This window comes from Camelus bactrianus, chromosome 9 (assembly GCF_048773025.1).
Source record: "Camelus bactrianus isolate YW-2024 breed Bactrian camel chromosome 9, ASM4877302v1, whole genome shotgun sequence".
Lineage (NCBI taxonomy): Eukaryota > Metazoa > Chordata > Mammalia > Artiodactyla > Camelidae > Camelus > Camelus bactrianus.
In genome coordinates, this window is record NC_133547.1 from 3,772,883 (window position 1) to 3,917,061 (window position 144,179).

Sequence of the window (144,179 nt, forward strand, 5' to 3'; positions counted from 1 at the left end):
GGAACTAGAAAGGTTAGGACAGAGAATCTGAGATTTGCTTTTTGCAACAATTTGTTTGCTTGTGTCTTTGAACTGTAATATAACACAAATTATGAGAAGTGGACACGTCATTATTGTACCATTTGCTGCATTTTCTGAAATAGAACGTACAGGTACAACCAGCACCCAGAGCAAGGAACGGAATATGACCAGCACCCCACGCCCCCGATGGTCACAACCCCTTCTCCCAAAGGCAACCACAACTGAAGGAACTGGAGAGGGGGGAGACAGATGAGGAGTTTGGCAGCTGAAGAATTCTTGAAAATTCTGAGCTACTATGAACTGCTTTATCACATCTATTCTGTCTGCATCATGTGACGCGTAGATGCCTCCTTTGTCTTCATGTGAAATGCACACTCATTTGCCTAGACCAGCACTGTCCAACCAGAAACATAACGTGAGCCATAAATGCAAGCCACATATATAATTTCAGATTTTCTAGTAGCCACATGAAAAGACATGATAAAAGAAAACAGGTGAAAGCGATGTTAGCAATATAGTTTATCTAACCCAGTATATCGAAAGCATTATCATTTCACCATGCAATCAGTTCGAAAAAGTTATACATGAGCTGCTTTATATTCTTCTTTTGGGTCTGTCTTAAAAATCTGGTTTCACACCCATAGCACATCCCATGGCAGACCGTCCACATTTCAAGTCCCCAGTAGCCACAGGTGGCTCATGGCTACCACACTGGACAGCTGTGGTCTAGTTCCCCCAGGCTCTCCTTCAGTCTACAGTCTAATTCTGCTTGTCTCAGAATCGGGAAGATCTCCCCTAACCTCAGTTCCTTCTTCAACACCTTCAGTGTCTCCTCCTGCTCTGTCCCCAGGTTCCTAGAGGATGGTGTGAAAGGCACAGACAACAGGTGATGACAATTTACCTGGCATTACAGTCCTCTTTATCACAAAGGGTCCAAGTCCTGATTCTGGACTTTTTTAGAGAGGCATATGGCGTGGAACAGGGGCAAAGGAGAAGGTAATCCACAAACCCAACAAAAGTGAGAGACAAGGAGAGGCCCTGGAGGGGAAAAGAGAGAAACATATTAAGCACAGACAGACACAGAAGGAAGGGGAAATGCAGGGAGAACAAGGGTACAGACTGGGGAAGACACAGATGAAGGCACACAAAGACAGCCAGAGAACTAGAGACAAAGCAGAGAGACAGGCAGGAGAGGAAAGACAGATAAAGCCAGAAAAACAGGATGAAGAGAGACAAAGGGAAAGGCAGAACAAATCAGGGACCAGAAAGAGATGACAAGCAAGCCAGAGTTTTGAACATTGAGGAGTTCTTTGAGATCGTTGGTAAGAATGGAGCCCTGCTGGTCCCCAGCCGTCACTGTTATTTCAGATACTAGGTCACACCCCACATGGAAAGGTGAGGAGCCCTTTCCCCTCCCCGATTCTTCTTACCCAGGAGCTCCCAGGAGGCAGAAGGGTCAGGCCTCAGGGGCCTGGAAAACTTTGAAAACGTCTAATCATTCTTAAGGGACTGGTTAACTCAACTTCCTTCAAACGTTTGCTGAAGGGAACTTGTATATGGGTGAAGCTTTAATAGAAGTTTTTCTTTCTTTCCTTGCTTACTTTTCCCCACGAGTGGAAAATGAGCAGACTGGACTCAGTGCATTTTCTTTCCTTCCTTTTCCTCTTCGGCACAGCAGCAGGGGTCGACCCCAATGGACTCGTGCAGCTGAGGACTATTCATTCCTTGGTGTCCTCAAGGTTTAGCCCTGCAATAATCACCACAATGAGGGTCACTTAATGAATACCTGCTATAATGGGTTATGTAAAATTTTTTACTGCCACGTTTCACCTCCTTTTCCTGACAAGATCGCTATCATCATTCTGGGGAATTTTCTCTGGCCAGAACATGAGAGACCTTTGATTGTCTCTACCGTTCCCTTCTTATTCCAAGACTCTCCATTTTAGCTGGTACCTGATGCTAGGTTCTGATGTGTGTGTTCCCACAAAATTAATATGTTGAAAACCTAATGGCCAATGTGATGGTATCAGCAGGTGGGGCCTTTGGGAGGTGATGAGATCATGAAGACAGAGCCCTCAGGAATGGGATTAGTGCCATTTGATTGATTGATTGATCGAGTTATAGTCAGTTTACAATGTTGTGTCTGTTTCTGGTGTGCAGCACAATTTTTCAGTCATACATGAATATACATATATTCATTTTCATATTCTTTTTCACCATGAGCTACTGCAGGATCTTGAATATATTTCCCTGTGCCATACAGGGATTAGTGCCATGTTAAAAGAAATCCCAGAGAGCTCGCTCCCGAACTGTGAGAAGTAAATTTCTTTTGTATATTAGCCACCCAGTCTGTCACGTTTGGTTGTAGCAGCTTGTACAGACTAAGATGCAAGGCTACCCAGACTTAAGGCTGCGTTTCTCAGTCTGCTTTGTATGACCACATGAGGACATTCAAGTCTTCAATATAGGCGGTAATTCAGTACACAATTCCAGGTCAAACTCTAAAAAGGAAATAATGAGCCATTCTCTTCCCTTTATTCTGCTGCCTCCCCCTTGCTGACTGGAATGCGACCGTAGTGTGAAGTCACCACACTTGCCCAAAACCCATTTTCTGTCTTCCATTTGGAACCCAATGTATGGCTATCTGATAAGGAATCAAAATTACAAATGTAGGGAATTATTTATTTGATTATTATTATTATTCTTTTTATCTTTTTTTTAGGGAGTTATTTTTTTTAAACACATGACTGGGTGTCTTCAGTAAAAAACAAACACGCCCTTTGGAGATACCTGATTCCATAGGGTTTTGTATCAACGGTAATTGTAGGTTCCTAATTTATAGAGGTGACTGAGTGATGATGTGGAGAGATTCATACCGTTGTAAGATTCGTATTTTTTACATTTCTTGAGAGGTGGGGTAGGGCAGGCGATGCCATGCAGGACCACATTAGTAAGCTATTTATATTTATGTTTCACCTTAAAATATTTACCAATAGACAGTATGTAGCCCTACAGTAATAATAATGATGAGAACACACATTTGATGGAGAGCTTACCATTTCAATATGCTTTGTATATATGTACACATTTAATTTTCACACCAGTATTAGGAGGTAATAATAGTAACAGCTCACACTGCTACAGTGCTTACCATGTCCTGCATGTCTTGACTACATGTGTTAACTCTATTAATTCTCAACATGTGAGGGTAGATCCCATTTTTTCCACCTGTTTTCATAATGACAAAACCAAGGCAGATAATTTCAATAAATTTCCCAAAGTTGCAGAGGAATCTTGTTCCAGAAACCATGCAAAATTTATGCATAAATATATATAGATTTAGTTCATCCAAGAGGAAAAAATTATTGATAAGTGGTTTTGATCATTTTACAAAGTGGGGTCTGGGGTGAAGGATGGGAGATTGAGAATCTGAGATTTGAGCTCTAAGGAAAAACTTTTGCATGGTACATCCAAAGGCTCTGATTGACCCACATTTTCTTCCTTTCCAAAGTGGGTCCTTGAGCCCTGAAATAAACCCACACACCTACGGTCAATTAATCTCTGACAAAAGAGGCAAGAATATACAATGGAGGAAAGACAGTCTCTTCAGCAAGTGGTGTTGGGAAAGCTGGACAAACGCATGTAAATCAATGAAATTAGAACACTCCCTCACACCCTACACAAAAATAAACTCAAAATGGCTTAAAGACTTAAACATTAAGACAGGACACCATAAATCACCTAGCAGAAAATATAGGCAAAACATTCTCTGACATAAATCGTCACAGTGTTTTCCTAGGTCAGTCTACCAAGGCAATAGAAATAAAAGTGAAAATAAATAAAGGGGAACTAAGTAAACGTCTAAGCTTTTGTCTAGCAAAGAAAGCCAACAACAAAATGAAAATACTAGCTATAAATTGGGAAAAAACATTTGCAAATAATAAGACTGACAAGGGACTAATATCCAGAATATACAAACAGCTCATACAACTCAATAACAAAAAAACAAACAACCCAATCAAAAAATGGGAATAAGTTCTAAATTTTTCCAATGAAGACATACAGATGGTCAATAGTCACATGAAAACATGCTCAATATCGATAATTATTAGAGAAATACAAACCAAAACTACAATGAGGTATGACCTCACACCAGTCAGAATGGCCATTATTAAAAAGTACACAAATGATAAATACTAGATAGGGTGTGGAGAAAATGGAACCCTCCTACACTGTTGGTGGGAATGTAGTTTGGTGCAACCACTATGGAAAGAAGCATGGAGGTTCCTCAAAAAACTAAAAATACAATTACCACATAATCCAACAATCCCACTCCTGGGCATATATCTGAAGAAAACTCTAATTTGTAAAGATATGTGCTCCTCAGTGTTCATGGTAGCACTATTTATAATAGCCAAGACATGGAAACAACTTAAATGTTCCTCAACAGATGATTGGATAAAGAAGTTATGGTATGTATATACAATGGAATACTACTCAGCCATGAAAGAATGAAAGAATGCCATTTACAGCAACATGGATGGACCTAGAGATTAACATACTAAGTGAAGTGAGTCAGATAGAGAAAGACAAATGTCAAATGATATCACTTATATGGGGAATCTATAAAAACGACACAAATGAACTTATTTATGAAACAGAAACAGACTCACAGGCAGAAAACAAACTTATGGTTACTAAAGGGGAAAGGGCAGGAGTGATAAATTAGGAATTTGGGATTAACAGGTACAAACTACTATATACAAAATAGATAAATAACAAGTTCCTACTGTATAGCACAGGGAACTATATTCAGTTGCCTTTAATAACCTGTAATGAAAAGGAATATAAATATATGTGTGTATATATATATATATATATATACATATACACACAGAACTAAATCACTATGCTGTGCACCAGAAACTAACATAACATTATAAATTAACTATACTTCAATTAAGAAAAAAAAAAGAAAAAGAAAAAGAAAAGAAGAGAACATAGAATTGGCCCTACCAGAATGACAGATAAATAGGCGGGCATTTGTTCTGAGAGCATTGTAGGGAGATGCCTTAAGTCGGGTAGGGGAAACCCCTTACTTCAGTCCCTGGGAACCTGGGTGTGTCAGAGGTGCCCAAACATACATTGTGCAGAACCGTCTTCAGGGATTCCATAGAGGATCTGCTGGTCAGGGTGATTTACGTCTAATCAAATGCAGTACAATGTGTGTCTTTGTTTTCTTCTTTTTCTGAGCTGTCATTTATTTCACACATTTAAAACAATTCTCTTCTTTTTGGGGGAGGTAATTAGGTTTACTTATTTATTTATTTAATCAAGGTACTGGGGATTGAACCCAGGACCTTGTGCATGCTAGTCATGTACTCTGCCACTGAACTAGACCCTCCCTCGGAAGTCACAGAGGGATTGAGTTTCATTTTGACTTCTGGTGTTTCAGCGATGGCAGCCAAAGGGAAGTGTTAGGAGCCACTATGTGCACTGACGTGGTAGAAAGGAGGGGAAAGCAGGTGAGAAGAGAACTTGGGGTGATAGGAAAAGAATGGATGGAGGCGTTCAGGTGGGATACAGTTTGGTGTATTTGTAAAACTAAATGAAAATATGTGTCTGTATTTTTCCCAATGCTTCTGATTTTTCCCATCACCTGTTTAACACAGAAGTCTATACACACATATACATGTTAGATATACACACAGATACTCACATGTATTATGCATGTCTAACGCACACTCTGCAGGTTGAGATGTCCTAGAATCAGGTTTAAGAAGCTTCCCAGGTGATTTTCATCATCAGGCAATTTGACAAAACTGGATTTGAAGGTGGTGGGAGGGGATGAGGCAGGATTTGATGCAAGAAAAGGCTTTTGTTCTGAGGACACTAAAAAACCATTCCTTTCTTTTTTTCTAGAATATTTTTTTGAAGATCTATTTTGTGACAGACATTATTCTGGGACCTGAGGATAGCTGGGAAATAAGATGAAATCCCAGCTCAAATGAGGCTTATGCTCCAGCGTGAGGTCCCAGGCAAGGAATATTCTACATTCTTTGAAAAATAAAAAAGCCCCAGCATTCCAAATGCTTAGAGATAATTGGACTCATGGGTCACCATTGGACACAAAGAGAATTAAGTGTTTATATTTCCTGTATGAATCCTATTGCCTCATCAATTTTTACTTTCCTACTAGTAATAATTGAGGATAGTAATAATTGATGAAGCAAAGTGCTTACAGGCAGAAGGTTTGTCTCTAATAATTGTGGAAGGAATGATCGAATTAGTTGACACGCATTTGTAAGCCTTTCTAAGATGGTATTACTTCAGCGTTGACTTAAACAACCAACTTTAAGGGACCATTAGGGAAATTTGAGTATCACCCTGTAGTAGAGAGTAACCGTTGTTTTGTTGGAGGTTTACTGGGACACCATGACCTGGCCCACGGGGCCAAGAACAAAGAATGCCTGCAGCAAGAAGATTGCAACAATCAACCTCACCCCCTCCCTTGTTTTTCATACAAAGGGAGCCTGTATTCTGACTAGAGCAGGATGGTTCTCCAAGACATTAGTCTGCCATCCTCTAGGTCTCCCGGCTGAAGTCGCTATTCCTTGCCCCAACACCTCATCTCCCGATTTCTTGGCCAGTTGTGCGGCGAGCAGAACAAGTTTGGACTCGGCAACAACCCGTTATTATGTTATACCAAGGGCTCCTTTAAATTTTTTTTATTTATTTATTTTTCATTTTTCATTTTTATTAGGTAGAATTGTTACAATTTGACTACACATATACAATGTAGTGCATGTAAATACATGTATACACAATATACTGCACATATTTTTTAAATTTACATATACGTACTTGTTCATTGTTTCTAAGAACGTTTAGAGCTTTAGCTTTTTAAACTTACGTAGTTATCAAAGGAATAAAGCCAACCACAAAATAAGAATTGATTCAAAAAGATACATACACCCCACTATTAACAGCAACATTATTTATATTTGTCAAGATATGGAAGCATCCTAAGTGAACATCAATAGATGAATGGATAAAGAAGATGCAGCACATATGTATGTAATGGAACACAACTCACCCATAAGAAAGAAGGATATTTTGCCATTTGCAGCCCTTCATTCACTTATTTTTTTCCACTTCAAATACCAGAATTTTATAACTGGCATAAACATTTCTGTTTTAAAAAACACTGTGCTCAGTTTAACATGAATGGGTCTCACCAATGGAACGGTGCGTGAAAGAAGCCGCGCACAAAAACGTTCATAGGTTATCATTCAGTTTCTCTGAATTTCAACAACAGGCAAACGAATCAATGGTGATGAGATGAAACAGTGATTCCTTTTGGGGAAATGTAGGTGACAGCTGAGAACACACATTTTATAAGAACGTGTACAATAGAGCAAGAAAGTCCCCCCCGCCCCCCGCCATGGAGACAATGTCCCCCACTCATCAGGTGAGGGGATCAGGACCAAGGTGGCTTATGTTCCACAGTTTGCCAGGAAAGGAGGCAGGATACAAGCCCAGCTTTGGGGTCTCCAAGTGTTTCCATCTCTCTGGGTTGTGACACTGAACCTGAGGTTCAAAGTCTCTCACCCACTCCGCCGGCTCCAGCCCTCAGCCTCCTGAACAGCCTTGCCCCTCCCCCTCCTGCTCACCTGAGGACTTGTGGGAAATTCTTTCCTTCTCAAGAAGTGTATCTCTCTGGACAATTCAGGCTTTGGTAGTGTCTTTGAGCTTTGACCCTTGTTTAAATACAATCCTGGGCAAAAGTGTGCTCCTCTGAGGAACAAACATTCCCTCCCTTCCTGGAATCTGGGCTGTGAAAGCTCCCCAGGTGTTTCTTATCATCTTATCAGCAGGTTTGGGTCATCCTGGCCAGCAGGTGGTGAGAGGGCAGGGGTTTGGATTTGATGTAAGATCTCTTATCCTAAAGCACTAGAAAGCCATTCATTGAATCAACCAATTTCCCTCTCCTTTTGTCTTTCATTTAAAATAGCGAGATTTTTGGGATCAGGTAAATTAAAATGCATGGATTTTATGAAAAAAAATTTTTCCAGCTTTATTGAGATACGGTTGAATAGAACACTGTGTAAGTTTAAGGTGTACAACATGTTGATTTAATACATTTATGTATTGCAAAATGATTACATTAGCTAACACCTCCATCCCATCGCATAATTATTTCTTTTTTGTAGTGAGAACATTTAGGATCCAGTCTCTTGCAACTTTCAAGCATATAATGTAGTATTACCATTTTATGTTTTGATGAATCTTACACCCAGGTAACTGCCGTCCAGGTAAATGCAACTGAAGACATGAAACTTTTCCATCATCCCAATGAGATTGTCCAGTGTCTTTTTCAACTCAGTTCTTTCTACCACATGGACACTGACTGATCTGCTTCTGGCTGCTGTAGAGTAGTTTTTCCTGCATGTTCTGCAAATTCATAGATGGAATTATACAGAATTATCCACTATGTAGTCTTGTTTCTTTCACCCAGCATGTTTTTGAACCGCATCCGTCTGTGTATATCACATATACCACATATATACCAGTTCCTCCCCTCTGCCAACCAGTGGGCAAGAGCTCTTAAGGGGGAGTTTGGGGATGTTTGTTTGGAGGGAGGATGCTACATGCAGAACAGCAGTCAGCTCAGACAATCATCTTGAGGTTAGTCATGCAGTGGTCTGATCAGTGTCATCTTGATTGTTTTAAGAACAGTTAATCTTCAGTTCCAGGGTCTGTTTGTTCCCATTTCTTTGAGGCCAGTTCTTGGAATTGGGGCAGCTTCTGTCATGTCCACAGTCTGGTCATCACGTAGTTAATGTCTTCCACCTGGTGGGGGTTTTCAGTATCTATGAAACAGCTCACAGGACATGGCTCAGAATATTATTTATAGCCTTTGAGGAGGAACAAAAAAGCCTTTGACTTTTTTTTAATGACTAAGCTATTATTTTGTTTTGCATGGCTATTTCCCCTTGTTTCTGTATTCTCTTATTTCCCTGATTAAACTTATTCTTTTATTCATTTGTTTTTTATGAGGGTGCAGTAATTAGATTTATTTATATTTGGAGGGGGTACCGGGGATTGAACCCAGGACCTCACACATGCTAAACAGGCACTCTACCACTTGAGCTACACCCTCCCTGCTATATTTATTCTTTGACAAAAGTTTTTCTACAGACAAAAGGCAGGCAGAGGACATGGGGGGGGGGTCTGTCCTGGGAAGACCCTACAGGGTCCTGCTCCATTTCAGTGTTTCCTTGTAAGGGAATCATTACAAATCATTATCAGATGTAACTTTCTGGGTCTAGCATCTCACACTAAGTTCTTTGTGGTGACAAAGAGCCAAGAGAATCAGAACTGAAGCTGGAAAAGAGAGCTTGGGATTCCAGAATGGGATAGAGACAGTATACATTAGGGTCTTGGCAGCAGCCGAAGTGGACTATTTTGTGGCCAGCAGACTGGTCTGTGAGAGCCTTCCAACTGGGCCATACGCTGAGTTGGAAGGAAGGCACTGAATGATCTGTGTAAACTAGAGATATGGGGGAGGCACCAATAGGGGGTCCGGGAGGTGTATCCCTATTTCCTTTGGAAGAGCTGGCTTTGACTCCTGCCTCAGCTAATTGCTCTTGTTGAGCCTCTTGTTTTGGTGGAAAATCCTCGTATTTGGCTTTCTTGAGTTTCGCTCGACGGTTCTTGAACCAAACCTAAGGAGAAAAGAGAGGAGCGAGGGGTCGATGAATCGGGTGATGTTCTTCATTTTGCCCGACACCTCTGCCACTCACAGCCTATTAGTGGAACCCCTGACAACCTAGATCCAGGAAGGAGCAGAAGTGAGAGGCTGTGGGGACAGAAAGTGAGGCAGGGACCAGAGCACACCCAGAGCAAGAGACAGGAGAGCAGAACGGTCACCTCCAGGGGATGTTCTAGGGCTGGTGTCACGCACGAATGCTCCTGGGCCAAATCGGACCCACCGCCTGCTTTTGTATGGCCCATGAGCTAAGAGGTTCTACATTTTGAAATGGTTGGGGAAAAATAAAAGCAATACAATAAGAATATTTTGTGACACATAAATACCATATGACCTTCAAACATGTGTCCCTAAAGTATTATGGAAATGCAGACACACCCATTTATTTGCACAAGGTCGATGGCTGCTCTTATACGATCATGGCAGAGTTGATTGCAGCAGAGAGTATGGGTCACAAATATTTACTATCTGGCCCTTTATGGAAAAAGTTTGCTGTTTCTTGCTTTAGGGGTTAGGAGAGAGGGCAACTGGGTATACCTAGGAGTCTGGGTGTTAGGAATCTTGGGGACTGGTGTGGTATCCAGCTTCAGGAATTATCCTGGGGTCCCTGAGTTTAGGGTACTCCGGGAGGTGGCTTGGAGAGGTGGGACGTTATTTTCTGACCTGCAGTACTCTTGGGTGTATCTCCATTTCCAAGGCCATTTCTCTTTGTAGGCTGGGGCTGGGGTATGGGTTTTTACTGAAAAAGAAGTTCAAAGATGCCAATTGTTTCTTTGTGAACATAGTTCGTTTCCTTAGTGGATACTTCTGGTGCTTTCCTGGAAAGGAGAGAAAGGCATGGATGAGGTATCGAGACAGTTCTAGTCTCAAAACCTTGAACTTCCACTGGCTCTACACAGCAGTCAAGCTTGCTGTCAAGTGACTGAGATTCCTGGATACTTACACACGGTGTGGATGACTTTGCTGCTGGCTTTCCTAAAGCCTCATCTTGCCACGGTTGCTAATCCATATACCCACCATAGGAAAGGGTTGTTCAAATATGGATCCCCTGGGTGTCAACTTTGGATTTAAATTTTTTGTGTGGAAAAAAAAATAGGCCAGTCAAGACATGGAGGCAACCTAAATGTCAATCGATGGATGAGTGGATAAAGATGTGTGTGTGTGTATATCTATCTATCTATATATATGTATATCCACACACAATGGAATACTACTCAGCCATATAAAGAATGAAATAATGCCATTTGCTGCAACATGGATGGACCTAGAGATGATCATATTAAGTGAAGCCAGAAACAGAAAGACAAATACTATATGATATCACTTTTATGTGGAATCTAAAATATGACACAAATGACCTTATTTAGGAAACAGAAACAGACTCACAGACATAGAAAACAAATTTGGTTACCAAAGGGGAAAGAGGTTAGGGGAGGGATAAATGAGGAGTTTGGGCTTAGCAGATACAAACTATTATATATAAAATAGATTAACAAGGTCCTACTGTATAGCACAGGGAACTGTACTCAATATCCTATAATAAACCATAATGGAAAAGAATATGAAAATGATATGTGTATATATGTATATGTGTGTGTATATATATATAAAACTGAATTATTTGCTGTACACCAGAAACTAACACAATATTGTAAATCAGCTATAGTTCAATTAAAAAAAAAGCAATAGGCAACTCAATCCAATGAGAGACGCCCATAACTTTACCCTTGTCGCTCATTCAACTTTTACTGAATAACTTTTATCGGGCACAGGTATTCTTTTAAGAATACAGCAAAGAAATAGAAAAATAAAATTTCTCTCCCCAAAATTTGCCCTCCCAAACGCATAGAATGTACAAGGCCAGAATGAACCCTAATGTAAACTATGGATTTGGGGTGACAAGGACCTGTCAACGCAGGTTTGTCACCGGTAGTGAGGTGGAGTGGCACGTCAGATGAACCACTCCAGTGCGGGACGCTGTCACTGGGAGTAGCTGTGCCTGTGTGGAGGCAGGAGGTATATCTCTGTTTCTTCTGCTCAGTTTCGCTGTGAAACTAAAACTGCTCTAAAAATAGTCTAATGATAACAACAATACCGCTGCTTTCATGGATATCACGCTTTAGTGGAGACACACATACACACAAACTAAAAGGGTTAAAATACACATTACGTTACGCAGTGATGATGTCACTGAGCAGGACCCTCTGGGGCTGTCCCAGGACAGAGCCCTCCCCCACATCCTTTGCGTCAGCGCCTCTCTGAGTGCCTAGGTGGCAGTATCTGATGCATGTGTCCTGCGTTGTTTTACACATGCTAACACCCCCACCAAATGGAAGAAATTAGCTACTTGATGACCATGAGCACGTATGTAGTCCCTAGACCTGCTGGTACCTAAAGATTGATAATATTAACCCCTGTGACACCGCCCTGTTAATTCACCATCAACTAATCAGAGAATTATGCCTGAACTGATCACATACCCTGGGATTCCTCCCCCCCACCCCTTAATCTTGCCTTTAAAAATGCTTCCCTGAAAGCCATTGGGGAGTCTAAGCTTTTTGAACACTACCTGTCCTGGACTCATTGCTTGGCGCCCTGCAGTAAACACTGCACCTTCCTTCACCGCAGCCCAATGTCAGTGGATTGGCTTCACTGTGCGAGGGTGAGCAGACCCAAGTTTGGTTCAGTAACACTGAATGCTCTACAGAGGGAAAAAACAGGGAAAAGGGGATGGGGAATTTGAGCAGGGAGTTTTAGTTTTAATACCCTATGAGTAAAGGTCTGTCTGAGGCGGGTAGGGAGGCATATACATTTGTAAAAACTTATTCAACTGTACACCTAAAATGGGTAGACCTTATTGTAAGTAAATTACACGTCAATAAATATTTTTTTAACTGAAAAAGAAAATCTTAACAAATTAGGGAGTAAAGCATCTTGCTTTACTTTGTTAAAGTTACATTCCAGATCCCCCTAGGAAACACTTCCTTAATGGAAAAACATAATATGCATTCCTTTTAGAATCGGCAACATGGAAGGGATATTTACAAGCATGGTGGCAGTGTAATCTTGTAACGCTATAAGGAAAGGAAAAAATGTGTAAGATCAGAAGGCAAAAGATGAAACCGATTCTTTGTAGATTATTTCCTACAAAAGCCAACAGAATCAACATCTGGGCTTTTAAAACTATTCAAAGAGTTAAGCAACTTAACTAGTTAAAACTAATTATACTAGTTTTCTAGTATACTAGAATAGAACTAGTATATCTAGTTATACTAGAAATAAAATTGAAAAAAAAAAAAGACATTTACCAAAGCAACAAAAAACTCCAAGATTTCTATGAATTAAGTTAATCAGGAGTTTAAAACTTTGGGGACTTAAATGAGAAAAGCACAGCCTAAAACAGAGAACACTTTTGGGAAATATGTTTATGAGTCCTAAGTAGGGAAGGATTTTGAAATTAGACATAAAATGAGCAAGCTGTTAAAGGAAAAAGATAGATACATTTGACTATATTATGATTAAATGTCATTCAAAGATTCCTTAAGGGAGTGGGGGGAAAAAAAACCCTTAAAATACATAGACCTTACTGTAAACAGCATTATCTGTAAAACTGAGACATCTAACCATTACCAGCTTAAAAGCTTACAATGATTAAATCATACCTGCAAGTGGTTTAACATAAGCCCTGAAATCTAGTAAGTGTTCAAAAAAAAAAAATGATGAGCTTTCCAAATTTCCAGAAATCTTAACCAGATTTCTTGGTTGAGCTTACATTTTATAACTTCATCATCCTACTAGGGATCAGAGTCCCCATTTCTCAAGAATCAGAAGAATTAGGACCGTTAACAAGGGGAGATTTGGAATTTCAGCAGAGACTTGGGAGTCCCTCTGATGGGGCTTGCCTTCCGATGGCAGCTGCTTAACGGTCTCCACCATCCTCGTCAATGGCTCTCAGTTTCTTCACACCCCTTTCCGTCAGTTCTCACTCCTCTGGCTTACCTTTAGAAAGGTCCCCTGGGTCTGACATCCTGTAACCTAGATGTGCTTCCATGCACTGGTCCAGTAATAAGAACTGGCAGAAGTGGCATCAGGACTTAAATACATCCCTTGACAGCCACACCCCCAGTCCCGCCCACTCCACTGAAGTGTAGTTGATGTATAATGTTATGTTAGTTTCAGTTGTACAGCAAAATGATTCCTTTTCAGATTCTTTTCCATTATAGGTTATTACAAGATGTTGTGTATAGTTCTCTGTGCTATACAGTAGGTCCTTGTTGTTTACCTATTTTATATATGGTAGTGTGTATATGTAAATCCCAAACTCTTAATTTATCACGCCTACTCCATCCCTTTCCTCTTTGGTAGTCGTAGTTTGTTTTCTATATCTGTGAGTCCACTTATGGTTTGTAAATAAGTTCACTTGTGTCTTTTTTTTTCTAGATTTCACATATAAGTGATATCATATGATATTTGTCTTTCTCTGTCTGATTTACTCCACTTAATTTGATTATGTCTAGTTTCATCCATGTTACTGCAAATGACATTGCATTCTTTTTTATGGCTAAGTAATATTCCACTATATATATCTTCTTTATCAGTTCCTCTGTGAATTGACATTTGGTTGCTTCCATGTCTTGGCTATTGTGTATAATTTATTTTTATTTATCTATTTTGGGGGAGGGTAATGAGGTTTGCTTATTTACTTAGTTTTTAATGGAGGTACTGGTGATTGAACCCAGGACTTCATGCGTACTGAGCACGTGCTCTACCACTGAGCTATACCCTCCCCATCCTTGGCTGTTGTAAATAGTGCTGCTATGAACATTGGGAGGCATGTATCTTTTCAAGTTAGTGTTTTTGGTTTTTTGGATATATAACTAAGAGAAGAATTACTTGACCATATGACAGTTTTTTTTGTTGTTGTTGTTGTTTTTTTTAGTGTTTTGAGGATCCTCCATACTGTCTTCCATAGTGGCTGCACCAATTTACGTCCTCACTAACAGTGTAGGAGGCTTCCTTTTTTTCCACACCCTCTCCAGCATTTATTATTTGTAGACTTTCGAATTATGCCCATTCTGACTGGTGTGAGCTGATACCTTGTTGTAGTTTTGATTTACATTTCTCTAATACTTAGCAATGCTGAGCATCTTTTCATGTGCCTGTTGGCCATCTGTATATCTTCTTTGGAGAAATGTCTATTTAGGGCTTCTGCCCATTTTTTGATTGGGTTGTTTGGGTTTTTTTTTTTTTTTTATATATAAAGCTGTATTAGCCACTTGTGTATTTGGGAAATTAGTCCCTTGTCGTCTCATCATTTGCAAATATTTTCTCCCATTTAAAATGACAAATTTTATGTGTATTTTACCTCACCGACACAAAACTTCAGAAATATCCCCTGAAGGGTAACAACTGGCTAATTTTATCACTGCCGATTTGCCCCACCCATCCCCGCCCACTCCCACCCAGGGGTTAAAAGTTGTCTTTTGTGCATAAGGGTTCCCAGATTTGGTTTGTAGAGATCTACCAGCTCTACTCCTACAGAGTGTGAACTCCACTCCACTGACTCGACCCAGTGCTCCAGGCTCTGCTCCAAGGATCCTGTAAGTCTGGGGCAACCCCTCTGCTGTAGGAGACTAGGTGCTGAGTTCAGATACTCCTAAACAGCCCTCTGCATCCAAGTGTGCAGTTGGGTCAGCCCAGCTTCAGCCTTAGGGTGGCAAGTGGATGAAAGCAGGAGCTGGGAGCTGTGTGTGTTTGTGTGAGAAGAGGAAGGGTGGGGGGAGATCGTATCAGTGTCTGGAGGCTCTAAGACTCATAATTTGACTGATGTTCAAATGACAGTAAAGACTACGCTTATAGAGGGTTTATGATATGTGGACCACTGATTTCAGTCTCCTGTGTACTGTTGGCCCTCTATGTCTGTGGAGTCCTCCTCTGCAGGTTGGGGGGTGGGGGGTGGCACTGTAAGGGACTTGAGCACTCGTGGATATTAGTCTCTGTGGGGGATTACTGTGATGATTTAATCCCCATGGGCTTTGTACATCAAGCGACTCTGAAACTCTTTCTACTATTTATCATTGGCAGCAATTTTTAAAAATGATGGTAAAGTACACATAACATGAAATTAACCACCTTAATCATTTTTAAGTGTATAGTTTAGTAACATTAAGTATATTTACATTGTTGTGCAACCAATCTCCAGAACACTTTTCATCTGGTAAAACTGAAACTGTGACCCCAGGTAACAATAATTCTCCATCCTCCCCCCACCCTGCCATGCCCCGCCAGCCCCTGGCACCATTCTGCTTTCTATGAGTTTGAGTACTTGTGTTGCTTCATAGAAGTGAAATTGTACAATATTTGTATATTTGTGACTGGCTTATGTGACTTAGCATAGTGTCCTCAAGTTTCCTCCATGTTGTAGCATGGGTCGGAATTTCCTGTCTTTTTAAGGCTGAGTAATATTCCACTGTGTGTATAGACCATACTGTGTTTATCTATTCATTTGGGGATGGATATTTGTGTGGCTTGCAGCTTTCAGCTTCTCTGAATAATGCTGCTGTGAACATGGGTGTACAAATACCTCTTTGAGACCCTATGTTCAGTTCTTTTGGGTGTACACCCCGAAGTGGAATTGTTGGATCATATGGTAATTCCTTTCTTAATTTTTAAAGGAAACTTCATGCTTTATCCACAACATCTACACCATTTTACATTCCAACTAACAGTGCACGAAACTTCAGCAGCAGCATTTGAACAGGAGGCGCACAGAGGTCCGGAGCAGTAAATGGCTTGTTCAAAGGCCCAGGGGTGGTGGGGGGGCCGAGATTCAAATCATAGTTTCTTGGCTCTTTAACTGCTTCCTCTAAACCAAAATGCAAAACTTGGGACTTCTGGAATATCATGGGTGGAGCCTCGTGATGGTAACTTGTGTTGCCTGGGTCAGCCTCGCCCTGCAGAGCCGTGCAGTGAGGAGACATTCCATGCCCCCAAAGGATAGGAAGTAGTGGTCCTGTCATTTCTGATTCAGAAAAAAGGTTAGTCCTCCCTCCCTGCAGGCAATTGGGAGGCTGCTCTGGTTTGATGCTTTCACTGCACTGGGCTAGAGTGTGTCCCTCCCTACAAATTCCATCTCATTCTGCCCCAACTCAGAGTTCCAGTTCCATTTCACACTGCAGGCAATGGCACAGGCAGCTATCAGGTTTCAGGATCCCTGGTATAAAAATGTGTGGGGCATGAGTTTGTTGGAGAATCCAAGTTCCTGCCCAAACAAACGAAAAAGTTTGGATCAGAGAAAGGTTTACTGATGGAGAGGGCTCCGCCCTCTTGAGAAGATGGGATAAGCAGGTTTATCTCAAATCCATTTTGCTGGTGAGCAGGGTTGCTAGGATTTTAAAGGTAACCGTGTAAAGGGTCTTTGTGATTTCAATTTCAGATTAAGAGCTGAGCTGCAGACTTCCTGGCACCATTTTGTGACTCAGTGGGTCATTGGTGATTGTGTTTGGCCCTGTGAAGCCAAAGAGGCAATCATGGTCTTGTGATCTCTTAACTTCTCTGTAGGACAGAGCAGAAACAATGGCTGAGGCATTTTATTGTTTACTTAGAGCCTATGTGACAGGTTAAGAATTTCCATTTCCAGTTGGCCCCCTGCTACTTTGTCTTTGTTTTTGTTTTTGTTTTTTTTTCCATCAAGGCCATTTAGCACTGCTTTTCCTTTGTGTCCATGTCCCATCACTTCCCTAATCAGTGCTGGTGGACCTGCATTTTGGAACTCCGGGAAGGCCCAGGAGACTTGAGCCTTTCTCTAGAAACTTGGGGGGCACAGAGGAACTTTTGTACCTGGGACGGTCCTGCAGGGTCCTGCGCAGTTTCAATCCCCCCTTTTCTTTGATACTCCTCAGTCCTGAAGGGAAAGGGGTGGGACAAGAGAGGGAATAAAGTTTTGGGTGGAGAGATCAACCATAAACCCATAAACTTGGCAAGGGAACTTGGTTTTGGGGGGACTTGCTTTCAATTTATCCGATCACTGAGCCCCTTAAACTGTCTCTTCACACACACGAAGGAAGGGAGGGGATAATGGCAATAATTTCCCCTGTTTTATGGAGGAAAGGAGGACAAAGCAGTATACAGCTTGTGCAAAATCAAAGCCACACGGAGCAGTGCTAGCTCTGAACCAGCAGGGCTGACTGATTTTGCTAAAAAGAAAAAATTAATCAATATTCTTATCCACTCACCTCATCCCAGTTAAGCAGCTGCTGTGTGCCAGGCACTGTGCTGGAAGCTTTTGCTTCTGTAGGGGTGGGAAACTTTTCTTGCCTGATCTAATAGTTAAATTTACATAAGACAGATTAACTAATTTCCTATGTATAGGAGACACAAAAACGGAGGCTCGAAGACAGCCAGGCAGTGGGGGCTTATATGCTACTACCCTGAGTGAAGGAGAAGGAGGTAGGGATCTGGGGCTTCAAAGGGGAGGAAGGCAACCCCAGGAAGGAGGGAAGAGCAAATGCTTGATAAATATTTGCCACTTGATGCAGACATATCCCTGAAATAAAGAATTGCCTCTCTTAATAGCTCTCTTCCTGGCATGGGCCTCATGACCTAGATTATTCTGAGCAGTTAAGGGAGAGGCAGAGAGCTCTCCCTGAGCCTGCTGGGTCTTGACTGCCTTCGGCTCAAAGCAACCCACATGCCAAAGTGGCACATCTGGGGAGACGGATTCCTTTCCCGCTCACTTCTCTTCAAGCCGCTCTTCCGGGAACTTTGAAACATGCTGAAAGTCTTTATGTTTGAAGAAATCAAAGCTCAGAGTTGGAGAACTTGCTCAATGTGTCCCTTTACCACCTGCTCCCCATAAGTCCGTTGCTCCATGGAATTTGTGTCCCAGGGCCACGGGTGGATGGACGTTCTTGATAGTTTTTTGTCCTGTTCTCTCAGCAGATCTGAGCCTTCTCAACTCCATCTAGAATGCTGTGTCAGGATGTTCTCCGATTCGGTCAGAAGCTGGTCCGCAGGCAGCTGCTGGAGCCCAGGGAGGGGTCTGAGAGTCTCCTGGCTCGTTGTCTGAACACCCTCGACCTGGTGGCCTTGGGTGTGGGCAGCACCCTGGGGGCTGGCGTGTACATCCTGGCTGGAGAGGTGGCCAAGGACAAAGCTGGACCGGCAATCGTCATCTGCTTCCTGGTGGCCGCCCTGTCTTCTGTGTTGTCTGGGCTCTGCTATGCGGAGTTTGGGGCCCGGGTACCACGTTCTGGGTCTGCGTACCTCTACAGCTATGTCACAGTGGGAGAACTGTGTGCCTTCATCACTGGCTGGAACCTCATACTGTCCTATGTCATTGGTGAGATGATGGGGTGGGGAAGGTGTGGGGGTTAAGGCTGGGAAACCAGGAGGGGGATTTGGGTCTTCAGTGATTCACCTTGTGGGGTGAAGTGGGTAGTAGTGGCAGGAAAACCCCACAAGTTCATTCTGTTTAGGTCTGTCCTGCTTTCCTTACATGACTGAACAAGAACCAAGAGGGAAAGGGAAGTGTAGGACGCGGGTGAGGGAGACAGGCTCATCCCTCACCACTGTGAAGGCTTTGCTCAGCTCTTGCCTTCCTGGCGTTTTCCTTTACCATTTGATTACAAATTTCAGCCTTCATCTCTCAGACCTCCCAGTCCCACTTACCCTGTTTTCTTTTCTGCACAACATTGTTCTCCTAACGTGTTAGCTGATCTATTTTGTGGATCATCTGGGTCTACTCTCTCCAACCCATGAAAAGAAATTCTTTGAGATTAGGTATCTTGTATGCTTCCCCCATCCCTGACAAAATACACCCCAGGGCACATGGTAGGGGTACGATTCATGTTTGTCAACAAGCATTCCTCCTCCTGCCGCTGCAGGCACCGCCAGCGTGGCCAGGGCCTGGAGCTCCGCCTTTGACAGCCTGACTGGGAACCACATCTCTCAGGGGTTACAGGGCACTTTCTCCCGGCATGTGCCCTACTTCCTGGCCAAGTACCCAGACGTTTTTGCATTTGCACTGGTGCTGCTGCTCACAGGTGACACAGGGGCAGACAGGATGGGAAGAGGTGGGTGTGGAAAGGGAGCTGGTATGGGGAAGGCTTTGAGAGGCGGAATGGTGGTGGGGTTAGGACTGGAAAGAAGGGCCTGTGATATGAGAGACAGGAAGGCAAGACACAGACCATTGCTTCCCATCCTTGGCAATACTGACAGTCTGGGCTGGACCATTCCTTGGTGTGGGGTGCTGTCTTGTGCATTTTAGGTTTTTAAAAAAACTCATTGTCGAGTGTTGAGTAGCATCTCTGGCCCTTCTCACTAGATCCCAGTGATTTATTATTTCCCCCTCGCTTTATTGAGATATAATTGATATACAAAATTATGTAAGTTTAAGGTGTACAATGTGATGATTTCTTAGATGTATATATTGTGGGAAATTCATCATCAGAAAATGTACAATTCAGTGGCACTTAGCACACTCACAGTGTCGTGCAACCATCACCTCCAGCTAGTTCCAAACACTTTCATCGCCCCAAAAGGAAACCCTGTACACATTTAGCTGTTACTGTCCATCCATCCACCACCACCAGCCCCTCAGCCCTGGCTACCACCTGTCTTTCTGTCTCTATGGATTTAACTGTTTTAGAGGCTTCACAAATCCATCTTTCCCACAGGAGTACTGGTTCTGGGAGCTCGAGAGTCAGCCCTGGTTACCAAAGTGTTCACAGGCCTGAACCTTTTGGTTCTCGGCTTCATCATCCTCTCTGGCTTCACTAAGGGAGACCTGCACAACTGGCAGCTCACAGAACAGGACCACAAATTGGCCACATCTGGATCCAATGGCACCTATAGGTTAGCAGGGTGCTCCTGCCAATAGCAAGGCTTGTGGGTAGGGAGTGGGCATGCAGAATGGGGAATATGATGTGGAGTAAAGAGATCTCAGCTGCTGGATCCAGGCGATGGGGGCACTAGGGGCCAGGACTTGAGGTATTTTTTGAGAAATCCAGTATGGCTGAACATACCTCACCTACGTTCTTCCTCGTTCCTTCTCTCACCGCAGCTTGGGCCCTCTGGGTTCTGGAGGGTTTGTGCCTTTTGGCTTTGATGGGATTCTCCGAGGAGCAGCCACTTGTTTCTATGCATTTGTTGGTTTTGATGCCATCGCCACTACAGGTAACATGGTCACTGTGTGTCCCATCGGAGGTTCAGGCACAGTTTGGGCTGCCTTTGGGAAGAGGGGTTGGTAGAAGGCTAGCCTGCTTTGGGAGGTTCAAGAGGGAGGCGGATTTTGTGCTTTCACCCCAGTGTGTTTTCCTTCCACCCATCCTGCAGGGGAGGAAGCCCGGAATCCTCAGCGCTCCATCCCCTTGAGCATTGTCGTCTCACTGTTCATCTGCTTTTTGGCGTATTTTGGCGTCTCAGCGTCACTCACCCTCATGATGCCCTACTACCAGATTGACCCTGAGAGCCCCTTGCCACAGGCTTTTCTCCATGTTGGGTGGGCTCCTGCCAGCTATGTGGTGGCTGTTGGCACCCTCTGTGCGCTTACATCCAGGTCAGTTGCAAAGCTTTTCCCTGTCTGCTCTCAGATTCGCAGGTATCCCAGCTCTTGGGATTTAGAGACAAGTGGTAAAGACAACTTACCCCACATAGACTAAGGAACAGAAGAAGCCCCAGTCTGTCCTGCTTCTCCACGTCCTCACATGTTTCCATTTTCCCTTCCAGCCTCCTGGGTGCCATGTTTCCCATGCCTCGTGTGATCTATGCAATGGCAGAGGACGGGCTCCTTTTCCGGGGACTCGCCCGGATCCACACCCGCACACACACCCCCATCGTGGCCACCTTGGCTTCTGGAACTCTTGCAGGTGACTAAACAAAGCCACTCCTTCTTTGATCAATTTCCTTAACATGGGTATTTCTACTGATTTCTCCCTCCCTCCCCCAACCACGTTTGTGCCCTCTTTCTAGGGGTCATGGCGTTACTCTTCGAGCTCAGTGATCTTGTGGACCTCATGTCAATTGGGACCCTTCTTGCCTACTCCCTTGTGGCTTTTTCTGTCCTTGTTCTCAGGTGAAAGTCCACTGCATCTCAACTGGGGGTCTTGGCGTCTTGGCAGTTGATGGGGAGGTGACCCTCTTCTGCCCTCTAAATGTCCTGCTATGTTTAATTTGGGAAGAAGATGGGTTAAACTGTGTGTAGGGTGAGTACGGGCCGCTGTTAATATTGCCTTAATACCTCTAACTCAGGTACCAGCCAGACCACAGTTTAAGCAGGAATGAGAACAAAATTGAGATGGAGCCTGTAGTTGAGGAAAATCCTTTGGAATCTGTACCTAAAGCAGGAATCTTAAAGACTCTAAAGAGTCTGTGTGACCCTATCAACACCAGCCCCACTCTGAAATCTGGCCGGATTGTCTACGGATGTGCCTTACTGCTTGGTGAGCAGCGGGATGGCTGTTTGGCGGTGTCCTGACGTTGACAGGAGCAGGTGGGAGTGTGTGTCTTTGGCAGTGGAGGCACAGTCTTGGAGACAGAATGGTCCTTTGTGATGTGGGCAGTTCTGCTGGGGGAGGGGTGTGACCCAAGGCCTGACACACCGGCTTCTGGACTTGACCCTGTTCTCCTCCCACTGGACCCTGCAGTTCTCCTGCTGACGGCCCTGAGCCTGGTGCTGGCCCAGTGGCCCCGCCGTGTGTTCTCTGGAGACCCCGTCTGTACAACGGTGGCTGTGCTGCTGCTGGTGCTCAGCGCCGGGGTCACTGTCACCATCTGGAGGCAGCCCCAGAGCCCCACTCCTCCTCCCTTCAAGGTAACTGACTTTAAATGACTAAACCATCCACCCTGAGTGAAGGAAGTCTGCACATTGTGAGGTCTCAAGTATCTTAAAAAATGTTTTTATTGAAGTGTAGTTTACAATGTTAGTTTCAGGTGTACAGCAAAGTGATTCAGTTGTATATATACATAATACGCACTTTTTCAGATTCTTTTCCATTATACGTTATTACAAGAAATTGAATATAGTTGCCTGTGCTCTACAGTAGACCTTGTTGTTTATTTTATATATAGTAATGGGTGTCTTAATCTCTAACCCCTGATAGGTCGGAACTATCTTTGCTGGACTAGGGAAGGAGGGGAGGTGCTATATATAACCGGCGGCTTCGGTGCTTTACACACCCAGCCTGGGGAGGCGCTGGCTGCACAGTGTGAACAGGCCTGGCGTCCCCCCCCCCCACGTGGAGGAGGGGGTCTGCCTTTGTGATGTTCAGGGATTAACTGCCTTTGCCCGCAGGTGCCTGCTCTGCCTGTCCTTCCACTGCTGAGCATCCTTGTGAATGTTTACTTGATGATGCAGATGACCACTGGGACTTGGGCCCAGTTTGGCATCTGGATGGCAATTGGTAAGTGGGTTTCTGGGATAAAGAAGGCCTCTTAAGTGACTTAACCCTCTTCCTGTTATATCTCTTCTGAACTGTCAGATGCCATAGGAGGCCTGTTGGGCATTTGTAAGTTGGAGAGTGCCTATTCCCTCATTGTCTCATTTCCCTATTAGGATTCACCATATACTTTGGATATGGGATCCGACACAGCTTGGAGAATAACACTGATCCACAGCCTCCAGCCTCCAACTCACAGACTCTTGACAAAAACACCCCTGGTGATGAATTAGCTTAACCACAGGAAATAGATGCTGTGTGGAATCCCTCCGTACACTGGATACCGGAGGTTTCTTCAGTGGGACACTTGGAGCCTCTATGGAGTGTGAAGGTGGAATTCATTTAAAGCTCTGTATTTATTGCCAGTGGACAAAATGACTTTAATGGTCTATAATTTTTAAGTAAGCTTTTAAAAGCATGATATACATACAGAATAGTGCATGCTTCCGAAGTGTGCAGCAAGGTGAAATTTCACAAAGATAGTACAGTAAGTTAACCAGCAACTAGAGGAAGAAATAAAATACTAACCTGCACATAAGAAGCGCCTTCTTAGGACTTTTTCCAGCAAAAACAGAGATTGCCACGTGGGAAGAAGACACAGGTAACTAAACACTGTGTCAAGAGTTGCACTGTGTTTATTTTTTTGTGGTTTGATTCTCCACTTTGATTCATCTTCTTTAATGACATTCAATAAGTCTTTGCTATTATTTCCAAATAATCTGTGGGAATTATTCCTAAATGATTTAAAATTTTGATGCTGTTATTTTTTTCTTTTGTTACTGGTGAAATAAAAGTTTTGTGTTTATTTTAAAGTTAAAAAAAACCCCTAAATACACATAGTTTTAAATTTATTATCATAGCTCAGCAAAGGTAGAATACAAATAAAATAAAATAGGGAAAATGAATGACTTTAGATTAGCACATTCATCCTTCATTTTCAGGATGATAACATCAAACGGTGATTCTTAAACTTCCTGGGTTTTTTTTTTTTTTTTTTTGGTGGGAGGAGGTAAGTAGGTTTATTATTTATTTATTTAGTCATTCTTAGAGGAGGCACTGGGGATTGAACCCAGGACCTCTACCACTTGAGCTATGCCCTCACCCATCTTACTGGACTTTTGATACCTGCGTATTTCCACTGGGATATTTTAATCCACATCTGCCATCTTCATCCATTCATTCTTTTTTTTTTTATTATTAAGGTATAGTTGATTTACAACATTATATTAATTTCAGGTGTACAACACAGTGATAACAGTCTTGTTATAGATTATACTTCATTTAAAGTCATTTATTCCCACGTGCTGTGCAATATATCCGGTAGCTTGTTTTATACCTGGTAACTTGTACTTCTTACTGCCCTACCCGTTTGCCCCAAGCCCTTCCCTCTCCCCACTGACAACCACTGTTTTGTTCTGAGTCTGCTTCTGTTATGTTCACTTGCTATATTTTTTAGTTTCCACATATGCGTGATACAATACTTCTTTCTCCATGTGACTTTTTTCACTTAGCATAATGTCCTCCAAGTCCATCCACGTTGCTGCAAATTGCAAGATTTCAATTCTTCAACGTTGAGCAGTATTCCTTCCTTTCCTTTTCTTTCTATCTTATCACATTTTCTTTATTCATTTATACAACTGATGGACACTTAGGTTGTTTCCGTATCTTGGCAACTATAAGTAACGCTGCTATGAGCACTGGGGTGTGTGTATCTTTTCAAATTAGTGTTTTTTTCTCTTTGGATATATAGCCAGGACTGGGATTGCTGGGTCATATGGTAGCTTTATTTTTATTTTTTTGGAAACCTTCATACCGCTTTCCACAGTGGCTGCGCCAGTTTACATTCCTACCAACAGTGTGATAGGGTTCCTTTTTCTCCACATCCTCGCCAACATGTGTTATTTGTGTTCTTTTTGATGATGGCCGTTCTGATGGGTGTGAGGTGATACCTCATAGTGGTTTTGATTTGCACTTCCCTGATGATTAGCTAAGTTGCTGATCTCTTCACTTCAAATGCACTGTAACAGGTAACTGCTTCTTCTCTTTACACCGCTTCAGCTTGCAGAAGGTTTCACGGGAACACTGCCTTCGCGTGGCTGGGGAGACCTGTAACGGCCTTGACTGTAGGTTAACACACATTCAGGAGAAGACTGGGAGAGCTGTAATGAGGCGAAGTTGTGCTGAGGATGTGGTGTGATTAAATTTAGTTTATTGAACAGTTTAACATTGTAATGTTTCAGCTTAAATATTTATCTTCATCTATCATTCACTTTTACAAAATTTTCTCTCAAACATTTCTCTGACAGTTATCTAGTATTTTACTCAAAAGTTACATTCTCAGTGAGACTGTCCCTGGATATCCTGAAAAAGAAGATCTTAAATTCAGTAGACACTTCCCATCCCCAGCTCCTCACCTCTTCTGTTTACCTGGAGGCCTGAAGCACAACTGTACTCTGTATGTCTTCAACATCCACAGAGGTCCCACCTGTGGGCCAGTCTGGTTAGCTGCAGCTGAGTCTTCTGTCAAAGTATTTAAATATTCTATTTTTTTCCCTTTATTTGAAATTTCAGTTGGCTGGGTCACTCATTACATAATAGTTTAAAGAAAATGAATTCTGTCTAATGAAAGATAGACTGTTCCTCCAGCACAACCATGTATTACCAGATGTGGAAGTTTTCAATGGATTTTTGCATGAATTTTGCTTCATACTAATACTGCAATAGTCCCCACACCCTGCAAACAAACAGACAAACAGACAAAAAAACAGACTCCACAGAGAGTCAACAATGCAATTTTCACTAAGGAGCTCCCCAAAATAAGAGGCAGTGCTTTGGGAAAAGTGCATATGTCACGGGAAGATTTTTAATTAATGCTATAAAACAGTATATTCTTACAAGTGGGAATGCTGAGTCAAAGACACACACACATTTAAAAATTTTGACAAATGTTGCCAAATTGCAGTTGAGAATAGCCCTGTTTAAACATAATGACAGCCACATACGTAATTAAAAGTTTCCTAGTGGCACATTAAGAAAGCAGAAAGACAAAATTAACTTGAATAATATACTTTATTTAGCCGAAAACATCCAAAATGTTATCATTTTGACATGTAATAAAAGTACAAATTATTAATGAGATATTTTACCTTCCGTGTTTCCAGTCTTCAAATCTCAGTGTGTATCTTGCACTTCCTTTACCACCTGGCCACATTTCAAGTGCTCAAGAGTCTGTGGAGCTATTTGTTACCATATTGGATAATGCTGATCTAGAGTTTTCTCCCATGCTCGCCTTAGTTTAGTGCAGTAGTCAGGTAAACTCTAGTCCATAGCTCAAATCTCGCCTGTGGCCCTGATTTTGTATGGTCTAGAGGCTGAGTGTTTTTTATTTTTAAAAGGCTATTAAAAAAAGTAAAGAGGAATATGTGACCCAGAGCATATGTGACCTGCAAAACCTAAAATATTTACTATTTGGCTCTCAACTGGAAAACCTTGGCAATCCCTGTTCTGGTATAACTGAATGTACTCAGGTTTACTGTGTTTACTTGCAATGTTGACATGTTCAAGTTTCCGTGCGTTTGTGATGTTTCACCACCACCACGCACACCTAGAAGAGACTGGAAGCATCTCTATTGATCTTGGACTTCTCTGCAAAATGACTTTTCCCCCCGTCATCAGTCTAGCTAAAGGTTTGCCCATTTTGTTGATCTTTTCAAAGAACCAACATCTGGCTCCGTTGATTCTTTTTATCATGTAGAAAAATTCTCCATTTCATTTTTCTCCACTCTAATCCCTGTTATTTTCTTCCTTCTGTTGCTCTTGGTTTAGTTCGCTCTTTCTCTAGTTTCTTACCATGAAGAGTTAGTTTACTTACTTGAGATCTTTCTTCTATTTAAATGTAGGCATTTACTCCTATACATTGTCTTTAAAGCATGGCTTCCACTGCATCCCGTAAGTTGTGTTTTGTTTTGATTTTCATTCCTATGTATTTTCTAATTTCCCTTATGAGATAAACCAAAGATAAGCACTACTTCAGCCTGATTCTGGACCCTCTGCTAGCCTCCACAGGGCACTCCTCTGGGTTCTAACCACACTGTCATCTTCTGTGCCAAGGTTCTCTCAATGGCTTTAGCAACAACCCTACATCTCCCAGGCTATACTCATGGACAGCATTCAAGTCCTCCTCCAGCTCTCAAAGGCTCCTCTTCTGGGCTCTCCCCTTTTCTCCAGTCTCCCAGGACCTGTCTGAGCTCTAGCTGATCACTCCCCATGTACCAGGCCCTCCCATGCCCATCAGCTTTTCAAACTCACTCCCATGGGCTCTAGCCTTCCCTCACCCACAGTCTCAGATTCCTCACCATGGACTCAAGTCCTTTCCCCAAGACAACACACTCCCTTCACTCTAGGAGTGACCCTCTTAAGACAGCTCAAGTCCCTCCTAAGTCTAACTGCTCCCTCAACTCCTCCAGGACTTGTTCCCAGGCTCTGGCCCCTTCCCTGGGACAAGCCCACTTGCCTCCCTCTAGCATCACCTCTGTATTGCTGCTGCAGGACCTCCAAGACTTGCAGAGGTCCACTGTGCTGGTTCTGTTCCTAAGAGGCCATGTTTGAATATCCAACAAAGAGACAACTTGTATACAGTTGTAATGTCAGCCTTTCTGGCAAGTGACCAGTGACATCACATGGTGATTTTATTTTGCATATTCTTGAGGAGCAATGATGTTTAACACATCTTCACTTACTTACTGGCCATTTGGTGATCTTAAATGCTTATGTAAGTCTCCCCCTACCTCTTAACTGATTTGTCATTTTATTAATGACTTGAAGGATTCTTTGTAATTTCAATGTGAAACCTTTGTCAGGTGTATGTTAATATCACCTCCCACTCTGCTTCTTGCTTTTTCACCAACTTCATGGTGTCATTCAATGATCAGAACTTTGTACTTTTGATGAAATCCAACTTAATAATTTTTAACGTTACATTTAGTGTCTTCTGTGTGCTAAGAAGTGCTGCCTACCCCAACGTTGTGACGGTAATCTGTATTTTCTTCTAGAAGTTTGTTAAGTCTTAACTCACTGCACCCACAGGGGTTTTAATAATTTACTAACAGCAATGCTACTAATAATGAGAACAACAACAGCTAGTATTTATTGAGCTTACAAAATACTCCAGATACACATTCAACAAGTGTACAGGTACCAAACTCATTTAATCACCACAACAGCAGTATTAGGTAGGTGTGATTAGCCCCACTTCACAATGCACAGGGGTAACAGCTAATTTCCCCAGGTCTCAGGGAGTAAAGAGGTGGGACGGTGATGACAACAGGTAGGGATTGTACCACGAGGAAAGGCTCTCCCACTTATGTTCCATCAGCAGAGTTTTACCCTAGAATAAACCTGAACTATGATAGAGATGAAATGGTACCGGACAGTTTCTATGCATTCATTAAACTAACCTATCCAGTAAAAAGTCACTACAACTGATTATGCTGTGATCAACAAGAAAAGGCCACTTCTCCGTTCTCCAAATTCACCTCTGATATGACTTCTGGTACTCTACAAGCAGGAAGGAGACCAGTAAAGGCTTTGTTATGTTACATTTTATCACAAATTTTCCTCATGTTGTGGAAGAAATGAATGCTGGACAGAGGCCACCGTGCGTTCTTTGTACGCAAAAGGTTTTTCAACAGTATGAAGTCTCTGATGTTCCTGAAGGTGGTTTGTGTGATTACATGCCTTTCCACATTCCTTACACGCGGAGGGTTTCTCACCGGTATGAATCTTCTGATGCTGTGTAAGCTGATGGCCATGACTGAAGGCCTTCCCGCATTCTTTACATCCATAGGGTTTCTCCCCTGTGTGAATCCTCTCGTGTTTGACAAGGCTGGACCCATAAATAAAGGCCTTCCCACATTCCTTACACTTGTAAGGTGTTTCGCCAGTGTGAATTCTCTCGTGCTGAGTAAGGTGATAGCCACAGTTGAAGGCCTTCCCACACTCTGCACATTTATATGGCTTCTCACCTGTATGGATTCTCTCGTGTTTCACGAGACTCGAACCCCAGCGGAAGGCCTTCCCACATTCCTTACATTCGTGAGGCTTCTCGCCGGTGTGGATTTTCTGATGCTGAGTGAGATAATTGACGCGAGTAAAGGCCTTGCCACATTCTTGACACTCATAGGGCTTCTCACCGGTATGAATTCTCTTATGTTGAACGAGGCTCGAACCACAAATAAAGGCCTTTCCACAGTCCTTACATTCATAGGGTTTCTCACCACTGTGAATCCTCTTATGCTGAATCAGCTTATACACACGGCTAAAGGTCTTGCCACAGTCTTTACACTCATAGTCTTTCTCACCGGTGTGGAATCTCTGATGCTGAGTGAGCTCATCGCCGCGCCTAAAGGCCTTCCCGCAGTCTTTACACTCATAGGGCTTCTCGCCCGTATGGATTCTCTTATGAATAACGAGGCTCGAACCCCATCGAAAGGCCTTCCCGCAGTCCTTACATTCATAAGGTTTCTCGCCAGTGTGGATTTTCTGGTGTTGGGTAAGTTGATTACCCCAACGGAAGGCCTTTTTACATTCTTTACATTCATAGGGTTTCTCGCCAGTGTGAATCTTCTGATGTTGAGTAAGCTGATAGCCACGACTAAAGGCCTTCCCACATTCCTTACATTCATAGGAATTTTCCCTATTGTGAAGTCTCTGGTGTGTTCTGACAGAGGCGTTTTCTCTGTAAGTGGGAGCTTTCCCACAGTTGATTATCATTTGATTGAAATATCCCTTTTGAGGGGCCTGTGGTCCTTCAAACTCACCTTCAGACATCCAGGCAAAGCCAAGGGATTTAGTTTTTCCATTTGAGTTCCGTTTGGAAAAATTTATCTCATAAATGCCCTTGTGTGTAGGTAAACGCTTGGTCTCATATGGTGATTCCAAATCTGGAAAAAAAAAAAACCCAAAAAAACAAAACCCCAACATATTTTGTTTCCCTTTAAGAAAACAAAAACAAATCTAACCACAAGCCAAAAACTTCTTGATTAGAAATAAAACTTCTCTAATGGGAAATATGAATCACCTAGGGCTCTTATTAAAATGTAGCTTCCACATGTGGCACCACAATACTTGGTGAAGAAACACTGGAGAGAGTCTTGCTAAAGTCAAACAAGAAAAAGGCACTGACTATTAGCCCTACTGTTTACTATCAGCTGAAACAATTAAGCAAAAGAAATTAGAGGGATAAATCCCAAAAGTGAAGATGAAAAGGAGTACAATTTGTAGATGTGGTGATGAACCTGGAGAACCAGGAAAATCAAATACAGAACTGCTGTAAAAACTAGAAACAGATAGTTGGATAACTATAGAATATATATGTGTGTGTGTGTGTGTGTGTATTCAATTAATATAATTAAAAGTAATTCTGGTTACAAACACCTAACATTCAAAAGCAACCAAAAAAGACAATGTGCAGAATGAAATTTAATAAATAAATTGTGGGATCCTTCAGAGGAAGTATTTAGAATAATCTGAGCATCAATAAGGGACTGCAAAATACCAAACATGTTTAAATTCATGAGTTCACAGATAATAAAAGATGGACTACAGTTTAAAGAATTGTTACAGTGAATAAATGAAGAGGCCATGATGGAATGTCACCATCCTGAACCCCTAATAAAACAGCGAATCTAGGTACTGTCAGTGACTGTAACAGCACAAAAGGAGACATAACCAGATGTTGCTTCATGGTGGAAGAACAGAGCACCCAGGGAGCAGTATCACCAAAAAACAGATGCAAAGAAAAGGAAGAAAGCACGGGAAGCTAGGATAACAGCCAACTTTCAGAAACTCTGAAGGGCGCAGGGTCGTGTTACCTACGCCCTTGCTACTCAATAGGGGTGAAATATAAGAAGATAAACAAATGGAGAGGGGAAGGGAGTGAATTAAAGTTCAAGGTGGTGACGTTTTCCTCAGAGGCCTTGGGCTTGGTTGGGACCTGTGTAGGGAGCCCTCCAAGCACCTCAGGTGCAGCTGCTCCCTGCCCAGCCGGCCACCCGTGGTGATGGTGGCCTGCCCTTGGCCAGACGGCTGTCCCTCTCCCCTGCACTGTCTTCGTGTCTCTTCCCTTTTCCCTCTCCACCAGCAAAGCTCTCTCCCTTGCTTCCATCAGACAGTCGTGTCTGGCTTAGAAATGAGATGTCCTGCTTTCAAAAGAAGAAGTGTCACATGATGTAGAACTTAGGAAAAATTGTTGGCTCCAAATTTTTTGACTGAACTTTAGTCAACCGAAATGTCAAAATGATAAAGACTTCAGAAAAGAGAAGGGTTGAAGGACCAACAGGAAACCAGATGGGTAGGGAAAAGAAAACTTCTAGAGGCAAATAGAATATGGCAGTTGAGAGTGTGGATTCTGGGGCCAGAATTCTTAGGTTCAATTCTTGCTTCTGTCTCCTTGGCTGACCAAGTCACTTTGTGCCCCTGTACACCTATCGACGAATTAGACACAACTGTTCCTGTCTCACAAGCCTGTGAGCATGAAATGTGTTTATACAAACACACACGAGTGCTTAGAATGCTTCCTGGTACAGAGCAAGCACAACAGTAACTATTCACATCAGGGTTATCATTTGCCAATAGAAAAGGAAGAAATTTCCTTAGATGTTTACAAGATGTTACCATCCAATGTTTAACTCAAAGTTCATGGATTGTAACTTCCAAGCTCAGTTCAGGTACAGTGTGTAGGAAGTGGAATACGCTCAGTTTGGTTTGACACACATTCTGTTTCTCAATCCACTTCTACATCAAACACAGAAGCTGGTTTACTGGAGGAAATCAAGTCACTGTGTTGAGCTGTTTTCCCTAGAGGAGGGTCCCCGAAGTACCATCAACAGCAATTTGAGCCACTTTTTCCTCTCCCGCCCCCAACACTCGGGGGCGTACTATATTTCACTACCTTTTCACTCTACTAATAAAATCTCCTGTTTATATCACACACACATACACACCCCCCCCCCAAAACCCAGCAGTTTGAGTGTGAATGTAAGGTCATAGCATGAGGCTTGGTTTCTTTGAAAATGGTCATGAAATAAATATTCTAATAAAATAAATAATTCTAATTAATTCTTTGGTCACTAAGGCAATTACAGGAGGGGCCAGAGAAAGGTGGGAAGGTCACCGACGGATCAGGAGACCCTGGTGTGTGCGTAATGCCCATTTCCAACTGGACAAAGCTCAGACCGTTCCCTGGGCACAGGCAGAATGAAATTCAATTCTTTTCTTGAAAGACAGTCCTCAAGTTCACAGGGGAGGGCGCTGACACTCCAGGGAGCAGAGTCTCAGTTCCCTGAGGCAGGCGACTTACCCAGCGAGACCAGGTTACTGTAGTTCTCCAGCATCACATCCCAGTACAGGTCCCGCTGCGTGGAGTCCAGACACGCCCACTCCTCCTGAGAGAAGTCTATGGCTACATCTGAGAACGTCACCAAACCCTGAAAGCACAAACCCACACGTCCCCGATAAAACGGGAGGACAGAGTTTCACGAGGAAGGAAAGGAGAGGCAGGGCTACGCTCTGGGTTCGGGTAGACGCAGCGAGCGACTGCGAGCCTGTCCCGCGGGCGGGGGCCAGTGAGGACGTGGCCATGGCTGAAACAGAGCCCCTACACGTTCCTGGAGAGCCGAGCCCTACCGCTGCAGGGAAAACCACTACGCCCTGCGGAATTCATCACGCCAGCCCGTCAGGAAACGGATAAAACCATCCCAGCTTGCCTCCCGTTCGCAAGCCCAGAGCCTGCTACCTGCCTGCCTCGTAAATTCTCAGCAAGTGTGGATTCCTACAACTTCCTTTTCCCTTTAAGGGGAAAGAAAAAAAGACAAACCTCTCAGGGCTTGCTTTCCAAATCTAATATAAAATCTTTTCTCTTAGAAAACAGGCTTTGCACCTTTGAATTTTTCAGGCGTCAGTTCACCACTTTGCCAGGTTGTCTTTTAAGCATTCTTTGTGATGACAAAGGCATTTTTTTATTCCATAATACAGACAGATTAGATTTCATTATTACAGTTACACACTTAGGTTGAGTAAAATGTCTAAGGTTTTCCCCGATTCCAGGAGTATAAGATCATTTATACCTTTGTACAAAATAACCTTACCTGGTACCACCCACCAGCCCTGCCGTTCCTTTGTCCCCGATTTAGAGGAAACTGGTATCAAATGATTCAGAAGCAAACAGACAGGTCTGTTCAGCAACGAAATTTATCCCCCGTGTCCCCTGGTAAGGACACGACCTCTAAGCCCAGAGGCCCCAGTTACTCTTGACAAGAGTACGTAGGAGATACCGAATGATTAGCTCAAGGGTTAAGTGAACATGAGCCACAGAGGCGGGCGCCAGGCTATCCGGCATCATTACTCGTTGGAACAGGCAGCGCCGGGAAGTGAGTACTTAGGTGGGACTCGCCTGGGCAGGAGGCTTCACGCTGTTTCATAGACGTATCCACAGTATCACATTTCAAGAAGGAAACAGAAATACACACTTACGCGGGCCATAGTTTTAGACTTCAAGGTCTGATCAGTACTCTTGGGGTTTCCTTTACTGGAGACACAAAATCCAGAGAAGTCCAGATCTAGACAAGGGAAAAAAGGCATTAAAATAAGTGCTCCCCAAATGATTTAATACAATCTTTTCACTCCTCCACCTTTGCTTCGAAAGAAACCCCAGCTTTTTGACCCACAAGATCTGCATATAAATGCATCTGGAGAAGATTAAAAGGATTCTGGGAAAAAAAACAAAAAAGCTCTCCCTGAAATCCCAGGAAATGCTGAATAGACAGGGCAGAGGAGCTTTGATTTTTTTTTTTTTTTTGCCTTGAAGTCAGATCCAGACATTTTAGCAGGAGGAATCCTGGCCAGCTCCCTACTAGGGGCTATGAATAAAGAACTTGGCCTTGTCCAAAGAGATATGTGGCTTTGAGGGCTCAGCTTCTGAGAGGTAAGCTACATCACACCTGATGGGAACGTCTTTGTTCTGGGTAGGGACAGGCTGGGGCCTGGCCATGCCAGAAACACCAACCAGGTAATGGGAGCGGTGGGAGGCTTTGGGTCATAGGGGATCAGTTGACTTGGGAGATTGAGATTAACGTCTGGGCAATGAATCAATCAATCTAGTCTATGTGATCCATCAGTCGTGCCTACATGATGAAGCCCCAGTGAAAACTCTGGACACTGAAGTGTGATACTCTGAGTGATTTATCACACATCGATGTCGGCAGAATAATGAGTCCTGACTGCAGCGAGAAGATGCTGGGAGCTCCGTGACGGGAGCCCTCCTTGACCTCACCGTGTGCGCTTGTTTAACCTTGACTGACGTTACCTGCGTCCTTTCACTATAGTTAACTGTGACCGTGAGCAAAGTGGCTCTCAGTGAGTTCTGAGTCCTTCCAGTCCTAATTATTAAACCTGAAGGGGGTTGAGGGAAACTCTTGGATTTGCAGTTACCGTCAGAACTGAGGGTGGTCTTGTGTGGAGACTGTGGCATCAAACCTCACTGTGAGGCTGGCTAAGTCTGGGAAGAGGGCGGCGGCTTGGACCTGAGACTGGCTGTGTTGAGGGTGCTGAGTCTCACTGAGAACATCCTGCCCCCTTTAGTCACACCACTCAGGGTGGAGAGGGGCTGCACCATGCAAACTCAAAGCTCCTCTGGCCTCTAGATAGGGTGATGTGAGTCAAGACAGAGCAAGTGGACAGGGTGGAGAAGGAACTTCCCAGGCAGCGTCTGGGTCCAGGAAAGCTGACTGCAAAAATACATGTTTTACATTGCTGTTGTACTGGTTATTAAATGCTGAGTTAATATACAACAAGTTTCTTCAGTAGAGCACAGGGAACTATAGTCAGTATCTTGTAGCAATCTATAAGGAAAAGAATATGAATATGGAACAAATATATGTATGTTCAGAGAACACTTAAATGGGACACTTTTTAAAAAAATTGAGATAATTATACATTTATAAGCAAGAAATTATACAGAGAGATCCTGTGTACCCTTTTCCCAGTTTACCCCAATGGCAAAATACACTGCAAACCTATAGGAAAATATCACAGCCAGGACATTGACATTGATACAATCCAGCAGTTTTATTCAGGGTTTCCAGAGAATCATTTAAAAAAAATGAAAAAAGTAGAAATATAAATATCTCACAGTAGAGGGTAGATTAAATAGATTATGGTCTGTTATAATGGCATAATATATATGTTCCAGTAATGATATTGATTTGTATTAACTGAGAAAGAAATTTAAGATGAATTACCAAGTGGAGAAGGTATGTTTAAAAAGGTGTACATAATTTGGGACAAGAGGTCTTGGTGAGGTTAAGTACAAGGCTCTGTGGTCTGACTTTAGGATGTGAATCTTTGCTCTGACAGTTACTAACCTCCAGGATCTGTTCCCCTGCAGGTAAGACTCGGATAAAAACTGTACCTACCAGGTATGACTTTCTCAACTATTAAGACGATCATCTACATAAAACACAATAACATGTAATAATTATTTAATTCAAGTTAGCTGCTATGATTTAAGATCAATAAGATTATACATCCCTCTGTTTTTGTAAAACAAACTCAAGCCTGCTGTTTCCCCTTTTCCTCCTGCTAAAATACGTACTTCTCAAACCTGCTGTCCATATAATCACTGTTAACTAAAAACTTCCAGAGCCTCTTAAGAATGAATTCTTTTTAATTAACAGTAGCAAAAAAAGTCTAAGATAGATAAGGAGGAAGTATTCCCTCCCCATCAGCAAAAAGAGGGACAGACATGGTTCTACATCAAAAATCCAGTTCAAAGAATCTAAACTGAGAAGATGCCAAATTGAGAACATTAGTTAAGTGGTTGAATCTTGTCCTTTATGTGATACCGAAGATTTATGTGAACATTTTAAACTGTCATATTTTGTCCATATCCGCCTATGGAAATGTTACTTGGACAGTCCATTTATTATGCATTAGTGATCACCGTCATGTTCTGTGAAAGAAATATTAAAGTCCTAGAAAATCAAACTTAACAAAAAAAATTTTGGGGGGTAATTCTATCTATCTATCTATCTATCTATCTATCTATCTATCTATCTATCTATAGATTTAAGTCCTGGGGATTTAAGTCCTAGAAAACCTAACTTTTAAAATGTATTTTTTTTGGGGGGGGTAATTAGATTTATCTATCTACCTATTTAATGGAGGTACTGGGGATTGAACCCAGGACCTCATGCATGCTAGGCACGTACTCTACCACTGAGCTATACCCTCCCTTCCTAGAAAAATCTAACTTTGAAAGCCTGTCTTTCTTGATAATTTGTTGCCATGGGATTAGTTTCAAATGATGTCTCTCTAATCCTTTAAGGTGTAAATATGTGAGAGATGTTTTTCAAACAAGAAGGGAATCATTGGCACACCTCTCCCCTCTCTTCCTGCACACACGTATAATGTTGGCCCTTGGCTGAGATGGAGTCTTTTTACAAACTAAGATCTGGAGAGTCTTTGGCTCATTATAGACCAATAAGCAGGATTCAGTGCTCCAGAAACAAAACCACACACACATGCTTAGAGGGAGAGGGGAAGACTGGAAAACATACACACCAAAATATCAATATTAATTATCTCTGGAAGGTACAGTAATGGGTAATTTTGTGTTTCTTCTTTATAAGCTCCTTAGAAGACTGGATTTTTTTGCAGCAGGCCTGCATTAATCCCACTGTAAGAAATATACCTGAAGATAATTCCAAATTAAAAAAAATTGACAAAGAAAAGGACCACAGTTATGGGGGGCAGGGATGTTGCAGTTACTAAAGACAGGCCTGTGGTAGGTGGAGTAACAGTCTCCCTAAGACGTCCATGTCCTAAGCCTGAACCTGTGAATATGTTACATTACATTAAAGGGGAGTTAGGTTGCAGACAGACAGAGCGTGGACTGTGATAAAAGTGGTAATTTACCTCTGTGATCTTCCACCCCCAAACCCATAAACACAGTCTAATTATGAGGAAAACGTCAGATTCCAGTAGAGCAGCATCTTAACGAAACACCTAACCAGTACCTCTTAAAACTGTCAAGGTCATCAGAAACAAGGGAAGTCTGAGAAATTAGCAGAGCCAAGAGGCTCTTAAAAGGAGACACGACAATGAAATGTAATGTGGTATCCTGGATGGGATCCTGGAACAGATGAAAAGCATTATGGAAAAACTAAAGAAATCTGAATAAAGCATGGACTTCAGTTAACGATAATGTTTCAGAACTGGCTAATTGCAACTAATCCCCCATACTAACATGAGTTCTTAATAATGGGAGAAACTGGGTGCAGGGTACTTTGGAATTCTCCGTACTATCTTTGCAATTTTTCTGTAAACCTAAAACCATTCTAAAAAATAAAATCTATCAAAAAAAGAAAATCAATATTCAATCATACATTGCCCACGAAGCATCAAATATTTAACATGTGACCTTTCACAAACCCTGCTCTAGATCCAGGACTCATACTCAAAATCAAACCATACTGCTTCTCATCGTTCACACAAAAAATGTAGCTGAAACAAACTGAAACTGTCAGACCTCAAATAACACCTGGCTAATACAACAAATTTCTACTTATTGATTACAAAAAAAAAAAAAAATCCCTGCCTTTAATGATAAAGATCTTTGCTCAAATCCTACTTTTCTTCTTTTTATTTTTGCATTCTTTTTTATTGAAGTATAGTCAGTTTACATTGTTATGTCAATTTCTGGTCAAACCCTACTCTTAAAAGCCTCATAAAGCTGATACCTTTGTGATTTACTAAAATGATCAAACCTTCTTTCTTAGTGCATTCTGAAGGTCAGCCCTGTGGAAAAGACCAAAGATACTTAGCATTTGATTCCACCTAAAAATTATTATTTTCCCTTACCAAATCACATCCCAGAAGTGCTAACATTAACTTCCCAGTAGTATTCCTCTATCCTATGCAGATTCTCAGAAGCCCACACAGGAGGATGTAAACAATTTGCCAAATGAGTATGTAAATATTCACTGGAGAGGGTTGGTCAGTGGGGAATACTCTGGCGAATATACTGCAGGACTCTCGGGGAGAAATTACTGGATAAGTCATTACTAGGAAGGACACTTTGGGCCAAGGAAAGCACATATTCTTAAACGCTATAAACACAAATCATTTACTGAACAAAAAAAATAACTTACAGGAACCTTGATCTTAAAAGGTGTGATAATTCTTCCTCCTCAAGATACCTTTTCTGGAGGATCGCTGGCCTGGAGGAAAGAGGAGGACAGAATGAGACACTAGGGCCTTTCTGGTGCACAGACAACATCAGAAAATATTCCCTAAGGACACCTTTTCCCATGTCTTATCTAAAATCAATCAGAAATCAGAGGGCACTGAGATCTGAGTATTTCAGATTCCTGGAGACTAGGCTCTAGTAATTGTGGTTCCCCCACCTCCCAGGTAAGGGGCCTCTCCCCTCCAAAAAATGAATATTATTCTTGAGGCTTTTCCATCCTGTCACTCAGGAAGCTTGAATGGAAAGCACCTTCAGCTTTAAAATTGCCATCTCAAGACGATGTCTGTGCCGTTCTTGTTAGTCATCGTCATTACAGGGTTCAGGCTCTGACCTCCCTTTGGGGCTGCTGTGCCCAAACAAGTACAACATGGTTGGGCCGTGAAGGCAGAGGGAGCAGCAGAGACATCGGAGCTACAGGTTACACTGTCACACAGCCCAGTGCTGACTCAATCCGTGGCCACGTACCCCAAGCACAATCCCGCACCTGTCACAGCCGAACAATCGTACACACTGTCATGAGGTACATCTTGGCTCTGTCACATCGACTGACGCCCACGCCAGAGACACGGCGAACGGCTCTGCTAACCCCACAGAAATGCAAAAGCACATCTCACAGCCACAGAGACACAACTGGGTCCCGCCACCCACGCAGACCCCACACGCATGTAACTCACACAGAGCAGAGTGGCGGAGTCACGCTCACACGCCAGCGAGGCACAGCCCTGGGGACGGGGCCCCGCTGCGTCCCCACCACACACAACAGATAAGTGCGTCACCACCACAAAGATAGGGCCTGTCGCCCTGACCGACGCTCATGCGCACACCTCAGTCAATGCACACGGCCGAGCCCGTCACACACACACACGCACACACACACACACACACACGCTCGCACTTCCTCCGCAGCCGCTCCCGCAGCCAGAGGCCGAGGCTACCTTTAGGGCCTCCTGGCTTTCTCCCTCACCACCATCGCTGCGGCATTCAGCGCGTGTTTCCTCATGGGATGCTAATAACTCACCGCTTGGGGCCCAACCATCAGCAGGACGTTAGGAGGGATCGTAAGCGTTGACGTTAACTCCGGACAGCGTCACCAGGAAACCAGAGCTTGGGGGGAAAAAAAACCCTTTGCGCAGGACGAGCGGCTCCCAGCATGCAACTCCGCGCGCTCCTGACGGGGCCGTGCCCCAGAGCCCTCTGGGAAATGCAGTCCAGAAAACCGGGAATCCGCGGAGCTGAAGCGTGCTGGCTCTGTTTCCCAGCATGCAACTCCACAACGGCACTAACCGAGCTGTGCCTCAGAGACTTCTGGGAAATGTAGTTCGCGACTCAGTCCGCAAGGCTTTCAGAAGGCCTCTCTCCCTGCGGGGGAGGACCTGTTCCTCCACAGACGTGAGGGAATATAATTCAGAGTAGCAGAGTTTATAAATGCTGGGACCCCTGCTAGGGCATAGGAGCTTCCCAGGGGAACGAAATTCTGAAGACGTGACCAGAGCAGGAAGCTACTGTATGTTTTCGACCAAGAACGGATAAATTTGTGAAGTACTGACAGGACAGTGGGCTGGTGGTAGTTCCCTTAAAGCTGCTAACCCCGATCTTCAGTTAATGAGGTTGGTTTGGAGATTCCTCTGGTGCCATCTGTGGGCTGGTAAGAGTCTATGCGCGTTAAAAGAAGAATTTATTTCCTACCTTTCAACAAGGAAGGGGAATCTTCTCTGTGTTTATAATTTCTTAATTGCCTTCAGCTCAAAATAATTTTTATGTCAAAGAGACATATTTTGGGGTGACATACCTGGTTTCCTTCACTTACAGTATAGGCGTTGTTGTCACCGAGGAAGGCCATGAAATCTTAACGTATGTGTTCTCTTCGTCTATCGTGTAGTTTTATACTGTTTATGAATTGGTCTAATTTAGGTCTGTTGCTGTGAGTCAACGGTACTCGTATTTACTTTTTAAGGTACCTACTATGTGACAAACTTTGTGCCAAGTTCTCGCTCCGTCTTACTAACACCTCTACCATGAAAGAGCTCTATTTCCAGACAGGTTAACCTGTCTCCCATAAGAGTTTTGTTATTTTAAACAGATTTACATATCTTTTTTTTTTTTAATTAATAGACTTTTTTTAGAGCAGTTTTAGGTTCACAGCAGAATTGAGCAGAAAATACAGAGTTCACACATATCCCGCCCCACCTACACATATATACTCCCCTACCCTCAACATCACTCATCAAGTGTGGCATATTTGGTACAATCGATGAACCAACATGGGCACATTATTATCAACCAAAGTCCATAATTTACTTTAGGGTTCACTCTTGATGTACATTCTGTAGGTTTTGACAAATGCATAATGACATGTAGCCACCACTATAGTGTCATACAGAATAACTTCATTGCCCTAAAAACCCCTTGTGCTCCATCTATTCATTCCTCCTTCCCTCCCTCTCCCCAAACCCCTGGAAACCATGATCTTTTTATTGTTCCTATAGCTGTGCCTTTTCCAGAATGTCATTTGGTTGCAATTGTACAATTTGTAGCCTTTTCAGACTGGCTTCTTTCATTTAGTAATATCTTTTAAGTTTCTTCCATGTCTTTCATGGCTTAATAGCTCTTTTTTTTTTAACTGCACATATATTTTTTAATTTACATATATGTACTGTTCATTGTTTCTAAGAACGTTTAGAGCTTTAGCTTTTTAAACTTACATAGTTATCAAAGGAATAAAACCAACCACAAAATAAGAATTAATTAAAAAAGATACATACACCCTGCTATTAACAGCAACATTATTTATAGCTGCCAAGATATGGAAGCATCATAAGTGCACATCAATAGTTGAATAGATAATGAAGATGCAGCATACATTATGTAAAGGAATACAACTCACCTATAACAAAGAAGGATATTTTGCCATTTGCAGCCCTTCATTCCTTTTTTTTTTCCACTTCCAAAACCAGAATTTTATAACTGGCAGAAACGTTTCCATTACATCAAAACCAACAATAAACCTAGAAATAAACTTAACCAATGAGGTTACCCATACTCCAAAAATGGAAATGACACAAAGAAATGGAAAGATTTCTCATGCTCTTGGATTGGAAGAATCAACACTATGAAAATGGCCACACTTCCCAAAGCAATCCACAGATCCAACGGAACCCCTGCCAAAATACTCACAACATTCCTCACAGAGCTAGAACAAACAATTCCAGAATTTATAAGGAACCACAAAAGACCCCGAATAGCCAAAGCAATCAATCTTTTGTAGGTCTTTTTCCTTTTTTCTTTTTGTTCTCTTTTCTTATGGTTTGATGACTAGAGAAGGTCCTTTAACATCTGTTGTAAACATTTTACTTACCTTCTAATGGGACCAAGTGAAACACAGAGGCGTTTAACATAAAACAGTGCTCTCAGTGTTTATGAATTTTTGTGTAGAGACGGCATTTTCCATTTTAATCTTTTCTTTTTTTATTCTAATTGATTTACATATTATATTAGTTTCAGGTGTACAGCATAGTGATTTAATATTTTTATAGATTATACTCCATTTAAAGTTATTAAAAATATTGACTGTATTCCCTGTACAGTATATCCTTGTATTTATTTTCTACATGATAATTTGTACCTCTTTTTTTAACATTTGAATTTATTTGTGAGTTTTCATTTTATTCTTTTTTGTAGAGGGGGGAGGTAATTAGGTTTATTTATTTACTTTTAATCGAGGTACTGAGGATTGAACCCAGGACCTTGTGCATGCTAAGCATGTGCTCTACCTCTGAGATATACCCTCCCCCCAATAGTTTGTACCTCTTAATCCACTACCATTATCTTGCCCCTCGTGTATTACTCTTCCCACTGGTAATCACTAGTTTGTCCTCTGTATGTGTGAGTCTGTTTTTGTTTTATTATGCTTATTCATTTGTTTTATTATTTAGATTCCACATGTAAGTGGTAACATAGAGTATTTGTCTTTTTCTGTCTGACTTATTTCACTAAATATAACTTTTCTAGGTCCATCTCTGTTCCTGCAAATGGCAGAATGTTATTCTCTTTCTGTCTGAGTGATATTCCATTGAATATATATACCACACCTTCTTTATCCATTCATCTGTGGATAGACAGATAGGTTGCCTCCATACCTTGGCTATTGTAAACAATGCTGCTATGAACATTGGGGTGGGTGTATCTTTTCAAATTAGTGTTTTCATTTTCTTTAGAGATATATTCAGGAATGGAATTGCTGGATCATATGGTAGTTCTAGTTTTAGTTTTTTGAGGAACCTCCATACTGTTTTCCATAATGGCTACACCAGTTTACATACCCACCAGCCTCGTACTAGGGTTCCCTTTTCTCCATATCCTTGGCAACATTCGCTGTTTTGATGATATCCATTCTGACAGGTTTAAGGTGATATCTCATTGCAGTTTCGATTTGCATTTCCCTGATGACTGGCTATGTTGAGCATCTTTTCATGTGCCTTTCGGCTATCTGCATGTCTTCTGCTTATTTTTTAATTGAGGTTTTTTTTTTTGATATTGAATTGTATGAGCTGTTTATGTATTTTGGATATTAACCCCTTATCAAACATATCATTTGCAAGTATTTTGTCCCAGGGGTGGTGAGGTAGAGCACATGCCTGGTGTGCACATGGTCCTGGGTTCAATCCCCATGCCTCTGTTAAGTGGGGGAAAAAGATGATATAGCAAATATTTTGTCCCATTCAGTAGGTTGTCTTTTCGTTCTGTTGATGGTTTCCTTTGCTGTGCAAAGCATTTAGATTTAATTAGGTCTCATTTGTTTATTTTTGCTTCTCTTTTCTTTGCTGGAGGAGATAGATTAAAAAAAAATATTGCTACAACTTATGTCAAAGAGTGTTCTGTTTTCTTCCAGGAGCTTTATGGTTTCTGGTGTTACATTTAGGCCTTTAATCCATTTTGAGTTTATTTTTGTATATGGTGTGAGAAACTGTTCTAATGCCATTCTTTTACATGTAGCTGTCCAGTTTTCCCACACCACTTACTGAAGAGACTGTCTTTTCCCCATTTGCCTCCTTTGTCATAGATTAATTGACTATAAGTGCATGGGTTTATTTCTGGGCTCTCTATTCTATTCCATTGATCCATTTTTCTGTTTTTGTGCCAATACCATGCTGTTTTGATTACTGTAGTTCTGTAGTACTGTCTAAAGTCTGCGAGGGTTATTCCTCCAGCTTTGTTCTTTTTCTTCTGTATTGCTTTGGCAATTCTGGGTCTTTTGTGATTCCATGTAAATTTTAGTATTATTTGTTACAGTTCTGTGAAAAATATCCTGGGTAATTTGATAGGGATTGCATTAAATCTGTAGACTGCTTTGGGTAGTGTGGCCATTTTAACAATATTTATTCTTCCAATCCAAGAGCATGGGATAACTTTCCATTCCTTTAAATCATCTTAAATTTCCTTAATCAATGTTGTATAGTTCTCCACATATGAGTCTACCACATCTTTGGTCAGGTTTATTCCTAAGTATTTTATTTTATTTTATTTTATTTTATTTTATTTTATTTTATTTTATTTTATTTTATTATTTGTGTGATTTTAAAAGGAATTTTTTTTTAACTTTTCCTTTCTGATATGTCATTGTTAGTGTAAAGAAATGCAACAGATTTCTGTGTGTTAATTTTGTATCCTGCTACCTTACTGAATTTGTTTTTCAGTTCTAGTAGTTTTTGTGTGGAGTCTTTAGGGTTTTCTCTATATAGTATCATGTCATCTGCTTATGGTGACAATTTTACCTCTTTCTTCCAATTTGGATCCCTGTTATTTCTTTTTCTTGTCTGATTACTGTGGTTGGAACTTCCAATACTATGTTGAATAGAAGTGATAAGAATGGGCATCCTTGTCCTGTTTCAGGTATTAGTGGGGAGACTTTTAACTTTTTACCATGGAATATTATGTTGGTTGTGGCTTTGTCATAAATAACTGTAATTATGTTGAGGTATGTTCCCTCTGTGCCCACTTTCATCAGTGTTATCATGAATGGATGTTGAATTTTATCAAATGCTTTTTTGGCAACTATTGTGATGATCATGTAGTTTTTGGTCTTTTCTTTTGTTGATGTGGTGTATCACATTGATTGATTTGGGTATGCTGAACCATCCTTGTGACCCTGGGATGAATCCAACTTGATCACAGTGTATGATCTTTTTTAATGGATTTGGTTTGCTAATATTTTGTTGAGAACTTTTGCATCTATATTCATCAAAGATATTGGCTTGTAACTTTATGTTTTTGCTAGTGTCTTTGTCTGGTTTTGGTATCTTGGTGAGCCTAGGCAGAGATGTACTGATTTTGTTTCCCTTTCAAAAAAACAGCTCTTGGTTTGATTGATTTTTTTCTATTGGTTTTAAAAATATCTATTTGTTCATTTCCTTTTCTGCTATTTATCATTTTATTTTGCTGACTTTAGGTTTTGTTTGTTCTTCTTTTTCTAATTCTTTTAGGTGGTAAGATGGGTTTTTTATTTGAGATTGTTCTTGTGTTTTGAGAAAGGCCTGTATCACTGCAAACTTCCTTCCTAGGAAATTTTTTGCTGCATCCCATTTATTTTGTATGGTTGTGTTTTCATTGTCATTTGTCTCAAAGTATTTTAAAATTTCCTCTTTGATTTCATCATTGACCTACTGGTTCTTTAGAAGTATGTTTTTAGACTCTGTGTAATCTTTTTTTGTTTGTTTGTTTCTCTTTCTGTGATTGATTCCTGGTTTCATGTTGTTGTGGCCACAAAAGATTCTCGAAATAATTTCCATTCTCTTAAATTTGTTGAGACTTGATTTCTTAATATCTCTTCAAAAAGGGTTATCACATATCTGCCAGTAAGAGTAGTTCATGAAACATAACAAAATTGAGAGTCCTGCTTACCAATTAATGTTTATTGAGACTATATAAGCAAATTTATGGTGTTCAAACCTTTCAGCAGCAAAGAATTAATCAGTTTTCTCATTGGCCTCTTCTATGTTGTGAACATTTCTGCCCTTTCAATTTTCTTATGTTGAAACTCAACTCCAATGGCGATGGTATTATGAAGTCATTCTTTTGGGAGCTGATTAGGTCACAAGGGAAGTGACCTAATAAATGGGACTAATTCCCTCATAATAGTGTCTCCCCAAAGCTCTTTTTCTCCCTCTCTCATTTGACTGCACAGCTAGAGGATCCTCCCTATTAACCAGAAATTGCACCATTGCTGGATACTGAATTTGCTCATGCTTTGACCTTGGACTTCTCAGCTTCAGTCACTGTGAGAAAAAAAAAAAAATCAGTTGTTTATAAACTACTCAGTCTCTCACTCTCTCTTTAAGCATCCCAAAGAGACTAAGGTAAAAATTGGTACTGAGAAGTAAGGGAATATCTGAAAAAAATACTTAAAAATATGGAAGTTTTGTTGCAACTCAAAGGATTGAGTGCAGAAGAGTTTGGAAGCGAATGCTGGAAAGTTCTGCGTCACCATGAAAGAATTATTAAGGGCAACTCTGGTGAATGCTCAGAAGGAAGGAGGAGAGCTAGAGAGAGAACCTCAGGCTTCTTAGAGAATATATTACTGTCCAAAAACAACATTTTGGGAGAAATGTACACTCTAAAGGCCAATCTGATGACATCTCAGACAGAAATGAGGAACATTTTATTGGCAACTGGTGGAAAGGTTACTGCTGTTTTTAATGTGACAAAGCGTTTGAATTGTAGTCCTCCCCTAGTGTTCTGTGCAAGGTAGATCTTATGAGCGATGAAACTGGAACTTTGGTGTCGGAAGTTTCTAAGCAAGGTGTTGAGAACAGCCTGATTTCTCTTAAATGCTTACAGTAAACTAGGGGAAGAGAAAAATGATGTAAACGTGGAATTTATAATTAAAACAGAAGCAGAACCTAAAATTTGGGAAAATTCTCAGCCAGGATTTTAAAACAAGTACAATTAATATGCTAAGGGATAGAATAGATAAAATATGCAGCATTCATAAAGAGATAGGCAATGTAAGCAGAGAGAGAGTAATATATTAATAAAAGTCAAAATGAAATGTTAGAGATAAACAGAAATAAAGAATGTGTTTGAGGGGCTTTTTATGGAGCTATTTTTAAAGATTCAGTGCTCTCAAAATTTGAAAAATGGGTATGTTTGTTTTCTTTAATTTTTTAATATACTTTAAAGATGTGACAAAATACAAGTACCGAAGGGTGGGAAAAAAACACTGTAGCAACACAGTTCAAAAATCATAGAAAAACACACGCTCTCAGTGGAGCAGCAACAACATTCTGTGTTAATTCAGTTATAATGCTCCTCATTACTTAAAACAGATTATGGCCTCCTTGATGTATCATCAAATACGCATCTATGGCATCATTTTCAAAGGCTTTTGGCCTTTTTCAACACACACTTTTAATCTATGCTCTGTAGCTGTCTTTAGTTTGTTTTCAAAGAAAGCTGTGGTGCAAAGGCCTTCAAGCTCCTGGTCTTGAGAATGGAGGCGCCTTCACCTGCAGACGGGTGATCACACTGCAAATCATTTGTGAATTCACATGGCCCCAGGGAGGGGAGGGGATGGGATGAAAGGACCTTAGGACTCAGGGTAGCGTTGGGAAGGGTTCTGGGAGCAAAGCCTTACACAGCCCCAGTGCCGCTATGACATTTCTGCCAAGCACTCAACTCCCAACTCCTCTTCCCCAAGCCAATATGCACAAAGCAATGACAGAGCCAGACCCCGGCCAGGAAGGGCCCTTCACAGGGAATCAGGCTGACAGAGTCTGTGTTGCTAGAAGTTCCTTCCCCAAATCCTCACACTCCTCAGTGATCTCTAGCTAAATGCAACTGAAGGTGGTTCATGGGTGAGCCAAATCAGCACCAGCAAGGAACTTGTTCAAGGTGTCATTTATCGGCACCACCTCAAATTCAGATTTGCAGATTCATAACTTCTTAGAGTGAGGCCCTGATCACAAAGTGATTTGTATTCATTGTAAATTGCTTCAGGAAAAAAAAAAGTTTAGCTAAGTGGTTCCCATTTGGTTTTCCATTAGGATCACACGACCAGTTTCAAGAAATGACATCACCTGTGCCCTTTCCATCGCGTTGGAGCATCAGTGTTTTAATTCAGGGCTCCAGGTGATTCCTGGGTGCGGCCAAGGGTCATCACGTGGTCTCCTGGCTACATTTCTAAGAGTCGAGCGTAGGCGTTAGGCCAAGGAGAGGCAGCATAGTCTCCTGTCTCATGGACTCGAACGAGGATTGTCTGTGCAGCCCACAAGGCCCATGTTAGCATGTATTTGGGGGAGAAAACCCCTGTAAACAGGAAAGAATAAATCCACAGCTTGGCTTTCGTAAATCTCTCCTGAGAGAATGGAAGGGAGAAGTTGGCCTTTTCAGCACTTCAGGGCCCTCCTGCCTGTGTGTGGTCAGAGCAGGTGAAGGAGCTGTGCTGACATCTTTGAAAGCATCTTCTCAAGATGCTGATGTGATTCCTCAACATAATATCAATGAGAAAATGACCGAGAGCAAGAGGAAGAAGAGGAGGAAATGGCAGCTTCTCAGGTGAATGTCCTGTCCTGGGTCAGAGGCTGTATCTTTTCTTCCTCCATAAATGCCTTGGATTGAAAAGCTAAAACCTTTCATTCTCTGCTCCTGAAATTCCAGCCTAAGGAGGTGGTTTTCTATAACTTCTTTTCTTGTTGTGATAGTCAAGATCAGCTGTTTAAAATACTCCTCTCGTTTTGCCAGAATCGTTTCTTAAAATTGTCTGCCTCCAGGGTCCCTTTAGAGCATAAAGAATTCCCACCAAGAATTAATAATTTATAACGACCATATTCCCTTTGTGAGAGATTAGCAGGTGAAAGTATTGTGATCCAAGGTTCCCACAGGCACGGGTTTGGGTTTGGGGATCTCGGCAAACGGGGAGAAGGTGGAGTGATTTGTTTAAACTGCATGCAATGTCTACTCTCTCAGGAAAAGAAATGCCCATGGAACAGGATGACTTTAGCGGTCAAACATTACTCAGAAGGTTCTGAGAAACAAAGAGAGATGTTCTAGCGAAGAATCAAATTTTTAAAAAGTTAAGCAGGAGAGACTCCTCTTACACTGGTAAGAAATGCTTACTATTTAAATGCACTGTAGAATTCAGAACAGGGGAGGTATGTATTGATGGAAATTTGCATAAAATGACATTTTTTCATGATAGATTAAGATTATGTTTTCCTTATTTTTGTCAAAAATACCCAAGCAGTGATGTGGGAATGGCATTTCTTCTTAGTTTCTCTTTGCTTGTTGTTGGCTTTGAAAGGACAACATTCAACTGTGTTTGGTAGAGATTGGGTTTTGTATGTGGAGTTTTGTTTTTTTTTTATCAGTTAAGCCTCATTTTTTTCTTTGTAAACTTTTTTTTTTTAAATTTAAAAAATTTATTTATTTATTTATTTGGTGGGGGAAGGTAATCAGGTATATTTATTTATTTTAATGGAGGTACTGGGGATTGAACCCGGACCTCGTGTTTAGCACATGCTCTACCACTGAGCTCTACCCCCCCCTGCAGTTAAGCCTGGGTTTTGATAGTTTCTATTATATCCCCCAGTCATGCCACAGATGTACTCTTCCTTAATATTTTCCTGTATTTTTCAACTGTTTAGAGAAATCGTATTAGCAATATATGCTGAACTGTGTGAAATTTCTAAAATAATCCTCAGCACAGATGATAGATTTTTCCAAGAAATAAGATTCAATCTCAATGGTTCTATTTTATATTGTTGTGTATGTTCACACTCTAGTTCATTTAAAAAAAATTCAGTGTCATCCACAAATAGGCATATAAGATTTTTCTAAATAAAAATTACCTTGATTTCTGTGACATTGATATTTTCTTCAGGATCACTTTGAAAGTGTCCAAAGTCCCCATTTGTCTGGACGCACAAAATGTCAACAAATTTGATTCATTTTGTCCTTACTTCTCTTATTCTTTTCCATTATAGAAACTGCTTAAACATTATGGCTATGTGTTTGTATCCGTCTGTGATCTTTTTAGATAAATTCTAGTTCTTGTAAACTGGAGTAAAAATCAAGTTTTAACCTATACAGAATGTTTGACAAAATGTCTCCAAAAATAATAACAGTAATATTATTATTATTTTGTTTATGACACTTAAAAATTATATATCAGTTTAATATCCATTGGATTTGTAATGATATTTTTTATTCTATTTCTGATATTGGTAATTTGCATCTTCTCTCCTTATTTCCTCATTAGCCTGGCTAGTGGTGATCAATTTTATCCATCTTAAGAAACAGCTCTTGATTTTTTTAAAGACTTTTTTATTGATTTATAATCATTTTACAATGTTGTATCTAATTCCAGTGTAGAGCAAAAATTTTCCATTATATATGAACATATATATATTCATTGTCACATTTTTTTCTCTGTGAGCTACCATAAGATCTTGTATATTTCCCTGTGCTATACAGTATAGTCTTGTTTATCTAGTCTACAATTTTGAAATCCCAGTCTATCTCTTCCCACCCCCCTGCCCCCTTGGCAACCACAAGTCTGTATTCTATGTCTATGAGTCTATTTCTGTTTTGTATTTATGCTTTGTTAGTTAGTTTTGTTTTTTTTTTTAGATTCCACACATGAGCGATCTCATATGCTATTTTTCTTTCTCTTTCTGGCTTACTTCACTTAGAATGACATTCTCCAGGAGCATCCATGTTGCTGCAAGTGGCGTTATGTTGTCAGTTTTTATGGCTGAGTAGTATTCCATTGTATAAATATACCACTTCTTCTTTATCCAGTCATCTGTTAATGGACATTTACACTGTTTCCATGTCTTGGCTATTGTAAATAGTGCTGCTATGAACATTGGGGTGCACGTCATCCTGAAGTAGGGTTCCTTCTGGATATATGCCCAGGAGCAGGATTCTTGGGTCATATGGTAAGTCTATTCCTAGTCTTTTGAGGAATCTCCATACTGTTTTCCACAGTGGCTGTACCAAACTGCATTCCCACCAGCAGTGTAGGAGGGTTCCCTTTTCTCCACAGCCTCTCCAGCATTTGTCATTTGTGGATTTTTGAATGATGGCCATTCTGACTAATGTGAAGTGATACCTTATTGTAGTTTTGATTTGCATTTCTCTGATAATTAGTGATAGTGAGCATTTTTTCATGTGTCTTTTTTTTTTAACATTTTTTATTGATTTATAATCATTTTACAGTGTTGTGTCAAATTCCAGTGTAGAGCACAATTTTTCAATTATACATGAATATATGTATATTCATTGTTACATTCCTTTCTCTGTGAGCTACCATAAGATCTTGTATATATTTCCCTGTGCTATACAGTGTAATCTTGTTTATCTATTCTACAATTTTGAAATCCCAGTCTATCTTCCCACCCCCTGACCCCTTGGCAACCACAAGTTTGTATTCTATGTTTGTGAGTCCATTTCTGTTTTGTATTTATGCTTTGTTTGTTTGTTTTTTAGATTCCACACATGAGCGATCTCATATGCTATTTTTCTTTCTCTTTCTGGCTTACTTCACTTAGAATGACATTCTCTAGGACCATCCATGGTGCTGCAAATGGTGTTATGTTGTCGGTTTTTATGGCTGAGTAGTATTCCATTGTATAAATATACCACTTCTTCTTTATCCAGTCATCCGTTGATGGACATTTAGACTGTCTCCATGTCTTGGCTATTGTAAATAATGTTGCTATGAACATTGGGGTGCACGTGTCATCCTGAAGTAGGGCTCCTTCTGGATGTATGCTCAGGAGCGGGATTCCTGGGTCATATGGTAAGTCTATTCCTAGTCTTTTGAGGAATCTCCATACTGTTTTCCACAGTGGCTGCACCAAACTGCATTCCCACCAGCAGTGAAGGAGGGTTCCCTTTTCTCCACAGCCTCTCCAGCATTTGTCATTTGTGGATTTTTGAATGATGGCCATTCTGACTGGTGTGAGATGATACTTCATTGTAGTTTTGATTTGCATTTCTCTGATAATTAGTGATATTGAGCATTTTTTCATGTGTCTATTGATCATTTGTATGTCTTCCTTGGAGAATTGCTTGTTTAGGTCTTCTGCCCAATTTTGGATTGGGTTGTTGATTTTCTTCTTATAGAGTCGTATGAGCTGCTTATATATTCTGTAGATCAAGCCTTTGTCGGTTTCATTTGCAAAATTTTTTCCCATTCCGTAGGTTGTCTTTTTGTTTTACTTATGGTTTCCTTTGCTGTGCAGAAGCTTGTAAGTTTCATTAGGTCCCATTTGTTTATTCTTGCTTTTATTTTTTCTAGGAGAAAATTTTTGAGATGTATGTCAGGTAATGTTTTGCCTACATTTTCCTCTAGAAGGTTTATTGTATCTTGTCTTATTTTTAAGTCTTTGATGCATTTTGAGTTGATTTTTGTGTATGGTGTAAGAGAGTGCTCTAGCTTCATTGTTTTACATGCTGCTGTCCAGTTTTCCCAACACTTGGCTGAAGAGACTGTCTTTATTCCATTGTATATTCTTGCCTCCTTTGTCGAAGGTTAGTTGACCAAAAGTTTGTGGGTTCATTTCTGGGCTCTCTATTCTGTTCCATTGGTCTATATGTCTGTTTTTGTACCAATACCATGCTGTCTTGATGACTGTAGCTCTATAGTGTTGTCTGAAGTCTGGGAGAGTTATTCCTCCAGCCTCTTTCTTTCTCTTCAGTAATGCTTTGGCAATTCTAGGTCTTTGATGGCTCCATAAATGTTATTATGATTTGTTCTAGTTCTGTGAAATATGTCCTGGGTAATTTGATAGGGATTGCATTAAATCTGTAGATTGCCTTGGGCAGTGTGACCATTTTAAAAATATTGATTCTTCTTATCCAAGAGCATGGGATATCTTTCCACTTTTGAAAGTCTTCTTTAATTTCCTTCATCAATGGTTTATAGTTTTCTGTGTATAATTCTTTCACCTCCTTGGTTAGATTTATTCCTAGGTATTTTATTACTTTGGGTGCTGTTTTAAAGGGGATTGTTTCTTTGCTTTCTTTTTCTGTTGATTCATCATTAGTATAAAGAAATGCAACTCATTTTTGAATGTTAATCTTGTAACCTGCTACCTTGCTGAATTCTTTGATCAGCTCTAGTAGTTTTTGTTTGGACCTTTTAGGGTTTTCTATATATAGTAACTTGTCATCAGCATATAGTGACATTTTTACCTCATCTTTTCTAATTTGGATCCCTTTTATTTCTCTTCCTTGCCTGATTGCTGTGGCTAGGACTTCCAAGACTATGTTGAATAGGAGTGATGGTAGTGGGCATCCTTGTCTTGTCCCAGATTTTAGTGGGAAGTTTTTGAGTTTTTTACCGTTGAGTACTATGCTGGCTGTAGGTTTGTCATATATAGGTTCTATTATGTTGAGATACGTTCCTTCTATACCCACTTTGGTGAGAGCTTTTTTTTTATCATAAATGGGTGTTGAATTTTATCAAATGCTTTTTCTACATCTATTGAGATGATCATATGTTTTTTGATCTTTCTCTAGTTGAGAAATCTAATTGATTGATTTGTGTATGTTGAACCACCCTTGTGTCCCTGGGATGAACCCCACTTGGTCATGATGTATAATCTTTTTTATGTGCTGTTGGATTCTATTTGCTAATATTTTGGTGAGGATTTTTGCATCTATGTTCATCAGTGATATTGGCCTTTAATTCTCTAATTCTCTTTTTTGGTAGTGTCTTTGCCTGGTTTTGGTATCAGGATGATGGTGGCTTCATAGCATGAGTTTGGGAGTATTCCCTCCTTTTCAGTCTTCTGGAAGAGTTTGAAAAGGACTGGTATGAGTTCTTCTGTGTATGTTTGGTAGAATTCCCTGGTGAAGCCATCTGGTCCTGGACTTTATTTGTAGGGAGGTTTGTTTTTTATTGCTAATTGAATTTCATTTCTAGTGATCGGTTTGTTCAAGTGGTCACTTTCTTCTTGGTTCAGTCTTGGTGGACTGTATGTTTCCAGAAACTTGTCCATCTACTCTAGGTTATCCATTTTGGTTCCATATAGTTTTTCATAATATTTTCGTATGATATTCTGTATTTCTATTTTATTTGTTGTAATTTCCCCATTTTCCTTTCTATTTTGCTTATTTGTGCTCTCTCTTTTTTCTTCTTTGTGAGTTTGGCCAGAGGTTTGTCGATTTTATTTACTCTTTCATAAAGCCAGCTTTTGGTTTCATTGATTTTTTTCAATTTTTAAAAAATCTGTATTTTATTTATTTCCTCCCTGATCTTTATTAATTCCTTCCTTCTGCTGACTTTTGGGTGTTTTTGCTCTTCTTTTTCTAGTTCTTTTAGCTGGTGTGTTAGATTGTTTACTTGAGATTGTTCTTGTTATTTGAGGACGGCCTGTATTGCTATAAACTTCCTTCTTAGCACTGCCTTTGCTGCGTCCCATAAGTTTTGTGTGGTTGTGTTTTCATTTTCACTTGTCTCAAGGTATTTTTTAATTTCAGCTTTGATTTCATCGTTGACTCACTGCCTTTTTAATAGCATGTTGTTTAATCTCCATGCTTCCTTTTTTTCTCCTTTGTTTCTCTGTAGTTGATTTGTAGTTTCATGTCATTGTGGTCAGTAAAGATGCTTGAGATAATTTCTATCTTAATAAAATTGTTGAGGCTTCTTTTGTGCCCAAGTACATGATCAATCCTAGAAAATGTTCCATGTGCGCTTGAAAAGAATGTATATTCTAAGTTTTGGGGTTGTAATGCTCTGAAAATATCCACCAAATCTAATTTTTCTATTGCATTATTTAATTTCTCTGTTGCCTTATATATTTTCCGCCTGGAATTCTGTCTAGTGATATTAATGCAGTGTTAAAATCTCCAACAATGATTGTATTCCCATCAATTTCCCCCTTTATCTCTGTTAGTATTTGTTTTATGTGCTTAGGTGCTCCTATATTGGGTGCATATATATTAATGAGTATAATATTCTCATCTTGTATTACCTTTTTAATCATTATAAAATGTCCTTCTTTTTCTTTCTTTATGGCCTTTATTTTAAAGTCTGTTTTGTTTGAAATGAGTACTGCTACACCTGCTCTTTTGACTTTCCCATTTGCATGGAATATCCTTTTCCATCCTTTAACTCTAAATCTATGTGTATCATTCTCCCTAATGTGGGTCTCTTGTATGCAGCATATTGAAGTTTCTTGCTTTATTATCCAGTCTGCCACTCTGTGTCTTTTGACTGGAGCATTTAGTCCATTAACATTTACAGTAATTAATGATAGATGTGTGTTTATTGCCATTTTGAACTTATTTTTGCAGTTGACTTGGTATTTCCTCTTTGTTCATTCTTCCCTTTGTTGTTTGGTAATTTTCCTTTGTATTATCATGGATTTTATTTAGGTTTTATGACTCACTGTAAGTTTTTGGCTTGTGGTTACCCTTTTCTGTAAGTCTATTAGCCCATTACTACAACTGTTTGTACTAAACCTATAGTAGTATATGCTCAAACCCATCCTACCGAGAACAGAAAATTTTAAAAAGAAGAAGAAGAAAAAAAGACTCTATATTTTCTTCCTTCCCTCTCCCAGTCTTAATGATTTAGATATCTCCTTTTACAATTTTGTGTTTATTTTATTTGTAATTCATGGTAGTTATCACCTTTCCAGTTATGAGTTTCTCATTTCTGTAGCATCCTGCTTCTCTTCTATTTAGAGTAGACCTGTCAATATTTGTTTTAGCATGGGTTTAGTGTTGCTAAACTCTTGTAGTTTTTGCTTGTCTGTGAAGTTCTTTATCTCTCCTTCTATCCTCAAGGATAGCCTTGCTGGATAGTGTATCCTAGGCTGCATCTTTTTTTCATTCAGGACTTTGAATATATCTTGCCACTCCCTCCTGGCCTGTAGTGTTTGTGTAGAAAAATCAGCTGAGAACCTTATGGGGGTTCCCTTGTAACTCAGTCTTTGTTTTTCTATTGCTGCCTTTAGGGTCATTTTTTTATTCTTGACTCTGGCTATCTTGATTTGATATGTCTTGGTGTGGGTCTGTTTCAGACACTCTGAGCCTCCTGTACTTGGATATCTGATTCCTTCTTTAGGTTTGGGAAGTTTTCAATCATGATTTCTTCCAATATCTTTTCAATCCCCTTTGTTCTTTCTTCCCCTTCTAGAACTCCTATTAGGCATAGATTGGCATGCTTTATATTATCCCATAGGTCCTTTATGTTGTTTTCACTTGTTTTTCTCTTAGCTGTTCTGATTGGATGCTTTCTGTTGTCCTGTCTTCTAGGTCACTTATTTGTTCCTCTGCATGATCTAGTCTGCTTTGTACAGCCTTTAAATCAGTTCTCATCTCAACCAATGAGTTTACCAGTTCTACTTGGCTCTTTATAGCTTCAATTTCATTTTTGACATATTTTATATCTCTCAACACTACCTCTTTTAGTTCCTTCAGTACTTTGATCACCTCTTTTTTGAAACCTTGATCTAATAGGCTATCTATGTCTATTTCATTGATCGTTCTTTCAGGGGATTTCTCTTGCTCTTTTAATTGTGAGTGGTTCCTCTGCTTCTTCATCTTCTCATATCTCTCTGGCAGTGTGGCTGATGGAGTATCAGTTATCTATTGTGGTCCTTAAGGAGTTTATTTATTTATCTATCTAATACCGATGCAGGAATAAAACTTAAAAAGAGAGAGAGAGAATTTTAAAAGAAAGGAGAAAATAAAGGTTTGAAAAAAGTGTATAATCAATAATAGAAGAGCAATTTGAATCAGACTAGCAATCAAGTTGAGAAGTCTTTTTAAAAACCTTTAAAAAAACAAAAGGGGAAAAGAGCAAAAAACAATATTTGAAACCTGTGTATAATCAATTACAATAGATCAAAACCAAGAGAATTGAAAATGAAATCAGGTGGGTTTTTAAAAATAATAATAATAAAAATATTTTATTTTATTTTATTTGTTATTGTCATTTGTTTTCTTTTTTTTAACATTTTTTATTGATTTATAATCATTTTACAATGTTGTGTCAAATTCCAGTGTTCAGCACAATTTTTCAGTCATTCATGGACATATACACACTCATTGTCAAATTTTTTTCTCTGAGTTATTGTAACATTTTGTGTATATTTCCCTGTGCTATACAGTGTAATCTTGTTTATCAATTCTACAATTTTGAAATCCCAGTCTATCCCTTCCCACCCTCCACCCCCCTGGTAACCACAAGTCTGTATTCTCTGTCTGTGAGTCTATTTCTGCCCTGTATTTACGCTTTGTTTTTGTTTGTTTTTGTTTTTTAGATTCCACATATGAGCGATCTCATATGGTACTTTTCTTTCTCTTTCTGGCTTACTTCACTTAGAATGACATTCTCCAGGAGCATCCATGTTGCTGCAAGTGGCGTTATGTTGTCAGTTTTTATGGCTGAGTAGTATTCCATTGTATAAATATACCACTTCTTCTTTATCCAGTCATCTGTTAATGGACATTTACACTGTTTCCATGTCTTGGCTATTGTAAATAGTGCTGCTATGAACATTGGGGTGCACGTCATCCTGAAGTAGGGTTCCTTCTGGATATATGCCCAGGAGCAGGATTCTTGGGTCATATGGTAAGTCTATTCCTAGTCTTTTGAGGAATCTCCATACTGTTTTCCACAGTGGCTGTACCAAACTGCATTCCCACCAGCAGTGTAGGAGGGTTCCCTTTTCTCCACAGCCTCTCCAGCATTTGTCATTTGTGGATTTTTGAATGATGGCCATTCTGACTAATGTGAAGTGATACCTTATTGTAGTTTTGATTTGCATTTCTCTGATAATTAGTGATAGTGAGCATTTTTTCATGTGTCTTTTTTTTTTAACATTTTTTATTGATTTATAATCATTTTACAGTGTTGTGTCAAATTCCAGTGTAGAGCACAATTTTTCAATTATACATGAATATATGTATATTCATTGTTACATTCCTTTCTCTGTGAGCTACCATAAGATCTTGTATATATTTCCCTGTGCTATACAGTGTAATCTTGTTTATCTATTCTACAATTTTGAAATCCCAGTCTATCTTCCCACCCCCTGACCCCTTGGCAACCACAAGTTTGTATTCTATGTTTGTGAGTCCATTTCTGTTTTGTATTTATGCTTTGTTTGTTTGTTTTTTAGATTCCACACATGAGCGATCTCATATGCTATTTTTCTTTCTCTTTCTGGCTTACTTCACTTAGAATGACATTCTCTAGGACCATCCATGGTGCTGCAAATGGTGTTATGTTGTCGGTTTTTATGGCTGAGTAGTATTCCATTGTATAAATATACCACTTCTTCTTTATCCAGTCATCCGTTGATGGACATTTAGACTGTCTCCATGTCTTGGCTATTGTAAATAATGTTGCTATGAACATTGGGGTGCACGTGTCATCCTGAAGTAGGGCTCCTTCTGGATGTATGCTCAGGAGCGGGATTCCTGGGTCATATGGTAAGTCTATTCCTAGTCTTTTGAGGAATCTCCATACTGTTTTCCACAGTGGCTGCACCAAACTGCATTCCCACCAGCAGTGAAGGAGGGTTCCCTTTTCTCCACAGCCTCTCCAGCATTTGTCATTTGTGGATTTTTGAATGATGGCCATTCTGACTGGTGTGAGATGATACTTCATTGTAGTTTTGATTTGCATTTCTCTGATAATTAGTGATATTGAGCATTTTTTCATGTGTCTATTGATCATTTGTATGTCTTCCTTGGAGAATTGCTTGTTTAGGTCTTCTGCCCAATTTTGGATTGGGTTGTTGATTTTCTTCTTATAGAGTCGTATGAGCTGCTTATATATTCTGTAGATCAAGCCTTTGTCGGTTTCATTTGCAAAATTTTTTCCCATTCCGTAGGTTGTCTTTTTGTTTTACTTATGGTTTCCTTTGCTGTGCAGAAGCTTGTAAGTTTCATTAGGTCCCATTTGTTTATTCTTGCTTTTATTTTTTCTAGGAGAAAATTTTTGAGATGTATGTCAGGTAATGTTTTGCCTACATTTTCCTCTAGAAGGTTTATTGTATCTTGTCTTATTTTTAAGTCTTTGATGCATTTTGAGTTGATTTTTGTGTATGGTGTAAGAGAGTGCTCTAGCTTCATTGTTTTACATGCTGCTGTCCAGTTTTCCCAACACTTGGCTGAAGAGACTGTCTTTATTCCATTGTATATTCTTGCCTCCTTTGTCGAAGGTTAGTTGACCAAAAGTTTGTGGGTTCATTTCTGGGCTCTCTATTCTGTTCCATTGGTCTATATGTCTGTTTTTGTACCAATACCATGCTGTCTTGATGACTGTAGCTCTATAGTGTTGTCTGAAGTCTGGGAGAGTTATTCCTCCAGCCTCTTTCTTTCTCTTCAGTAATGCTTTGGCAATTCTAGGTCTTTGATGGCTCCATAAATGTTATTATGATTTGTTCTAGTTCTGTGAAATATGTCCTGGGTAATTTGATAGGGATTGCATTAAATCTGTAGATTGCCTTGGGCAGTGTGACCATTTTAAAAATATTGATTCTTCTTATCCAAGAGCATGGGATATCTTTCCACTTTTGAAAGTCTTCTTTAATTTCCTTCATCAATGGTTTATAGTTTTCTGTGTATAATTCTTTCACCTCCTTGGTTAGATTTATTCCTAGGTATTTTATTACTTTGGGTGCTGTTTTAAAGGGGATTGTTTCTTTGCTTTCTTTTTCTGTTGATTCATCATTAGTATAAAGAAATGCAACTCATTTTTGAATGTTAATCTTGTAACCTGCTACCTTGCTGAATTCTTTGATCAGCTCTAGTAGTTTTTGTTTGGACCTTTTAGGGTTTTCTATATATAGTAACTTGTCATCAGCATATAGTGACATTTTTACCTCATCTTTTCTAATTTGGATCCCTTTTATTTCTCTTCCTTGCCTGATTGCTGTGGCTAGGACTTCCAAGACTATGTTGAATAGGAGTGATGGTAGTGGGCATCCTTGTCTTGTCCCAGATTTTAGTGGGAAGTTTTTGAGTTTTTTACCGTTGAGTACTATGCTGGCTGTAGGTTTGTCATATATAGGTTCTATTATGTTGAGATACGTTCCTTCTATACCCACTTTGGTGAGAGCTTTTTTTTTATCATAAATGGGTGTTGAATTTTATCAAATGCTTTTTCTACATCTATTGAGATGATCATATGTTTTTTGATCTTTCTCTAGTTGAGAAATCTAATTGATTGATTTGTGTATGTTGAACCACCCTTGTGTCCCTGGGATGAACCCCACTTGGTCATGATGTATAATCTTTTTTATGTGCTGTTGGATTCTATTTGCTAATATTTTGGTGAGGATTTTTGCATCTATGTTCATCAGTGATATTGGCCTTTAATTCTCTAATTCTCTTTTTTGGTAGTGTCTTTGCCTGGTTTTGGTATCAGGATGATGGTGGCTTCATAGCATGAGTTTGGGAGTATTCCCTCCTTTTCAGTCTTCTGGAAGAGTTTGAAAAGGACTGGTATGAGTTCTTCTGTGTATGTTTGGTAGAATTCCCTGGTGAAGCCATCTGGTCCTGGACTTTATTTGTAGGGAGGTTTGTTTTTTATTGCTAATTGAATTTCATTTCTAGTGATCGGTTTGTTCAAGTGGTCACTTTCTTCTTGGTTCAGTCTTGGTGGACTGTATGTTTCCAGAAACTTGTCCATCTACTCTAGGTTATCCATTTTGGTTCCATATAGTTTTTCATAATATTTTCGTATGATATTCTGTATTTCTATTTTATTTGTTGTAATTTCCCCATTTTCCTTTCTATTTTGCTTATTTGTGCTCTCTCTTTTTTCTTCTTTGTGAGTTTGGCCAGAGGTTTGTCGATTTTATTTACTCTTTCATAAAGCCAGCTTTTGGTTTCATTGATTTTTTTCAATTTTTAAAAAATCTGTATTTTATTTATTTCCTCCCTGATCTTTATTAATTCCTTCCTTCTGCTGACTTTTGGGTGTTTTTGCTCTTCTTTTTCTAGTTCTTTTAGCTGGTGTGTTAGATTGTTTACTTGAGATTGTTCTTGTTATTTGAGGACGGCCTGTATTGCTATAAACTTCCTTCTTAGCACTGCCTTTGCTGCGTCCCATAAGTTTTGTGTGGTTGTGTTTTCATTTTCACTTGTCTCAAGGTATTTTTTAATTTCAGCTTTGATTTCATCGTTGACTCACTGCCTTTTTAATAGCATGTTGTTTAATCTCCATGCTTCCTTTTTTTCTCCTTTGTTTCTCTGTAGTTGATTTGTAGTTTCATGTCATTGTGGTCAGTAAAGATGCTTGAGATAATTTCTATCTTAATAAAATTGTTGAGGCTTCTTTTGTGCCCAAGTACATGATCAATCCTAGAAAATGTTCCATGTGCGCTTGAAAAGAATGTATATTCTAAGTTTTGGGGTTGTAATGCTCTGAAAATATCCACCAAATCTAATTTTTCTATTGCATTATTTAATTTCTCTGTTGCCTTATATATTTTCCGCCTGGAATTCTGTCTAGTGATATTAATGCAGTGTTAAAATCTCCAACAATGATTGTATTCCCATCAATTTCCCCCTTTATCTCTGTTAGTATTTGTTTTATGTGCTTAGGTGCTCCTATATTGGGTGCATATATATTAATGAGTATAATATTCTCATCTTGTATTACCTTTTTAATCATTATAAAATGTCCTTCTTTTTCTTTCTTTATGGCCTTTATTTTAAAGTCTGTTTTGTTTGAAATGAGTACTGCTACACCTGCTCTTTTGACTTTCCCATTTGCATGGAATATCCTTTTCCATCCTTTAACTCTAAATCTATGTGTATCATTCTCCCTAATGTGGGTCTCTTGTATGCAGCATATTGAAGTTTCTTGCTTTATTATCCAGTCTGCCACTCTGTGTCTTTTGACTGGAGCATTTAGTCCATTAACATTTACAGTAATTAATGATAGATGTGTGTTTATTGCCATTTTGAACTTATTTTTGCAGTTGACTTGGTATTTCCTCTTTGTTCATTCTTCCCTTTGTTGTTTGGTAATTTTCCTTTGTATTATCATGGATTTTATTTAGGTTTTATGACTCACTGTAAGTTTTTGGCTTGTGGTTACCCTTTTCTGTAAGTCTATTAGCCCATTACTACAACTGTTTGTACTAAACCTATAGTAGTATATGCTCAAACCCATCCTACCGAGAACAGAAAATTTTAAAAAGAAGAAGAAGAAAAAAAGACTCTATATTTTCTTCCTTCCCTCTCCCAGTCTTAATGATTTAGATATCTCCTTTTACAATTTTGTGTTTATTTTATTTGTAATTCATGGTAGTTATCACCTTTCCAGTTATGAGTTTCTCATTTCTGTAGCATCCTGCTTCTCTTCTATTTAGAGTAGACCTGTCAATATTTGTTTTAGCATGGGTTTAGTGTTGCTAAACTCTTGTAGTTTTTGCTTGTCTGTGAAGTTCTTTATCTCTCCTTCTATCCTCAAGGATAGCCTTGCTGGATAGTGTATCCTAGGCTGCATCTTTTTTTCATTCAGGACTTTGAATATATCTTGCCACTCCCTCCTGGCCTGTAGTGTTTGTGTAGAAAAATCAGCTGAGAACCTTATGGGGGTTCCCTTGTAACTCAGTCTTTGTTTTTCTATTGCTGCCTTTAGGGTCATTTTTTTATTCTTGACTCTGGCTATCTTGATTTGATATGTCTTGGTGTGGGTCTGTTTCAGACACTCTGAGCCTCCTGTACTTGGATATCTGATTCCTTCTTTAGGTTTGGGAAGTTTTCAATCATGATTTCTTCCAATATCTTTTCAATCCCCTTTGTTCTTTCTTCCCCTTCTAGAACTCCTATTAGGCATAGATTGGCATGCTTTATATTATCCCATAGGTCCTTTATGTTGTTTTCACTTGTTTTTCTCTTAGCTGTTCTGATTGGATGCTTTCTGTTGTCCTGTCTTCTAGGTCACTTATTTGTTCCTCTGCATGATCTAGTCTGCTTTGTACAGCCTTTAAATCAGTTCTCATCTCAACCAATGAGTTTACCAGTTCTACTTGGCTCTTTATAGCTTCAATTTCATTTTTGACATATTTTATATCTCTCAACACTACCTCTTTTAGTTCCTTCAGTACTTTGATCACCTCTTTTTTGAAACCTTGATCTAATAGGCTATCTATGTCTATTTCATTGATCGTTCTTTCAGGGGATTTCTCTTGCTCTTTTAATTGTGAGTGGTTCCTCTGCTTCTTCATCTTCTCATATCTCTCTGGCAGTGTGGCTGATGGAGTATCAGTTATCTATTGTGGTCCTTAAGGAGTTTATTTATTTATCTATCTAATACCGATGCAGGAATAAAACTTAAAAAGAGAGAGAGAGAATTTTAAAAGAAAGGAGAAAATAAAGGTTTGAAAAAAGTGTATAATCAATAATAGAAGAGCAATTTGAATCAGACTAGCAATCAAGTTGAGAAGTCTTTTTAAAAACCTTTAAAAAAACAAAAGGGGAAAAGAGCAAAAAACAATATTTGAAACCTGTGTATAATCAATTACAATAGATCAAAACCAAGAGAATTGAAAATGAAATCAGGTGGGTTTTTAAAAATAATAATAATAAAAATATTTTATTTTATTTTATTTGTTATTGTCATTTGTTTTCTTTTTTTTAACATTTTTTATTGATTTATAATCATTTTACAATGTTGTGTCGAATTCCAGTGTTCAGCACAATTTTTCAGTCATTCATGGACATATACACACTCATTGTCAAATTTTTTTCTCTGAGTTATTGTAACATTTTGTGTATATTTCCCTGTGCTATACAGTGTAATCTTGTTTATCAATTCTACAATTTTGAAATCCCAGTCTATCCCTTCCCACCCTCCACCCCCCTGGTAACCACAAGTCTGTATTCTCTGTCTGTGAGTCTATTTCTGCCCTGTATTTACGCTTTGTTTTTGTTTGTTTTTGTTTTTTAGATTCCACATATGAGCGATCTCATATGGTACTTTTCTTTCTCTTTCTGGCTTACTTCACTTAGAATGACATTCTCCAGGAGCATCCATGTTGCTGCAAGTGGCGTTATGTTGTCAGTTTTTATGGCTGAGTAGTATTCCATTGTATAAATATACCACATCTTCTTTATCCAGTCACCTGTTGATGGACATTTAGGCTGTTTCCATGTTTTAGCTATTGTAAATAGTGCTGCTATGAACATTGGGGTGCAGATGTCATCCTGGAGTAGATTTCCTTCTGGATACAAGCCCAGGAGTGGGATTCCTGGGTCATATGGTAAGTCTATTCCTAGTCTTTTGAGGAATCTCCACACTGTTTTCCATAGTGGCTGCACCAAACTGCATTCCCACCAGCAGTGTAGGAGGGTTCCCCTTTCTCCACAGCCTCTCCAGCATTCGTCATTTGTGGATTTTTGAATGACTAATAAAAATATTTTAAAAGAAAAAATTTAAAAAGGATTAAGACTAGAAGCATATATAATTGTTTAGAATGTAAAAATTAAAAAGGTAATAGAAAATAGTACAGATAAAAAAAGATTTTAAAAAAGGGAATTTTAAAAGAAAGGAGAAAAAAGGTTTGAAAACAGTGTATAATCAATAATAGAAAAGTAAGTTGAAGCAGAACAGCAATCAGGTTGAGACATCTGTAAAAACCTTTAAAAAAGGAGAAAAGAGGAATAACATATTTGAAACCTGTATATAATCAATAACAGGAGGTCAAAACCAAGAGAAATAAAAATGAAATGAGGTGGATTTAAAAAAAAATTCTAGAAGTGTTTTAAAAGAAAAAATTTAAAGGGATTAAAACTGGAAGCATATATAATTGTTTAAAAAGCAAAAATTAAGAAAGTTAATAGAAAGTAGAACAGATAAAAAATATTTTTAAAAAAGGGAGGGTGTTCTCATGGAGACTGTGCAATCTTAATGAGAAATCTTTCTGTCTTCGTCCTGTTTTGCGAACTCAGCTTGCTGTTTCCAGAGTCCCTCCGTTGGTGCCTTCAGCTGTGCTGCTCCCAGTGCCTGCCTATGGGCAAGCAGATCGGCCCCCCTCCCAACACTGGGGTCAGGTGCTGCTCTCCTTCCCGGTGGGCGGGTGGGTCACTCCCCCTACCGATGCTGCAGTCAGATGTTGCAGTCTGGCGAGGTAGGCGGGCAGATCACACCCCTTCCCATCACCGTGGTCAGGTGCTGTATTCCTGCCAGGAAGGCAGGTGGCCTCCCACCCCTGCTCCGTGCCAAAGTTCTCTGAGGTACCAGAGCAGTAAGATCCTATCTGCCTCGGGCTGTAAATAAGTCTCCGTCTGGCCTTTGAGGCTGCTAAGCCTTTCCGTGCGGATTCAGGTTTTGGCCCCACCCCCACCTGGGTACTAAGCGCTGGAGGATATGGCGGCTGTGCCTGAGCCCCGTCTCTCTTCACCCAAATACCTTCTGCAGATTTGCAGAAATGGGGGGATGGCACCCTTCCCTCAAGGGCACATCAGCCATGAATTTTTATGGAGTGCCCAGGTTGTTCTGCCCTGTGCACCCACTCAACCATGGCATGCAGCCCCATGCAGGCTCCCAGGGCTGTGTCAGTGCAGCCGCCCCTGTCCTCCACCCAGCTCGGGCAGCCTGGCCTGGCCCCCAGCTGCCAGCTCGAGTCTCAGGCTGGGTGTCGCGGGGACCCTCTGTGCCCATTTAACTTAGTTCTGTCGGTCAAGGGGTGATCCCTACAAATCCGAGCCTTGGAGGCTCCCCCTCCATTCCACTGGCCTCTCTGTTGGAGAGGGGGAGACCCAGCGAACGAGTGCTCTTCCTCCTTTGCCACTCCCTCCCCATGGGACCGGCCCCACACTGTTTTGCCTTTTCTTCTTTTTTTCCTTTTCTCCTACCAGACTTCTGGTGTCTTTGTCTTTTGAAGAGGGTGAAGTTCTGTTGGAGTTCAGTAGGTGCTCTGGTTGGCCGGGTGGGTCCGTGGATGAATTTTGGTGTATTTGTGGGAGAGGGTGAGCTACGAGCATCCTTCTACTCCGCCATCTTGGCCCCCTGTCCTGTTGTTATTGTATTTTCATTTGTTTATGTTTAACGTGGGTACTGGGGATTGAATCGGGAGTTTGTGAGTAGTAAGCAGAGGCTCTACCACTGAGCTATACCCCTAACCCCCGTGCTGTTCTGTCCTAAGGTTTTGTTACCAAAAACTAGTTTCACCTCTTGTTAAATATTGAGCCAAAAGGCACAACCAAGTCAAAGACCAGGAGAAGAAATGATTTATACCAAGCAGGAAGTTTGAAGGACCCTGCAGGTCATTCCTAAATCAGTGTCTCCCATCTGGCAAAATGAGGAAAGTTTTAAGCTAAGGGTACATGATATTTACGAAGGACCTTGAGTGGTCAAGAGACAGAGTCAAATCTTTAGTTGACTGAAGTCAGGAGGATCAGAAAAGACCAACATCCGCATTCCTCAGGCTCCAGTGGATCTGGTGGTTGAGTGACTCAGGCTAATCTTTACCACTGAAACAGAACTAGGAATCTTTACATGCTGATGTGTTACCTTTACTACTCTCAGTTCCCTACTGATAACAGGCAATGTTTCAGCATGCCTTTGTTTCCTTAGGATGTTTATTTACTCAGAATTTTTGAAGGATAAGCATTGTGTCCAGGTTAAGTCACAAAATGGCTTAGGCAAAAAATGGCTTCTCTTACCCTTTCTCCATGGAACCTCTACCATCTCTGCTTACACTTCTTCCTCCTTATGAGAAATGACCCAACAGCCAGAAAACAACAAAAACATGGGCCAGCTGTGGGAGGAAAAGATCAATAAAAAAGCAGAGTACTCATTTACCATAAGCAGAGCCACGACATTCAATGGAACTAGCTACAAAAATATTTCCTCATGCTAATCTAAACGTAGAAACACAGGAAAGGGACTCTCACCATGTTCCCCTCCACCAGACCTTGCAGGCAGAGGTCTGGGGGACTGATATGGTAAGAAATCTTACCTTCTGTTGGCCTTTGTCAATGTCCCAGGAACTCTCAGCTGCCACTGCCTGGGGACAGGAAATGAGGTCTAGTCAGTCTCCTTGCTGCCTCACCAACTGTTGGGGAGGGAGACCTTCCCCTCTGTCTCTCTTGTCTTCCTGTGGCTGGTCTAGTCATAAAATTGATGCAAGACATATTAACCAGAGAAAACAAATGTACTTTGTGCCCATAGAGTTCTCCTAGAAATAAGACTTAAGAAGTAGCCAATTCAGGTAGATTTTAACCTTTTTAAACAAGGAAAAATATATTTGAGAAGAATTGACAGGAAAAAGAAGTTTGGGATTGGTTGCTTACTAAGGGAAAACATTGAGCAGATTTGTTTATATAGGTCTGTTGGACCTGAATTCATTATCTCCAGTGTTAATTGAAAAAAAAATATAGCAAAACCTTAAGTGCTATTCCTTGGAATTTCTGAGGACTTAAAGTGTGGGAAGCAGCCTCTCAGATAGCACTGAGGGCCTGGCTCTGCAGAGCTAAGGGTGGAGGCAGAATATACAGTTTTCAACAAAACCCAGGTGGTCAGAGCATTGAAAGCTTACTACTAATTAGGGAAAACCAGATATGTCAAGTTAATGAATTTAGTGCTTTTCTGTGTGTGGGAAGAGGCAAGAGTCTGGGCTCACTGAATTCATTCCTTTGATATGTACCTTAGCTGTCTGGGGCCAGTATCAGTTTCTTACTTCTCTGAGTCCCCTCAGGATATACCCCTACTGATGGCTGCAGTGGTTGGTGGAAGGGTAGGCAAGGGTCAGCCCAATTGTCTACTTCCTGAGTTGCCTCAGGGGCAGTGGAAGTGCCTAATGGCCTGTTGGTCACAGCATCATTTGCTTGCTGATATTACAAGCAACATTTTTATTCACACGAGTGGTAAGTATTAATTTCCATTTTCCAGTACAGGGAGGGCAGCTTTCAGAACGGAAATTTATTTCCTGTATTCGGGGTGACACAAGGGAGAGTAAAAATTTTCCTTTTCCATTGGCCATTTTTAAAGTAAGTTTAATTTAAAATAACCGATATATCATTGAAGCATATTTTGGGGCAGCCTGCTCTGGATCACAACACATTCTTAATAGCTTATCCATAATCTCCAGATTGTTTCTGCACCACAGTTTAAATAACCCACGGACACTGAGCTCCTCTTTAAGAAATATTAGGAAGAACTAAATTCCATATCTATGAACTTGATAACTTCATCACATTCCTATTATCATTGCTGTGGGTGGTGTTGTTCATTTAGGAGCAAAACCTCAGCTCATCTTGTGTACCACTCTCTTGAAAATATTTCATAAATTTCACACATTTAATGCGGTTAATGGATAAATGAACAACCATTGTAAGTATGCATATAATTTACATATTTTAATAGATACTGGTAATTTTATGGCATTCTAAGCAAAGCAGAACGTAGAGACTCTAGAATCCTGGATCAGGAGAATGTAGGGGCTGACAGTTGGGAAACACCCAGCAATTATCCTAGAAGTGTTCTTCAGCCAGAAACTGGGATTGTGAAAAACTGAGGCACAAATGTGAAAGACAGAGGAGACTGTCCATAAAGAAACAAAGACGCCCAACAGGACAAGGATGCTTTGCATAGCTGTGGTCTCAGCGGAGGGTCTAGGAGTCTGATTGTTCCTGTGAATGTATTGGACCCGCTGCTTGTGCCTGTGCAGGATAAAAACCATGGAACCACTGGACCAGACCATCAGCACCAAACGGAAACCATCCTGGAGTAATACAAGTGGTGCATAGAGTATGTCCCCAATTTTACCAAAAGTTATTGAATAACAGTAGCCATGATCAATATACTCTGTGATTATTGTCATGTTCAACTTGTCTGTTGTAGAAAGAGGAACCAAAATATTTAGAAACATGCTGAAGATCCAGCAGAGAATACTGGAGGTGCCCATGAACCTGGGAGCTTTTACCTTAAGCTCTGCCAACCTGGAGCCACTGGGACTGATCATGATCACCTGAAAGATACTCAAGATGCAGGTGGTGCCCATGGACACATCTCTGCTCACTCTTTGAATATAAAATACAAGTTTGCATCCAAAGTCATTAAGGAAAGGTTTCAACCCAAAAGCTTCTGGTGTTTCTGGGATTTCTTTGGAAAGAAGAACTAAGAGATTGGCTGAAGTCAAGTGCTTGAGAATCAAATCTGTGGACCTAAATCTGCCTCCTGTGAAGTAAAGGAAAAGAAAATGGTAAACAAGACAGAAATTCCCAAGAAGTCCTGCTACAGTCTGTAATGAAACGATCACTCCTATTGCCAGATGATTGATGGCCATTCTGTCAAGTCCCAGGGAAAATATTCTTCTTCTGAACCAGAGATTCCTGCTTGGAGATATGAGGCAGAGCTCCGTGTATCATATCAAGTGAAATTGATATTCTTCAATCAATATTCTTCGTGTGCATTAGTTCCCATTGAAAAGTAATTATATTTCTTTCTTTTAAACAAGTGTCTGAGTGATCAGTGTATAACACTGGAAGACCTTTGCAAAACCTGGGATAGTGTATAAAAGTTATGTCTTTAATAAACCCAGCATTCATCCTAAATTCATCTAAGAGTCATTACTAGTATTCAAATTCAGAACATTAGGAGCACTGGGGCTTATAAAGTTCAATGAGTTGTCCAAATTTACAGCCTTTTTATGAAAAAGCTGGAGATTAGAACCTGATTAAATTGCTAAAATCACAGCACACTTAGATGATATTTTTACAAAGGTAGTTAGTTATTTTTTTAAATAAAAGACAAATTTATATTTATGTATTTTCATCCCTCATCCCTTCCTTTTAGATTTTCTGGTATTTTTTAAAATATTTCTGTATCAAGATTCCATTTATCTTTGTTTATTGTATGGGACAGTACCAAGTATGGATAAGGTTTTATGTATCTTAATTAAATGTGGAAAAACTGAATATGTGTTCTATGCCATGGCATTTTAAAAACTCACTCTCAGCTTTTTATTGGTTTGACAACAGAAATACTAAGTTGCTTTTACACAAGATTGGAAAGATATCTCTCAGAGGAATTACTGATGACTCTGTCATGCCCTGGACTATGACACTTGAAATATCAGCATGTGAAAAGCCGTGTGGCATAGAAAATAAATATGTCTAAGTTCAAATCATAAACTGATACATTAATTACCATGACAATAAAAGTATTAACAGGAGGTCAATATTTGTGAAATGTTAATATATCACCTGCATAGAAAATGAAATTTAAAAAAAAAGTGGTATCTTTTTATTGTATAAAATGACCTGTAGAGCTTGGATCTGTGAGAGTATTTTGAAAGCAGAGAATAGATCACACTGTACTTTTGTGCCTGATAGGTGGTACTTGAAACCCATTTTTGAAGTTACCTTTGTGTAACATTCCCCTTCCCTAACTTGATGGAAATCGGTCTGATCAAATCAGCCAACTATGGATGTTTACAGTGGGAATCCATCAATGTCTTTGTTAAGCACTTCATACACCCAGAGTCAGAGAAAGTATTTCTATTTTTAGCAATTGTCCATCATATACACTGTTTCTATCAAAGATTAGATCATTCCTGTAGGTTTATTCTAGTTTTTATTAATCATGGAGGTGCTGTTGGCACACATGTAGTGACCCTGAAGAAGTACTCTGTGATTTCTGGAAAGTAAACTTGCTGCAGATATATTTCTGAATGAAAATGAGTAGTTTCTTCCTCTTTTTCTTTGACACTGGACCAATTTAAAGCAGAAGAATTCCTTTTCCTTTATGATCACTTACCCAGATCCTAACAACCTTCATTTCTTGCAGATTCTTTCTCTAAGACTGAAATAGAAAATACTCACCTCTCTTCCTCTGGTTGCCTCCTGTGACAGGGAGGGAGGAAGCCGGACCCCTAGATATGGGATGTGATACTGTGACCTGCCCGCCCCTCAAATTGCAATTATCTTTTCACCTGTAGCTGCAACGTGAGACAGGCCTGGTGAACTGAGAATATTTGTGAAAACCTGTTTTTCCCCGCCTAGTTGCTAATTGCAAAGCAGCCACTAAAAGTTGTAGTTATCGTCTCCAAAGGGACAATTGTAATGTTTGAGAGAACGCTCTTTTTCCCTTGATCCCTGGAGGCAGACAGAGACTCAAATGGATGCAGCAGCAGATACTGAGGTGTGACATGTAAAGGCCTGGCAGGGAATTTCATGTGTCTCACTGTGTATTTGGTAGCTCTGGAAGGCGGCTCTTGGAAAACAGCAAAAGTAAATAGAAGGAAACCTTCTTTTATTGTGCTTCACTTTTTTGTGTTTCAGAACTATTGCCATTTTTCTCTTTTTATGAATTGAAGGTTTGAAAAGGGGAGGTTTAGTGAGAGAGTTGTATGTAGATGTAAGGGTATAGTGGAGGCATCGGTGGGCATAGTAGGAAAGAAAGAAGATGGTGGCAGATGCAGTCTGACCACAAGGAGCCAAAGGAGAGACAAGACGGACCGGGAGCAGAGCCTGTGGTTTCCATAGTCATTTCATCTGTCTTTAATCATTTGTTTGCTTAAAATTTTATTTTGCAGAGAGGCAATTTTAGACTCCAAATAACACTGTAAAGCATCAAAATGAGCATCCCACTAAGTTCTGGACATTTCTGAGTTATGGTAGTCCAATTTGGTTTTAAGGAAATTAAATTTAGGGATTTAAAATTCCTATAATGACCACTGGTACTGTAATTTGCCTTTGGTGAGGTTGATCCATTTAGTAAGAAATTCACATGAGAAAGGACCTCAGTTTTTAAACATAAAATTATCCTGTGTGTGTGTGTGTTGCCCCCATAATGCTTAGAAAATTAGTATTCCATTTCTTAGTGGTTTTTCTCTACAGTTGAGGACAATTTCCAACCAGCTTTAATTGCTTATAGTACAGAAAGCTCACTTCAAACAGCCAACAAGGCAACCCCTGCTGGGGCCAAAAAGATAGCATGGTCTGGGAGGAACCAGGCAGAAGGCTTTGTTTTAGCCAGTGTTTAGACGTCAGGCCTTCCAAAAGGGTAGGATCATGGCTGAAAACCCCGGCACCATTTCAGAGAAAGAAGACTTGTTCCTGAAGGAATGGGTTGAAGGCTAACCAGCTTCAGGACAAGAAGCCCCTGTTCTGAAGGAAATAGGCTGAAAACTAGCCAGTTTCAGTAAAACATTCTGATCTCAAATCTGATTGAAGTGCCAAACAAGTCCTCAAATACGGAACAAGGTCTTAAATACAAAGATAAAAAATTTAAGTTGATTTTGAATAATGCCTAGAGAGCTTTAAGAATGGTATGGGCTCAAATGCAGAAAAAAAGATGTACCTACAAACTCCAAGGTCAGCAAGAAAAGGTAATGAATTATAATGGACTGAATTGTGGGCACTGCCCCTGTTTGCCCACCAGCCCTGAGGCCATCACGTGTCTTCTGTGGTCCCTCCCTGTACAGGCCATCAAAATGTTGACTTGAAATAAATAGTGTGCTGATAGTTGAGGGTTGTAGAGAGTTACAATTTGGGGTCTACAACCATGGTGAGCCATGCACAGTTCTCCACTTGGCAACCGATGGTGAAGACTTTTATGGAGAGGCAAAGGAAGTTAAGAGAGTTTTAGTAAACCAAGTGTCCATGACTTTTTATTAATGAGCCGTTGCCAGGAGATAAAAGGATTTTGGTTAGAAAAGGAAGGTTCAGACCTGGACCAATAAAGATGACCCCTGTGGGGAGAAAGGGTGTCACTGTCTCATAAACTAGAGGACCAGAAGGTGAAGCCTGAAGGTTTGAAATGCAAGGTTCTAGTACCAAGGAAACTGGGGCCACCTGTACAGAGGTGTGACATTTGATGAGGAGGCGATGCCTCGAGGTGTGAGTCTGGGAGGTGCTGTGAATCAGCAATGTTTCCAATAAAAAGTCATCAAAAATTGTATTCCTCCTCCTCAGTTCATTTAGTATCATGTGCTGAATTCATAATCTGTTTTTTTTTTCCAGAAATTATGAAGCCATCAGTTTTTCTAGTAGTGTCCCTAAATTCTAACCCTTTTTAGCAGTACAGTTTAAGATGCTGAGAACATTTTATTCTAGAGTACTGGTTAGTACTTTCATAAGTTTTTCTAAGATGAAACACATTTTCAGGAAGATCTTATGAAACATCTGAAAAAATGATATTGTCTGTAAAAATTAAGGACATTAAATGTTGGTTATTAGAGACCTGATTTACTATAATGGAATTAACATGGAAATTTGGTTATCTCTGTGATGAACAGTATTTTAAGAAAATTACTAGAGTTATGACTGATAACATTACACTAGGACATATGGTAATTTTAGGAGTCTCGTATAATTTCTACAACACTTATATAATATCATTTGCCCACATAATATAACTGGTTAAGTGTTATCACCATTTATTTGACAAGAACCATAATTAGTTTAAATGCATTCTTTTATGAGGAAAGAAAAAAAAATTGAGATAATTCAGAATTCCTTTGAAAGCCTCAATAATGCCCAGATTGCTAAGACTTCATTTAGAATTTTCTTTTGGAAAGCTTTTTAAAGAATCAAAAAAAAAAAAAAAAAAAAGAAAGAAAGAAAGAAAGAAAGAAAGAAAGAAAACCTTAAAACACTTGGTCAAATGGGATTATGGGTCACTGAAACAGTCATTACTTATCCATTTAATCACAGTAACAAACACGTCACAGGCAAATGGGGAAAGTTACGTAGTTGTAAAAAGCTTTAGCTTTTAAAATGTTGAATAGATCCTTTTTTATTTCTTTACTTCTAAGTCATCAGTGACCTGATACAGACAACATACAGAATTTTTGGCGTTTTTTAGACAGATTACATTAAAACTAGAAAAAGGCTGTTCACAATCTCTCATTAAGCCCAGAACAATAGTGGAAAATAATTTTATCCTTTAACAGAGAGAAAACAAACTAACATTAATTTTGCAACAGTTTAATTAAAACTCATAGAGTTAATTGATTCCAATCTTGCCAATTCTGACCACACATAAACTTCTCTAAAATTTCTTTTTGTTTTTTTTACAAACCTTTTACAATATTCTATGTCCATTTTACATGAAGTAAGAGCTGTAGGACAAAATAGATTTTTAATTTCCTTGAAAAAAATCTCAGTACCTTAACCTCTTTTTAATCCCTAGACACATCCTACTTTCTTTATTATTTCTAGTAGCTGTAACCATCTTTATTACCAAGAATTCTTAATCATTGGAGATGTCAATTTTTTTATAGTGAAAATAAAGAAATATACTATTGTGAACTGGATTAGCATTTCAAAATTTCTGGAAACATGCTACCACATAGTACAATTCTTCACTAAGTCTCAAGCCATGTTTACTAATTGACCCAAATATACTTAATCTCAGAGTTTTAATTTTAAACTTTACTCATGAATCAGGTACAGTACAAAACTCACTAGTTCATAAATAATAACTTGAAGTTTAGTTGTGCTCGCTCAGACAGCTAATGTCTTGTTATTTGTTCAGAAGACTTTTAAGATCTATATTTGACCTTGTCACACAACTTTAAAGAGGCTGTGAGTTGGAGTTTGGGGAAAAAGTCCTTCTGCTATGATTTTCTGATTAAAGTGGTGTCATTTTCTCTCTGTCTCTCTCTCTCTCTTTTTTCACCCTAGTTTCAGGTTCTACTGATTGAAATAAGCTGGGTTAATGTGAGCTGGGTTTACATTTCAAAGACTGAATAAGATAAAACTTTACAGGGCAAGGAAAGAAAATCTGTTTTTTCTCAGGAGTTTTTGGAATATTTTTATCTACTGTCATAAGTGTTAGAGGATTTATTATTCAATTTTTTCCTTCTTAAGTACAGTACAATTTTGCCACAATATCCTGATCCTTTAAAATATCTGTACACATTTTGAGTGGAATAGGGGAGGTTTTGGAATTGGTACAGAAAAGTGGGCCATGTCTTGCGTCTGGAGTGCATTTCTAGTTTTCTGGAGATTTTTAAAACTAAGAGAGTTGTTTCTATCAGCCCTTGAGTACTGACTTCTAGGTGATCTATTTCCTGTTTACTGTTGGGGGGGTGGATAATTGCCAAGGTGATGGTAATGTTTCTTTGTCTAAGAAGGAGAGTTTAAGTTTGATATATATTTTATGTCTAGTTTCTGTTCTTTCACCTTAATAAGGGATTCCATAAGGCAGTTTTGTCCTTTCTTTTGTTCCAATATGACAGGTGTTTATAATGAAAGCTATCATTTTTCTTGTTAAATACACCCAATTTAAAGGATCCCTGTCTGAGTAAACAGTATCTCACCCCTAAAAAAAAGTACATTAAGGATTCCTGTCTGTTCATGAACAAGTGGGATGTTATATTACTTTCACATAGTAACTCAAAAAAAATGCCTTTTTAATAGCTTATCAAATATACAAATAGGTATCTCAAAAGAGATGATGTAAGCCTTAAAGGATCTAGAAAGTTCACTGTCAGAATTAGTCTAAAAAGTAATAGTACTGAATTGTTATAGTTAAGAATGGTGTAGTGAAAACAATGTGTCAGCTGCCCAGGAGGCAGTGAGATGCCTTTAGTCCTAGACACGCTAATCTGTGGCACTGGGGAGGCACTGCTGGAATGGGGCTTTTCCAGCGCTATCAGTGCATTGCAGGTTGGTAAGACAGATGCTCCTTATGGACTGGGAGCCCTTGAGAACATTCCCTTGATTCTGGAATGGCTGTCAAAGACAGTGGTTCTTAGGACTTTGTGTCTTGGAACCCCAGTCTGTTCATCTGACCACCAGATGCCCCCCATAAGTGCACATTCCAGATGACAGAGACCAGAGAGAATTCTGGTCATAAAGCCAAGCTCTAAAATTGTAGACCAAGTCAAGAAACCGAAAAGCAAAAATACCTCGTGCTTGTAAATAAGAAATCCACAGTCAAGTAGGTGTATATTGTTGCCAATCTTATGAGAATGGTTAATTTACCAGTCTGTGAGGCAAGTCCATCTGCAGGACTCTATAAAGGGTCTCTGCCTGCAGTTCTGAACCATCATGACCCAACAGACAGAGGCAAAGAAAAACTGACCATCTCTGGTAGGAAAAGATCAGTTAAAAGCCTGAGTACTCATTTACCAAAACCAGAGTCACTATGTCCTAAGGACTAGCTACAAAATATTTTATCATGCTAATCTAAATTTAGAGAGGTAGAAAAGGGACTCTTACCACTTTTCCTTCCAACAGACCCAGTGGGCAGGGATCTAGGAGCCTGACAGGGCAAGAAATCTTAATCTCCTGCAGGTCTTTGGTGTCCTTGGAACTCTTAGAGTTGTCTGAGGGCAGAAAATCACACAGCCAGTCCCCTTGCTACCTCACCAAATGTTGGGGAGTGGAAATTTTTCCTTCTACTTCTCTTGATTTCTTGTGGATGGTCTAATAATAAAACTGACACAAGACAGAGTGACAGGAAAAAAGAATTTAAGTTGTAACCAGAGATGTCTCCTAGAAACAGGACCTAAGAGGTAGCAAAAGCAGGCAGCTTTTATCTCTCATAAACAAGTAGCAAGAAATTTGAGAAGAATTGACAGGACAAAGAAACTTGGATTTGATGGCTTACTTAGTAAAAAAACAAAAAAGGAAAGTTGGCTTCAGAAATAAATTATTTAAGAAGAAACAAGATCTGTTCATAGAGGCTTCCTGGTTCTAAATTCCCTATCTGTAGAGATGATGATGTTTTTGAACTTCCTGTTACAGGGAGGGAATCTTTCAGATGGGGAATTTATTTTCTCCATTCAGGAAAGGGTCAAATTGTCCCCCTTGGATTGGTTGTTTGTCAAGTACTTTAATTCAAAATAACCAATATGCTATTGAGGCATATTTTGTGGCAGCCTGCTCTGGGTTCCAACACATTCTAAATAGTTTATGCATCATCTGCAGATTCTTTTTGCACAGTTTTAAATAATGCATAGGCTGTAGACTCGTCTAAGACAAACATTTATAAAGATAGAATTGAATATATATTGACTATATAAGCACATCACTTTTCTATTATCATTTATATGGATAATGTTTAATTAGGAGCAAAAGCTCAGTTTATCTTGTGTACCACTCTTATAAGTTTTTCATAAATGACATGCATTCAGTCAGAGGAATGGATATAGAACCATTGCAAATATACATATAATTTACGTATTTTTGATAGGTTTGGGAAATTTTGAATTCCAGTCTAATCAAAACAGACCCTAGGTACTCTGGAGTCATGGCTTATGACAATGTAGGGGCTTAGAGCTGAGAAACATGCTGCCAACAGCTTAGCGATGTTCTTTAAAAGTGTAAATAGCTTGCAAGAAGAGCCCACATAACTCCTATGTTTTTACCTTAAATTGAAACATGAACTTAAAATAGGCAAGGAGCAGCCCGGCTGTCCACACACGTAAAAAATTCAACTGATCCAAACTCAGAAGCAAATAAAGGAAACAAAAAAACATGCCTTTAGGGAGCGGGGGGGGGGGGGGGGGTCCATTTCTCGACCTTTCCCCGCCCCCGCCATGCCCCTCCCTTGGCCTGGCCCCGCCCCCGCTTCCCAGCTCAGGCCCGGACACTATTCACGCCCACTTCCGGAAGCGCTTGACCTAGGCCCCGCCCTCAGCAGGTCCCGGAAGGGGCGGGCACGCGCAGCGTCTGGCACACCGGAAGTGGCTCACCCGGGGCTAAGGTTGGCGGGTGTCTGTGAGTTTCGGTCTTAAGTTTAAACCTGACCATCTCAGTCCTACACGCTGGGGTCTTGGGATTGCTACGGACGTTAAAACTCCTGCACCCGCACCTCCTACCTTCGGTAAGTGCCAGCGTTGGGGTGAGACGTCCTGAAGCCTGAGCTCATGGCTGCTGGGTCGAGGGTCCGCTTTGGTTTTTGAGTAAAATCTTTCTGAGGATTTCCCGCCTATGGACTTTAGGCCTCGGGCCATTAGACCCTCCTGCCCTGTTGTTTCCCTGCTTCAATCACTTCTCTGACCTCCCCTCCCACTCCACGCTTTATAAAGTCTTGGGAGATGGACTTTTGGGATAGATTCAGACTCTTTGGGCCTCTGGCCCATGCTCACCCATTTTGCCGATGGGAGATCTGACTTCCAGTAGACCTTGGGCTTCATTATGTGCTCATGTAATATAGATAAATAAGACTCCTGTAGGTGCCCTGACAGTTCCGAGGCTAACCTTAAAAGGTCAAAAAGTGGGTGGTGGCCCAATTCCAGGGAATTCCAGTCCCTTCCCCTAAGTAGTTGGAATAATTCTCCCACTTGTTAGCATATGAAGCCACCAAGCCCATAAAAACTAACAACCTTCACACCTGGTGGCAACTCACCCTTATGAGTAAGAGGACCTGCACTCTGTCTATGGAGCGTCTCTACTTTTACTTTAAACAGCACTCCCACCCACACACACACGTCATGGCCTTTCTCTTGCTTCTTAAACAGCCTGCATTCTATGGAGTATGTATCTCTCCAAATAAATCTGCCTTTTCTCAAACTGTGGCTCACTCTTGAATTCTTTCCTGCAAGAAGCCAAGGACCCACACTTGGTGGGGAACACACCAGGGACTCAACTGAGGCCTGGAACCTGGCGATCCTCTCACCCTACATTCATTTTTCCTGTATCAGTGTCCCAGAAGAGCACACTTTTCAGTAGGGTGCGATTTAGGACTGAAAACCTTGGAGTGTCCCTAGAGTGTCACCTCCCCCACCCAGTGATCAGGAGCTTTGTGGACTTGATTGTAAATGGGGAGGCCAGAAAAGCAGGACTAGGGAGTAAGTAAGATCAGGAGAAAGAGACAGAGGGAGAATGAGGAGAAATAGAAAAGGGAAAGGGGGGAAAAGATCAGTGAGGCAGCCCATAAAGAGAAGGCAAAATAGAGGATGGAGGAGGGGCTTGCAAAGAGACCAAATGAAAGAGAATAAAATAACTCAGGAAAGTAGCAAGAGGGGAAAATAGAGAAATGTACAGGAAAGGGAGGAGCTCCAGAAAGAGGAAGGGGAGCAAAACAGGGAAGGGGCCCTTTGTTGGTAGAAGTGTGGGACAAAAAAGTCAAGGCATTTCAGACAGAGAGAGTGGTTAGGAGAAAAAGAGTTGTGGGAGCAGGATGCAGGGACAGAAGGAAGGATTAGGGATGGCAGAGTGAGAAACAGCACTGAGAGAGCCTAGCCAGCTGCGGGGGTCAGTGAGTCGTGGCAGACGGGATGTAACAGGAAAGATGATGTATTGGAGAGCAGAAGGCACACAGAAATGGGGGTTGGGGCAGATATATATGGAGATTGGAAACAGACTGGGGAGAGGGAGAAACAGGAGATAGGTTGAGATAGGTTTCAAGACTTGTGCAAAGAGGTATAAGGAAAGGAAGACAGAAAAGGAGAGAGAGCAGGGGAGGTGAGGGAGGAAACAAAAGGAAAAACAATGGAGAGGAGGAAAAGGATACAGATTAACAGAAAGATAGTGGAGTGAAAGAAGGAAAATCTAATTCTGGATGAGCGATGGGGTGATGGAATATGGCTGAATAAGTTGTGATAAACTTACTTCTGGTTTTATAATCTATTTAGTTTAAATTTAGCTTAATCCTTTTTAATTTTACAGATGAGAATTGCAGAACTCCGGTTTATAAGACTTGTGTATTCTATAATTATTTGCCTCGTAGAATAGTTTCCATTTGCAGCCTTTCTTCAGGCAGCGAGGGGAGACTTGTGTCAGTGGGTCACCTTCTTCTCTGGGGATGCTGTGAGGGAGGAGAACTGGGACAAATGACTGAATGTGTCACTACATGATGCTTTTTAAAGGAATATTAGAACTGTTGGTTTTTCTTTTAATGAATGTACACTTTTCTTTCTACTCCTCTTACATTTAATTCACTATTTTTAAAAGCATATTGAGATAAATGATAGTATACTGAATTCCTGCTTTTCTATAAATCATTAACTTCTGCAATAAGCTTTGGTGACATATAATAAACCAGCTCTTATCATTCTATTCTAAATATGAGATAGTCTCATATTTTAAAATATTTTGATGCCAGAAGTCATTAGATTAAATAAAAGTCCCACATTGTTTTCCCTATTAAATATATTGTATCTAGTTCAGATTATAAGGCCTGCATTCTTTCTCCTATTTGTCCTATTTTGGAACATTTTTGGGTACTCAGTAAATAATTGGAGACCATTTCAGTATACACTTGGTCAGGACATCAATGATCCTAGTTTAGTGAGTTAGTCTAGTATTTAGCAGCTTCTTTTCTTCCCTTTGTGTGGTGTGTTGAATTAGTGAGCTGTGAGTTACAAAGTAGATGTTCCCCTCAAGCCCCTTTTGTCCCTTCTGTGCAAATGTTCAGCTCTGAAGACTAGGGCTCTGGCTCATCTGTTTCTGAGGGCAGAAACCAGCCCCTAACCTAGAGAGAGGTGAGAGGAGCTGTCCTCTGCATGGCTTTTGGTCAGGGCTGGGTCTGTGACTTGAAGACACGGGCCAGTCCTTCATAAGTCCCCACTGATGCAACATGTGTGTGGCCCTAACCGGGAGGATGAGTTCTGAAGACAGGGGGTCAGAAACCTTACTTGTTAGTTTCCCTGTAGGTGTTTCCCATCCTGAGTCCCTCCTGGGACAGTGCGCAGCAGAGGTCTGTCTGTTCCATGTAGTGAGGTCTCCCCTGTGTGTGTGTGTGTATGTGGTTGTGGTACACGAAGGGGTGTGTTGATTCTAAGCATTAAGCAGCGTATTTTGACTTTCAGGATTGACGTCTCAAGACTGAATGTTACCTGAGAAAGATGCCCTGAAGGGGAAGAAGAGGGAAGAACAAGCAGTCAGGAATGGCTCTTTCTCAGGTAAAATCACACCCTTAGTTTCTTGTTCAGTGCTCTCCATCCTGGACTGAAGGTCCGAGGCCGTGTGGACTTGATAATCTCTCACCCTCAAGTATCCTGCCTGACAGGTTGGCTTGAACTCACCCCAGGGCCTTCCCTCAGTATTCTCCCATCACCACACAACTTCTATTTTGTATTTATACTCCCTATATGTATTTATGGTGATTAAAGGTAAATATTTTAATACATAGTTTTTCAAAGTTTGAAGTGCTTTTTAAATTACTAGGCTCCTATAGAATAATGTTGACCATCTTAATTAAGTTTAGTATAAATTATACATGTTCACTGTACCAAAAAGGTTGAAATGCACAAGTAAGAGATAATAGAAAATGAAGACACATTCAAAAAACGTTTTTTGGACACTGGCACGTTTTAATTCCTTTGAGTTCCGCATGCATGTTTGTAGGCGCACACTTGTGAAAGTGAGCGGGGGCCCGTGGTGTGTATCAGTGACGTCATCATTTCATAAAGAAGACTTGTATTTATTTTAAAATTAAAAGTATGTCTTAGATGCTTTGCATGTTCTTAAGTCTTTTCCTATCCTGCCATGTTAATGAGTTTTGAGTAGAAGATTGTACCTCCTTGTATGTATGTGTGTGTGTACACGTACATATTGTCCTTTCCAGGAGTTCTGTATTTTCAGCCTGTGCTGAAAATGTGTCATGTTTGCTAAGTTAGGAAACAACTGTGTCCTCGTACTTTTAATGTTGTTATCTGTTAACTTAAATGTGTGCTGCTGTAGGTTCCATTCTAAAGCTGGACCACCTGGCTCAGGTGATGGTTTTGCCGTTTAGTAGCTGTTGACTAGCAGAGTTGGGTCCTCTATAAGGTGGGAAAAAATCAGATGCTATGTTGTTATAGGAGGTAATGCTTATAAAACATGAGAGAAATACATTGTGTTTGGGAACTTTAAGTTGTTCTTGTAATATCATTATCCCATGTTTTCAGTGCTCACCTTTCTTTGAAGTGACTGTGGACTCTGTCATTCCTGAAGACATTAGCTGTGCTCTGCCTCCCCTAGGGATGGACACCAACACCTCTCTCCTCTTCTCGTTCTGTGTGAAGATAAGCACTCTTCTGGTGGCATCTTGGTGAAATGTGTTTTCATTTCCAGAACGATGACATTCAGGGATGTGGCCATTGAACTCTCCCAGGAGGAGTGGGAGTGCCTGGACCCTGCTCAGAGGGACGTGATGTTGGAGACCTGCAGGAACCTGGCCTCCCTGGGTGAGGATCACTTCCCCACAGAAGTTGGGATCTGCCCCTGGGTATCTTTGCATTTATCTTGAGTCTCTTGGGAACTGCTGAGGTACTTGACTAAGATTGAAGCCATGGTGATTCAGAAATGAAAAGATTTCTAATGGAGATTCTGGAGTTTACAGTTCCCCTTTCTTCAGATAACCTGCCCCCTTCATGCTAGGTAATGGTGGTTCTGGAAGTTGAGTAAGCCCAGAAGCTTATGGCAAAACTATAAAATATCAGGCTGGCTGTCCTCCTGCACTTCTGATGTAGTAGTTCTTGGAAGAGAGCTACATGTCTGCATATTTGCAATATTCCTTTAGGATTTGGAAGGAGACAGGCATTGAACAAATTTGTGATGTATTACTCTCTCCCATCCGTAACTTCCTTCCCATCTGAACAAAGGGCTGGAGTGTATTATGGAAAAGCCACAGCACATCAGTCACCTTTTTCATTTAAGCAAGAATCTGTCTTTCTGAGGTGAATATTATTTTCATTTTGGAAAAAGGGGAAGACCCCTGGCCTCTGAAGAGTGAGGTGAGAATAACGGGGAAAAAAATCCGATGTGCGGGGGTATATAAAAGTATGAAAACAAGTAAGAACTCAGATGGCAAAGAGGTGATGACTTCCTCAGGTATTTTTTAGGAAAGTCTTCCTATATGTGAGAGGTCCTTGGGAAAACAAAACTTTATTTCTGTCAGCTCTCCTCACCTCTCTCTCTTCTTCCTGTGTCTGAAATGTTCCTCCCATCCCCAGTGGCATTTGGGCTGTTGCAGAGACAAAGTCAGAGCCTTCATCATGACTCACATTCTGTCACCTGCCCTCTGTGGTCTTTTTTTGTATTTGACTTTGCGGGGTTGACCTCTCATTCTATACTCAATTCTCCATCCACACGCATCACAGCCGAGGTCTCCCTGGTCCCAGCTCCTGTCCTTCTCCAGCTTCCATCCCCATTTTGTGTAGCCAGAGACGGTTTTTCGGATGGAGATCATTGGCTGCCCTTCCATCACATCTGGGGCCCCAGGCCAGTGCCTGGGCCTGCCTCAAGCCCTCTCTGCCTGTTCATGTGCCTCAGCCATTTCTTCATTTCTGCTTTTGCCTCCAGGATCGTGCATAATGGGAATAGCATGAATCTTTGGAGGTTGTTACTCACCAGTAGTATAAACACAGTGGGCAGAGAGAACCTTTCTTTGATTGCCAGTCCTTCATGGGAACCACATCTCAGGCACGGCCTGGGGTGTGCAGGCAGGCCCAGGGCCCATTTCAGCATCCCACAATATCTGACCCCCTGGCTTTGCTCTCATTTCTTTTCTTTTTCTCCCTTTTTCTGTGGCTACTTAATATGGGAACAAGGAAAAACTTTGGCTCTCGCTGATTTCCTTTTTTTTTTTTTTTGAGGTCGTGTGATTTTTTTCTCTGAAATATGCTTTTGAAATACACCTACTGGGTGTCTGAAATTTTATCCTGTTTTCTGCTGTGAGAGCCCACCCTTTAGGTGCTACACATCTTTTGGTGAACTCTCCGACAAGGAGTTTTACTGAGAAAAAGAAAATTCTGAATTTAGAACTCTGATTCCGGTGTCACAGCATCACACTGCCGCGTAGAGAAGTGTCCCCTGAAGTAAGTCAGTAGTGTGGCCAGCGTGTTCCAGGATGCTGAGATAGAAAGTATCGCAGGAATGTGATACAGATGGTTCCAGATGTCCTTCTGGTTTCTGTGGATCATCACTGGGCTCTCTGTCAAGGGCAGTGTGGCAATGTTAATTATGTCTATTAACAATCATCCTCTTTGATTTGAGGCTATGTCAAGCATAGGGATTTATTTTAGGGAGAAAATTGCCAAGTTCATAACCCCGTATCAGTGAGACCATTGACCAAACTACTCTTCTCACAACAGGGTTCATTCCACATGTGTGGCATTGTTCATTGTTCACAAAGATGATTTTGATGCATCCTTTGGGGGAGTTGATGAAGTTACGTGACGCCTATGTTAAAATTGATTTGTACCCTGTTGATTCTGTTTCAGACATTCTTGCTACCATCTGGTATTATAAATGAATTTTCTTTGATTTATATAATCATTGACTACGTTTTCTTGGTCACACTAATAATGTTTTTACTGTTATAGCTGTTATTAGTGGGTTAATTGGATGGAGGAATGAATACTGTTTTATACATTTTGCAAGATTTCCTTCTTGAGTGTTGAGGGTTACAGCTCAGCAGCAGTTTCCTCAAAATGTCTATAACTTGTAGAATTTTGTGAACATTTAATAGTCACAGTTATTCCTTTTACATTTGTTTTGCTTAAATAATACCTGCTTATTAACTCATACTTTTTCTTTTAAATCAGTTTGGATTTTTTAAATGGGGAATATCATATATCTTGAATATATTTTTGTTATTAACTTACTGTCTTTATACCAGAAATGTAATTAAACTGATTGGCTGTAATTTGTTATATAAGGTACCTTGGTTTCTCTATAGCATAGTTTAAGTTTTCCATACATACTTTTTGGCTTTCATGTGAATTTGTCTTTCATTCTTTCTTTTTTTGTCTGCTCCTTCCTCTGGGTAATTTGACTGATGTACCTCCAGGTTTGCTGATTCTCTCTTCTACCTGATGAGACCTGATGTTGGACCTTTCTAGGGAATTTTTCATTTGCGTAATTTTCCCTTTCAGCTCCAAAATTTCTGTTTAGCTTCTCTTCATAATCTCTGTCACTTTATTGATATTCTCTATTTGTTTAAACAGTGTTTTCCTTATTTTCATTAATTCTTTGTCTATTCCCTTTAGCTTAAATAATTGATATAAAGTATTTGTTTAGTAAGTCTGAAGTTTGGGCTCCATTATGGACAATTTATGCTATTTATTTATTTCCTGCATGATTCATACTTTATTATTTCTTTGCCTGCTTTGTAACTTTTTGTTTAAGAAAAAGGGATATTGTGAATATGTTGAGAGTTTGTAAATCATAATCCACCTTCCCCACCCACAGACTTTGTTGTTGTTTCTTCTGACTGCTGTTGTGTGTTTATTTCTCTCAACTAATTTTGTGTAATATGTTTTTCACTGCCTTGTGTGGCCACTGAAGTCTTGGTTTGCTTATTGGTCAGTAAGTGACTCAACAGATATCCTTAAATACCTGAAACCCAAAGCAAAACAAAACACCTTACAGTCTTTGTGGATGAGATTTGTGTGCTGGAGAATGCCTTAAAAACTTAAGCAAGAGTTTACAGTCCTGCCTTAGCCTTCACTTCCTGCTTGCATAGAATCTGATAGTCAGCTGCAGGTAGCGGCTTAGGGGCTTTTCAGGTCGTTTCGCATATTCCCATTCCTGAGCAAGCTCATATCCGTCTTGATTCCATGGAACGTGTGGGAGATTTTCACAGGCCTATTTCCCAGGGCAGCTCACTCCCCAGTGTTTGCCTCAGGGTTTATGGCTTGTCCGTTCTTTGCCGCAGTTGTTACGCATTGTCCTAGGTGGCCGTGGCTAATACATTCCCCTTTAAATGTTTTCCACAAAGCCTCCTTGTGGCACTTCCACCAGGTGTGGGTTTGAATCAGGCCAATGAACGCTAGCACTTTGAGCCAGTCCTTCAGGGAAACATTAGGCAGGTCAAAAAACAAAAGAACAAAAAGAGCCAAATTGTAAGTTCTGTCCTGTCACCTCTGATCCTGGAAACGGGTAGCAGCTTGTGGGCTGCCATCTTCGAGGCCACTGCAGATGAGGAACAGGGATGGCGTCAGCTGCCTTTTTCTTGGTTAAGTGTCTTCCTGTTGCTGGAATCCTCTTGTTAATTTCCACAGTTTTTATAAAGTTGATTCCGACAGTTTTTGTGAGTTCATTTCTTCCTTTATACGGGGAAGTACATTTGGAGTTCCTTGCTTTGTCATTTTTGATGTCACATTTCCCTTTTGTTAATGTCTATAATATTACATATTTACCTGGACCTCTTATTTCAAAATCAGTGGTTTCCAGCATATTTTACACTTCTCATATTCTGTGCTCTTTCTGAAGTTTCTTTGATTCTTATAATTTTATAATGTAACAATACATTAAAAAATACTTGTTTTAAAAAATATAATAAGAATTAAATTATTATGTGAAATAATCTTTTATTCTTACAAGTGAATTCTTGAGAATTGGACTCTATATGTACATATATATACACACACACATATCTATTTAACAATATAAATGCTTATTATTTATGACTGGATTTGTCTCAGATTACTAAAATATTTATTATTGTTATTTTGATTAACATATCATTAATACTAGCATATATTATGTAATATAAGCCCAGTGTACTAATTGCTAATGTTGCAGTATGCCTGTTTTGCATGAACATATGTGTATGACAAGTATTGAGAATATTATTTTGTTATTCTCACAGTGGTGTTTTAATGTTCTGTATAAGAATTCAGTAGTTAACTTTATTTTTTTTAAATTTTTTATTGATTTATAATAATTTTACAATGTTGTGTCAAATTCCAGTGTAGAGCTCAATTTTTCAATTATACATGAACATGTATATATTCATTGTCACATATTTTTCTCTGTGAGCTACCATAAGATCTTGTATATATTTCCCTCTGCTATACAGTATAATCTTGTTTATCTAGTCTACATTTTGAAATCCCAGTCTATCCCTTCCCACCCCCGCCCCCTCGGTAACCACAGTTTGTAGTGTATGTCTATGAGTCTGCTTCTGTTTTGTATTTATGTTTTGTTTGTATTGTTTGTTTGTTTTTAGATTCCACATATAAGCTATCTCATATGGTATTTTACTTTCTCTTTCTGGCTTACTTCACTTACAATGACATTCTCCAGGAGCATCCATGTTGCTGCAAATGACGTTATGCTGTCCGTTTTTATTGCTGAGTAGTATTCCATTGTATAAATGTACCACATTTTCTTTATCCAGTCATCTGGTGATGAACATTTAGGCTGTTTCCATATCTTGGCTATTGTAAATAGTGCTGCTATGAACATTAGGGTGCAGGTGTCATTTTGGTTCCTGCTGGATATATGCCCAGGAGTGGGATTCCTGGGTCATATGGTAAGTCTATTCCTAGTCTTTTGAGGAATCTCCGTAATGTTTTCCACAGTGGCTGCACCAGACTGCACCACCAGCAGTGTAAGAGGGATCCCTTTTCTCTACAGCCTCTCCAGCATTTGTCATTTGTGGATTTTTGAATGATGGCCATTCTGACTGGTGTGAGGTGATACCTCATTGGAGTTCTGATTTGCATTTCTCTGATAATTAGTGATATTGAGCATTTTTTCATGTGCCTATTGATCATTTGTATTTCTTCCTTGGAGAATTGCTTTTTAGATCTGCCTATTTTTGAATTGGGTTGTTTGGTTGTTCCTTATTAAGTCGTATGAGCTGCTTATATTTTCTGGAGATCAAGCCTTTGTCAGTTTCATTTGCAAAAATTTTCTCCCATTCCGTAGGTTGTCTTTTTGTTTTACTTATGGTTTCCTTTGCTGTGCAGAAGCTTGTAATTTTCATTAGGTCCCATTTGTTGATTCTTGCTTTTATTTCTATTGCTTGAGAAGACTGTTCTAGGAGAACATTTTTGAGATGTATGTCAGATAATGTTTTGCCTATATTTTCTTCTAGGAGGTTTATTGTATCTTGTCTTATGTTTAAGTCTTTGATCCATTTTGAGTTGATTTTTGTGTATAGTATAAGGGAGTGTTCTAGCTTCATTGCTTTACATGCTGCTGTCCGGTTTTCCCAACACCATTTGCTGAAGGGACTGCCTTTATTCTATTGTATATTCTTGCCTCTTTTGTCAAAGTTTAGTTGATCAAAAGTATGTGGGTTTATTTCTGGGCTCTCTATTCTGTTCCATTGGTCTATATGTCTGTTTTTGTACCAATACCATGCTGTCTTGATGACTGTAGCTCTATAGTATTATATGAAGTCTGGGAGAGTTATTCTTCCAGCCTCTTTCTTTCTCTTCAGTAATGCTTTGGCAATTTTAGTTCTTTTGTGGTTCCATATAAATATTATGATTTGTTCTAGTTCTGTGAAATGTGTCCTTCTTAATTTGATAGGGATTGCATTAAATCTGTAGATTGCCTTGGGCAGTGTGACCATTTTCACGATATTGATTCCTCTTATCCAGGAGCATGGGGTATTTTTCCATTTTTTATAGTCTTCTTTAATTTCCTTCGTCTACAGTGTATAGTTTTCTGTGTATAATTCTTTCACCTCCTTGGTTAGATTTATTCCTAGGTATTTTATTACTTTGGGTGCTACTTTAATGGGGATTTTTTTCTTTAATTTATTTTTCTGTTGATTCATCATTAGTATAAATAAATGCAAATGATTTTTGAACGTTAATCATGTAACCTGCTACCTTGCTCAATTCTTCGATCAGCTCTAATAGGTTTTGTGTGGATCTTTTAGCATTTTCTATGTATAGTAACATGTCATCAGCATATAGTGACACTTTCACCTCTTCTTCTCCAATATGGATCCCTTTTATTTCTCTCTCTTGCCTGATTGCTGTGGCTAGGGCTTCCAAGACTATGTTGCATAGGAATGGTGATCGTGGCAGCTTTGTCTAGGGAGCTAATGCCTTTTATTATTTGTTGAGATGATTTTGAAGTTCTCATTTAGCCTCAGACATGCAGTTTTAAGGGGGCTGTGATTTTGAATTTAGTAAAGAAAGTCCTGTCAATTTGTGTTTAAAGAGACCTCTTTCTATCCCCTGCCCTTTAGTTCCTGGTTTTACTGACTGAGCTAACCTGGGTTAATGTGGGCTGTGTTTACATTTCAAAAGATAAGATCAATAACTTGAAGGGAAAAAGATAGAATGTGCAAGTTTTCTCCTAGGAGTTTTGGAGAATTTTTGTCTATTACCATAAGATGTAGGGTAGATTTTATTTAGTTGTTTCCCTTTGTAAGTACAGGAAAAATTTGCTGCAATATCCTGATCTTTTATAATACCTGTAAGCATTTTGAGTGGAATTGGGGTGGGCTTGGGGTTGGAACATTTAAGTGGGCCTTGATTTGTTTCTAGTTGCATTTCTAGTTTTGTGGAGATTTTTCAATAAAGACAGTTGTTCCAACTAGCCCTTGAATACTGGCTTCCAGCTGATCGATTTCCTGATAATTTGTAGAAGGGCCTGGGTAATGGCTGAGGAGACAGGTTAATGTTTTCCTCTTTCAAGAAAAGGGATTATAACTGGGAGGATATATAATTGTTTAAAAAGCAAACATTATAAAGGTAATAGAAAATACAACAGGTAAAAACAGATTTAAAAAAAGGGGTGGAGGGGTGTTCTCCTGGAGACTGTGAGCTCTTAATGAGAAGTCTTTCTGTCTTCATCCTGCTTTGGAAGTTCAGCTTGCGAGCTGTTTCCAGAGGCCCTCCGTTGGCGCCCTCCTTCTGTGCTGCTCCTGTCGGCAGTCACAAAAATTAAATAAAATCCATCATAATACAAAGGAAAATTACCAAACCACAAAAGAAAGAAGAAAGGAACAAAGAGGAAATACCAAGTCAACTGCAAAAATAAATTCAAAATGTCAATAAACACACATCTATCATTAATTACTGTAAATGTTAATAGACTAAATGCTCCAGTCAAAAGACACAGAGTGGGAGACTGGATAATAAAGCAAGAACCTTCAATATGCTGCATACTAGAGACCCACTTTAGGGACAAGGACACATATAGATTGAGAGTAAAAGGATGAAAAAGGATATTCCATGCAAATGGAAAAACCAAAAAAGCAGGTGTAGCAGTACTGATTTCAGACAAAATAGACTTTAAAACAAAGGCCATAAAGGAAGATAAAGAGGGACATTTTATAATGACTACAGGAGTAATACAAGATGAGGATATTACACTCCTTAATATACATGTACCTAACATAGAAGCACCTAAGTACATAAAACAATTACTAACAGAGATAAAGGGGGATATTGATGGGAGTACAATCATAGTTGGAGATTTTAACACCACATTAACATCACTAGACAGATCTTCCAGACAGAAAATAAATAAGGCAACAGAGAAATTAAATAATACACTAGAATAATTAGATTTGGTGGATATTTTCAGAGCATTACACCCCCCAAAAATAGGATATACATTCTTTTCAAGCTCACATGGAACATTTTCTAGGACTGATCATGTATTTGGGCACAAAAGAAACCTCAACAATTTTAAGAAGCTGGAAATCATCTCAAGCATCTTTACTGACCACAATGCCATGAAACTAGAACTCAACAACAGAGAAACATAGGAGAAAAAAAGGAAACCATGTAGATTAAGCAACATGCTATTAAAAAACCAATGGGTCAACGATCAAATCAAAGTTGAAATTAAAAAATACCTTGAGACAAATGAAAATGAAAATACAACTACACAAAACTTATGGGATGCAGCAAAGGCAGTGCTAAGAGGGAAGTTTATAGCAATACAGGCCTTCCTCCAAACAGAAGAACAATCTCAAATAAACAATCTAACCCACCAGTTAAAAAAGAATTAGAAAAAGAAGTGCAAAAAACCCCAAAAGGCAACAGAAGGAAGGAAATAATAAAGATCAGGGAAGAAATAAACAAAATAGAGTTTAAAAAAAAACATAGAAAAATATCAATCAGACCAAAAGTTGGTTTTTTTCAAAAAGTAAATAAAATTGACAATCCTCTAGCCAAACTCACAAAGAAGAAAAAAGGGAGAGCACAAATAAGCAAAATAAGAAAGGAAAATGGAGAAATTACAACAAATAACATAGAAGTACTGAATATCATATAAGAATATTAGGAAAAACTATATGGAATCAAAATGGATAACCTAGAGGAGATGGACAACTTTCTGGAAACATACAGTCCACCAAGACTGAACCAAGAAGAAAGTGGCCACTTGAACAAACTGACCACTAGAAATGAAATCGAATTAGCAATAAAAAACTTCCCTACAATAAAAGTCCAGGACCAGATGGCTTCACCAGGGCATTCTACCAAACATACAAAGAAGAACTCACATCAGTTCTTCTCAAACTCTTCCAGAAGATTGAAAAGGAGGGAATACTCCCAAACTTATTCTATGAAGCCATCACCCTGATACTAAAATCAGGAAAAGACGCTACCAAAAAAAAAGAATTATAGGCCAATATCACTGATGAACATAGATGCAAAAATCCTCACCAAAATATTAACAAATAGAATCCAACAGCACATAAAAAAGATTATACATCATGACCAAGAGGGGTTCATCGCAGGGAACAGGGTGGTTCAATATATGCAAATCAATCAATGTAATACATCACATCAATAAGAGAAAGGACAAAAACCACATGATCATCTCAATAGATGCAGAAAAAGCATTTGATAAAATTCAACACCCATTTATGATAAAAACTCTCACCAAAGTGGGTATAGAAGGAACGAATCTCAACACAATAAAAGCTATACACGACAAACCTATAGCCAGCGTGGTACTCAACGGTGAAAAACTCAAAAGCTTCCCACTAAAATCTGGGACAAGACAAGGATGCCCACTATCACCACTCCTATTCAACATAGTCCTGGAAGTCCTAGCCACAGCAGTCAGGCAAGAGAAAGAAATAAAAGGGATCCAAATTGGAAAAGAAGAGGTAAAAGTGTCATTATATGCTGATGACATGTTACTATATATAGAAAACCCTAAAAGGTCCACACAAAAGCTACTAGAGCTGATTGAAGAATTCAGCAAGGTAGCAGGTTACAAGATTAACGTTCAAAATTCAGTTGCATTTCTTTACACTAACGATGAATCAACAGAAAAAGAAAGCAAAGAAACAATCCCCTTTAAAATAGCACCCAAAGTAATAAAAAACCTAGGAATAAATCTAACCAAGGAGGTGAAAGAATTATACACAGAAAACTATAAACCATTGATGAAGGAAATTAAAGAAGACTTTAAAAAATGGAAAGATATCCCATGCTCTTGGATGAGAGGAATCAATATTGTTAAAATGGTCACATTGCCCAAGGCAATCTACAGATTTAATGCAATCCCTATCAAATTACCAAGGACATATTTCACAGAACTTGAACAAATCATAATAAAATTGATATGGAACCATCAAAGACCTAGAATTGCCAAAGCATTACTGAAGAGAAAGAAAGAGGCTGGAGGAATAACTCCCAGACTTCATATAATACTGTAGAGCTACAGTCATCAAGATAGCATGGTATTGGTACAAAAACAGACATATAGACCAATGGAACAGAACAGAGAGCCCAGAAATAAACCCACATACTTTTGGTCAACTAATATTTGACAAAGGAGGCAAGAATATACAATGGAATAAAGGCAGTCCTTTCAGCAAATGGTGTTGGGAAAACTGGCCAGCAGTATTTAATCAGTGAAGCTAGAACACTCCCTTACACCATACACATAAATAAATTCAAAATGGATCAAAGACTTAAAAATAGGACAAGATACAATCAACCTCCTAGAAGAAAATATAGGTAAAACATTATCTCACATACATCTCAGAAATGTTCTCCTAGGGCCATCTATTCAAGCAATAGAAATAAAAGCAGGAATAAATAAATGGGACCTAATTAAACTTACAAGCTTCTACAAAGCAAAGAAAATCATAAGTAAAACAAAAAGACAACCTACAGAATGTGAGGAAATTTTTGCAAATGAAACTGATGAAGGCTTATATAAGCATCTCACATGACTTAATAAGAAAGAAATAATCAGCCCAATCCAAAAATGGGCCAGACTTCAACAAGCAATTCTCCACGGAAGAAATACAAATGATCAATAGGCAAATGAAAAAAAATACTCAGTATCACTAATTATCAAAGAAATGCAAATCAAAACTGCAATGAGGTATCACCTCACACCAGTCAGAATGGCCATCATTCAAAAATCCACAAATGACAAATGCTGGAGAGGCTGTGGAGAAAAGGGAACCCTCCTACACTGCTGGTGGGAATGCAGTTTGGTGCAGCCACTGTGGAAAACATTATGGAGATTCCTCAAAAGACTAGGAATAGACTTACCATATGACCTAGGAATCCTGCTCCTGGACATACATCCAGAAGGAACCCTACTTCAAAATGACACCTGCACCCCAGTGTTCATAGCAGCACTATTTACAATAGCCAAGACATGGAAACAGCCTAAATGGCCATAAAAAAATGACTGGATAAAGAAGACATGGTATATTTATACAATGCAATACTATTTAGCCATAAAATTCAACAACATAACGCCATTTGCAGCACCATGGATGGTCCTGGAGAATGTCATTCTAAGTAAAGTAAGCCAGAAAGAGAAAGAAAAATACCATATGAGTTCGCTCATATGTGGAATCTAAAAAAATAAATAAATAAATAAATACAAGACAGAAACAGACTTATAGACATAGAATACAAACTTGTGGTTGCCAAGAGGGCGGGGGGTGGGAAGGGACAGACTGGGATTTCAAAATGTAGAATAGAAAAACAAGATTATACTGTATAGCACAGGGAAATATATACAAGATCTTGTGGTAGCTCACAGAGAAAAAAAAAGTGGCAATGTATATAAGTATATGTTCATGTATAACTGAAAAATAGTGCTCTAAACTGGAATTCGATACAAAATTGTAAAATAATTATATCTCAATAAAAAAAGTTGAAAAAAAAGAATACAGAAAAACTACAAAAATAACAGGAAAACAAGTGTTAAAATGGCAATCGATACAGAACGAACCAAAATCACTGTGTCAGTGGACTAAAAGCTCCAATTAAAAGCGAAAGAATGGTTGATAGAAATTTAAAAAGGATAGACTCATCTATATGCCTCCTACAAGAGACACACCTCAGAGCTAGAGACACACAAAGATGGAAAGTGATGCGATGGACAAATATATATTATGAAGATGGAAACATGAAGGAAATAGTGGTAGCAGTACTCATATCAGACAACACAGACTTTAAAACAAAAGATATATGAAAGGACAAAGAAAAGCACTATATAATGAAAAAGGGATCAATACTGAAAGGGACAATTACACTTATTAATTTATATACACCTATATAGGAGCACCTAAATATATAAATCAAATGTTAAGAGACATAAGGAGAATTTGAAACAATACAGTAACAGTAGGGGACTGTAACAGCCCATTTGTATAAAGGAGAATTTAAAATTATACAGCAACAGTAGGGGACTGCAACACCTCACTTACATCAATAAACAGATCATCCAGACAGAAAAGCAACATGGCAAGAGGGCCCTAAAATGACACACAGACTGGTTGGAGTTAATAGGTATCTACCAGACATTCCATTAAAAAACAACAAGGTACACATTCTTTTCAAGTTCATATGGAACCCTCTCCAGGATAGATTACATGCAAGGCAACAAACCAACTCTCAACAAATTTCAGAGAATAGAAATTACATCAAGCATTTTTATCAACCACAAAGATATGAAACTAGAAATGAATTATTGGAATAAAAATGGCAAGTGCACAAACATGGAGACTGAACAGCCAGCTACTGAGAAAACAATGGCTCAATGAAGAAATCAAAGAGAAAATCAGAAAATATCTGATGGGAAATGAAAATGGAATCAAACATTACAAAATCTACGGGACACAGCAAAAGCAGTTGTAAGAGGGAAGTTTATAGACATAAAGATATACTTCATGAAATAAAAAAACAAAAAAAATCTCAAATAAATAACTTAAATAGCCATCTAAAAGAATTCAAAAATAAAAGAGGAAAAATCAAGACCCAACATCAGCAGAAACAGGAATACAACAAAAATCACAGAGGAAATAAATGAACTACAGAACAACAACAACAACAAAAAATACAAATAAAGAACAAAACCAAGCGCTGTTTTTTTGAACACATAAACAAAATGGAGAAACATTTAGCCAGCATCATCAAGGGGAAAAAAAAGGGTATCCAACTAAACAAAATAAGAAATGAAAGAGGAGAAATAACAATTGTTACTACCGAGATACAAACCATCAAAAGAGAATACTACAAACAGTTATATGCCAACAAATTGGAAAACCTAGAAGAAAAGGACATATTTCTAGAAACATACAACTTCCCAAGACTGAGTCAGAAAGAAAGAAAAAACATGAACTTTGGGATCACGTTTAGAGAAATTGAATTAGTAATCAAAAATTTTCCAATATACTAAAGTCCAGATGAGTTCACAAGGGAATTCTACCAAATATACAAAAAAAGCTAATACCACTCCTTCTCAAACTATTACAAAAACTTACACAGAGAATGGGACACTTCCAAATGAACGCTATGTGGCCACCATTACCCTGAAACAAAACCAGAAAAGGACATCACAAAAGAGAAAATACAGGCCAATAGCTATGATGAATAAGATGTAAAAATCCTCAACAAAATATTAGCAAAGTCCAGTTCAACATTACATAAAAAAGGTCATACACTAGGATCAAGTGGGGGTGTACCTACAAGTGCAAGGATGGTTCAATATCTGCAAATCAAACAATGTGACACACTGCATCAACAAAAGGAAGGATAAAAACCACATGATCATTCCAAAAGAAACAGAAAGTGCATTTGACAAAATTCAACATGCATTTATGATTTAAAAAAATCCAATTCTCATCAAAGATGGTATGCAAGGGACATATCTCAACAAAATAAAGCGCACTTATTAAAAACCCACAGCTAAGGAAAAATTCAACAGTGAAAAGTGAAAATCATTTCTTTAAATCAGGAACAATACAACAAGCTCACTCTCACTTCTTCTATGGAATAAATAATTAGAAGTCCTAGTCACATACATCAGAAATCAACAGGAAATAAGAAGCATGCATATTGGAAGGGAAAAGTAAACCTGTCATTATTTGCTGATGACATGATACATTCTATAGAAAACCCTAAAGCCTCCACCCAAAATGGATTAGAACAATGATGAATTCAGTAAAGATCTAGGACACAAGATTAATATACAAATATTTGTTGCTCATCTATATGCTAAAATTAAATTACCAGAAAGCAAAAGCAAAAAACAATTCCACTTAAAATTACTCAAAAATACTTATGAGATGAAAATGCAATGAGATGAAACACCTATACTCTGAATACTGAAACACTGATCAAAGAATTTACAAATGACACAGAGAAATGGAAAGACTGTCATGTTCTTGGATTGAAATAATGTTAAAATTGCCATACCACCTGATGCAATGTACAGATTTAATGCAATCCTTAATACCCATGACGTTCCACAGAACTAGAACAAATTATGCTAAAATTTATATAGAATCTAAAATGACCCTGAACAGCCAAAGCAATCTTCAGAAAAAGAACAAAGTTGGAGGTTACACACTCCTAAACTTCCAACTGTACTACAAACCAGCACTCATCACATCAGCCTGGCACTAGCACAAAAACAGACATATAGATCAACAGAACACAATAAACACCCTGAAATAAATCTGGTCAATTAATCTATGAAAGAGGAGGCAAGAAAATACAGTGGAGAAAAGACAGTCTCTCTAATAATATCAACATTTGATGGTCACATGTGACTCCCCCAGCTTTGGGCTATGGGCAAGGACTTGCAGGACCAAAATGTGACAATGTGCCCTTTCAAACTTAAGGAACTTTCTCCTGTTTCTCAATGACACAGATCAAAGTTTTGATTCTTAATTTGGGTGATCCTCATTTTGCCTTATATTGCTGGCAAATGCTCTTTGCTCTTGAGGTAAGGAGATAACACTGACTTATGTGATAGGCAAGAAACTGTAAAATTGGCCTTTTTAACCATCTGATCTCAGTGCTTTTATAGGTGAGAAACACATCTATATATTTCCATCAATAAATGGATATTCTTTTTTTTTAAATTGAAGTACTGTCAGTTACAATGTGTCAATTTCTGGTGTATAGAACTATATATACATACCTACATTCATTTTCAATTTTTTCATTGGAGGTTATTACAAGTGGATATTCTTCTGTTTAGACGTTCTATCACCAAACTTGGGAGAAGGAAAAAGTCACTCTTCATGAAGTGTAATCTGCTAGAAATTTTCCATATCACCTAGATTTCCAAATAACTGAAAATGATTAATTGAGCAAAAAATGCCCAATGCTTTCTATGTAAGTGCTATGGTCCAAAATAAATTATTGCATCATGTTCTTCCTTTTACTTCTTTGGAAATCCTGGTAAGGTTCTTTGTTTTGTTTCATATTCCTACACATAACCTAAAGGAAGGCACAGTTCAGTGGTCTCAACGCTAGGAAACAACTCATTTTGAGTAGAAATACTTCTCAGGGGAGCACAATATACAAGAAGACACATGAAGTTCCCTGAAAGGTCTTCATGTGTCACACCTCAGGATTTACTGCTGCTCCCATTTGAGTTCCTGTCTGCCTCCCAGGATCAAGGCAAAAAAGAGCTTTTCTTTAATTGCAATACTTCCTTGGAGAAGATAACTACAAACTTTTAATTGTCTTTTGATAATTAGCAACTGGGAAATAATTTTTTCACAAATGTTTTCAGGTCCCCAAGCCTGTCTCACATTGAAACTATAGGTGAAAAGATAATTGCAATTCTGAAGGGAGGGGAGGGGAGGTTACAGCATCACATCCCATATCTTGGAGTCCAGCTTCCTCCCTTCCTGCCACAGGAGCAGGTTGCTGTGACCAGCACACTGAATCCACACTCCAGGCAACCAGAGGAAGAGAAACGAGTATTTCCTATTTCAGTCTTAGAGCAAGAATCTGCAACAAATGAGGGGTATCAGAAAACTAGGTAAGTGATCATACAGAAAAAAAGAACTGTTCATGTTGAAATTGGTCTACTGCCATAGGAAAACAGTAAGAAAGGATAAATCCAAGAACTAAAAGGAGCTATTAAAGGGAGAAGGGGATGCTAGACCAGCCCTCAATTTCTATTGCTTCCTAATGACAGTGATTGTAACTGTTTAATCCAAATAATATGAAACCTGATTTTAAATATAACTGATGATTGTAATTCAGAAATGCCTCTGTAAACAGGTTACAGCAGAGTAATCAGAGAGTACATTTTTGAGGTATCCAGGTGTGTCAATACCATCTCTATGTTTCATAAAATCTAGAATAAATTTACAGGAATGATCGACTCTTTTATACAAGTACTGTATGCCGATGACAACTGCTGGAATAAAAACATTTTCTCTTCTTCTGTGTGTAAAAAGTGCTTAATGGAGACATTGCTTCCTAATTAAAATATCAATCATTTGTTGATTTTTGCCAGCCCATTTTCCATTACATTCAAGAAGATAAATGTAAAGCAAAGGTAAATGCAAAAATGGTTCTCAGACAGCAGCTATCAATATGAAAGTATAACGTGGCCTATGTTCTGGTTTATAAAATTTCTTATCTTTGAAACTCTACAATTTCATTTTCTACAGGAAAAATAGATCATATCTTAGTATTTGTATTTGCTAAATATGTGATACATTAATGTTTCAGAAAACTTCAGTTACTCTTAATACATTGAATTTCCTGCTAATTAACAGATTATTTTGTGAGGTGAATTAGTAATGTTCATCTTCCAGACCACACTACTTCATCACATATTGGTGTTTCAAGTGTCCTAGTTCAGGGTATGACACAGTCTTCAGTGATTCTGCTAATAGAAGTCATTCCACTTCTTTCATAAAAGCAAGAAAGTGTTTCTGTTTCCAAAACAGAAAGCTTACAGTGCATTTTAAAAATACAATTTTACAGGGAGCAGTTCCCAAGAATTATACTACAATCAGTGTATCTATATTTTGTAAAGATATTTCAATTTTAACCATAATTGACACTGACATATGTTGAATATATAAAGATAAATGGAAATGCGTTACAATAAATATATTGAAAACATACCACCACCAAACCAAAAGTGAAATGACAAAAGAATGGGAAAATATTAGTATACATCAGTACTTTACAGAAAAATAAATAACTAGATTTGTAAAAATATCATTGTGCTTAAATGCACTATTAGTTTACCAATCTAGCAAGGATCTAATCTCCATGTATTATGAAAGGGTTTTAAATCTGTAAAGATCATTAAGCCTGATCTGCCTAAGTGCTCCTTATGTTTTCAGTGAAAATACTAGTACTGGCCCTCGCATGACGTTATGAAGAGCACAGAAGGCATTACATGCAGTACTTCTGCATAGGGAGCCATACTTCATAAAGCTCTTTTCACTGTTACATGTTCATCTCTCAGACACCTGGTTAAAAGAAGGAACGAGGAATAGTTATCATTCAGGGGGAACTAAAGTAAGTGAAGAATATTGAATGAACTATCCATTTCAATTTCAGGATCTCCACCAAAAGTAAAAGCAAAGCAAGCTAATTGATATGCTACACGGCGCTGTGCCTCGTACCTCCATAAAGGAATATCCAGCTCAGAAGAAGAGTGTCTTCCCTGGGACTTGACAGAATGGCCACCAAGCAGCTGGCAATAGGAGTGGTCATTTCATTACAGACCATAGCAGGACTTCTGGGGAATTTCTGCCTCGTTTACCATTTTCTCTTCCTTTACTTCACAGGAGGCAGATTTAGGTCCACAGATTTGATTCTCAAGCACTTGGCTTCAGCCAACCTCTTACTCCTTCTTTCCAAAGGAATCCCTGACACACTGACAGCATTTGGGTTGAAAATTTTCTTCAGCGATGTTGGATGCAAATTTATTTTTTATATTCACAGAATGGGCAGAGATGTGTCCATGGGCACCACCTGCATCTTGAGTATCTTTCAGGTGATCATGATCAGTCCCAGCGGCTCCAGGTTGGCAGAGCTTAAAGTAAAAGCTCCCAGGTACATGGGCATCTCCAATATCCTCTGCTGGATCTTGACCATGATGCTAAATATTTTGGTTCCTTTCCATATAACTAACAGAATAAACAATACAATCACCTTGAACAACATAGATCATGGCTACTGTTATGCAGTAAATTGTCATAAAATCACCAAGTCACTCTTTGTGTCAATGATATTACTCCATGATGGTATCCATTTGGTGCTGATGGTCTGGGCCAGCGGGTCCATGGTTTTTATCCTGCACAGGCACAGGCAGCGTGTCCAGTACGTTCACAGGAACAATCAGTCTCCTAGAACCTCCCCTGAGACTGCAGCTACCCAAAGCATCCTTGTCATGATGTGCTTCTTCATTTCTTTGTGGACACTTTCCTGTGCCTTACACATTTGTTTGGCAGTTTTTAACAATCCTAGTTTCTGGTTAAAGAACACTGCTACCCTGATCACTGCATGTTTCCCAGCTGTCAGCCCCTACATTCTCATGACCCATGACTCCAGAGTACCTCGGGTCTGCTTTCACTAGAATAAAATACAAAAATCACAGAAATCTATCACAAATATGTAAATTACAGGCATATTGACAATGATTCATTGTTTATCCCTTAATCTCATGAAATATGACATTTATGACTCAGTTTACAAGAGAGAGGTAAATATTTTTGCTCCTAAATGAATGTCAGCATCCATAGCAATGATAATAGTAATGAGATGCATTTATCAAGGTCATAAATATCTAACTCAATAATTATTAATAATTTTAGTGGAGGCATTCCAAGTTTATACACTGTTTAATCTGCAACTGTGGAAACCATCTGCAGGTTACTGATAAGCTATCTAGAACTTTTTGAGACCCAGAGCAGTCTGCCCCTATATAGGGGCATAATTAGTTCCTTAACAGCATATGGATGATTTTAAATTAAGGTTACTTAAAAAATGGCCAATGCAAGAGGGACACTTTGATTCTCCCCTATCTCCCTGAAAGCCGAAAATATATTTCCCATGTGAAATGTGCCCTCCCTCTTCTGGATGTTGAAAGACATCCTCATCACTAAAGGCAGGTAATTCAGCACTGAGAAGCCTGTATTAACAGATCTTGTGACTTCTTTAATAATGTACTTCTCAAGCCAATTATGTGTAAATCTTTGACTAAATAAGAACCAGGGGGTGGGTATAGCTCTGTGGTAGAGCACATGGCTAGCATGCACAAGGTTCTGGGTTCAATTCCCAGGATCTTCACTAAAAGAAAAGAAAAGAAAAGAAAAGAAAACTAATCACTACCATGTTATTAGTCATTAGGTCTTTGTCTAGGAGATCTTTGTAGACACAAATTAAATCTTTTACTCCTGTTAACCTATATTGTATTAATTTTATTATTAGACCAGCCACCAAACCTCAATAGAAATAGCGGGGGTATTTCCTCCTCCTGAACAGGTGTTTAGCCAGTAAGGAGACTGGCTGGACCCAATTCCCTGCCTCCAGGCAGCTGCAGCTTTTACATCCTGAGATATTGGCAAGGCCAACAAGATGTGAGGTTTCCTACCTTGTCAGCCTCCCAGACTTCTGCCCACAGGGTCTGCTGAGGGAAAGTGGTGAGGGTCCTTTCTGTATCTAATTTTAGGTTAGCCAGAGAAAATATTTTGTAGCCAGTTCCTTAGGGCAGTTACTTTGGCTTTTGTAAATGAGTACTCTCTTTTTTTTTTTTCTTTTAATTATTTTCCTTCCCACAAATGGTCACTGTTTCCCTTTGTTTCTATCTGTTGGTTCATCTGTCATAAAGAGGAAGGACCATAGAGCAGAAGGCAGAGGCACTTTACAAGCCTTCTATTTTAACAGAACCATAGATTTGTGAAATAATATTTCTCATTAGACTGGCGTCAATAAAGACCAATTTTACTGTGGTTCTCCCAGGTAAAATCCAGATGGTTTTTGATGTTGCTGTTATTTTGTTCTATGTCCTCAGTGTTTGGCTTTATGACAAGTGAGAATACACCCTCTGATCTCTGCCAACTGAAGGTGAACTTATGGAGTGTATTTGCTGATCACTGATCCAGGCAGAAGATCGAAGACAAGAAGTCACAGGCACACCCTGTGTCCAGCCATTCCAATTCCACAAGGATGCTTACAAGGGGTCTCAGTTCACAAGGGACGTTTGCCTGACCAACCCTCATTCCCTTGAATGCACTAGAAAAGCCTCATTCCATCAATGCCCTGTAGTGTCTCAGAATTGCATGTCTAGGACTAAAGGCACATCACATACCCATGGGAAACTGGAGACAGCTTTTTCTATACATTGTTAACATCTATACCAATGAAGGAATTTTACTTTCTTAGACTAACTCTGGGAGTGAATTTTCTGGATCTTGTGAAGGCTATATCATCTCCAGTGAGATAACTTTTGCATCTTTGGTTAAGCTATAAAAAATGTTTATTGGTTTCCATTGCTTTGAAAACAAGATTCCAGTAGTTAATGGACAGATATGGATCCTTCAAACTGGCAATATGTAAGGAAAAACTTTAGGAGCCCTCATTATAATTACAACTGTCATATTAGTACAATGATCAAATTGAAAGTGGGAGAAAGTAAAAAGATGTCGAATGAAATAAAAGCACACAACGTCAGAGCTGTGGGTAAAATTTTATGTGGGGTAAAATGAGGACTATAGCCTGGGAGATGGCATTTCAGGTAGCTCTGAGGAATGGCTCCAAAGAGGCAGGGAGGAGCTCAGTATGATGATTTTAGTGAAGAGGGGTATGTGAGGTCAAGCACACACTTAAGACAGAAGATTGCTGCTAGTCACAAGGAGCAGAGTCACCATAAATGACTTTAGTGTCTTTCTAGATTTGAGGAGATGCAAGAATTTGGGCTTCTAAAATCTTCTCCTGAAAACGTCTAACTCTCTGAAGGACTGTTCTGCCAGTTTTCCCAGAGCACAGAGCGCCCCATTCCTGATCTCCAGCCTCAACACCTTTCAGAAGGTGTTGGAGGGCAGCGGCTGCAGCAGCTCATGGCCTAATCCAAGCAGAGGTAGGTGGCAAGTGCCAACATGACCCAATCCTTGTAGAGGCAGATGGTAAGTGTCAATTTTCATTGGCAATGACTAGCCTTAGGGAATCCCTTATTGACATGCAAAAACTTAGATTTAAACTATATATCCAACATCAATTTTCCTTCTGAAAAGAGGAAAACATTAACCTGTCTCCTCAGCCATTACCCAGGCCCTTCTACAAATTATCAGGAAATCGATCTGCTGGAAGCCAATATTCAAGGGCTAGTAGAAACAACTGTCTTTATTGAAAAATCTCCACAAAACTAGAAATGCAACTAGAAACAAATCAAGGCCCACTTAAATCTTCCAACCCCAAGCCCACCCCAGTTCCACTCAAAATGCGTATAGGTATTATAAAAGATCAGGATATTGCAGCGAATTTTTCCTGTATTTACAAAGGGAAACAATTAAATAAAATCTACCCTTTATCTTATGATAATAGACAAAAATTCTCCAAAACTCCTAGGAGAAAACTTACACTTTCTATCTTTTTCCCTTCAAGTTATTGATCTTATCTTTTGAAATGTAAACACAGCCCACATTAACCCAGCTTAACAAATTGACAGAAGGACTTTCTTTACCAAATTCAAAATCACAGCCCCCTTAAAACTGCATGTCTGGGGCTAAATGAGATCTTCAAAATCTTCTCAATAAATAATAAAAGGCATTAGCTCCCTAGACAAAGCTGCCACGAACACCATTCCTATGCAACATAGTCTTGGAAGCCCCAGCCACAGCAATCAGGCAAGAGAGAGAAATAAAAGGGATCCAAATTGGATAAGAAGAGGTGAAAGTGTCACTGTATGCTAATGACATGTTACTATACATAGAAAATGCTAAAAGATCCACACAAAACCTATTAGAGCTGATTGAAGAATTGAGCAAGGTAGCAGGTTACAAGATTAACGTTCAAAAATCATTTGCATTTATTTACACTAATGATGAATCAACAGAAAAAGAAATTAAAGGAAAAAATCCCCTTTAAAATAGCACCCAAAGTAATAAAATACCTAGGAATAAATCTAACCAAAGAGGTTACAGACTTATACACAGAAAACTATAAACCACTGATGAAGGAAATTAAAGAAGACTTTCAAAAGTGGAAAGATATCCCATGCTCTTGGATAAGAGGAATCAATATTGTTAAAATGGTCACACTGCCCAAGGCAATCTACAGATTTAATGCAATCCCTATCAAATTAACAAGGACACATTTCACAGAACTAGAACTAATCATAATAAAATTTATATGGAAACACAAAAGAACTAGAATTGCCAGAGCATTACTGAAGAGAAAGAAAGAGGCTGGAGGAATAACTATCCCAGACTTAAGACAAAGTACAGAGCTACAGTCAAGAAGACACCATAGTATTGGTACAAAAACAGACATAAAGACCAATGGCACAGAACAGAGAGCCGAAATGAACCCACATACTTTTGGTCAACTAATGTTCAACAAAGAAGGCAATAATATACAATGGAATAAAGACAGTCTCTTCAGCAAATGGTGTTGGGAAAACAGGACAGCAGCATGTAAAGCAGTGAAGCTAGAACACTCCCTTACACCATACACAAAAATAAACTCAAAATGGATCAAAGACTTAAACATAAGACAAGATACAATAAACCTCCTAGAAGAAAATATAGGCAAAACATTATCTGACATACATCTCAAAAATGTTCTCCTAGAACAGTCTTCTCAAGCAATAGAAATAAAAGCAAGAATCAACAAATGGGACCTAATGAAACTTACAAGCTTCTGCATGAAAACCTCCAGAATGGGAGAAAACTTTTACAAATGAAAGGGACAAAGGCTTGATCTTCAGAATATATAAGCAGCTCATACAACTTAATAAGAAAAAAATAAACAACCCAATTCAAAAATGGGCAGAAGACCTAAACAAGCAATTCTCCAAGGAAGACATGCAAATGATCGATAGGCACATGAAAAAATGCTCAATATCACTAATTATCAGAGAAATGCAAATCAAAACTACAATGAGGTATCACCTCACACCAGTCAGAATGGCCGTCATTCAAAAGTCCACAAATGACAAATGCTGGAGAGGCTGTGGAGAAAAGGGAACCCTCCTACACTGCTGGTGGGAATGCAGTTTGGTACAGCCACTGTGGAAAACATTATGGAAATTCCTCAAAAGAGTAGGAATAGACTTACCATATGACCCAGGAATCCCGCTCCTGCACATATAGCCAGAAGGAGCCCTACTTCAGGATGACACCTGCACTCCAGTGTTCACAGCAGCGATATTTACAATAGCCAAGACGTGGAAACAGCCTAAATGTCCATCAACAGATGACTGGATAAAGAAGAAGTGGTATATTTATACAATGGAATACTACTCAGCCATAAAAACAGACAACATAACGCCATTTGCAGCAACATGGATGCTCCGGGAGAATGTCATTCTAAGTGAAGTAAGCCAGAAAGAGAAAGAAAAATACTATATGAGATCGCTTATGTGTGGAATCAAATTAAAAAAAAAACAAAACCAAAAACAAACAAAGCATAAATACAAAACAGAAACAGACTCATAGACATAGAATACAAACTTGTGGTTGCCTAGGGGGCGGAGGGTGGGAAGGGATAGACGGGATCACAAAATTGTAGAATAGATAAACAAGATTATACTGTATAACACACGGAAATATACACAAGATCTTATGGTAGCTCACAGAGAAGAAAATGTGGCAGTGAGTATATATATGTTCATGTATAACTGAAAAATTGTGCTGAACACTGGAATTTTACACAACATTGTAAAATGATTATAAATCAATAAAAAATGTTAAAAAGAAAATAATTGGAGGAGACAACTTAGATGTCTGACAAATGGAAGTGGTTTCTCCATGATGGCACTTCTAAATTACGTTTGCATCCCTAACAAATCATGTTCACAATGAGTTTGTAATAATATAAGTGGAAACTTACAGGTGAAAAACACAATGTATTTATTTTTAGTTCCTTTCAATTATTTAGAATGAATTGGAAAATGTTAGATGTTTGATGCTGATTTTTTCTTCTTGATCTGATTGTGAGTTTTTCATCTTTGTGTCACTTTTCTCTCTATTTTAGTTTTTCTGTGGTGACTTACAACTTTCATGCCCTGTCACTTTGAGTAAGTTATTGGCCTTCCCTGTGCCTCACTTTCGTTACCCATCAACTGAAGATAATAACAGTACTCACCTCACTGGGCCTTTATAAGAATTAAATAAATTATATCTTCAGAACAGTGTCTGACATTAGGAAGTGCTATCAATACTTGTATTCATCTGTTTTATTATAGAAAAATAACTTATATGCACAGTGATATCACTTTACGCCCATTAGGAATACTATTGTCCAAAGAAATGGAAAATGACAAATGTTGGCAAGGAGGAGGAGAATTTGGAGCCCTGGGTCATTGCTGCTGGGAATGTAAAATGGGGCAGCTGCTGTGGACAACAAAATCCTCCAGAAGTCACATGTAGATTTGCCATGTGATCCGGCAGTTCCTCTCCTGGGTTCATACCCAAAGAACTGAAAGCAGGGACTCAGATAGATACTTGTGTACCAGTGTGCACAGCAGCACTGTTCACAGTAGACAAAAGGGAGAAACAACTCAAGTGTCTATCAGTACGTGAATGGATGAGCCCAACACAGTGTAAACACACAATGGAATATTATTTAGCCATAAAGAGGAATGAAATGCTGACATGTGCTGCAATGTGGATGAATGTCGAAATGTTATGAAAGTGAAATAAGCCAAAGGACAGATACCTTATGATTCCAGTTACATGAGGTTCCTAGAATAGGCAAATTCAGAGAAACAGAGAGTAGAAAAGAAGTTTCCAGGGACTGGAAGGAAGAATGGGGAGTTAGAGTTTAATGGGTATACAGTATCTGGAATGATAAAAAACTTTCTTGAAACAGATAGTGGTGATGGTTACACAACATTATGAATGTACTTAATGCCACTGAATTGTACACTTACAAATGGCTAAAATAGTACATTTTATGTTATGTATATTTTACGACACTTAAAAGATTAGGATTATGAAACTATAAATATGGAAAGTAACCCTGTTATCTGATTAAAAATCAACACATATTTATTGCTGAAATTTTTGAAAATTTTAAAACATGTAAAATAAGAATCATCCATTATTCTACTCTGCATAACAACTGATAACATTTCTGTTTTTTAAAACATACATATTGTAGTTACATTTTATGCAAACATAAATTACATTACGTAAATGTAGTATACAAATGTTACAGTTTATTATACACAATTTTTGAAATGTGTGAATCTATCCACATTTTTTAATGTTTTTCAGATTTCTTTTAACATTTTTTATTGAGTTATAGTCCTTTTACAATGTTGTGTCAAGTTCCAGTGTAGAGCAAAGTTTCTCAGTTATACGTGAACATACATATATTCATTGTCACATTCTCTTACGCTGTGAGCTACCGCAAGACCTTATATATATATTTCCCTGTGCTACACATCCACATTTTTAAATGTGAGGAGATTCGCTTAGTTTTAAAACTGATGTTTGTGAATTGTGAGCCGTGTTTGTGCTAACACCATAGGGTGGAGCCACGTTAGCTGATAAATACAAACATTCCCTGATGTTTGACAGGAGCAGGTAAACCATGTTGTTGCTTGTGTGAATTCGAACTTGTGATTCCCACACTGCTGAAAAAATTTACATCTTAATATCCATAACAGTGGCAAATAAACATTGATTAAGTGTTAAAAAAGAAAAAAAGATACATGCACCACAATGTTCACAGCAGCACTATTTAAAATAGCCAAGACATGGAAGCAATCTAAATATCCATCAGTAGATGACTGGATAAAAAGGGTGTGTGTGGGTGTGTGTGTATATATACAGACACAATGGAATAATACTCAGACATAAAAAATGAAATAATGCCATTTGGAGCAACATGGATGGACCTAGAAATTAGCATATTAAGGGAAGTAAACCAGAAAGAGAAAGACAAATACCATATGATATCACTTACGTGTGGCATCTAAGAAAATGATACAAATGGACTTGTATGTAAAACAGAAACAGACTCACAGACATAGAAAACAAACATGGTTAGCAGAGGGGAAGGGGGCAGGGATAAAATGGGAATTTGGGATTTGCAGATACTAACTACCATATGTAAAATAGATAAACTTTAAGCTCCTACTGTATAGCACAGGAAACTATAATCAGTATCTTGTAGTAACCTATAATGAGAAAGAATATGTATATATGCATATGTGTGTGTGTGTATACTGAATCACTATGCTGTACACCAGAGACTAAGACAACATTGTCAATCAACTCTACTTCAGTTTAAAGAAAGAAAGAAAAATAACGAACTACAGATTAATATGGAAAAAACGACAATAAACAAAACAAGCAAAATAAACCAGAAGACACTTCAATAAGGACATTCATCCGTGGCTAGTAAACACGTGGAGAGATGCTTAACTTTCTTAGTCATCAGGAAGTGGAAATAAAACTCCCACGTGGTACCAACCACAATGCGAAAATTAAAATGACAGAAATTATGTGTATTAGCATGAATTTAGATAAACCAGAAATGTCATAAACTGCAGATATCTATGAAGATAAGGACAAAACTTTTGGAGACTGTTTGACAGTATCTTAAAAAGCTTAACACGTGTAAACCTGTGACTCAACAATTCCGCTGCTACACATGCAACCAGCATAAATATTTACATGGGTCACCAGAACACAAATTCTAGGATTTATATACCAGCAATATTCATAATCGTCATAACCTGAAAACCAGCCACTTGCTCTTGAACAGTGGAATGATTAAATTCATTAATTGATATTCTCACGATGGAATCCTATACAGTAATTGTCAGGAATTCTCAACATCATGTAACTGTACAAATGGTTTCGTAGCCAACATAAGAGATGTAAAATCCAAATACAGAAGGGTTAACAATGCGTTATTTCATTCGTATAAATTACAAAACAGGCTGGAAGTGATGTGCGCTGTTAGATGTCAACATAGTGGTTACTCTTGGGGTCGGTGCCTGGAACCGGGTAGAGGGGAAATTCGGGGAGGGTGACAGTATTGTTTCTTGATTTACATGTTACTTACAGACATGTGTTCTGTTTTTCAAATTTCATTGAGCTAGCACTTTTGCCTTTAAATATGTGTATATATGTATATTTATACACATTTATCTTTATATATCTGAATATATATACATATGAGCAATTACAAAATGTTGGGGAAAAAGGCAAACATTAGTTTGATGCAACCCTGATATTGTAAATGTGAATGTTAAAGTTTTATATAATTTGTAGTATCAGTAATTTTTAAAAGCACACTGTAACTATGAGATACTGAGAATACAACTTCCAGCAAGAAAGGGGAAAATATAGAACTATTTTTAAAACTTAACAAAGAGGTTAGAAATAAGAAAATGAAACATATGTCATAAACAGCACAAAGTAGGTCACAGCGCAAAAAAATGTGACAATGAATATATGTATGTTCATGTATAACTGAAAAATTGTGTTCTACACTGGAATTTGACACAATATTGTAAAATGACTATAACTTTTTAATTTTAAAAAGTTAAAAAAATAAAAAAGCACAAAGTAGGTGACTCTAATTCCATATATATTCATTTGTATATTAACCATCAAAAACTAATTAGTCCTGAAAAAATCAAACAATTTTTCCAATATCCCTTTGGATATTTTGTCAAAAAATAGAGTGAAAACATAACGATTTTAATACAAAAGTGAAATATACATTTCACACAATTTTGTAACCAATGAGACAATTACCATGGCATAGCAGATAAAGTGTACACAGCAGATAAAGGAGACATTAAGTTTAAATAGTTTGTTTTTATTGTAATTAGTCTTCATTGTTGAGTTCTTCATTTACACTCTTGCAGTACTGCTAACTGATGAAAACAAACATAACTGATTTTATACATTTAAGTGATAAAAAATGTGCATAGAAACATGTATGCCTATATGTACATTTTTAGACAGATACACATGGATATATGCATGTGCACACACGTATATCTTGCTTGTGACATAATCTGGTATTTTCGAGTGTCTCTTATGAGATAAAACATCTTTCTCTATTTTTGTGGCATATGTTCAATATATATCTGTTAAGTCCAGCTGTCAAATTAATTCTTTTGTTTTTAAAAATTCTAAAACTTCGTTACTTTGCTTCTGCTTTCATAAGATAAATGCAGAGAGAGCCATTTTGAAATCTTTCATAAAATTAAGGAAATATCGTTTTAAAATCCACGAGCCAGAAACTACACACACACAAAATATTTCCTGGCTTAGCCTTTCAAGTGGGTTGGTCTCAACCTCTCCAAAATGAATGAAGACTCTACCACAGACTCATTTCTTTCTCACCTACAGACATGAAAACGCACTTGAACCTCTTTTCTTCAACATTCCCAGGTGACATTTGCACAGAATAAAGAACAAATCTACCTTCTATTGATCCTCAAATGCATGCTAGTTCCTCCCAGATATCATTTCATTTCCCACTGGCAACATTTACTTGGTTTCTTTTAAAATCACTAAAAACATATTTTGTGCTCTATTTTGTCCTACTGAATTTCCTTCCGACCCTTTTTCCCATGAAAATGTTTTCAATATAATACTGTTCAATATACTACTCTCTCTTCATAACATCGTATTTCAAATGACTACCGTCTCTCGAAAGCTGTCACAGACAAATCTCATCATGAGGACTTCAAAACCACAACTCCCAAAAATTGGACTTATCCTCCATCTTCACTCTATGGTACCCAGTGTTTTATGAGAGCATCTTTATTTCTTCAGTATCCAGAGTGACCACCTTTCATTCTGCTTGGCATTCACAAAACATTTCCTACACTCCCAAACCTGCTTAACTTCCCAGCATACATATTACATACATGTTACACATTCAATGAATTCTCCAAAATCTCAAGATTTTTTTTAAGAATCTTTCATTTTATTCTTCCATAGACTCTGAACTCCTCCACTGCAAGTATTAATAAAATTTCAGTTGTGTAAATATTTCCATCATAACTCATTGATAATCGTATTGGATTGTTTATTGTAGAGCAGAAGCTTGGTCTGTCTTACTCAGCAGTGTCTTGTAAAGTTATCATCCCATACATGGGCTGAGGACCCTGAGGGGGATGAAGAGACAATTGGACACTGTGCAAATACACACATTTATGTAATCCTTATCCAGGGAAAGCAGAGCCTGAGTGCACTGGAGTCCCTGCTCATGAGCACAAAAGGGCTGACAGTTGGGAAACATGCAGACGTTAGTACAGAGGTGTTCACTAGCCAAAAACTGGAATGATTTACAACAGAGAAGTAAATGTGAAAGATAAAGGAGAGGGTATAAAAAGACACAAAGGTGCTCACCAGGACAAGGATGCTTTGGGTGGCTCTGGTCTCAGGGGCTGATTGGCAGGAGACACTGGTCCTATGAATATACTGGACCTGCTGCTTATGCCTGTGCAGGATGAAAACCATGTTGCTGCTGGCCCACAGCATGAGCCCCAAGCAGAACACATCAGGGATTGAAACCAATACCGTATTCAATGAGTCTGTGATTTCATCAAGAAATTCAACATAACAGTGTCCAAAATCTCTTTTACGGGTGAGATTTTTCTTGCCCAACTTGCCAGTTACATACAAAACAACTGTACTATTAAGCATCATGTTTAGTGACCAGCATAAGGAAACAGAGATGCCCACATACTTGGGAGCTTTTGCTTTATGTTCAGCCCACCTGGAGCTCCTGGGACTGATCATGATGGCCTGGAAGACACTCAAGAGGCAGGTGGTGCTAATGGACACTCCCCTGCCCACCTTGTGAACGTAGAAAATAACTTTACATCCAGCATCACTGAGAAAAAGTTTCAACCCCAAACTTGCCATTGTCTGGGTGACTCCTTTAGAGAGAAAGACTAAGGAGTTGGCTAACATCAGGTGCTTAAGAATAAAATCTATTGGCCTTGACCTCCAGAGACAATGGTAAAGAAAACAGACATTCCCCAAGATTCCAACTACAGTCTGTGTTAAGTAGACCACTCCCATTGTCAGATCCTTGGAAGACATTCTGCTGGTTCCCAGTGACTGGAACGTGTACAGAGCCAAAGGATCCTGTGCTGGAAGACAAAGAATGGGTTACTGGTATCTTGTCAATTAAAACCCAGTATTCTCCACTTACTCTATTTCTCACTGAGAAATATTTCATTAGATCATTTTTATTATTAGGCTCAAGGAGCTGTATGTATAACCTTTAAAGAAGACTTACAACATCCAAATCACTGCTATGAAAAATGTACAAGCAGTTACTACCTTATTCTTTGGTTTCTATGCAAATCTGAAACTTTACTTTGTAAATATTGTGTCATTTATAAATGGAAATTCCAGAGTTTGTGACTGACGTTAGAATTTTTAAAGCAGGGAAAATATCATGGTATGTGTTTGAACCAGAAATCAGAAACCCATTATTTATAAAAGTTATTCTCTCTTAAGTGCTGCTTCCCTAAATTCAAGGGGGGAAAAAGTCTCATCAAATCAATAGACCACAGGTGTTTTTAGTAGCAACACACTGTCCATTAAGCACCTCACACTCCCAGATCTAGAGAAAACTTTCTTAGTACGGCAATTGCCATCCAGAATGACTGATCCCTGTATTAATACCAAAGCTCTAGTAATCCTGAAATTTAGTCTCTAGGTCCTGAAAGCAAGCCTCACAAGCAGGTTGATTTCAAACTGCAGTCCTTAAGCACCTTTAAAATCAGGTTTCATTGCTTCGTGGATGGAACTCCCACAATCACTGTCATTGAGGATTATACTAAATCACATTAGGAGACATCGGGGACTGCTGCAGGGTCTAGGACCCCATCTCTCCTTACTAGGTCAGCTCAAGCCTCAGTATTCTTCCTCCTTCCTGTGTGGCTTTGGGACTGGATCAACTTCAAACCCAGAACAATCCCTTCTCCTGATAGGATCACTTACCCACGTTCCTGAGAGGTTTCTTTTCAGCCTGCCTCTCAAATTGAAACAGGAAATACTCCCCAAAAACCTCCTACTGCCAGAAAGGTGGGCTCAGGGTGATGGTCACAGCAAGCAGCTCATGTGGGAGGGCGGCAGCCAGACCCTGTATATGACTTTGTCATTCTGTGACCTCACCTCCCCTCGGAACCGCAATTATCTTTTCACCTGTAGCTACAGTGAGTATGCAGATGTGGGAAGCTGAGAATATTTGTGAAAAACTTTTTCCCAGTGGCTAGCTACTGAAAACAACAATGACAAGTTCTAAGTTAGCATCTCCCCAGAGACCTCGGCAGTGTTTGGAAGAGGCTCTTTCTTTTGCACAAATTCCAGGAGGTAGACTGAAGTTCACAAGGAAAAGGGCAAAAATTGCCTGTCAGGGAATGCAGGACAGAAGAGGGAATGTCAGGGAGACACCAGAATTCCTTTTTTTATTTTTGTTTTCACTATTTTTGTATGTTTTTTTTAATGGAGGTACTGGGGATTGAACCCAGGTATTCGTGCATGCTAAGCATGTGCTCTGCCCCTGAGTCATCCCTCCCCGCTGAAACAGCAGAATTTCACTGCATTCTCTGCTCTCCTGAGAAATTCTACAGAAAATTGAGTACTTTCTAATATCCAGATGGCTGAAATGCCCCATCATTTAAGTTAGAATCATAGAAGTAAAATCAAAGTACCTAAAAGGATTTGCAAGGTGTTACAGTCAAAGAGAAGAGGATGATGTCAATCATTGACGTAAGATGTCCTTGGGTGATCTTTCATGTTTCAGCGCCAGTTATTTGGAAGTGTAGATGATACGGAAATTTGTTAGGAAAATATACTTTACCAAGGTTGATCTCTCCACTAGTGATAAGAAGTCTAAAGAGAACAACATCTACAGAAAGGGAAAGGTTTATGAGTCCCTCAAATGGAAAAGCACCAGGATCCAACGGTTGGAGGAAGCATTAAGTCAGTGCTGCTTCCAAATGTAAGTAGCATTGGATGATTCCATTTTTCTATACCTACTTTTTCCTGAATTTTCAGCATTGAGATTTAATTGCTTTTGTAATGAATTAGAAACTCAAAATGAGGTCCAATTGATTCTTTACTTTTCCTTAAAAACAAATACACAATTTCACCCATGTCATCTATTTAATACTCTCCATATCCAAGTCAGAATAGAGCCACAGTTGAATACAACCCTTTGGTTCATGTGCACAAACACACACTCAAACACATTTCCATATACATGAAAACACACGTGTATTTGCAACGCACACTCAATACACAGCACTATAGCCTCACACACTAACACACATTCTCGTATGCACTTTCCAGAACAAACTTACACTCAGAAGCACACACTCACACACACTCATTGTTAAACATACTCATACTCACACGTTTCCCTTCACACCCACAAAACCACATGCACACAGTCAACGTGCCAAGTATGTACTTCAATAATGTGCTTACATATTGAAGGAGGCGGGTGTATTACAAGGTGTCGGCTCAGAGAAATCCCAAGATCTGTAGCTGGCAATCTGGAGATCCAGGAGAGCCAATCGTGTAAGTACCAGTCTAAGCCCAAGTTAGAAGACAGGAAAGAAACCGACATCCTGGCTCCAGATAGCCAAAAAGATAGAGCAAATTCTTCTTTACTTAACACCTTTGTTCCAGTCAGTTCGTGGAGGGACTGAAGGAGGCCCATCCACACTGGGGAGGGCAGTCTGCTTTACTCAGTCCACCTGTTTAATGTTAATCTCACCCAGATGCATCCTCAGGGACACACACGGGATGATGCTTAACCAGTCATGTGAGCACCCTGTGACCTGGGCAGGTTGACACATACATGAACCATCACACCCTTTAAACAGAAGCAGCGTGCGCGCACACACACACAAAGATGGAAAAGGTTCCTTGGGGATTTCCACTTCCATAGTAAATAGGACCAGCCCTTATAAAAGTAGGAAGGTTGCCCCTCAGCCTTCACTCTTCATTGTTTTACAGAAGCTGTCTTGCCACGTTGAGAAGAAAAGCAGCGTGATAATGAAAGACTCGCTCTCTGTCAGGAACTGTTCTCATTAGTGATCTAGCAGAAAACAAAACCTATTTTCTGGCCCCAAGTGGCTTTTCTCTATTGGTGTTATGGATGGAAAGTGCCCTCCCAAAATTTGTACGTTGAAATCCTGACACCCAGTTTGATCTTATCAGGGTCTGGAGTTCTTGAGAGGTGATTGGATTCTCAGGGAGGATGTAATTAGAAAGAGACCCCAAAGAGCTTTCTCCCCCAGTCCATCTTGTGACGACGCAGGGAGGGGATGGTCATCTATGAACCGGGAAGACGGCCCTCACCCAACACAGGATCTGCTGGTGCCTTCGTCTAGAACCTACTATCTTCTAGAACTGTCAGGAATAAATTAGTTATTCTAGTTATTTAAGCCACCCAGTCTGTAGTATTTTTTTTTACAGCAGCCTAAAAGGATTAAGACAACGGGGATAAGTGAGCATTAGTTACATAAAATGTAATACAGTGATGAGTACCTTGAAAATGCATTTGGTAGGTGACAGAGGGTGACAGGGTGTGCCAGTTTCAAACTGTATCTATGGAATGCCTGTGTGAAAGGGTGATAATTGAGCAATTTGTCATAAAGCCTGGTGAGGTGTACAAATATCTATTGCACACATTTACAATTACAAATACAGGTACAAATCTGAAATTTGGGATTCCAGGTTTTTGCGTGTGTGTTTTCAGGGCTTAAAAGTCAAGACCTATGTAAATGAATTGTGTGTGTTTTTGAGTGTTGATGCTTTAAAAAAATTAACGCATAAAGAAAAAGTTCCCTAGGAATGTTGAGATATAAACAGAGAATCTAAAATCATGACCTATTTGGGGTTTTCCCAAAAAATGTCCTTTAGGCCAAGCTCTTTAATTCCTAGGGGAGGGTAAAATAATGAATTAATGGGAAGGGATTTGATGTCATTTTCCAAAACTATCTGAGATGTGTGATACTAACTCGGCAAGTACTTTTTAGGAGACACACTTTTCCTATAACCTACCCCAGGAGCCGCCAATGGGAACACTGTCACTTACACTTACGAGTGCGCACTGAGTAAAATTAAAGGGTTTGTAAATGTTTTCACCTGCAACTTTTACCAATCTGTGTCTCCAATGTTGATGTCATAAAGGAAGATATTTTAACATTTCATAAAATGTTGTAGTTTCAACCAAATTGCAACCTACTCCCTCATCTCTGTATCCTCCTTATTCTGAATCCAAGACCAGCTGGCTCTGAATGAATTTTGGTTTCTTCTTCCCGTTGAGACCAATCTCGTGTCACCCTCACTTAGTCCTGGACCCTAAAAAGGACTTTTCAGTGTTCTTTCATTTCCCAAATTTTATAAACACACACTAAAACATAAATCTACATCATAAGTAGCAATTGTTTTTTCTGTACACAGCCACATAATAACAATCGTAGGCTTTGTAAACTACTCTGCTCTTGTCCAGACAACAATATGTAAATGAATGGGTGGAGCTGGGCTCCAATGAAACTTTGTTAAAAAACAGACAGTTGAGTGATGGAGTGAGAATTTGAGGCTTAAGACATGAAAACAGCCTAAATGTCCTTGGACAGATAACTGAATAAAGAAATTTTGGTATATTTATACAAAGGAATACTACTCAGTCATAAAAAGAATAAAATAATGCCACTTGCAGCAACATAGGTAGACCTGGAGATTGTCATTCTAAGTAAGCCAGAAAGAGAAAAATACCATATTATATCACATATATGTGGAATCTAAAAAAAAAAAAAAAAGACAAACGAACTTATTTACAAAACAGAAACAGATTCACAGACATAGAACACAAACTAACTCATGATTACCAAGAAGGAATAAATTGGGAGTTTGAGATTTGCAGATACTAACTAATATATATAAAATAGATAAACAATAAGTTTATACTGTATAACACAGGGAACTACATTCAATATCTGGTAGTAACTTATGGTGAAAAAGAATATGGAAACAAATATATGTATGTTCCTGTATGACTGAAGCATTGTGCTGTACACCAGAAATTGACACAACATTGTAAACAGACTATATTTCAACAAAAATATTTTTTTAAAAAGAAAATTTAAGGTTTCATTTCTCCACAAAAGCAACTGATGAGCTGGCAAGAAAAAAAAATCAGCCATCAGAATCGGCTTTTGCAGAACTCTGCAGCAATTAACAGACGACAGTCAGGGGAAGACTTCATGAGGGAAAACGATGCTGCTTTGTCCTAAGAGAGTGCTGTAGTGTATGAAATCGCCTGACTCCCACCCCATGTGAACGGCAGTCACAGGATGCCACCACACACTCTAGTGCATACAGCTTTTACCAGAAGGAGTTATACAAAGAATTGTGCTTTAGTGTTTTGACTGATCTGCCTGGAGGACAAGGGGAAGGGCCTGCCTTTGCTTCACCAGAATCAGAGCATCCTCAGGACTGGGGCAGATTCCCAGACAGTTTTTGCTCCAGCATTTAAAGCTATTAAGTATTGACTTCAGCAGCATAGGTCAAAGGACAACAGTAGGGGCAAGGAAAAAACCAGACCCAAAAGCCTGGAAAGGAACAGGCTAATTTAAATGTCAACCACAACCGAAAAACACCTTCACTACCATGTCTCCACTAGGCATCGTAGTCTTGCAAGTTAATACTAAAATTAGCCATCACCAGGCAGAATCTGATTTTCAATGTTATCACATTAGAGCATTCCAAATGTACATTTTTCCACCAAAACGAATGAAACATACAAAGTAATTTTTTTTTTAAGTATGAGCCATTAAAGAAGGAGAGGGGGAGGAAGATGAATAGGAGAAGAAATTAACAAAAACTGTCTCTGAAGAAGCCCTCCGCTGTCCTTGGAATGTGAGCTCTGCCTGCTGTTCTCACAGTGGGAGCTGCTCCAAGGATGCAGCCTTGAAAGAGTAAAGTGTTACTGAGACCACCTGGACGGCATAAACTTTTAAGATTTTGATGGGCAGGCACAGAGATCCACTCTTCTTGTGGCCGTCCTAGACAAGCCTTGTATGTAAGTTTCCTCGCTTATTAGAACTGCCACTACCAATCTGGAGTGATCTGCCTCCTTCTTCAGGCTCTCTTTGTCCCTCCTCATGTGGTGGCCAGTTTCAGATTTCACCCAGGAAGCTCCAGAGGTGGCAAACCATCTCTCATTAGCACCCATGTGTCTACGCTGGCAATCACAGCTTTAGGAAGATGGAACGACATGAAGTGTGGCAAACACTGAGTTCAACTCCCAACATGCACAGAGCCACATGTGGAAACCACGGGTAATCATTGGTTAAATCCACTTCACCTGGAACCCAATTTCACTAATCGAGGCCCTTTTAATACTACAAAGACTAGTGTGTCCTTCAAGCAGCAGGTAGCCCAAGCAATGAGATGTTTGCCTGTTTTCCAGGAACTTGGAGTCAGCTGTGTCCAGTTCCAGCAGAGCCAGTTAAGTGGAAAAGGAACCACAACCCTCCAGCTGGGCCAACTGGGCATGTGCTGGGGACCTTTCTGATGTTAGAGGGCTAAAACCGCCACCCTCTGTTCTTTTCTTGGGGGTGGGGGGGTAATTAGCTTTATTTATTCTTTAAACAAATGAACAAATCCAATCACCACTCCAGCTTCTTTATTCCTTTAAAGGGAGAGGTAATTAGGTTTCTTTGTTCATCCCTTGATGGAGGTACTGGGGATTGAACCCAGGACCTTGTGTGTGCCAAGCAGGCACTCTACCGCTGAGCTATACCCACCTCCTTTTGCTTCTCTACTCTTTATCCCTAAAGTACCACAAGCCCCTTTCCTTTCTGGAGGCAGATCTGAGACTTGTCCCCCTGTCTCCTCACTTGGCTGCCTTGTGGATAAACCCTCTCCGCTACCCTCTCCTGAATCAGCATTTTGGTGTGCTGTGAGCCATTTACTCTTGTTGATTCAGGACAGAGTTTCCCCAAAAAATGAAAAAGAGAAAATAGTTTACTGGGGCATTATCTTTGCCCTCTCCTTCCAGTGAGGATGTTACAAATAAGTACAGAGTGTTTAAGAATCCTTATGCCCACTTAAATAAGGAAAAACTCCGTTTTCCACGTCTTGTGTAGTTCCTTCCTTCTGAGAGGGTCCCCAACGCAGAAGCTTCTGTGCCTGTGGCGTTGGGTTGCTTCCTCCTCCCAGTGTGCGTGTGTTTGCCACTCTGGAAGCTCATCGAAATCCCTACAATTGGAATCTTGGGAAGGCTTCCTCACATAGGCATGACCAATTATTAACTCCTTTCCTAGCTCATCTCCCCTCTCTAGAAGATGAGGGTAGGGCTGAAAACTGCAAGCTTCTAATCGTGGCTTGGTCTTTCTACTGATCAGCCTCCATATAGGAGCCCCACTCAGGTCATTTCAATATATGCTCCTGGTACTCTCATCAGTTAGGAATTTACACGCGTGTCGGCAGTCGTAAGTGAGCAGGTCGTGGGACCCAGGTCAAAGCTCACAACAACTTGCATGTGTGTGAGCTGAGAAGTACATGTACGCATGCGCTGGTGGCAGGAGCCAGCATTATGAACACACGCATGTGCGGGCGCAATAAAAGGACAAGCACGTGCACCGGAGCGCGCGCCACCCGCGCGTGTACTGCGGTGAAGTGCCGTTTTGCCCCATGTCGGCTCCTCGCGCTTTCTTCCGGTTGAGCAGCTCGCCTCCTCGGATCCCTCTTCAGCCCCCCTCGGCTGACAATGAGTTTTACAAGCTCTGAGCCGGGATGTGGGGACAGAGACCAATACACATATTTTCAATGATCTCAGCCCACATCTCAAGCCAAACCCAGTGAATGCTTATGTCTGGGGGAAGGAAAGAGTCATTGCAGCTTTCAAGCTCACTGTGTGATTCTGCTGTGCAGACTGAGATCGTTCATTTTTGTGGTCATCACACTTCAGCCTAAATGGCAAACACCTGGAATTCTTAGTAAGCGCCTGGCTCGGAAGAGCTGGTTTGTGCCTGAGGATTTGTATTTCTTAAAAGCTACAGGTCCCTGGATTTCACTGTATGGACCCAGGTCCTCTTTACTTGGCTCAATAAAATTTGAGGAAGAAAAATAAAGAAAACTGACCTGAGATGATAAGGAAAAAATCAAAACACCTGCAATATATGTTCCATTTCAAGAGAAATTTTATTCATATTGAAAGAAATCAATCAAACATAATATTGCAATGGCTTTTAATAACAAAATCTACAAAGGGAAGAGAGTATTTCCCATTAAACGAGGTAGAGAGCTTCCACTAAAACTCTTCCTCAGAGTCAAAAATCCAACACTCAAAAGGTTGTTGTTTACAAGGTGCAAACATTTTCCAAAATCATAAAAAGGCCTTTGCCCACTTGCCCAAATGTGAGTCATTTACTCACCTGTACAGATGAATTTCACAGCTCTCTACTGACATTATAATATAACACAGCTGCCTTGTGTTGACTGTTTCTTATATACCTAACTTACAAATAACTACGCTTGACAATTTCACAAACTCCATTTTAAATACAACATACATTTACAAAATTTACAGGCTGTCTGTCTCCTAACTCCCAATATTGTTGGGAGTTGCAGCATTGGCTCAGGCACCACCTGGGGAAGTGCTGACTCATGGACACAGGTGCTCCTACACTGTTTCAGTCCTCAGTCTTTCCGTCCCTTCCCAGTCACACGAGACCTGACACCCAGCCTTCTGTCCATGGCGGACTCACAGTCACTCAGGGAGGGGAGAGACCAGGAGGTCCTTGCAGAGGACGCTTAATGGGACTGAACAACCTGTCCCTCAGACTCCTCCATGATGCCAGGGCTCTGACCAACAAGTGTAGGCTTCTTGAGAAAAAGGAGGTGGGAGCAGTTGAGGTTCAAAGTTTGACCATCCCTTCTTCCATCTCATACAGACAGTTCTGTCCAGCTCGCCTGAAATATTCATGGTCAGGGTTGGAGACAGTGCAGATCTCGACTGGACTCAGGCAAGGTGCTTTGGGTGGAGCCTGAAGGTCAAAGCTGGGCATCAGGCTGTGTCTCCCTGGTCATGTGGGCCGATTGTTTGGATTCAAGTCCAGGTGTCCTGAGGGGAAGCTGAAACGCCTGACAGCCCCAGACCAGGTCACTGCGATCTGGGCTGGGAGGTTGAGGATAGGCTGAGTGCCTTTGGGGAGAGGATTCTGGTAAGTCTGGATAGGGACGTGGGAAGACTTCTCATCTCATGCCTGGATGCTAAATTTAGAGTTCTGGCCACACTGTTGTGTGGCAGACTGTCAGCTAGGCTATGACTCCACACCAGGAAGTTTGACTTGTACTTTCTGGTGGAAGCTCCTTAGAGCCTGACGGGTGAGGCACTAAAGGCCACCTCAACTCTTCAGTTCTCAAGCACCCAGTTCAGGTGCTTTCTTGAGAGACGGTGTAGGGCAGGATCATTTCATATCAGGTCTCTTGACCGGTGGCTGACCTGTGACAACAGGGCCCAGGACAGACCTCTTCCTGGACGTTTGGACAGGCATCGGCCGGGTGGGACGCTGTGGGAGAAAGAACATCATTTAGACACCTCAGGAGTCAGAATTAGCAAACTGGATGCAGTCCAGGACCGACAATTTCAACCACAGCCTAATGGAACACAGGAAAATAATAAACAACTTAGGACAGAGAAAAACTGGCAGACTAAAACAAAACGGGGAAGTTAACAATATACCCTAGGATCTTTTCTACAACAGGAGGAAGAAAACAACCCAGTAGGAATAAACAACACATGCAAAGTTAAATTTCACAGAAAAAATCATGCAAATGATCATTACACACTTGAAGAGGTACCCCCCTCAGATGTGGTCAAGGGGAAAAATTACAATACTAATCTGAGTGGTTTGCCTGTCAGAACAGACAATAAAAACTTTCCCAATATTGTCTGCTGTTAAGGTCGAGGTTTAGAACATTTCCCTACACGATGTGAAGAATGTCAACAGTGTCTATCGGTTTGGGGGCATTTGGGAGAATTTACAAGTTAAAAGATGCCTTGACATAAAGTCAGAGAAGGCATCTGATAAAACACTTCACACGTGCACTGAAATGCCTCCACGAGCATTCGCTGGTCCTCTTGCACAAAATAGGAAAAAAGTTCAAAATAAATTGGAATATGAAAAATACAGAAATGAAACAGGACTCCTAGAGGCCAGCCTGGGTTTAACATAACCCCACACCCATGAGGGGCACAGAAGTGAAGCAAAACAGGGACTGAGACGGGAAACAGAGCAAGGCAGCAGGGGCAAGACTCACCCTCACAAAGGGACACGGCTCCGTGGATTCCATCCAGAGTCTCTGTTTTTCCTCTTGGGGTCTTCTGGGAATGTTTCGTGCGAGAGGATTTCTCTGCTGCTCTTGTGGCCTGCAGGACAGTTCACATTAAGTGTCTGGATGCCCCCACCTTCCTGTCCTCACTGGTGACTGGGGACCAAGAACACTCCCAGAGCCCAGTCCCCACCCTTGTTTGGGGGTGATGGAGGCATCCAAGCTCCTGAGACCTTAGCAAAGGCAAGTCCTTCCATCACGTCAGAGGCAGCCCCTCCTTCCCGGGAGCACCCGCTTCCCCACTCTGCTTTCCTCATTAAATACACTCACATAGACGCAACTGCCTCTCCGCCTGCCCCGTGCATCCTGCCCGGATAGTTTCTGGCCCTTCCCCCTTAGTGATTCCCAGGAGTCTCAGGACTAGAATTAGCTCTGAGTGTGCAGCCCTGCAGGGCACAAAGCTCCTGTCCACGTCTCTTGAGTCACCCTCCCTGCACCTGGGGTAGCTGTGTAAGACAGTACCCCTCAGCTCCACTGCCCGGGTCATCTGGCCCTGGACGCCTCACCTCCGTCTTGGTTCCATCTCTCTGCCAGGCTTGGTAAAGTATCCCGGAGTCTGGATGTCTTGGGGCTTCTTGGGTTCCAGATTCTCCTTATTCTTGGAGCCCAAAGGCTGAGCAGCAGGGGCCCCACTCCAGCACTTGCTGGGGCACCACTTGCTGATGGCCAAGTGCCCAAAGGCTCCACACTTCCTACACTTCACCTGTGGGCAGAGGAGGAGGGTGGGCAGTGAGTCCACAGGAATCACAGGCAACTTTCAAAGGATGACAGCTGGGCAAGGTGGGCTGGACCTGGGCAGGTCCACTTCTGCTCAGATAATTTTCATCAATATGTACTGTAGTCCTTACTACAGGACCCAAAGTTGGTTGAATCCGTGGATGGGGAACCTTGGTTACAAAGGGCTAGGGGCTGACTGTGCCATTCCATGTGGATTTCTCATGGACCCAGGTGCTGCCCTGAATGCAGGCACTGTTTCAGATTTCTTGTGTTGCACAGAGTTTTGACATTGGATATGAATTTGGGATAGAGGACAGAGAACATAACCACCAGGAATTCGAGATACTCTGGCTGCCCACAGAGCATTTTAGAGAGAGATCAAGGGGAAAAGAATTGAGTGTCTAAAGATGGGAGAAATGAACCAGATTTGGGGCCTTGGACAAACACCAAGCTGGACATGACACTAAATAGGGAATAAGATTACTCCTCAGAGGATCTGATGGGCCAATCATCAGACGAGGATACTACAAACCAGTCTAGCCCTGGATACGGAAGAGCAGTTGAGTCATAAGATAGACGTTTCCATGGAAAAAAACACTCTTTGGGATTCATGCAGACCCCCTGGTTCTTAAAATATCCACGCTTCCACTTACCTTGGTACCCCTCTCTTCTGGAAAGGGAGTCCTCTGCCCCACCGGTCCCCTCTGTAGCACCTTCTCATTCTGGGACGTAGGGGGTCTTAGGGGCGGATTGTGAATGTAGTGAATTTTTATCTGCCTCATATCCTTGGGCTTCTGGTCATTCTTCCTTGGGAATTGACTGTTGGATTTTCTAGACACACGAAAAAATAATAGCATGGAGACACAGAGACAGAAGCCATCCTGCCCTTACCTCTCTGAGTAGATGACAGGGCTCACTGAGTCAGACCCACTAAGCCACACCCACTACAAGCTGGTCTGCTCATGAACTGATGTCCCATTTTGTGACACTTGTCATCTTTTCCCAACATTATTTACTCCCAGAATAGGACACTGCCTGAGAAAAGACCACTGGATGAACAAACAGTGAAATTAAATTTGCAACCCTGAATGCCTGCTTTTGGAGACTTGCCTGTGGTCAGGGCTGCTTGTACTGTTTCTCCCTGACAAGCTCCATGTAACCTGCACCTGTGTTCTGGGTTTTGGGTCAGGCATTCCCTCCAACATTTAACCATCTACCAGCATTTATGAAAGTGAATACACAGGCAGCCAACTACTATTGACTTTTTCCCCCACGTATTTCCAGAAAACTCAGAATTCTCATAGAACAGTTTCTTACTGAGAAAACCTGCCAGTTCTTCTGGCAAAGCTTTGCAAAGATTTGATACTTAAGCTGATGATCACCTGTGAAATTTCAGACATGGCCTCATAACCACATGCCAAATTTCATCAGAGGCTTGCACAAAGCCACAGAGGAACAAGCAATCTGAGGATGCCCGTGCAAGCTCACATATATCTGCAAATTCACGCCAGGCAACTCACAGATAAAAGCCTGTGTTATACAGGGACACATGAATCGAAAGTCTGCTCAGGTAGAATCTACAGCCCACACCCGTGCCCTGCTGGAATCCCTCCAGGCTCCACCCATGTCACTGCCTGACACCGTGCACCTACCTCTCCTCTCGGGCTCCAGGTCTTTGGGGGGCTCTGGGAAGCTGGTCCACCGAAGGCTGGCCCTTCTTACTCGGGACACAGCGGGCCGTTGGATCCTCTCCCGGCAACAGAGGAAACCGTAGCAGAACCTCCACAGAGGCATCAACTATCCATTTCTCTGTCATCAAGTTGATCTGATAGCGATGAAAGAGGATAAAGATTCAACTAGAGTTCTGCACACAGGAAGAAGCCCTGGGGTGACACAAGATGAAGAAAGCTCCCAGTTTCCTGAGTTCTTTCATCCAATGCTAATCAGAGTGTAAAGGCTCGTTCCTCCAATCCCACAGTGAGCTTGCTTGTGACCCCAGGTGGCAGGCAGCAAGGGGTGAGAGCTGAGTGCTGAGAGAATGCTGGCGATCCCCAGCCGGGAACGGGGGCTGCATGTGCCCCTCCCATCTGATCACTGCAGGTCCTCTGTGATCGCCCAGGGTCCATCCGCCCATGTTGTCAATCACTAGATTTCACCCCTGGTCAAGGGGGAAACTGCCTGAGCACTGACACCGGACTGGGAGCCCACCTCATCCCTCTGCATCTCATTCACCCAAATTAACATCTCCCTCACTTACGTCTCTCTGCGGAATCCCAGCTTGCTTTAAGAAGGCTTTGCCCTGTTCCATTGAAAGTGTGCCGGGGTCCATCACTGCGGGCGCTCTCCCAGGGGCACTTTCTCTCTGGAAGGAAGAAAATGAAACCGTTGAATTTTGTACATCCCTGGAATCTCCCAAATACAGGATGCAGTCAAGTCTCATCCCTCTTCTCTGCCCACCATCTCACCTATTACCTTTTATTCAAACTACATGTATGTAGAGGAGGGTATAGCGCATGTGGCAGAGTGCCTGCTTAGCATGCACAGGTCCTGGGTTCAACCCCCAGTACCTCCTCTGAAAATAAATGTCTAATTGCCACCCTCTCCCCGACAAACTACATGTATATATTCTTCTGTGAGAAACATAGCACCAAGCAATGAAAAAATAAGGTGATGTTTTTGTTAAGTTACTCCACTATGTCAATAAAAATTCAATTAACAATTCAATCAAGCTAAGAAGAAAAAAGGAGTAATTTATTCCAGTCAAACTGAGGGTTATAACCCAGGAGACAGACTCTCAGAAGCTGTGAGAACTGTTTCCTGGGTCAGGAGTCAGAGAGGCAGTTTTATACATTTTCAAGACAAGGAATAATGTATCATCTTAACAGGTTAATGTTATATCTAAATTTCATCAGAGATATTTTGGTGACGTACTCACGTAGAGAGCAAACCTACAGGTCAACAACACCCCATGTACAGGATAGAATGGAAATACTCATCTTAAAAATTACAGTGCTGGCATATGAAAAGGACTATTTTTCACAACGTTTGATTATATCCCTTGGTCTTGAGGAGGTGTGGTTATTGTATAATGTGGATGCACATTGGGAAAGGACAGTCACAAAGGCATGTAGAGACATCTTATGCGTGTTTCAATTCTGAACTAGATTGTTTTGCCATTAAGAAATTTATGATTTTTCCCCATCATGTACGTAACATATTATATTCATTAAATGCAGAGTCCTTCTTTAGAGACTTTATGTAATATACCATAAAACACTTGGGAAAAGTGATCATGTAATTGATCTTGAAGAAAATTCAATGTACTTGAAAACTGGATATTTTACACCCTATAGTCACCCTTTGTCACATTTTAAGAAAATTAGATGCAACTACACTTCTAAATTTCTATATAACATTAGGATTTTTTAAACTGGAAATACGTTTCCAGAAACTTCTGAAATGAAACTCTTTAAAATCATAAATGAAATTAAACTGGAAATCGTAAGGGAAAAATAAAGCATTTCGAATCAAAAATTAAGGACAGGAAAAAAACTTGAGTTCAGGGGGATTCCTTAATCTAAATGGACACATTATAAACAAATGAAATTTATCCAAAGTGTTTGAAATTGGAGAGAGAAGAAAGATTATAAAAAAGGAAATGAAGATGGAATTGATTAACTAAAAAGTGAATAGGATCTAATGGAAATACAAACGGTTTGCAACAAGAAAATAACCTTTCCCCAGGCTGTCATAAAATGACAATAATATGTATCATAAGGTTCGTATTCAAAAAAAGAAAAGACATTATTGCCATAGAAACAGGAAAGAAAGGATCAGGACCTGCTACAACTAATCTTGGGGCTGACATATTTCAATGTTTGGAATAAAGTATGCTTTCCTCTTCCGATTTTAAATGACCAAACTCCAGTAGGTAGGAAACGTCTCAACCACAAACTAAGGTAGAAGAACTCTTGCCTCCACAGTGGACTGGGAGCTCCACACCTGAGGTGCCGCTCCATTTTTTTTTTTTTTTTTACAGGTTTAGGGTCAGGGTCCCAAATTTCAACCTGCTCCAGACAAGTTCTCATAAATGCACTAGGATAAATGATGAATCCATAAATCATTCTCAGTTTTTAAACGCCCTGGGTCTAAGACATCAGGCTCCATAATGCTTGTCCACCACCTCAGACAAATCACGTGCTTCGTAACTGTTTCTTTTGGTTGTTGTTTTGTTTTGTTTTTTGAGGTTTGGGGAGTCTTTTTAGGGGGAGGGGGGAATTTTGACCTTCATCTCAAAATTAACATTTTGGAAATATTTTGTGAATCAGGATCAGTGCCAAGTAATTCTATTAAACAATTAACTAATCCTTACCTTAACACCTAAAATGGCCATCTCTACATTTTCCCCACTCTCCTGTTTCTCTGAGGGATACGCGGAGGCCCCAAATAGTAATGAAAACTAACCTGTCTTCTTGCTATTCCAGAGCAGTTCAGCTATGTGGATACTCCACAAACCCACAAGGACCGAACGGTTACCAGGATGACTGGAGAAGAGACAACTGACCAGAAGACTATTCCTTCTGCTGGGCTTTATACTGTCTCAGGATGCCCTGGAATTTCCCTCCAGCTGACATCACCGTCCTAACCTAATCTCTGGGGATCTAATCACTGCCCACCATCCCTTGATTGGATGGAATGTTGTATTGGGGTTTACTGTTTCTTCCCACTCTCACTTTATCCCAAACTTATAGATCTGAAACAATGCACTATAATTTGGTCCTTGCCATTCCCTATGATTTTAAAAAGATACACATATAACTATATAATTTAAACAATATATACTGTGTTTAAAATATTTATACATATGTTGCCACTGGGCCAGGTTGTGCATGTGTGGGGGCGGGGCATATATAGGAAATCTCTGAACCTTCTGCTCACTGTTGCTCTGAGCAATAAACTTCTCTGAAAAATAAAACCTATTTTAAGAAAATAATTATTCATATGCCAACATACTGGCTGACTCTTTCTGCATCTTGCCAATGAGATAACCCAGGCCCCATGGAATGGAGTTCAATGGCAACCAGGGTTTTGGAAATCCCAACCTGCTAAGCACCAATGAAAACCAAGGCTGAGAACAGCCAGGCTCAGCCAAGATACAGTAACAACCTTAGCTTCAATCAGTTGATGAATGTATAAAGGAAAAGTGGTATACACATCAGTGGAATCTTATTAAACCACAAAAAGGGGTAGAAACTTGCCCTTGGTAACGACATGGATAGATGTTCAGGGCATTATGCTGAGTGAAATAAACCAGACAAAGTCATACTGTACGATCTCACTTATATGTAGAATCTTCATAAAGACAAACTCATAGGTGCAGAGAACAGATTGGTGGTGTCGGGGGTGGAGTGTCAAAACGTACTAACTTCCAGTTATAAAATAAACAAGTCAGAGAGATGTATGTACAGCACGGTGACTATCTTTCAAATATTGTGTATTTGAAGGTTGCAAAGAGAGTAGATCTTGAAAGCCCTCATCACACAAACGCATAATTTGTAACTCTGGATGGTGGCAGAGGCTTTGGTAGTGGCCCCAGAACCCAGTCTAGGACCCTTTGTGGAGGTGGGAGACCTCCCCTCTGGGGTAGGCAGGGGTGTCTTTCAAAGCAGCTGGGGGACAGAATTCCCCCAGGAGTGGGACAGTGAACCTGCAAAGCCTGACCTTCCCTGACAGGCCACAGGAGACAGGTTTTGAAACTGGAGACTTCTGACTAGCACACCTCTCTGAGTTTCAAAAAGGAAAGGGGCTTTATGCCCAGTCACATTTTTCACAGGGAGCTCCTTTGAAAGAATGAAATCGGTTAACAAAAAATAAGTAAATAGGATTTAATAAAAATATAGAGTGCAACAGGATTGTGATGCCCTCTTTCGTTTACAGGTTTAGGGTCAGTTTCCCGAATCTCAAGCAGCTCCTAACAAGTTGAATATACTTGACAGATGAATACACTAGGATAAATGATAAATTTAAAAGTCATTTACAGTTTTTTAAAGCCATAGGCCCCATTATGCCCCACAATGCATGTTCACCACCGCAGACAAATCAGGGGCTGGGTAACCATTTTTGTGGAAATTTTTACCTTCGTCTCAAAATTAACACTTCGGAAATATTTTGTGAATCAGGGTCAGTGCTAAGAAATTCTATTAAACAATTTTAAAATTCTTACTTTAATACCGAAAATGTCCATCTCTAGATTTCTCCCACTTTCCTGTTTTCTGAATAAACAGAGGCCCCCAAGAAGTCATGAAAACTAACCTGTGTCTTTGTCGTCTGTCTGGAGTCGCCACAAAAGTGGACACTGGGCAAAACCACTAGAGACAGCGTGGTAACCAGGATGACTGCAGAAGAGACACTGACCAGGGACTGGATCGTGTGCTGGCTTTATACTGTCTCAGGACCCCCTGGAATTTCCCCTGCTGATGTCATAATCCTGGCCTAGTGTCTGGGGATCTAATCAGCGCCTACTCTCCCCTGATTGGATGGAATGTTGTATTGGGTGTTTACCATTCCTTCCCACTTTTACTCTACCTCAAATGTACAGATCTGAAACAATAGACCATAATTAGGTCCTTGCCATTCCCTATGATTTTAACAAGATGCATATATAACTATATAATTTTAACAACATATATTGTTTCAAATATTTATATATATGTTGCCAGTGGGAGATATGCAATGTAGGGACAGGGCATATATTTGGAATCTCTGAACCTTCTGCTCATTATTGTCCTGAGCTTAACAACTACGCTAACATAAAGCCAATTAAAGAAAAGAAAACTTACACACATACGAAAATGTTGGCTGAATCTTTCTGCACCTTCCCAATGAGATAACTCAGTCTCCATGGCAAATTGCTGAAGGGCAACGCGGGCATTGGAGGGCACCTATGAAAACTGTGTCAGCCAAAAAACACTAACACCTAAATGTCCATCAGTGGATGAATGGATAAAGAAAATGTGTATATGAACCAATGGAATGTTATTCAACTATAAAGAGGAATTGAATTTTGGCTTTGGTAACAGCATAATGCCTAGATGTCAAGGGCATTACGCTAAGTGCAATAAACCAGACAGAGAAAAACAAATACGGTATAATCTCAGTTATAGGTGGAATCAAAAAACAAACGAACGAACTCATAGATACAGAGAACAGATTGGTGGCTGGCGGGGTGGGCTTCCAAACGGTCCAAACTTTCAGTTATAAAATAAATGAGTCACAGTGATATCGATTCACTATGGTGACTGTATTGAAAATATTTTATTTCACATTTGTAAGATGCTAACAGAGTAGATCTTAAAAGTCCTCATCACACACACACAATGTGTAACTATATGTGGGTGCAGATTGCTGCAGTGCCCCCCAGGACCCGGTCTACACTGCTTCCTCAGGGTGAACGACTCCCCTCTAGGAATTGCAAGGGCTTCTCTCAAAGCAGCTGGGGAAAAGAGTTCAGCTGAAGCCCGAGGAACTGAGACAGCGAGCCCACAACGCCTGCCCTTCAATGACAGGCCACCCAGGATGGTGACAGAGAGGTGCTGGCACTGGAGAGTTCCGGCTGCACACCTCTCTGACTTTCAAACAAAGGGAAGGGACCCTGACACTAAAAGCCCAGTCACATCCTCTCAGGGAGCTCCTTTGAAAAGACAGAAACAGTTAACCAAAAAATAAATAGGATCTAATGGAAATATAAATACAATGCAACAAGAAAATATTTCTTGAAAGCAGTCAAATACATGACCATGGGCTGTCATATGAAGACAAAAAACTTTATCGTAACAGACTCTATTAAAAAAAGGAAAAGACAATTTTGCCATAGACACAGGAAAAAAGCTGTGTCCAGATATGTTCTGTCTACTCTTGGGCCTGACATATTCCAACGTGTAGACTACATCATGCTTTCCTCTGCCAATTTTACGTGAAAAAAATGAAGCAGCGAGGAAGCGCGTCCCAACTACAGTTGGGGAAGAACTGTCCCCTCCACAGTGGACTGGCAGCTTCACACCTGCGCTGCCGCTCCTTTTGGTTTATGGGTTTAGGGTCAGGGTCCCAAATTTCAATCAGCTTCAAACAAGTTCTCCTAAATATACTAGGAAAAATTATAAATTAGTAAATCACTTTCAGTTATTAAAAGCCCTCCTTCAAAGACACGAGGGCTCCATAATGCTTGTCCCCCACCCCAGACAAATCAGCTGCTGGGTGACTGTTTGTTTGTTTGTTTGTTTCTTTTTTTCTTTCTTTGTTTCTTTTAAATTTTGACCTTCATCCCAAAATTAACATTTTGGAAATATTTTGTGAATCAGGATCAGTGCCAAGTAATTATATTAAACAGTTAACAACTCCTTAAAGGACGCTTTCTAGGCTTTTCCAATCTCCTGTTTCTCTGAGGGATACACAGTGGCCCCAAGTAGTAATGAAAGCTAATCTGTGCTTTTGCTGTAGGGTGGGAGCCACTCAGATAGGTGGACACTGGACAAAACCATTGTGGTGGGCACCAGGATGACTGGAGAAGAGACGACTGGCCAGAAGATTCCTTCCTGTGCTGGGCTTTGCACCGCCTCAGGACCCCCTGGAGTGCCCCCCAGGCTGAGGCCATCATCCTAGCCTACTCTCTGGGGACCTAATCACTGCCCACTCTCCCCTGATTGGAGGGAACGTGGTGTTAGGTTGTTATCATTCCTTCCCACTCTCACTTTATCTCAAACTTACAGATCTGAAACAATGTGCTATAATTTGGTCTTTGCCAGTCCCTGCAATTTTAAAAACATGCATGTTTAACTATATAAGTTTAACAACCTATTCTGTTTAAAATATTTATACATATACTGCCAGTGCCAGACGTTGTGCATGTGTGGGGGCGGGGCATTTTGGGGAATTCTCTGAGCCTTCTGCTCATTATTGCTCTGAGCTAAAATCTACTCTTAAAAAAATTAAGCCAATTAAAAAAAAAAAACTTATACGTATACCTATATGCTGGCTGAATCTTTCTGCATCTTGCCAATGAGTCAACTCGGTTTCCATGGCAAAGAGCTCAAGGGCAGCCAGGCTTTGGAGATCCTGACCTGCTGGGCACCGGTGAAGACCAAGGTTGAGAAAAGCCTGGCTTGGCCAAGATATGGTAACTACCTAAATGTCCATCAATGGATGAATGGATAAAGAAGATATAGTATATACATCAATGGAACATGGTTCAATAATAAAAAAATGGATAGAATCTTGCCTTTCGTAACAACCTGGATGGATGTGGAGAGCATTACACTGAGTGAAACAAACCAGGCAGAGAAGGACAGATAACGGTATGATTTCACTTACATGTAGAATCTTTATAAAGACACACTCATAGATACAGAGAATAGATTGGTGGTTGTGGGGAAGGGTGTGGGAAAAGGTACAAATTTCTAGTTACAAAACAAACAAGTCTAGAGCTATATGTACAGCATGGTGACTATATTTAAAATACTTTCTTGCATATTTGAAAGTTGCAAAAAGACTAGATCTTAAAAGTCCTCATCACACAGGCACAAATTTGTAAGTATGGATGGTGGCACACATTATGGCAGTGGCTCCAGGACCAGTCTATGACCTTTCATGGTGGTGGGGGGGGGCCTCCCTTCTGCAGGTGGCGGGGGTGCCTCTAAAAGCAGCCAGAGAAGAGAATTCAGCTGAAGCCGGAGGAGTAGGACGTGAACCCACGAAGCCTGGTCTTCAATGACAGGTGATCCACACTGGTGGGAGAGAGGTATTGGGACTGGTGAGTTCTGACCATCACACCTCTCTGAGTTTCAAACAAGGGAAGGGGCCCTGAGACCCAACGCCCAGTCATATTTTTGTCAGGGAGCTCCTTTGAAAAGACGGAATTGGCTAACTAAAAAATAAATAAGGCCTAATGGAAACACAAATAGAATGCAACAGAATTGTGATGCTTCCTTTTGTTTACAGGTTTAGGGTCAAGGTCCTGAATTTCAACCTGCTCCAAACAAGTTCTCCTGAATACACTACAACAATTGATAAATTAACAAATCACTTACAGTTTTCAAAAACCCTTGGTCAAAAACACCAGGACCCCATAATTTTTGTCCACCACCCCAGAAAAACCACGTACTAGGTGACCATTGTTTGTTTGTTTTGGAAATTTTGACCTTCATCTCAAAATTAACATTTGGAAATATTTTGTGAATCAGGGTCAATGCTAAGACATTCTATTAAACAATTAACTAATCTTTACCTTAACGCTAAAATGGCCCTCTCTACATTTTTCCTACTCTCCTGTTTCTCTGAGGGATACATAGAGGCTCCAAGTAGTAATGAAAACTAACCCATTTTTTTTTGCTGTGGGTCCGGAGTGGCTCAGATACATGGACACTGGACAAACCCACGGGGACCGGGTGGTTACCAGGATGACTGAAGAAGAGATGACTGACCAGAAGATTCCTTTTTTTTCTTTTTCTTTTTTTCCTTTTTTTCCCTTTTTTCCTTTTCTTTTTTTCTTTTTTTTTTTTTTTTTTTTCCTTTTTCTTTTTTTCCCAGAAGATTCCTTTTTCTACTGGGCTTTATACTGCCTCTGGTCTCCCTGGAATTTCCCTCCTGCTGAGGTCATCATCCAAGCCTAATCTCCCGGGATCTAATCACCGCCCACTCTCCCCTGATTAGATGGACTTTTTCATTGGTTGTTTACCATTTCTTCACACTTTCACTTTATCTCAAATGTACAGGTCTGAAACAATAGACTATAATTTGGTCCTTGCCATTCCCTTCGATTTTAAAAATTTATAATTTCTTTTTGAGTGATGAAAATGACAAATATGTGCTTCCAACATGTAACTGTTTTAGTTGTATTTTCAGACAGAATGTACCAAGTTTAATGTTATGAGAAGTAATTGTAATGTAGGAACTTTGTTTAGACCCTGGCTCAAAAAATAATAAATAAAATGTGTTTGACTAATATGGGAGAATGTGAATAGGAACTGGGTATTAAATAATATTTTTAAAAATTTAAATAATTTTGTGTTATAAAGCCTGAGTCTTTTATTGTCTTTTATACCCTTAAATAATTATTAGAACTGATTTTATGGAGCCCAACATGTTTATTAGACGAATACATAATTCTTCAACCTGAATTAAAATATATCAGCTCCATTTCCCACCCAACTCTCACTCAAAGGACAAGGTTGGATTGGATGATCCAAGACTGGAAAAACAATGAACACTTTGAAGAGGTCTTAAGGGTAAACAGAGATTCACTTTTCTTGTGTCAGGTTCCCCAATACAATCACAACAAATCACACTCCTAATCTCATCTCAGGCTGTGATAAACGGCGGGAAGATGCAATCTCATCAGCCAATAGGAGCAAGCCACGCCCCGTGGGGGTCTAATAAAAGGTGGTTCATCTCGCCTCTGGACACTTCTGACTCTGGACTCCTGTGAGAGAGGGGCTTTTATTCCGGCTTCAAGATGGAATCGGGAACTGAAGTCCTACACCCTCACAGCCCCTCCAACGGACACCCCACTGACCAGCCCACCTTCCAACAGAGTTCCGTGGAAGAAAGGGCCTCAGATGCGGAGGAGAAAATAGCCGAAGAAAATGGCAAGACGTTCTCTTTCCAGTTAGATGAGAGCCAGGCTGAAAGGCCAGGTAGGCAGCTGGGCCGTTTTTCTGGGAGCTGGAAGGAGGGATGGGATCGGGGATACAGAATTAGTGCTTTATTGGGGCTTTATTTTGAGACTGGTGATAGGAAACTTCACCCAGCCCCATGGGGGCTCTGAGTATTGTGGCAATGATCCCCTGAAGCCACATGCTCCAGTTCACATTTGATATGACTGAACGGCCTCAGTTGGGGGAATTGCCCGCAAAAGTGGGTTAGGGATGGGCCGGGGTTGTGTGTGCTTCAAGGGAGGCCAGTCATCTCACTCCCTCTTTTTCTCCAGGGTCAGAGCCCAAGAGTGATGGGGAAGACAATGCCAACAAAACAGAGCCCGATGGTGGAAACAGCTGCATTGCTCCCTCAGGTGAGATTTCATTTTTCTGGAGAGGGGGTGGAGTAACTCAGACTTCCCTGGGCAGGGTACTGGGTGAGCTTTGAACCAGGCCTTGCACAGCCTGGATTCTACGACCAGCTGAGACACCAGTTTTGTTTGCAATCTTGGCTCCTCGTGCATCCAGGATAGACTAGGTTTTGAAGGTGCCCGGTTCAGGCAGTCACTCAAACTCTCACTTCACCCACAGATTCAGAAGGCAGCTCCAGCCCGGAGAGGAAGATCAATTCCAGGGACAGCACCTACGAGAGAACAGGTAGGATCTTGCTTCTGGGTCCCTAGGTGAACAGAGAAAACAGGAGGTAAACCATCCAGAGCGTGGGCGCGAAGGGGGTTATTCAGTGGACGCAGCCGTTTGGAGAGTCCCGGATTCAGGGAGCATTTGAGGGCCCAGGGTGGGCGTGTATTACCTCATTCTAGGGCCGAGGGGCAGGGAAGGAGCCGGAGATGGGTGGGGCTTACTGGAAGGCTCGCGGTGAGATACGGGGCTGGAGGTCCGTGGGAACTGATGTGGCAGGCCTCTCACCCACGTGCTTCATCCGCAGGGGCCTCTCCAAATAAGCGCAGTATGACTTCGGAGAAGAAGAAACAAACGGCCTCTGACGCTGGCCTCGGGAGCGAGAGTGGAGAGACCCGGGATGCCCGCCCCAGGGGACCCCAGGGGAGGCGCCGGGGGCGCAGCAAGCGACCCAGATCCGGGTCCCCAGGAGACCAGCCGCCTCCACTTCGGAAAAGCCTCGTGACCTCCCTGCGCTCTATGTCGGAGGCCATTTTTCAGAACATAGTTCAAGTGTACAACCAGCAGGGAGACTCACCGCCCAGCTGGGAGGAGCTGGCCCAGCTGCGTGGGCGCCTGTGCGCAGCGGTGCAGACTTTCTACGCCGTGGCCGACCAGGCGGCCTACGTGTTCCCTGCTGAGAGCTGGCTCGTCCCAGCCCCGCTGCCCGGGCCGTGGGGTCCTGCCAGGGATGGAGGAGCAGGTCCTTGCTCCGAGGACGCGCCCCCTCTTCCCTAGACAGGCTGTCAGTGGATCAGACTAGACTTGATTCGAGCCAAGGGGACCCAGCCTTACTCAGCATAGACCTTATCAGCTTTGAGAGGCAGAGCAAAGCCCTGCTACTTCTCAGATTCTCCAAGAGGACCCACAGGGCCTATTTTAGACGCAGTGTGTTCATCATAAACACTGGAACTTGGTGGTCATAGGAAAGGAGCTTGAAAAATTGACTCAGAATGGTGAAAACTGGGTTTTCTTGAGAACTAAGATTGCAAAGTTTAAAATTCATGTTAGACACTTGATATGCTTTGCCTACCTTAGGAAAGTCAACTTGGTGTATAAACCCCCAGGCCCCTTGCCTCTCAGGAGGACAGTGCTGCCGTGTGTGTTCTACACTGGCATTAATACAGTGAAGAAAGTTAAGTATTATTTTATAATGAGAACGAATGTCAGGATGTAATTCGTATGTGTTTGCATACTTTAAAGTAGCAAAGTAGGCATATAGTCGTATCCTCCTTTTATTCTGAAAATTAAAGTCCAGTCCATGGAGGACTAATATCCAAAAATCTTTGCTAACTATATGTTTTGGAAAATGTATTTTTATTTTTCAGTTTGATGAAATTATGGCAACATCATCATGTCATTTTTGTTTGCTTTTTTGTTACTTTACATAAAAGCTAAGTCAAGGAATATTAAATGCTTTTTCACCACGTGTATTTATTCTTCATCTGTCTCAACTTATAGACCTACTTATAAATCTTCTACTTTATAGATACCAATTTTTCATATTTTCCTAGAGGCTATTAAATCTATTAGAGATATTGTCATAGATTTTACATATTGTTATATTTTCTTTTATATAGTTTTTGATTTGCATTTTATACTGGGATCATGTAATTCTTTATAATATAAATTTATATAATTTTATGGAAGATAAATAAATGTAAAGTTTTGCAAAACTGTTTTATCCTTTGCCTCATTATTTTCATATCACTTAGGGATGAAATAAATACTGTTTTAATGTATTTCATATTTTAATTACCTATTTACCCATGTGGATTTTTTTTTTTTTTTTTTTTTTTTTTTTTTTACTGTATGTGTGGGTTAGGAGACTGTTTTCTTTACACTTCTACTTTACCTCACCTTGACTTTCCTACACCAAACAGCTCTTATTGTACATAAGGATAGCAGTTTGTCATTCCAGTGAATGGGCCAATTCAATGATAATATAGCACAGATCACTTTTAGCCCATGAAATGGATTCAAATTATACAAGTGATTCACATGTACAAAAAAGAGAATTGACAAGTTACACTAGGAAATTGGGGGTGCAATTACAAACGTTTAAAAAATTAAATAATTAGAAATAAATTTAATAAAAATATGTGAAGTATATATAAGAAGAATCATAGAAAATGATTGAAATACAAAGAAGTAGACAAATAGATCGCATCGTGTTCTTGAGTAGGAATTTTTTTTTTATTTTTATGGGTAAAAATTTAAGATATTCTGAAAATTGTACCATTTACAGAATTCATTATTTAGATTAAAATTTTAAATTCCACCTTAAACAAGGTCACAGAGTTTCACAAAACTTTATAGAATGTTCAAAAACAAAACTTTTGAGCACTACCGATATATCACTAAACCCCAAAATTCTCATGAGAGAAAGTCGCATCAATAAACATCTGTCAAAACAAGAGAATAGTGATGCTACTGAAACGGTCCCATAGCAACAAAGTAGATGCTGTCTATCTGTTCCCTCCCCTGATGTGACGATGCTGGAAGAGACAGAAATTTGGGGTTAAGGAGGAGAAAAGAGAGTGGCTTTTGTTACTCGCCTGTATGGGCCAAGAAATGCAGAAGGTTACAAATCAGAGGTTTATAAAGACAACAAAGACATCCCAGACAAGGTACACAGGTTATTTTGTCGAATTATGATTGGTGCCAGGTACTTGCGAGCAGTTGATTGGTTGCTAAGCTGCGAGTTTTCAGGGAGGGAAGCAAATGAATTCCAGGGGGCTGGTAGTCAGTTGAGTGAGTTTATGCTGCATCTGAGTATGGATGTATGACCTTCGACTTTCTTAATTGCCTCTTAACTCCGTTTTTGATACCTTTGACATAAGTGACTCCATTTTGTTGTTCGTGGTCCATACCTCACAGCAGGACTCATCTTGGGGATGGAGGGTAATACCAGTATATGGCACAGGCATATTAGTTACTGCCTGTATTGCCTAATAAGCCAGGAATTTGTGATGCCATATGTAGATATTTTTCCTGCATAGCGAAATTAAAAAGACAGAGTAGAGGAAGATCAAGATGGCAGAGTAGGAAAATGCTGAACTCACCTTCCCCCACGAACACACAAACATTACATCTACACGTGGAGCAACTAATTCTCACTGAAAACAAACTGGAGGCTGGTGGAAAAGCTTTTCTAAAACAAAGGATGTGAAGATCTACACAGAGGTAGTTAGAAAGTAGGGGAAGGGATCGGGTTTGGACTCACACCCCTAGCATGGGACACAGAGAAGGAGGGGCATATCATAGGCTCACAGATCCTCCCTGGGGGGTGAAGGGTTTGAGCCACATACTGGTTGCCCCAGCCCTGGGGTCCCACACCTAGAAAATGAGTCCCCGTGGCTGTTTCAGTGGCACACAACCAGGGGGCTCTGTTCCTGAAAAGCGCGTGCACGCGCTTGGTTACTCTGGGGAAGAAGGCTGAGGACGTAGATAGAAAACTACCCACGTCTCTGTCTCCAACCAGCTCTGCATCTGAACATGATCAGGGGTCTGTGAGGGATACGCGTGAAGAAGCAGCAGAACGCGAGCAGCCTGGGGCTCTGACTGGTGCACCTACACCATCCCAGCTGGCAGCCCGGCCCACACGGGGCACCTGGTCTCGACCCTCTTCCTCAAAGCCGACAGCAAGGTACAGGTCAAAGTGGGGGGTGGGGGTGGAATCTATACCGTAAAAAATTAAAATATGGTTGAATTCCTTCCTAAAACTTTTTTTCTTAACCTCTTGATTGTAGCCAACTCCTTGCTCATAGTCTCCTCAGCCAATGACAGGTTTGTGATTTTTGACGCCTCCAAGTGAATGTGGAACAGAAGTGAAAATTATGCTCTGGTGGGAAGTTGGCATAAATTTGCACATCCCGTACTGGCACAGCGTTGCATTTCCTGTCACACTCCAGTTTCCATCACTTACTCTAAAACTCCGGATTTCGCTTAATTAAGTAAGAAGCTGTAACGGCCTGGGGTCCCAGAAGGTCCGGGGTCCAAGCACCGCCCACAACTCCGGCCCCCAGTTCCCGGCGCTGCCGCCGCCTCGCCGCTCAGACGATCCGCTGCTTCGTCCGCTCGCCCGGCAGCTTTCACGTAAACCGTTCTCAACTCCCCGCTTCCGGCATAAGCGGCCGCGCATCTCTAATTCCGTACCGAGCCTGGCGCCAAAGGGCACTGGACACGTCCAAAGAATCCAAGAGAAGCAGAGCCTGCCGGGAGTGAAGGGGAACCGACCAGAAACTTCCACGGAGGGTCTGAGGGCCAGAGGCGGCGCCCGCAGGCTGAGCCCCACCCTCTTCGCCGCCTCCACCCACCGAACGTCAGGGCCCCGCCCCCAGGCCCGCCCCTGAGCCGCCCTGGTGCGCGTGCGCGCACGCACCTGCAGACCCGGAAGCGGGTCCCGCGGAGCAACGGATGCACTCGGGCGGGTGGGTGTCGGTTTTTCTGGTGACTACGCTGTGCGGGCTTCAGGCCACGCTTCTCCACGCGCGGGTTCCGGGGGTCTCCCGGTAAGTTAAAATCCCTGAACGCGCTCGTCGCTCTCGCTCTGAGTCCGTCCCTTCCGCCTCTCGTGGCTTCGCCAGAAGACTCAGTTCGGTCCCTGGAGTCTGAGTCCGAGTCCGGGTAAACCCGCGGTGAGGCAGGCACCGGCCCCAACTTTCTGCCTGCGGTGCTTATAGACGTTGACCTCCTGCAGCGATGTTTTCCTGCTCTGGGCTGCCTTCCTCCCCTTCTCAAACCTTTCTCTGACTTCCGACTTCCCCAGCCCTTTTCCCGCCACCTCCGCCCAGTTCCGTTGTGCAGAGTTTTCCCTCAGGAGTTGGGTGTGCGCCCTTCACCTCTGAAGAGAGCAGAGAGGGAACCGAGAGGCAGAAATAGATGCCGTTTAGTGAGGCATCAGAAAGTCTGGGGAGAAAGACCCACGAGGATTGAAACAGATACTAACAGAATGGGGCCAGTTTGTAGGAGGAAGAATAGAGAGGGAGGGAAACAGAATGATGTGTAGAAAAAAGAAGAGGAAACACAGAAATGAACAAAAGGAGAAGAAACAGAGACATATACAGAGAACAGAGTACATAGTGGTGGAGAAAACAGAGGACCCACACTCAGGTGAGTATTGAGTGGATTGGATGTGGAATATTAAGTTCTAAAGTACTAACTTGCGGCTCTATAACCTAATTAATGTCAAGTTTGTTGACTTGTTTAAATAATGCAGAAAAGATGAGAGTTGCAAAAACCAGATGATTACATCATTGATAATTCCACTTGCAATCCCTGTTCATCCAGAGTGCAGAGATTTAGCTCAGTCAATTCCAGTTCCTCCTCTTACCTTTAAAAATAAATGGAAGAAGAATTTCTTTCACTGCATGGTGCTTTTTAAAACGGCCATTATTAACGGTTCTGTTCCCCTCTCCCCCGTTCTTCTGCGGTTCCTGTCTGTCTTTTCTAAATTTGATGTATCCTCACACTTGTTCTAACTTCAATCTCAGAACTCATTGGATAGTTCTTAAATTTCCAAATTATTCTTCCTCTAAATTTTATTGTTTAGATTATAAGGCTTATATACTTTCTACTGTATCCTGTATTGGAACTATTCTTTGCTGTCTGGCAAATAGCTTTACAGCACTTCACTATGCATGTGATAAGGATGTTGTGATCTTTTAACATTCAAGACCTTATTTAACCAGTTAGTTTAGTATTCAACTGCTTCTTTCTTCCCTTAAATTATCTGCTAAATCAGTGGGCTCTGAACTGAAGTCTCCAGCTAAGATGATGTTCCCCTCAAGTCTCCTCTGTCCTTTCTGTGCAGATGTTGAAGGATGGGCTGGATTGATGTGGAACTTTGTTCCAACAGAGCCCGTGTGTTTACAATGAAGAGATTGCTCAGAGCTTATCTTGACATGTGACCCTCTTTCATATTTTCCTGGAGTAATAACTTTATAATTTCATATTTTTTATTCTATTTTTTTTTTTCTGGAGGAGAGGAATTAAATGTTTGGGTTTGATTAAACCATCAAACAAGAAGCCTCTCTTGCTCAGGAGTATGAAAGATAATCTGGAATTAGGACAAACCTTTTCTACTTAAACCTAGCAGGGCCTCCAGTTACACCCAGCTCTGCTCACCCATCTCAGACTTCTTCAAGGTAAACTTGGCAAAATTACTTGCCCTGTGAGTCTGATATGCCACCTGTAACATGGAGAAGTTAAAGCAGACCAGGTTTTCTGAGTCTGTGCAACTGGGACCCCTGAAATGATCTTCAGAATTGGTCTTGTTTTTGCATTTGGCAGTTTTCTGGGATGGGTGCCCAGTTAGAATTTGAAATGTGCCCCAGTCCTCCAGCGATAATGCAGACCGCTAAGAAAGAGGCAGGAGCATAAGCTCAAAGAAAGAGGCATGCTGCTCTCTGAGCTTGTCTTTCTCAATTTCTGCATCATGGGCCAAATCTTTTTTCTTCTTTTCTTTTTGACTTGTCTTGCTTGTAATGTTTGCAAACATCAAATCGCTATGTAGTATGCCCAGAAGTAACCTAGTATTTGTACATCAACAATACTTCAACGTAAGAGGGGGGAAAAAACTAATGTAATTTTAGAATGCACTGCTGTAAATACAGCATTGGATACCAACAGCATAAAAGCAGATGATTGTCCTCCATCTCTTCGGTAGAATATTATGGTTTGGAATTTAGGCCAAATTTTAGGAGGAACCTTTGACAAAGTAGAATGCTGTATGAGAGACCAGAACTGAGCCAAAGGACCTGAGACAACTTTTTGAATAACTGTTGAATTACAGTCTTCACATAAGCATTGGAGCATCATAACTGAGTGCAAAAAACACATTTATTGGTTTGTGATGTTTGTCGTAAAACAATGCAGGGTATGTTTTACTGAAGGCAGAGATTATGAAGAAAAGGTTAGGCCTTGTTTTTGTGGAAACGTGTAATGTTTGATGTGTTGCTGTATGTGTTCATACTAATCAGTGTGTCAACCAGAGTATGAGTGGATAGGTGCTGCAGTCAAACCGAGAAAACTTCCTACTCTGATTATAGTGAGGAGGCTAAGAAGGCTCCTTGTTGAGGTTAGAAAAGACCTCATCAATATTGACTGTCCTCGCTCCTTTGGTATTATGTCCACATATTTAAGGACCTGGTTCCAGTCCCACAACTGGCATCAAATCCACCTTTTAAATACTGCTGCAAGTTGCACCAGTGAGTATGTTGGGAGCCAGTTTGTACCTTCTGGTATATAGACAGATTTTAGCACTAGTGATCCAGTAGCAAATTAGTAAAATGACATTCATAATAAAAGGATATTGCTGTGAAAGTAATATTACTATAAGCACAGTGACGTCAGCCAACTAGTGTTTGCTTACCTCTGCTTCTGCACTTATGCTGTTCATTCACTCTCAACAGCCTGTTCCTAATAAGACATTGAAACGTGCAAATATTTCAGATTTCCTTAAGAGTTACATATTTCTCAAGTGTTACATGACTGAGTCTTTCCACTCAAACCTATTGTTTCGAGTGGCCTAATAGTGGACCCTACTTCTGATGGGGAGCTGGGTAAGCCAAGCAAGGAAGTCAAGTTACTATAAGGAAGGCTTTCAAATTATGTTCAGAAAAGAACTCAGGAGATCGTTGCCAGCATATGGAATGGAGTGCAAACTACCAGAATGGAAGATGTGTTTCCTTTTACACAGAGCTTGCATTCTTTTAAGGAAAATGGATATGTGTGTATTTTAAAACATATCTTGTGAAGTAATAGAAGCAGGTGTAAACTACAGAGGTGAATAATTCTATCTGGATGGGATAAAGTTGGACCATTTAAGGGAAGAGGATTGGGAGAGGCAACTCTTACAGCCATTTTAGTTTAGTTTATTTTTATTATTCAAGTTGAATTTTAAATAGTTTGTACTAGTTCACCAGCTAATAAACGAGAAGCAGCATTCCAAAATGAAGAAAGTAAGTGTGTTAGTGGTGTGAAGAGACTATTAGCACCTTTTAATGTTGCTTGGATGCGAAGTATGAAGCAGAGAGTGAAAGGAATGCAGCTGGAGGCAAAAGCGAGGGTCATGTCACAAGGGGACTTATGACAGAGTCTCTCCTAAGGAGCTTTATTTGCTCCTGTGGACATGAAGAGGTCATTGAGAGGCTAAAAGCAAGGTGCTAATAAGTCATTGTCGCATTTTGGATAGTGAACTGTCATAAGGTTCTCCCTGTGTGTATACTTGTGGCAGGGGAAGGAGGCGTGTTGATTCTAAGCATTAAACAACATATTTTTATCGCACAGAATAATCTTACCTGAGGAAGAAGCTCAGAGGAAGTGGAAGGAAAGAAGGAATGGCGTTTTCGCAGGTAGAAGGCATACTCTTCATTGACTGTTCTGTTCTCTCCTTCCTAAAACGGCTCATTTTGGACTTGTTACATTTCTCAGTCTCTGAAGTTTCCTGTCTAAAATATTTACTCTCACACAGGGCCTTCCCTCAATCTCCTCTCATCTCCCTGCCGATTCTACCTCACGGTGACCCAGTGACATGGAACTTGGGAAGAGTCCCCTTTTAGGTGATCATCCTGTGGAGGGTTTTATACTCAGACACGGATTGGAGATGCCGGGGAGTAGGTTCTGTGGTGTCAGTGAGGTAGGGCAGTGAGGACTGTTGAGAGAATGCTCTGTCAGCTCTGTAGAAACCAGGATCACAGAGACTACACATGTAAGTGATGTGTTAATGTGCGCAAATATCAGAGGAGGTCTGGAAAGGGAAACTGATACAGAGAAACTTGCCTCATCACATTTTATCAATGCATTGGAAGTTAAAGAAGTGAATCATTGAGGGGAGGGAGTAGCACAGTGGTAGAGGGCATTCCTAGCATGTACGAGATCCTGGGCTCAGTACCCCGTTCCTCTGTTAAGAAAGAAAGAACGAAGGAAAGAAAGAGGGAGGGAGGGAGAGAGGAAGGAAGAAAGAAAGAAAAGAGAAAGAGAGAGCGAGAGGGAGTGAGGGAGGGAGGAAGGAAAGAGAGAGAGAGAGAAAAACTTAATTACCTCCCCCCATAAAAATCTTTTAAACAATTTTTTTTTAAAAAAGAAGTGAATCATTATATTTCTGACTCTAAAATATCAGTACTCAAAAATGAAGTGGGAAGGTCCAAAATAGAAATAA

General features: G+C 40.2%; 5 protein-coding genes and 1 long non-coding RNA gene across 12 annotated transcripts in view; 4 read left to right on the forward strand and 2 right to left on the reverse strand.

The window, feature by feature from the left end:
* LOC105074476 (olfactory receptor 6E1) overlaps positions 1–13,729 on the reverse strand; it is a 15,116-nt gene extending 1,387 nt beyond the window's left edge. Inside the window, 3 exon segments of the mRNA XM_074370838.1 lie at positions 9,596–9,749; positions 10,457–10,611; positions 13,696–13,729. Of these exon segments, the coding sequence (XP_074226939.1) occupies positions 9,596–9,749; positions 10,457–10,611; positions 13,696–13,729 (343 nt within the window).
* Positions 13,730–18,760: 5,031 nt separating this feature from the next.
* Positions 18,761–23,467, forward strand: LOC105074475 (cationic amino acid transporter 3-like). The gene is made up of 11 exons (XM_010962050.2): positions 18,761–19,133; positions 19,678–19,836; positions 20,470–20,647; positions 20,856–20,968; positions 21,128–21,350; positions 21,521–21,660; positions 21,764–21,866; positions 22,043–22,233; positions 22,438–22,604; positions 23,085–23,193; positions 23,346–23,467. The coding sequence occupies exons 1-11, from the start codon at positions 18,761–18,763 to the stop codon at positions 23,465–23,467; spliced, it is 1,878 nt and encodes a 625-aa protein (XP_010960352.2).
* Positions 23,468–26,279: 2,812 nt separating this feature from the next.
* Positions 26,280–39,690, reverse strand: ZNF331 (zinc finger protein 331). The gene is made up of 5 exons (XM_010961830.3): positions 39,552–39,690; positions 38,436–38,504; positions 33,760–33,845; positions 32,588–32,714; positions 26,280–30,170 (listed from the first exon to the last, which is right to left on the reverse strand). Exons 3-5 carry the CDS (start codon positions 33,766–33,768, stop codon positions 28,834–28,836), a joined length of 1,473 nt encoding a protein of 490 aa, XP_010960132.2. The 5' UTR covers positions 33,769–33,845; positions 38,436–38,504; positions 39,552–39,690; the 3' UTR covers positions 26,280–28,833.
* A 101-nt stretch (positions 39,691–39,791) lies between these two features.
* LOC123618802 (uncharacterized) lies at positions 39,792–99,734 on the forward strand. Of its 3 annotated transcripts, XR_006727261.2 has the most exons (5): positions 39,792–40,178; positions 80,227–80,319; positions 81,473–81,585; positions 97,245–97,369; positions 98,917–99,734. It is a non-coding gene; the product is annotated as an uncharacterized LOC123618802 (long non-coding RNA). The 3 variants fall into 3 exon arrangements; XR_006727260.2 differs by lacking the exons at positions 97,245–97,369; positions 98,917–99,734 and having other exon boundaries at positions 81,473–91,223; XR_006727262.2 differs by lacking the exons at positions 39,792–40,178; positions 97,245–97,369; positions 98,917–99,734 and adding an exon at positions 77,166–77,297 and having other exon boundaries at positions 81,473–91,223.
* Positions 99,735–134,157: 34,423 nt separating this feature from the next.
* LOC105074473 (protein FRG2-like) lies at positions 134,158–135,754 on the forward strand. Its single transcript, XM_074370839.1, has 4 exons — positions 134,158–134,338; positions 134,632–134,712; positions 134,930–134,995; positions 135,285–135,754. The coding sequence occupies exons 1-4, from the start codon at positions 134,158–134,160 to the stop codon at positions 135,752–135,754; spliced, it is 798 nt and encodes a 265-aa protein (XP_074226940.1).
* Positions 135,755–139,378: 3,624 nt separating this feature from the next.
* LOC141573252 (uncharacterized) overlaps positions 139,379–144,179 on the forward strand; it is a 13,535-nt gene continuing 8,734 nt past the window's right edge. For 3 of the 5 annotated variants that reach the window (XM_010961824.3, XM_010961825.3, XM_074369162.1), the window contains exons 1-2: positions 139,379–140,131; positions 143,309–143,373. In XM_010961824.3, coding sequence (XP_010960126.2) covers positions 143,359–143,373 — 15 coding nt within the window. In that variant the 5' untranslated portion in view covers positions 139,379–140,131; positions 143,309–143,358. The remainder of the gene's footprint in view (positions 140,132–143,308; positions 143,374–144,179) is intronic. The other 2 variants (XM_074369163.1, XM_074369164.1) reach the window with 2 other exon arrangements.

Bases quoted from the DNA above. Each gene is read 5' to 3' on its own strand.
- LOC105074473 (XM_074370839.1), top strand. From the start codon at position 134,158: ATGGAATCGGGAACTGAAGTCCTACACCCTCACAGCCCCTCCAACGGA. The intron at 134,339-134,631 runs GTAGGCAGCTGG...CTTTTTCTCCAG, and splicing joins GAGCCAGGCTGAAAGGCCAG to GGTCAGAGCCCAAGAGTGAT. The intron at 134,996-135,284 runs GTAGGATCTTGC...CTTCATCCGCAG, and splicing joins CAGCACCTACGAGAGAACAG to GGGCCTCTCCAAATAAGCGC.
- LOC105074475 (XM_010962050.2), top strand. From the start codon at position 18,761: ATGCTGTGTCAGGATGTTCTCCGATTCGGTCAGAAGCTGGTCCGCAGG. The intron at 20,648-20,855 runs GTTAGCAGGGTG...CTCTCACCGCAG, and splicing joins GGATCCAATGGCACCTATAG to CTTGGGCCCTCTGGGTTCTG. The intron at 22,605-23,084 runs GTAACTGACTTT...CTTTGCCCGCAG, and splicing joins CCACTCCTCCTCCCTTCAAG to GTGCCTGCTCTGCCTGTCCT.
- ZNF331 (XM_010961830.3), bottom strand. The intron at 30,171-32,587 runs GTAAGTCGCCTG...TTTTTTTTCCAG, and splicing joins CAGTAACCTGGTCTCGCTGG to ATTTGGAATCACCATATGAG.